The following is a 135,715-nucleotide window of genomic DNA, read 5'->3' as shown; positions in this document are numbered from 1 at the left end:
CGGGGGAGCCTGGTGGGCTGCCGTCTCTGGGGTCACACAGAGTCGGACATGACTGAAGTGACGCAGCAGAATCATAAAATCTAAATAGAGGTTGGCAAAGAATCACTAACTCTTTTTGTGGTTAATCTTGTTGTCTTTAATATTTTTAATTTTTTATTAGTTTACTACAAAATAAATTCAGCTTTCTTTCAAACAAATAAACAAAAACAGGAAAGAAAAGAAACCATGGCCCAAGTCCCGTTCAAGAGAAAGACTGTTTGGTATAGACATGCCAGTGTTCTTTCATAGTCTTGTTAAATATAATAATGCAACTAGCATTAAGGTTGTCAATAAATGCAATAAATGTAAATAAATGCAAACCAAAAAAACAATCTTTTTTTTTCATTGTGAGGCTATAACTCCTGGAGACAGTGAGTGACAGGGAAGCCTGGAGTGTTGCGGTTCATGGGGTCACAAAGAGCTGGACATGACTGAGCAACTGAGCAACAACAAAGACATTCCTGCAGGAGCACAGTTAGTTCTGTGAAGATCGCGCAGGTGCTATAGGCTAATCGTTAGTGCCCCCACCCCGCTCCCCCAGTTCATGTGTTGAAACCTAATCCCCAGTGTGATGCTTTTGGAGGTGGGATTTGGAGGAAGTGATTAGGACATGAGGTTGGAACCCTCATGAATGGGATCATTGTTCAGTCTCTCAGTTGTGTGTCTGACTCATTGTGACCCCATGGACTTCAGCACTCCAGGCTTCCCTGTCCTTAACCATCTCCCAGAACTTGCTCAAACTTATGTCCATGGAGACAGTGATGCCATCCAGCCATCTCATCCTCTGTCGTCCCCTTCTCCTCCTGCCTTCAATCTTTCCCAGCATCAGGGTCTTTTCTAATGAGTCAGTTCTTCACAGCAAGTGGCTAAAGTACTGGAGCTTCAGCTTCAGCATCAGTCCTTCCAATGAATATTCAGGCTTGATTTCCTTTAGGATGGACTGGTTGGATCTCCTTGCAGTCCAAGGGACTCTTAAGAATCTTCCCTAGCATCACAGTTAAACAGCATCAATTCTTCAGCACTCAGCCTTCTTTATGGTCCAACTCTCACATCCATACGGGACTACTGAAAAAACCATAGATTTGACTAGATGGACCTTTGTCAACAAAGCAATGTCTCTGCTCCCATTCACATGAATGGGATTAGTGCCCTTATAAAAGACACCCCAGAGCGTTCCCACCCCCTTCCATCAGATGAGGACACCAAAAAGACTATGACTATTATACTATTATTTCATTAAAATAGGACATTAACACCAAAATAGTAAGGGCAAAATCTCACAACAAAGGATAGTCTTTGAAATTGAATAATTTGGTACATATACACAATGGAATGTTCAGTTCAGTTCAGTTGCTCAGTCGTGTCCAACTCTGCAACCCCATGAATCTCAGCACGCCACGCCTCCCTGTCCATCACCAACTCCCGGAGTTCTCTCAAACTCATGTCCATCGAGTTGGTGATGCCATCCAGCCATCTCATCTTCTGTCGTCCCCTTCTCCTCCTGCCCCCAATCCCTCCCAGCATCAGGGTCTTTTCCAATGAGTCAACTCTTTGCATGAGGTGGCCAAAGTATTAGTTTCAGCTTCAGCATCAATCCTTCCAATGAACACCCAGGACTGATCTCCTTTAGGATGGACTGGTTGGATCTCCTTGTAGTCCAAGTGACTCTCAAGAGTCTTCTCCAACACCACAGTTCAAAAGCATCAATTCTTTGGCACTCAGCTTTCTTCACAGTCCAACTCTCACATCCATACATGACCACTGGAAAAACCATAGCCTTGACTAGGTAGACCTTTGTTGACAAAGTAATGTCTCTGCTTTTGAATATGCTGTCTAGGTCATAACTTGGTCATAACATTCTGTCCAAGGAGTAAGCATCTTTTAATTTCATGGCTGCAATCACCATCCGCAGTGATTTTGGAGCCCAGAAAAATAAAGTCAGCCACTGTTTCCCCATCTATTTCCCATGAAGTGATGGGATGAAATGCCATGATCTTAGTTTTCTGAATGTTGAGATTTAAGCCAACTTTTTCACTCTCCTCTTTCACTTTCATCAAGAGGCTTTTTAGTTCCTCTTCACTTTCTGCCATAAGGGTGGTGTCATCTGCATATCTGAGGTTATTGATATTTCTCTGAAAATCTTGATTCCAGCTTATGCTTCATTAGCCCAGCGTTTCTCATGATGTACTCTGCACATAAGTTAAATAAGCAGGGTGACAATGTACAGCCTTAACGAACTCCTTTTCCTATTTGGAACCAGTCTGTTGTTGCATGTCCAGTTCTAACTGTTGTTTCCTGACCTGCATATAGGTTTCTCAAGAGGCAGGTCAGGTGGTCTGGTATTCCCATCTCTTTCAGAATTTTCCACAGTCTGTTGTGATTCACACAGTCAAAGGCTTTGGTGTAGTCAATAAAGCAGAAATAGATGTTTTTCTGGAACTCTCTTGCTTTTTCCATGATCCAGCGGATGTTGGCAATTTGACCTGTGGTTCCTCTGCCTTTTCTAAAACCAGCTTGAACATCTAGAAATTCACGGTTCACGTATTGCTGAAGCCTGGCTTGGAGAGTCTTAAGTATCACTTTACTAGTGTGTGAGATGAGTGCAATTGTGCGGTAGTTTGAGCATTCTTTGGCATTGCCTTTCTTTGGGATTGGAATGAAAACTGACCTTTTCTGGTCCTGTGGCCACTACTGAGTTTTCCAAATTTGTTGACATATTGAGTGCAGCACCTTCACAGCATCATCTTTTAGGATTTGAAATAGCTCTACTGGAATTCCATCACCTCCACTAGCTTTGTCCATAGTGATGCTTCCTAATGCCCACTTGACTTCACATTCCAGGATGTGAGTGATCACACCACTGTGATTATCTAGGTCATGAAGATCTTTTTTGTACAGTTCTTCTGTGTATTCTTTCCACCTCTTCTTAATATCTTCTGCTTCTGTTAGGTCCACACCATTTCTCTCTTTTATTGAGCCCATCTTTGCATGAAATGTTCCCTTGGTATCTCTAGTTTTCTTGAAGAGATCTCTAGTCTTTCCCATTCTATTGTTTTCCTCTATTTCTTTGCATTGATCGCTGAGGAAGGCTTTCTTATCTCTCCTTGCTATTCTTTGGAACTCTGCAATCAAAGGGGTATATCTTTCCTTTTCTCCTTTGATTTTCACTTCCCTTCCTTTCACAGCTATTTGTAAGGCCTCCTCAGACAGCCATTTTGCTTTTTTGCATTTCTTTTCCATGGGGATGGTCTTGATTCCTGTCTCCTGTACAGTGTCAGGAACCTCCGTCCATAGTTCATCAGGCAGTCTGTCTATCAGATCTAGTCCCTTAAATCTATTTCTCACTTCCACTGTATAGTCATAAGGGATTTGATTTAGGTCATACCTGAATGGTCTAGTGGTTTTCTCCACTTTCTTCAATTTCAGTCTGAATTTGGCAATAAGAAGTTCATGATCTGAGCCACAGTCAGCTCCCAGTCTTGTTTTTGCTGACTGTATAGAGCTTCTCCATCTTTGGCTGCAAAGAATATAATCAGTCTGATTTCGGTGTTGACCATCTGGTGATGTCCATGTGTAGAGTCTTCTCTTGTGTTGTTGGAAGAGGGTGTTTGCTATGACTAGTGTGTTCTCTTGGCAGAACTCTATTAGCCTTTGCCCTGCTTCATTCTGTACTCCAAGGCCAAATTTGCCTCTTACTCCAGGTGTTTCTTGACTTCCTACTTTTGCATTCCAGTCCCCTATAATGAAAAGGACATCCCCTATAATGAAAAGGACCAGGGAGATAGGGAGGGATAAATTAGGAGTTTGAAAATAGCAGATATAAACAACTGTATATAAAATAAACAAGGTCCTACTATATAGCACAGGAAACTAGTCAATATCTTATAATAACCTATAATGGAAATGAAGTGGAAGTTGCTCAGTCCTGTACAACTGTTTGTGACCCCATGGACTGTATAGTCCCTGGAATTCTCCAGGCCAGAATACTGGAGTGGGTAGCCTTTCCCTTCTCCAGGGTATCTTCCCAACCCAGGATCGAACCCAGGTCTCCCTCATTGCAGGCAGATTCTTTACCAGCTGAGCCACAAGGGAAGCCCAAGCACACTGGAGTGGGTAGCCTATCCCTTCTCCAGCAGATTTTCCTGACCCAGGAATCGAACCAGGGTCTCCTGCATTGCAGGTGGATTCTTTATCAACTGAGCTACAAGGGAAGCCCCATGATGGAAAAGAGTATGAAAAAGAATATGTATATGCATATATATATATATATAACTAAATCACTTTGCTCTACACCAGAAACTAACAGAAGAAGAAGAGGTCAGAAAGCTGACTTGTACTCTCCCCACCATGTGAGGATATACAAGGAGATGCCTGTAAACCAGGCAGAAGGCACTCAGCAGAGCCTGATCATGACCTTGGACTGCTAACCTCCAGAACTGAGAAGCAGTTGATAAGCTCCCCAGTTTATATTGTTGATAAGCTACTCAGTTTATGATGTTTCGATACTGCACCCCAAGCTGATTAAGACAGCACATCCTTATCAAGCTTTTCTCTCTGCTCTAAACCCACCCTTTCAGGAGATGGCTTTGAGGGTGCCGGGGCTGAAACAACCTTTCTGCTTTGCCAGTTGCTTCTCCCCATGAAGGAGACTGTGAGGCTGCAGGAGGAAGAAGGGACTTGCTCCTTCCTGTCTGTCTCCTGTTCTAACATAGCCCAGTGACACCACTTCATTCTAGCACAGCAGCAGCTTCCCCTGGTTTTGAAGTTCTTTCCAACTCCTGCACAACCAGCTTCATGGCAACCTCTAAGAGACATCAGCACCCTCTCCTTAGAGGTCTGGGGCCCAGGTCTACTGTATCATCCCATTATATATAGATATTGTAACAGCTTTATTGACATATTCACATACTATACAATTCACTCATTTAAGTGTACAATTCAACGATTCTTAGAATACCCATGGATGCGTGTGACCATCACCACCATTGCAGGGGTTAATAGGCAGCTATCTGTTGCCCTGGCTAAGCCATGAGAAAATCACCATGAGAAATGATTAAAAGCAAAATACAGCAATGTAGCATAACCCAAATGAAAGTAAACTGTGTTGATTGTTGGGGTCGTCATACCCTAAGGAAAAACATAGTGTGGACCTTGGAACGCCGGGTCAGCACAAGTTCAGAACACTGATTGTGCACACACTAAGATATTTTCCCAAGGCATATGCGAGTCTATGACCTCCAGCTAGGTGATAGCCCTTGTACAAGAAAATAACAAAGATAGTTTAAAGTAATCGATAAAATGGGAGATGTGACTGGGGACATAGGAGGCTGACTTCATCTGGGAAACAGGAGGCTGACTTCATCGTAGCATAGCAGATATTTCTGCTTGCCAAGACACTAAATAAAAGTGATGTGGCTCCAAGGAACAGAGCTCTTGATCCAAGAGGTCTTGAGTCCCCTGGTCCCATCTTTCAAACTTTAATTCTGTCTCTAGTTTCTTTTCCCCAAACTGTGCATCGACCACTTCCAATCCCTACCTGCTGCTCTGGGTGAAGCTCACCGTTAACTTTAGAGCATTTTCATCACCTCAGAGAGAAGCTCTGGGAAAGAAAACCACAGGTGTTGGTAAGGACGTGGAGACACTGGAACCCTGCGCGCTGCTAGTGGGAAGATAAAATGATGCAGTCACTCTGGAAAACAGTCTGGCGCTTTCTCAAAAATTTTAAAGTAGATGTAAATTTTAAAGTATGATCCAGAAATGCCACTTCTGGGTATATAGAAAAAAGAACAGGCTTCCCTGATGGTTCAGTGGTAAAGAATCCACCTGGCAATTCAGGAGACACAGGCTCAATCCCTGATCCAAGAAGATCTCACACATCACAGAGTATCTAAGCCTGTGTACCATGACTACTGAGCCTGTGTCCTAGAGCCTGGGAGCTACAAGTACTGAACCCACATGCGGCAACTACTGAAGCCTGCACAGCCTAGAGCCTGTGCTCCGCAAGAGAAGCCACCACAATGAGAAGCCTGCACATACAACTAGAGAGTAGCCCCTGCTCGCCACGACTAGAGGGAAGCCTGTGCAGCCAAAAGTAAACAAATAAATGAATATTTTTAAAAAAGGAATTGAAAGCAGGAACTCAGATATTTGAATATACATGCAGTAGCATTATTCATAATAGCCAAAAGAAGGAATCGACTCAGTGTCCATTGACAGGTGGGTAAACACAATATGGTGTACAGATAAAACAGAATACTATTCAGCCTTATAAGGAAAGAAATTCTGACATATGCTGCAATATGGATGAAACTTGAAAACATTATACTAAGTGAAATAAGCCAGACACAAGAAGACAAATACTGTATGAGTCCACTTACCTAAAGCATTTAAAGTAGTCCAATTCATAGACACAGAAAGTAGAGGGTGGGAGTTGCCAGGAGCTGGGGTAGGGGGCAGTTAACTGGGTAGAGACTTTCAGTTTAGAAAGATTAAAAATGTTCCAGAGATGGATGGTGGTGATATTTGCACATCAGTGCAAATGTACTTAATGTCCCTAAACTGCATACTTTAAAATAGTTAAAACGGTATATTTTATGTTGTACGTATTTTACCACAATTTAAAAACACCTGTACCCTGTAGCTACCACCCCCCACCCCATATTCCCTATGCCCCCTAATCCCACCCTCCCAGCCACTAGTAACCACTAATCTATCTGATTTGTAGATTTCTCGGTTTGGGACTTTGCGTGAATGGAATCATATAATATGTGGACTAATGTCACTGGCTTCTTTCACTCAGCATAATGTTTTCTCAGTTCATCGAAATCGTAGCATGTATCCATGCCTCATTCCTTTTTATGGCTGAATATCCTCTTATCTTCTCAGTTCAGTTGCTCAGTCGTGTCTGACTCTCTGCGACCCCATGAATTGCAGCACGCCAGGCCTCCCAGTCCATCACCAACTCCCGGAGTTCACCCAGACTCACGTCCATCGAGTCAGTGATGCCATCCAGCCATCTCATCCTCTGTCGTCCCCTTCTCCTCCTGCCCCCAATCCCTCCCAGCATCAGAGTCTTTTCCAATGAGTCAACTCTTCGCATGAGGTGGCCAAAGTACTGGAGTTTCAGCTTTAGCATCATTCCTTCCGAAGAACACCCAGGGCTGATCTCCTTCAAAGTGTTAGTAATTAAGTCTCTTCTTTTCTTGGTTTCCTTCATCTTAGGAATGGGAAGCTGCTTCCTATAGTTGCTACCTCTGTGATCCCTTAGAGGTTTTTTGTTTTGTTTTGTTTTGTTTTGTTTTAAACCCATTTCCCTAGCGACTCAGTGGTAAAGAATCTGCCTGCAATGCAGGAGATGTGGGTTCAATTTCTGGGTTGGGAAGATCCCCTGGAGAAGGAAATGGCAACCCACTCCAGTATTCTTGCCTAGGAAATCCTATGGACAGAGAAGTCTGGCAGGCTACAGTCAATGGGGTCCCAAGAGTTGGACATGAATTAGCGACTAAAGAAGTTACTAGTTAATATCTTAATATGTAGGGTAACAATTACTTTGTCTTAAATTCTTTTTGTTCAAATCACTGGTGTGATTTCTGTCTCCTGATCAAACCCTGATAGTCAAGCAAAATCAAAATAATTTGAACTCCTGGGATATTCATGCAGCTGCTGGCATGAATAATAATGTTCCATTTTCTTCCTTTGCTCTGTGTCCCACCCCCTCTTCTGATTAGGGTCATCTAGTTCTTATTATCTTCCACTCATCTGCAGCTCAAATTAATCAGGAAATAATATCTCCTCCTAACAAATTCCAGGAATGAAATGTTTAAAGAATGGCTCCTTCCAGCATGGAGTGGTTCTGCTTCCCCTGAACCAAGCTGCAGTTAATTTTGCAGCCTTTGAGTCTGCAGGTAAATAGGACTGATTCTTTCTAATTTGAAGAATATAACTGGATGAAATCTTTCAGAGCATTCAGGCTTCAGAAGCCACTAATATACCTCATCTTACAAAAAGATTGCAAAGAAATATAGCAAACTATTGAATAATCTCTAGACCATGGAGTTGTAAGTGATTTTCATTTTCTTATTAATCCTTTTGCTTTCAAACTACCCATAAAAGCCAAGTCTAGCTTTGATGATGAGAAATTTCTAAATATTAAAAACTGACATCATTCATCCTCCAACCAGTGTTGAATACGGTACTGGTTGCGTTGTAACTCCTTCTTGGGAGAATGACTGATTTTTCCAGGGGGAGACAAATTAAGGTGTTACCAGGGAAGCAGGCTAATTTAAGGCTCTTCAGGAAAAGGTGAGATCTAGTGTGTGTGGCAGGTCATGAATTTAAATACCTACTATACCCCAGTACTATGAGCCTTTGAGACAGAGACCAAGACCAACTGGCGGGCACACTTCTATTTTCAGGCCTCCTGCTTTCTCAGTACATACTCTCAGAAGCAGCTGTTTCCTCCCTCCCTTTCTCTCTTCCACATTTATTAGCACCTACCATACACAGAGCCCTGGTGGCTCAGACAGTAAAGAATCCGCCTGCAAAGCAGGAGATGTAAGAGACGAGGGTTCAATCCCTAAGTGAGGAAGATCTCCTGGAGAGGGAAATGGCAACCCATCCCATTTTTATTGCTTGGAGTATTCCAGGGACAGAAGAGCCTGGCAGGGGTCCATGGGGTCGCAAGAGTTGGACACGACTTAGCAACTAATACTTTCTCTTACTACTTACTTACCATATACTAGAACCAGATATTGTTATAGAAGCTGAGTATGTATCCGTGAACAGACTATTCCCTGCCCCCGTAGAACTGATATTCTAGTAATGTGTGCTTAGTCGCTCAGTTGTGTCTGACTTTTTGCGACCCTATGGACTACAGATGTCCAGGCTCTTCTGTCCATGGGATTCTCCAGGGAAAAATACTGGAATGGATTGCCATTTCCTCCTCCAGGGAATCTTCCCAACCCAGGGATCGAAGCTGCATCTCCTGTGTCTCCTGCATTGCAGGCAGATTCTTCACCAACTGAACCACAGGGGAAGCCCCTTTAGTAATGAATTTAGGTCATTAAACCAGTAATGGCATAGTTATTTTCTTAAATACATTTGTGACAGATGCCATGAAAAGTAGTATAGGGAACTGTGAGGTCATGCACAAGGTATATCAGCTGGGATTAGGTTCGGCTGCAACAGACAAACAGAGAAAGAATATTTCTCTCCCGGGTAAAGGCAGTCTGGATATAGGTAACCCAGGGCTGGTACGACAGCTCCAGGTCACAGGGGATCCAGGATCCTCATCTTTTGGATCCACCACCCCAGAATGTGGCTTCCATCTTCAAGGTTACTTCCCAGTCCAAAATGACTGCTGGAACCCCAGCTATCATATTCATATTTCAGGCTACAAAAAAAGTGCACAGGGTACTTCTCTGACCTAAGTCAGCTTCCTTTCGCCAGTATCTCACTGGGAAGGGAGGCAACACCAGTCCATCCTAAAGGAAATCAAGTCCTGGGTGTTCCTTGGAAGGACTGATGCTGAAGCTGAAACTCCAATACTTTGGCCACCTGATGCAAAGAGCTGACTTATTTGAAAAGACCCTGATGCTGGGAAAGATTGAGGGCAGGAGGAGAAGGGGACAACAGAAGATGAGATGGTTGGATGGCATTACCGACTCAATGAACATGAGTTTGGGTGGATCCTGGAGTTGGTGATGGACAGGGAGGCCTAGCGTGCTGGGGTTCATGGGGTTGCAAAGAGTCAGACACAACTGAGCAACTAAACTGAACTGAATGTTTACTGAGAAATTGTAATGTGTCTGGCACTTTATAAAACAAGCCTGCGAACTTTCGTGGTGGTGTACTGGTTGGAAGTCTGCCTGCCAGTGTGGGGGACATGGGTTTGATCGCTGGTCTGAGAAGATCTCACATGCCATGAGGCAACTAAGCTGGGACCCCGCCACTATTGAGCTTATGTGTCCCAGAGCCTGCACGCTGGGAGAAGAGGAACCACTGCAATGAGAAGCTGGGCACTACCGCCAGGGAGTGCCCTCCCACCCTGCGCCACAGCTAGAGAAAGTCCACGTGCAGCAGCAAAGGCCCAGCACAGCCCAAGATAAATTAATTTAAAAAAACAAGCCTGCAGTGCAGATACCATCACTGTCATTCAACAGATTGGAAAAGTGAGGTTCAGTGGGTTTTAAAAAACTACTCGAAGATCATGCCACCAGTGATGGTGGAGCTGACTTCCCGAAGCCCACCAGCTTCAGAAGTACAGCTCTTTGCACTGTATTTTGCTGCCTTTCCACCAGCAACTGAAAAATGGAGAAGAAAGTTCCTCATACTTGTCATTGGCTATATTTAAAGAAAGGCTACCTTTTTTTTTCTATTTAAAATGCGTAGATGCTTTGCAGTCACTGTGAAAGACTGAGGCAGATCTGAATAAAAGCAGGAACTTCATTTGTTTTGTTCGTTGCTATCTTCTCAGTGCCTAGAATGGTGCCTGGCAAATAGTGGAAATCCAGTAACTATGAATGTTCCCAGAGTGTTCTTTTGTATCCCTTCCCAATCAATCTCTAGCCTTCAGCCCATCCACCATCCTGATGCTGATCACCATAATCTGGCCTTCTGTTTAAGTTCATATGCATACATATTGTACATCTATAACTCTTTGATGTCTGCCTTCTTTTGGCCCAACAATTGTTTTGAGATTTATTTATGTTGTTACATGTGTCAGTAGTTTATACTTTTTATGGCTGCATAGTATTCCATTGTTTGAATACACCATAGTTTATCCATTTTTCTTTTCATGGACATTTAGACTATTCCAAGTTTGGAGGTATTATGAATAAAGATGGTAAGAAAATTGTTGTACAAAGCCCCCACTTTGGGGGAACATTTGCTAACATTTTTGTTGAACATATATCTAAAAGTGGAATTTCTGTATCACAGGGTAGGTGTACATTTAGCTTAAAAATGTTTTTTTTCCAAACCAAATTTTTTCCAAAAATTGGTTGTCTCCTTTTATATTCCACCAGCAACACTAGAGTGTGGGATGGAGATCTTTTACCATTTCCATTAATTCCAGAGCACAAACCAATAAGAACCTTTTAAAGTTATGAGTTTTAAGTCTACTTAAATAAGAATAACCAAATCTGAAATAAAATGATCTGTCTGGAAATTCCCCTCCAAGGCAAGAGAAGAGATACTCAGCATCTGACGGGTTCTGTTTGAATTTTTCAGGACAGAAAAATGCTTATCAACCTTGGCCCAGGTTTCAATGGACTGAGTCACAAGGGATCAATTTCTCTCATGTTTTTCTCTGCCTGTAACTCAAACCTCACAGTGATGCAGAGGAGAGGGAGTGACTGTTAGAAATGTAAAACCACGTGAAGTTCATTCATAACAAGCACTTATCACACATTGGGGGCACAAAGGTAAGAGGGAAAATGTGGAATATTCCATCCTTGTTCTCAAGTTACCGACAACCTAGTTGATGTCTACAAGATGGCACCCCTTCCCCTGCTCACCATGTAAAGACTGAGGTTGTTTTGGATTCTGCTCTTTGCCCTTTTTGTGTTTTTTTCCCACCTGCTCCTCCTGGGTCATCTCACGTGAGTCAATATTTTCAACTACCCAGCACACCTCCTTCCAAAATCACTGCCCTTCATCTGAGCCCACTCCTAGGCTCCAGATCTGTGTCTTCTAGCTGCTTCCATCTCTATTGCTGATAACTTGCATTAATTCATCAGGAAATTTTGTTAACTTTGCCTTTAAATATCACCAGGAACATACTATTTTTTTACCACTTCCTTATCCAAGCCACCATCATTTCTGGTCTGCCTTATTGTAATAACACCACCAAACCAGTATTGCCATCTTATCGTTGTTGCCTGATCTTTACTCATTTCCCTTTCTTTGGGTAATAAAAACTTGAATTATCTTTGGTGAGTGTAACTGTCAAAGTTCCAGCAGAAGGTTAATCTGAGCTGAGTTTGGTAAAGGGTGTGTACAAATATGTGGGCAGGGCTAAGGGAAACAGGAAGAAATGATGGGATGAAACCCCAACACTGCCAGCAGAAGGGGGCTATTAATACCACCACTTCTAGGAGAAGAGAAGGGAGACTCTACCAGAACCAGGAGCGAGAGCTGTGTGAAGGGTGGCACACGACAGAAGACTCAGTAGAGGTATGTAGCCAACCCGCAATGACTCAGAAGGGCAAGTCCTGTGGAATAATACTCTTACTTCATCCTCCTCAACTCTCGGAGTTCTTCCAATGTCTTTTATGGATAAATCCAACGATAAGCCAGAGTATAAGGGACCCATTGAAGCAGTGTATGCAGGTCACCTCCAGAGACACAAATTAGGAAGAAAACAAGTAGAGTAGATAAAGGAACCCAAAGAAATTTTTTGGTCACAGAGAAAGTCCCCTTTCCCCAGTTCTCAGAGATTTAAGAGCTGCTGATCACACCTTAAGGGCTTCCCAGTGGCTCAGTGGTAAAGAATCCACCTGCCAATGCAGGAGACATGAGTTCCATCGTGGGTCAGGAAGATTCCCTGGAGGAGGAAATGGCAATCCACTCCATATTCTTGTTTGGAGAATCCCATGGACAGAGGAGCCTGGTGGGTTACAGTTCATAGCGTTGCAAAGAGTCAGACATTACTGAGTGACTGAGCACACACACGTGCACACACGACCACATCTTAGCTCTAGAGGTTAGCACATGACCCAGATCTGGGCTGTCAGAGTATTCGATCCCCCTTCTGAAGAGAGTGGCTTAATGATGTACAAGAAACCCAAGTTAGATAAACAAAATGCAGTTCTGGGACTTTCATTGATAGCATGGAGGAAAAAAACCTCTCTGCTGCTAAGGATATGGTTTGAAGTTGTTAGCAGTCATTCTGCCACTTTCTGAGGAAAGACAGCCTGAGAATGAAGTCAACACAAAGGAAAACAGAGTCAAGAAATGGAGATTAAATTCTGATGTCATACTTTTAAGCCCCTAGATCCAGCCATGCCTGAAGCCCACATTTCTGAGTTACATGAGTTAATGAATTCCATTTATTGTTTAATCCAATTTGAGTGGCTTATTGCATGCAAAAAAAACTTTTGAATAATATTTAATACTTATCCCAGAGACCAATGCAAAGACATACCTTTATATCTCTAAATATGCCACTATTTCTAGGGAATGTCCTTTTCCATATTCTCCACCTAGGAAACTCCTCCTCAAATAACTTCTTAATGCAAAGTCTTTCCTCAGTTTTCCAGGTAGAACTGCTCTCGTCTTCCTCTGCATTGTCAGCACTTTGCAAATGTCTCTTTTTGTATATATAAAACTGTGTTGCGGTTAGTTGTTTGCTTATTGGTCTCCCGTATCTGTGAACTCCTGAAGATTTGTATAAGCCTAGTACCCAGCACAAGGCCTAATATCTCAGGGAAACCCTGAGTCGAACAAGGCTAAATCAGTCTCTTTTAGCTTTGACTAGATGGACCAACAGGTCCATCTACTCAAGGCTATGGTTTTTCCAGTAGTCATGTATGGACTTGAGAGTTGGATCATAAGGAAGGCTGAGTGCTGAAGAACTGATGCCTTCAAACTGTGGTGCTGGGGAAGACTCTTGAGAGTCCTTTGGACATCAAGGAGATCAAACCAGTCAATCCTAAAGGAAATTAACCCTGAATATTCATTGGAAGGACTGATGCTGAAGCTGAAGTTCCAATACTCTGGCCACCTGATGTGAAGAACCGACGCATTGGAAAAGACCCTGATGCTGGGAAAGATCGAAGGCAGGCAGAGAAGAGGACAACAGAGGATGAGATGGTTGGATGGCATCACTGACTCAATGGACATGAGTTTGAGCAAGCTTTGGGAGCTGGTAAAGGACATGGAAGCTTGGATTGCTACAGTCTGGGGGTCTCAAAGAGCTGGACACGACTGAATGACTGAACAACAATAAACCAGTCTTTTTACTTTAGGATCTCTCAGAGCCATTTCTGTGGTAAGATGCATTAATGGATCCCCATGCAGGGGTACAGAATGCAGCAGTTTCCAAATTCATTTTAAACTAAAAACTCAATTTTTGCTGAAGTTGCTGTGTTCGAGAAATTTAGAGAAGAAAAACTGCAGTTCTTAGGGGGACTGTAACAGATGAAGTGGCTCTTGGTAGATGTTTTTTAAGTGTATAAAGGTGAGAACTTGGTAGCCGGTAGAAGGCAGCAGGGTTGGAAGCAGTAGAAATATCAGAAGCAATGAACAGGAAGCCAGAGGGGTGATCCCCTGGACATATCTCTGTGATGGTGCCAGGTCAACTGTTAAGAGTGACTGGGACCATAATGCAACCTGTTTCCTTAGTTTAAATCTAACAGAGATTACACATATTCTACACATATTATTTTTTAATTTTTATTTTGTTTTCATTGGAATATAGTTGCCTCACACTGCTGTGTCAGCCTCTGCTGTACAGTAAAGTGAATCAGCCATAACTATTCATATATCCCCTCTTTTTTGGATATCCTTCCCAATTTATGTCACCACAGAGCACCTAATAGAGTTCCCTGTGCTACGTAGTAGGTTTTCATTCAGTTCAGTTCAGTCGCTCAGTGGTGTCCGACTCTTTGCGACCCCATGGACTGCAGCACGCCAAGCTTCCCTGTCCATCACCAACTCCCAGAGCTTGCTCAAACTCATGTCATTGAGTCGGTGATGCCATCCAACCATCTCATCCTCTGTTCCCTTCTCCTCCTGCCTTCTATCTTTCCCAGCATCAGGGTCTTTTCCAATGAGTCAGCTCTTTTCATCAGATGATCAACGTATTGGAGCTTCAGCTTCACAGTCCTTCCAGTGAATATTCAGGGTTGATTTCCTTTAGGATTAACTGGTTTGATCTCCTTGCAGTTCAAGGGGAAGAGTATATATATAAATACATGGTAGATCTTTTTCTCTTTCTGACTTAGTTCATTCTGTATGAGTCTCTAGGTCCATGTATTCTACACACCTTAAACCTTCTTCCTGTCCCGTGAACCCAGAGGCTAAGTGCCTAACAGCAGGGCTTCCTTGATTTTGACCCTCAATTTGCTTCACTTTGCCTCAAAGGTGGCTATGTGTGAGAGATCAGAAACTGGTTTTCTTCTAATTTCACATCCTTCAGATAAATTCCCTTCTTGTTCTGTGCCACTGTTTACCTCTCTGTGAACTAAGAGAAGGAGACACAGGCTCCCTGCAAGGCTTGGCTCAGATGCCTGGAGGGGGGGGGGGGGGGCGGATTTTTTTTTAATAACCTGCCAAAGGAAACCTCAGTCCTAAGACTGTAACTTTGGACAGCTTATTGAACAGCTTAGGCCTTTGGTCTTTCTATTTGTAAAATAAACATAATTATGCCCCACTGTTTCCGGAGAATTCAGGGAGAATCAAGAAAGACTGTGCCATGAAAAGTGTTTTGCAAACAAGAAACAAAATATTAGAACTGTAAATATTATTAGTATTGTACCTACGATGGAGAGAAGGGAGGGGAGAGTGGAGAGGAAAGGCAGATGAGAAGGCGCCAGAATTCCACCTTGGCTCAGAGCCCAGAATAAGGCACAGCACTCCAATGCAACCTATAGCTCAGCCACCCACATAACTAGCTGCCTCTCCATGGGCAATTAAGCTCCTGGAAGCCCATCTCTTCTATAAAAGGAGGATAACAATGTTCGGTTCGCTGCTTGAGAGGTTACGTGAGGTAAATCCTGCAAAGCACGCGGTGCAGTGTACATAGTAATTGGCTCGCAGTAAATGTTCGTAATATTCCTACTAATTATTCTTGCCATCGACATAATGGGGCCAAACAGGAAAAAAAATAAAAAAGAGATAAGCTACTTTTGGTCACGATGCAAGACGCAAAGATCGCCTAAGGTCCAGCCGTCGGGGGAACCTGAACACCACGCACCCAGCGTGACGGCCCGAGCCCCCGAGCTCTCCGCGGAAGAGAAAACCCGGGGCTGCAAGCCAAGTGCGCGCAGCCGCGCCCCGCCCACACGGCCGCACACGAGGGGCGTGGCCGCTTCCTGTCGGCGTCGGGGCCCGGCGCGCCCCTGCCGGGCGGCAGACCTCGAGCGCCTGCGCCGCGCGCGCTCGCCGGAGGCGGAGCTGAGCCGCGCGGGGCCGGGTGCGCGCGCCCGAAGCCAACCGCCCAGCTCGCCCGGTCGCGGCTCGCGCCCTGCGCCCAGGGAGTAGCTCGCGCCGGGGCCGAGGGCGTGGCGGCCCTTCTTGTTCTGTGCCACAAGATTCAGCCGCGGCCACCTCCCGTCGTGTCTCCCCAGAGGCCCAGCCCCTTTGCGACCCCGAGCTCCCGCGTAGCCCGTCTGGCAGCCCCGGCCTCTCCTTCCCTTACCTGCCTGCCTGCTGCGGCGACCACGCGCGCAGGTGAGTCTCCGATTCGCCAAGTGGGGCCCGCGCCCGCCTCTCCTAGCAGGCTCTGCACCTGGCTCTGGGGAGGATTGGGGTGCACTGGGTGTGGAAAGTTACCAAAAAGAAAGAAAGAAAGAAAGAAAGAAACAGTCCGCCTGTGCCCTGGAGAGGTGGGCGCTCCTGTGCGTCAGACCCCAGAGATGCTGCGCCTTTGCCTCCCGGGTCCAGCCCTTCTCGCGCCCAGGGTCTTCTCTGACAGCTCTGGGGTGGTGTATTTGCAGAACACAACCAAGAGAAAGGATCTGTCTCCCAACAGCTGTTTGACCTTTTGAAAAGCTGACAGGTCCATCCTGCTCCTGAACGCAGAAGGGGGGCAGGTGGTAAAACGGGGCGACCAGAAGGTGGAAGCCCATCTTTGTTGTTGCTCTCCTTTCTCAGTGATGCGTGGGTAACCACCGCATTACCTATTGGATAACTTCTTGAAACTTGTCTGTCTGCTTCCTTCTGCTGCCTGGGCCAGTAGAGCGGTAGAGGTCTGTTTTCAGCTTGCTTGTCTCAGCTGCCGTGCAAAATCTGATCATCTCCGTCAGGAGATTAGGAGTCTAGGGCAGGGAGCAGTTCGGGTCCGTGTTGCAGATACTAACAGAATTATTTAACATGACTCTTTACTGCAGTGCTCAAAAGTATTAACTCCGTCTTATTGAAAGTTATCTGTTGTTGTTTAGTCTCTAAGTCGTGTCCAACTCTTTGCGACCCGATGGACTGTAGCCCGCCAGGCTCCTCTGCCCATGGGATTCTCCAGGCAAGAATACTGGAGTGGGTTGCCATTTTCTTCTCCAGGGGACCTTCCCGACCCTGGGATGGAACCCACGTCTCCAGCATTGGCAGGCGGATTCTTTACCGCTGAGCCACCGCGGAAGCCTGGAAGTCTCTGCATTTCATAGAGTTTCACATGTACTATTTGATAATCAATTGAGGGATTCCCTGGTAAAGAATCCGCCTGCCGGTGCAGGAGACTTGGGAGACGCAGGTTCGATCCCTGAGTCGGGAAGATCCCCTGGAGGAGGATATGGCAACCCACTCCAGTAATCTTGCCTGGAAAGTCCCATGGTCAGAGGAGCCTGGCGGGTTACAGTCCAGGGGCTCACAAAGAGTCAGAACCGATGGAGAACACACGCGTGACTCGTTGTAGCTGTGATTACACAGGATTTAAAATGATTAATTTTAAGACTGTTTCATTAGTTGTGGTTCAAAATACTAAATTATAAAACACAAAATATTGAGACTCAGAATATAGATGTTTGTGTGTCACCCGACGGTCGTGCTTTTTGGTGGCGATTTTGTACTGGTTTTCTAGAAACGGACATTTGATGCAGGAAGACAGTGAAAGGCTTGAAAACTCAGGTCCCCTTCTTTAGCCACGCTGTCAGCTTTATGTTTTACTGGGTTAGCAAAACTTCTTTCTTAGTGTGGGAAGAGATCTCAGTGCTTTTCGAGAAGGCAAGATTTTTTTTCCACTATTGAATTATGACATTTGTAAAACTTTTAAACATGTGCATGTTACAAGTGAGTACAGATTTTGTATGGGGCTGGAGGATATAGTGGTTGAAAGACTTCAGCAAAGCATCATGAAAAATAGTGTGATTTGGAAATCCATTAGACTGAAGTCTGTGAAATAATGGGAGCTCTGAAGTTCAATGCCATTTATTATCTAGACCCAGAGAACTACAGGAGGTGGAGGTCAGACAGACAGTGGATCTCCACTTTTCCCCTCGAATGTAAAGGTTATAGTGAGGGGAAATGAATTATATGCTGCGAAAGAAATAGCATCAGTCCTTATATCTGTACTTCAGTTATTCTTTAAAACCAGTTATTTTCATTTGTTCTGCCAGTTGATTATTGTTACTTCTCTCTCCCGCTGAAAAGTACTTCACTGCATCGCAGTAATTATAACAGGACCCTTTCTGAATTACATATGAAAAGCGGACACAGGTCGTTGAAACATACAAAATTCAAAAATCTAATTTTCACCTTAACTATGGCACCATTTTTTTTTCCCTTACCACAACTACTAGAAAGTAGTAAGATTTTCTGCCTGTAAGTAGTGAATGGGGAGGAAGTGACAGATAACAGCCTTGCAGGATAGCTATTTGAAACCCTCACACTGACAATCCAGAGGGTTCTTTTTTTGGAGGGAAAAAAAAAAAGGAATTTAGTCTAAACTTATAGTATGGAAATTTTAAAAAGGTATCTAGTAGTTCAACATCATCTCTGAGTATTTTCCTCATTTTATATTGAGAGGAAAAATGTAACTCAAAAAGCCAGATGACTTTTCCCAGGTTATTCAGCAGGGCACGTGTGGAGCTGGAAATGAGGTATTTGTTTGCTTCCAGTATGGATTGATCACATCAGAAAATAATAAATTGCATCTAGCTAAGATATGTTAAACATTCACCAAGCTGAGAAGCATACTGTTTTGAAAAATTATTATTATTTTTTAATCCTTGAAGAGGAATTTACCTTTTCCTGATCAGAATTTAAAATGCAAAGTCAGATTCACGTGCTTGACATTTTCCCTTGATGATTACTTTTGTCACAAGGCTTGTATCTGAGCAGATGGTCATGCTACTTGGAGTTTTCCACTCATTTGATATTTCCATGAGGAACCAATTTGCCAGAAGCCAGCCACAGCTACAGTTGTGCTGCAGATGATGCTAAACCCTGATTACCACAGACTTTTGCTTATAAAAGCTGATGGATATTGGTCTAGCCCTTTCCCATCCATATTTCCATGAGTTAGGAAATTGAGGGACACCTTAGTCTTGTAGGAGTTGCAGCGGAGCAGAGTTAACAGACTCCAGTAATATCAACATTGAAGCAGTGTACTTCTGTAAATTTTTTTCTTAATAAAATCAAGCTATTTCTTAAGTACCAGCTGAAATAACTTATGATTTCTTTACAGATGTGCTAAGATTGTTTTTTCCACTGGTTGATTCTGATCATCTCTGTTCACATCTAGCTGCATTTGTGATATCAGAAAATTATGAAATGGTTGACAATGTTGATTTAAGCTATATCCAAAAAAAAAATCTCACAGCAGGCCTTCAGCAAGAGAACCATCAGGTGAAAGATGATGTCTCTAATACAGCATGCGCTGAATTACAACATAAAGTTCTTTGAGGTCCTTGAAAAGTGCACCGTGGACTTTTTCAGCTAGCTCTCTGTTTTTAAATGTTTACATAATTTCATATTGGAACTATATCACCACACCAGTGGTTGCTTTGGAGCTGGTTTTATTGATAGCTGCGACTGAACAGTTTTCTTGAAATGATTCAAAGTGTTAGTTTTGTTTTTGTAGCTTTATTTTTGTGTCCTTTTTGTTACCTGGCATTAGATCATTTGGGTGTGTATTTTTCTCATTTTGTAATTTTAATATCAGTTCCATCAAAGGTTCTGATATTATTGGGATCCTTTCCACCCAAAAATACATTGGCATAGATTATGCCTATGTAAAAATAATTAATTATTGAGCACCAACTATATGCAAAGCATCATTCTGAGCACCCAACATGTGTTCTCTGATTTAGTACTTCTAATATCCTTATTGGATAAGGATTTATCACCCCCATTTTATAGTTGAGGAAACAGAAAAGGAGGCGAACTAATGTGCCTGACATCGAGTACAGGGGGCAGGCTTCCCAGGTGGTGCCGTGGTAAAGATTCCACCTGCCAGTGGAGGACGCAAGAGATGTGAATTCGATCCCTGGGTCAGGAGTACTCGGGGCAGGAGACAGAGTTTAAATCTAGAAAATTCTGATTATTGAGCCTGAATCTTCCTGAGATATATATTGTTCAGATTTATTTGTAGTTACTATGGGATTTCATTAATCCATCCTGTTAAACTGTATCAAGTATACACTAATGTATAAGTGAAGAAAATGTAGCAATACTATAAAGATTATTGAAATAATTTTTGATGAAAGGCAAATAATTTAACAATTATCTAAAAAAACTGAAGGGGAAATACCTATAAAATAACCTATGTAAGTTATAGGGGATAACTGGAAAAACTTGAAAATAGACTCTGATTTCAATAACAGTATTATATCATTGTTAAAGTACTTGGTTTGATAATTGAACTGTGGATTATACAAGAAAATGATCTTGTTCTTATACAGTGAACTATTTGAGAGTGAAAGGAGCAATACTGTCTTAATCTCAATGGTTCCAGGGAAAAACGTGTATATAGAAAAATGAGGGAATGATTTTTTAAATGGGCCAAAATGTAAGTAATTGGTAACTCTGAGAAAAGGGTATACAGGAATTTCTCGTACTATTCTTATAGTTTTCTGTTTGAAATTATATCAAAAGAAAAAGTTGCCCTGAAATGAAGGCAGAAAACAGGAAATGAAGGTGTAACATTCTAAGAAATTTTTTTTTTAAGTCAGCTGAAGGATTGTTTCTTGTGCTCTGATTTTTTTTTTTTTTTCTTTTTGGAGGTTGGAAGAAGGTACTTGAGACCAATAGAAAATCTTACCAAACATAGCTTGACTTTCTCAAATTTTAAAATCTAGCCATTTGGAGCTCCCTGACTCTCCAACCAGGCCCAGTGTTTTCCTTGCCTCTTCTTAATGGGGCGGGGAATAAAGCATTAGTGTCTCTTAAAAGATAAGAGATAAAAAGACCTCCCACTTGAAGTCACACTGGAAGTTAAACTGCCTAAAACCTTCACTACCATGGTAATATTGACTACTTTTTAAATTTTTATCTATTTTTGTCTGCACTGGGCTCTCGTTGCTGCGCACGGGCTTTCTCTGGCTGTGGGGTGTGGGTTTCTCATTGTGGTGGCTTCTCGAGCCGGGGAGCTCCGCTCTCGAGTGCAGCCTCAGCAGTTGTGGCGCCCGCGGTCAGCTGCCCTGCGGCGTGTGGAGTCTTCATGGACCAGGGATCGAAACGGTGTCTCCTGCAATGGATTCTTAACCACTGGACCACCAGGGAAGCCCTAAACTTGACTAATTTCTATGTCAGAACTCTGCAACCCTGCTTTCAAGGCAGCCCAGCCAGAACCCACCTTTCTGACTTTGTCTCCCGCCGTCCCCACCAAACGTGGTCCGTTCCGGCCACAGCAGACCTCCTGTCTTGTGCCTGCTGACCTTTTTGTCTCCCCGCCTTTGTCCATGGACTGTTGGCTTCGCCTGGAATGCACCCCATTCTTTTCTTGCTGAAATTCTCTTCTGAGAAGCTGTCTTTCATCCTCACACAGAATTAAATTTTCCTTTGTCTGTGCTGCCGTATCACAATGCTGTCTGCTTTCATTCAGCAATCCTTATTAAGCATATACTGTGAGCTAGAAACTGGGCCAGGGACTAGGGATTCAAAGGCACTCATGCTCTGGTAGCTAAGAGTGATTTGTAAACAAACAATCGTAAGTACTCTTAACAGCGAAATGAACACAGTGCTGTGAAAGCTACAGACTACCCTCCACAACTTGGTCTTGAAGAAAAGGTTACAATCAAAGTCACAATGAGATACCATGTGCCCCCTATCAGGCCCCTTTCCAGATTGTAGATGTCCAGCACAATAATCTACTGGAAGAAGTTTTAAACAGTTGTAGTTGCCTGTGGGCTACCCAGTTATGCATATTCAGTGGAAAGCTAAAAAGACTAGTCTGCAAGTCTAGATCTCAGGAGAGAGAGACGGAGTCCAGGTATGTAACTCACACAGACCTGAGATTTTCCGTGTGCAAAGGCAGGAAGGACTTGGGGGCAGATTAGAATCTCTCAGGGTCACGTTGTTTTTCAACCACCATCCCCTCTAGTGCCCAAGATCCTGCTTCCCCCTTCACTTCGGTGACATCTTTCCTGGCTTAAGAATAATTGTCGGAAGCGAGAGACGGTCTTGATAGACACATGTCATGCGGGTGAACCACAGGGAAGCAGGAAGCAGAGTTGAGAAACACTGGCGGCAGCGTAGTTAAATGCTGGGGCGTGGATGAAAGCGCTCAGGAAGAGGAAGATGGCGAAGAGGATGGCGTTGAAACCTCAAGGAGAGAGAGTTGTAAAGGGTGAGTGGAGAGAGAGGACCCACTTTGAGGACAGATGAGGAGGACGGAGTGCTGGGAGGCAGGGGCACGGAGACATCCCACAGTGCATGGGTGGGACCAGGGGCCGCCCGGAGGCAGGTGCCAACCCCGAGGAGGCTGCTGCTGTCCAGTTGGGCCCGGTTCAGCCAGAAGGTGGTGGCAGGAGTCCAGCCGCCCAGAATTCAGGAGTGATGGGAGTCGAGGAGATTCCTCTTTCCAGGACACTTCTAGAAAAGGGGAAGCAGAGACAGAGGGAGGTGGATTGAGGGGCAGGCAGACTCCAAATGGAAGAAACTGGGGCGGGGTGAGGGCAGGGACTCGGGTAGAAGTATGTTTGCTAAGGAAGAAGAAAGACTGGGTGGAGACCGATACATTAAAACTATAGGAGGCAGGACTTCCCTGGCGGTCCATTGGTTAAGACTGTGTGCTTCTAATGCACAAGGCACAGGTTCGATTCCTGGTCAGGGAACTAAGATCCTACATGCTGTGCAGGGCAGCCAAAGAGGGGGAAAAAAATTCTGAGCTCCAAAACAGTGAGAGAATAAATTTAAAGGGAAAAAAAAAAAAAGTATAGGAGCCAATGGTTAAGAGCCTGCATTCCCAATGCAAGGGACCCGAGTTTGATCCCTGGTCAGGGAACCAGATACCGCATGCCGCAACCAAGAGTTCACATGCTGTGAAAAGGAACGAATTTGAATCAGTTCTAGTGGAATGGATGAACCTAGAGGAGTAAGTCAGAAAGAGAAAAATATCATATAATGACACGTATATATGGAATTGAGAAAAATAGTACTGATGAACCTATTTGCAGGGCAGGAAAAGAGACGCAGACATAGAGAACAGATTTGTGGACACAGCGGGGGCGGGGGCGGGGGGGTGGGGGCCGGGGGGAAGGAGAGAGAGGGAGGAATGAGAGATTAGCAGAAACATATACATTACCGTATGCAAAATAGCTAGCTAGTGGGAAGTTGCTGTATAACTCAGGGAGCTCAACTAGGTGCTCTGTGACAACCTAGAGGGGTGGGATCGGATGGGGCTGGGACGGAGGTTCAAGAGGGAGGGGACCTAAGTGTAGCTACGGCTGATTCATGTTGTTGTATGGCAGAAACCAACACAATGTTGTAAAGGAATTATCCTCCAATTAAAAAAAAAACAACAGAGTTCTCATGCTGCAGCTAAGACCCAGTACAGCCAAACTAAAAAAAAAAAAAAAAAAAACAGAAAAAAAATGTGTAGGTGCCAAGATCCTTTTGAGGTGGTTGGTGTCGTTAAGGAGAAACTCTTGCTGGGTGGAGCTCCTTGAGGATGGGAATCATGCTTTATTCATCTCATAGCTCCCTGTACCTAGCACTCAGTATACATTTGGAAAATGTTTATAAAAACAAGTGAAGATTTACTTTTTAGAATTAGCCTTTCCTGATTGATATAGTGGAATAACGGGGGGAAATCACTATTTTTTCCCCATAATTAACATTCTATATTGTACTCTTTGTAAGCAATCTACTTGCAACTTCATGTTCTTTGAAATAAAAGAGAAAAATCACAAATTAGGTAATATTGTGGTAGTAATAGGAGAAGGCAATGGCACCCCACTCCAGTACTCTTGCCTGGAAAATCCCATGGACGGAGGAGCCTGGTGGGCTGCAGTCCATGGGGTCGCTAAGAGTCGGACACAACTGAGCGACCTCACTTTCATTTTTCACTTTCATTCATTGGAGAAGGAAATGGCAACCCACTCCAGTGTTCTTGCCTGGAGAATCCCAGGGACGGGGGAGCCTGGTGGGCTGCCATCTATGGGGTCGCACAGAGTCAGACATGACTGAAGCGACTTAGCAGAGGTAGTAATAATTATGCTTATTTAATTTTCTTGTGCCTGATAGGTAATGACTTAAATTCCAGCATCTTGAAATGTGTAATGTCAAGGCACCTGCCTGGTGGGTGTCACGTGCAGTTCATCAGAAGAGATAAAAATGGATAAAAACAGTCTTATAAGGCAGTCGCTGTTCATTATTTAACAGGGGGACACTATCCAGTCCATGGTGGTAAAGTGATTTATTTTTAAGCATTCAGAGAAAGGACAGTTTTAAAATTGTCTCCTATGTCAGATTTTGCCTGTAGTTAATATTTCTGATATTAACAAAGACCAGCTTTATATAGAGCTTTCAGTTCTGTGTAACTTAGTTCTTCGAAAGTATATTCAAAAGAACAGATTGGTTAAAAAAGGTGAAGTCAGCTCATTGCAGGCCATATTTCAGGGTGCAGATGGTGAGTGAATCCATGTGGGTTTTCTGCTGCTCTGCCAAGTTTCAGTGTTGTGGACCTAAATCCCAAACAAATCTGTGAAGGAGGTTCTGGTTCTTTTCCTTCCCCCTGCTTGTAAACTGATGTATATGTTGATAGTATCTCATTTTGTATTATTCCCCCCGCTCCCCGCCACCTCATTTCACTATAAAACTTCCAGCCTTTTTTTTTTTTCATAATAAGTCGTTGCCTGTGAAATATCTTATGTAAAATATGCTAAGCAAATCAAATTAGTATATATAGAATTCATTGCTGCAGACTGTGATGAGTTGATTTCAACGTTGATTGATCTTCCCTGAATAAAATTGCCTCCTTTGATGAATTGCTGTCTTGAGAATTGATTGGAACCTTATTGGACCTTCAATATCTTATCTCTGTTGTTTTCTCTTTTTTTAAACAGTTGATGTGTGGTAGACATCTTTGAACTTTAAAAACGGAGAAGACCTGCTTTTAGAGGAAAATGCTGAGGGACGCTATGAAGTCTTGGAATGATAGCCAGTCAGATCTTTGCAGCGCTGACCACGAAGAGGAAGAAGAGATGGTTTTTGGTGAAAATGAAGATGACTTGGAAGAGATGATGGATTTAAGTGACCTGCCTACCTCACTTTTTGCTTGCAGAGTCCATGAAGCAGTGTTTGAGGTGCCGGAGCAGAAGGTAGGCATACACCCTTCCTTTCTCTGCCTTTGGTAGTGTGTTGAATGTGTGTGGATTCGGGAAAGCAGTTGATAGCTGCCTACTTGCAAAGTTTGTTATTGGTCCATGGCAGGTAGAGAAGTGTGCACCAAACTTTAGACGTTGCTTTGGCATTTTGGGGCCCACTGGTGGCTCAGACGGTGAAGAATCTGCCTGCAATGAGGGAGACACAAGTTCGATCCCCGGGTCGGGAAGGTCCCCTGGAGGAGGGCATGGCAACCCACTCCAGTACTCTTGCCTGGAGAATCCGATGGACAGAGGAGTCTGGCGGGCTACAGTCCATTGGGTCTCAAAGAGTCGGACACAGCTGAACGGCTTTCACTTTCAGCCTTCTGGCATTTTTATTATGTTTCATGAGAATATCAGCCTGCAACAGATAGGAAATGCTTAAAATCCAGTCCTACCCCATGCACATTTTGAGAAGCACTGGTTTATAGTGAATGCTGAATGAAGTCTTAATAAGTTCATCTATTGATACACTCATTCGTTTTTGTAGCTTGTGGTTAAAGAAAAGCTACGTGACTTTTAGCCTCGCTTCTTATTACTTGGTAGTAAATTCACAAAAGAAAAACTTATTTTAAGCCTTTTTCTGAGGCTAATAACATAATTAGGACTGTTTGTGATTTCATTTGGGGCTTCCCAGGTGGCTCAGTGGTAAAGGATCCTCCTGCCAGTGCTGGAGATGCAGGAGACATGGGTTCAGTCCCTGCGTAGGGAAGATACCCTGGAGGAGGAAATGGCAACCCACTCCCGTTTTCTGGCCTGGAAAATCTCATGGACAGAGGAGCCTGATGGGCTACAGTCCACGGGGTTGTAAAAGAATCAGACATGACTTAGCAACTGATATGAGCACAATGATTTCATTTTAACAGAGTTCTCAGTATTTCTTTTTTTACTTCCTGTAACCTGCCCAGGGCAAAATGATTGAGTTTATTTATTTATTTTTATGAAGATGTCTACTCTTTGGTTCATTCATTATTTACCTATAAAAAAAGAGAATGTGCGGGTGCGTTTCATTCCACGGTGGCCTCACAAAAGCCTGTAGATCTTAAGTTACACAATGAATTTTGCATGTTCTAAGACTTTGTTTCAAAATCCCACCATGCTTCCTTTTAATTTGTTATCTGTGTCTTCCAAGTATTTTTCTTTCTGGTGACTCTCGTGGAGCAGAACTTGATATGATGAATAGTTTGACTCAGTACATACTTGAGTGCCTCGCGTGTATAAGGCACTGTAACCAGTGGCTTCAGGGGATAGAGTAGGAACTTAAACAGTTCTGCCTTGAGAGCCCTGCAGTGGAGAGGATAAGTAATTTGATGTAAAATAGAATACTCATGCCTTTAGAGATGCTTGAAAGTACTGAGAGTAGGGAAAATTAAATGTTCCCTTTGTAGTTTTCTTCTGTCAGTGTCTTCTTTTGCTTTAATTTCTCCTGGGCTAATCTGTTTGTGCAGGTTATCCACATGTGTGCAAAAGACCAAGCAAAATAAAAAATACTTCTCTTGGATTACGGGGAGAATAATTCTGATTCCAATTAAATGCCTTATTTTCAAAAGAATTTTAGTTTTTTCCTGATTTGAAAAGATGTTTGTTTCTTTTGAACCCTGTAATTGTTGGAATAAGCTTTTACCCTCTTCTGAGTGGTCAGTTGAGTGACACAAGGACCATTGTCAGCTAAGACTGAATCTTCATTTTTGACCGCTGGATTCTCGCTCTACATTTTCACCAGTGCTTCTTGAAAATGGTGTGAAGTAGCAGAGGAAAAGTAAAGAATATAGTAAACTGTAAGAAAAATAAGCCACAGGAAAACTTTATCTCATCATTTCTGTTTCTGCAGCAGCCTGGTTGTTAGCTTTTTTCCATGTGCTCAGCTAATCAGCGGCTCAGTCCAGAGCACAACAGGTTTAGTACCTAATTTTTCTATAACAGATTGGAATTCATTCCAGTGTTATTGACTTGTCGTTTTTAACCCCAGTTTTCCCTTTCTTAAAATAAGGAAAAATTAAGCAGGCTTCTGATTTGAACATGAGAGATTTTCAAGATTTAATTTAGGTTTTTATGGTGGGGGAAATTGGAGTGCTTCTCCTTTCTGCTTTACGTCTGTGTGTCTGAGGGATCTTGGTAAATGTTGATGCAAAGCAGTACTCCAGCTGGGACCTGACTTTATAAAGAAATGCATGTCACTTTTGCATTAGGGTCTGTTCGCAAAGCACTACCCTTTGTACATAAAACTATTTCTCCTGACCTACTTACCATACGATTTTGGATTTGTTTTTCTAATGACAAAGGTTGGGATATATTAGGACATCTCTACTTGCTCTCCTGGTCCTGCTTTTTGATCAGTGATACCTAGCATCTAATAAAGTTGCCTAGTACAGAGCAACACCTCTTAGGTTGACTAAATGGATTCTGTAAGATATTTGTTGAGGATTAGTGATACAGAGTTGTGATGGAAAGACAGATGTACCGAGCTGAGTGAGGTTCAGTAGTACATAGGAGATTTAGCCTGAAATTATGATTTCAGATACACTGGCCCAAATTTCTCTCTGGTCTGTGTAATCATATGCATGATACAAATCTTCCTGTCGCACATCTGCTTTCTATATCCTCCATTTAAAGATGAATAGAACATATTACTTAAGAAAAATAAATGATATTTAGAAGTTAACTGAAATCCTCTGATTCTCCTAATCAGTTGTTGAATGTTCTAATACAAAGTTCAATCCAGAAGAAGTAAGTCTTTTGAGGAAACTGATTTGTTTTAAATCTGGAAATTGAAAGGGGAGATTCAAAGGAAGAATGTTTCTATTTAGTGAACTGTGTTTTTAACAGTGCCTGGAAGGTAACACAGTTTGAGTAAATACTTAATTGAATCTGTAGTACCATTCTGGCCAAGAATTAGTAAAAATTTAGTTAACTTCAAGGCTAGATTAAATACTAGAGAATCATAGAAGTTTAGAGCTGGAAGAAATCCTATTCAAGTCTTCTATACAGTCGTTTCAGAGTAACAGAGTAATTGAGCTTGCTTTTAGAATCCGTTTTTCACTTATTCACTGAAAACTACAAAATATTGCTGAAAGAAATGAAAGACAATACAAATAAATGAAAAGATATTCATATCCATGAAATACTTAATATTGTTAAGGTGTCAGTACTACCTAAAGCAATCTACAAATTTGGCACAGTCGCTATCAAGATCCCAAAGATATTTCCTGCAGAAATAGGAAAACTCTTCCTGAAATTTATAGACTCTCGGGAGACCCCCAAATAACCAAAGCAATTTTGAAAAAGAACAAAGTTGGAGGACTCAAACACTTTCTGATTTCAAAACTTAATACAAAGCTATAGTAATCAAAGCAGTGTGGTACTTAATGTCAATTGTATCTCAGTTAAAAAAAGAACAGCGTGGTATTGGCATAAAGATGAACAAACAGGGGCTCTGTGTCAACCTAGAGGGGTGGGATGGGGAGGGAGATGGGAGGGAGGTTCGAGAGGGAGGGGACATGTGTACACCTATGGCTGATTCATGTTGATGTTTGACAGAAAACCACAAAATTCTGTAAAGCAATTATCCTTCAATTAAAAAATTAATTAATTTAAAAAAAGAAAGCCTCCCCCAAAGGTAGACATATTGACCAGTTAAATAGAACAGAGAGTCCAGAAATGAATCCTTGCATATATGGTCAAATGATTTTCAACAAGGATGGTAAGACCATTCAATGGGGAAAGAACAGTCTTTTCAACAAATAATGCTGGGAAACCTGGAAATTCACATGCAACAGGATGAAGTTGGCCCCTTACCTTACACGGTATACAAAAGTTCATTAAAAATGGATTCAAGACCTAAATGTAAGAGCTAAAGTTATAAACTTAGAAGAAAACATAGAGGGAAAGCTTCCTGACATTGGATTTGGCATTCATTTCTCCAGCAGGACACCAAAAGCACCGGCAGCAATAGAAAAAACAGACACATTAGGACTTCATCAAAATTAAAAATGTGTGCATCAACTGACACTATTCATAGAGTGAAAAGGCAGCCTACAGAATGGGAGAACATGTTTTCAAATCATATATCTGATAAGGGATTAATACCCAGAATATATAAAGAACTCCTAAAATTCAACAACAAAAACCAAATTGGGTATGTACACCCAATTACTGGGCAAAGGATTTGAATAGACATTTCTCCAGAGAAGATGTATGAATGGCCAATAACCACAGGAAAGATGCTCAGCATCACAAATAGTTAGGGAAATGCAAATCAACTTCACAATGAGATACTTCACACCCAATAAAATGGCTTATCATAAAAACAGAAAACAAGCATTGACGAGCATATAGATAAACTGGAACCTTTGTGCATTGTTGGTGGAAACATAACATGCTGTGACTGCTGTGGAAAATGGTATGGCAGTTCTTTAAAGAATTAAGCATAGAATTACCATACGATCCCATGATTTTGCTTCTGGGTTTATACACAAAAGAAAGCAGAGGCTTGACTATATATATGTACAGCAGTGTTCACAGCAGCATTAATCATAATAGACAAAATATGGAAACAACTCAAATGGCCATCAGTGAATAAATTAATAAACAAAATGCAGTGTATACAAACAATGGAATATTGTCCAATCTTTAAAAACTAATGAAATTCTGATCCCATGGATAAATCTGGAAAGATATGCTCAGTGAAATAAGCCAGGCACAAGAGGATAAATAATGTGTGATTCCACTTACATGAGACAGAAAGTAAATGGTAGCGGCCAGGGGCTATGAGAAGTAGGGAGTCAGTAGTTACCGTTTTTGAGTACAGAGTTTGAATTTGGGATGATGAAACATTCTAGTGGATAGTGCTTATGTACAACAGTGCGAAGATACTTAATGCCTCTGAATTGTACACTTAAGAATGGTTAAAATGGTAAATTTTATGTTTATCACAATCAAAAACTGCAACCCCCCATTTTTCTTGAGTTGATTATTCTTTGTAGTATGCTTTTGTACATATGTATAGAATATGTACACATGCATGTACTGTGTATGTATATATGTATGTAAGGTGTTGGAGAAGACTCTTGAGAGTCACTTGGGCTGAAAGGAGATCCGACCTGTCCATCCTAAAGGAAATCAGTCCTGAATATTCATTGGAAGCACTGATGCTGAAGCTCCAATACTCTGGCCGCCTGATGGGAAGAGCTGACTCATTGGAAAAGACCCTGATGCTGGGAAAGATTGAGGGCAGGAGGAGAAGGGGATGACAGAGGATGAGATGGTTGGATGGCATCACCGACTCGATGGACATGAGTGTGAGTAAGCTCCAGGAGTTGGTGATGGGCAGGGAGGCCTGGCATGCTGCAGTCCATGGGGTCACAAAGAGTCAGACACGACTGAGCGACTGAACTGATATGTATACGGGCGCCTCTCATGCCTGATGTTGCATCTTGTTGGCCCACGCTTGCACCCCACTTGTTGCCAGAGCACTCAGCTATGTGCAGATGTAAGCTGGCAGCAGCTGTCCTGCATGGCATGTGGATATCTTCCCTTTGTCTCAGTGTTTCTCTGCTGCCTGTGCAGTTGCTTGGCCGTGCAGACAGGGCAGTCCTTGACCAGTGTGGGGCTGAAGCCAGTGAGTAAGTCCCTCCTTCTCTGACTCTCCAGCCCCCAATTCCTTGGCTCCTCCCAGGGCTCCTAGCAGAATCAAGCCCCCGTTGCTCACAGAGGTGACCAGCTTGGTAACACAACCTGGACAGGAGGACAACCTGTCTTCCTTCTTCCAACCTTATCCCATGGGGTTACTTCCCAAAACAAGCTTCCCGTGTGTGCCCTTGCCTTGGATTCCACTTTCCCTAGGAGCCCAGGGAAGACACAGGCTAATGACTTCCAAGTTTGGTGATTCTTCCTGTGCGGAGGCACTATCTCAGCCTCTCAAAAAAGGGGCAGTTTCTAGGTTGTGTGAAAAGGTAAAGACTAATGTAAAGAAAAACCATGGGCCCACCCAATTTAGCAAATAAAATTTTACTAATACTGTTGAGCCTCTTGTCTCTTCTCCCAGAGATAACCATTATCCTGAACTCTGTGTTTATCATTTCCCATGCAATTTTAACCTTTTATTATATTTCAGTTCAGTTCAGTCGCTCAGTTGTGTCCAGCTCTTTGCGACCCAGTGGACTGCGGCACACCAGGCCTCCCTGTCCATAACCAACTCCCGGAGCCTACTCAAACTCATGTCCATCACGTCGGTGATGCCATCCAACCATCTCATCCTCTGTCGTCCCCTTCTCCTCCCACCTTCAATCTTTGCCAGCATCAGGGCCTTTTCCAGTGAGTCAGCTCTTCACATCAGGTGGCCAAAGTATTGGAGTTTCAGCTTCAGCATCAGTCCTTCCAATGAATATGAAATTGGTGTATTTATAGGCCAAAACTGTCTACTTTCCCCCTCTCTCTGAAAGTAGTTTTCCTATGAAATCTTTTATAAGCTGAAATGGTATAAAGCAGAAAAGCAGTTCCTTGGGGCAATCTTGCTAACAGATGCACAAAATAAATAAAGGTAAAGCGCAGATGCTCACGGACCCAGCTGCAGGCTAGTGTGCTTGATGCTGAGAAGCTGAGGCTAGTTTCCGAGGACGGCGCTTGGTGGAGCCGCTCTCACCACGCGGGGGGCATGCTGCCTCCATGACAGCTGCTGCAAAGCAGATGCTGAATGTGATTTTCACCTTTTTCCATAAAAGGAAGACTCCTCCTTGGACTTCTTTCTGTTACGGAAAACAGGTACTAGTGCAGGTCTTTCGTAAAAGCAAAGTGGCATAAAACAAACTTCTAAAAACTGGCAGATGCCCGTATTGGCATTTCTTCTAGTTCAAGCTTAATACTCTGTATATGTGTATATACAATTTTTAAATTTTGCTCTATTTTCAGTTGACACGATTGTCTCTTTAGAAAGAAATCTACATAAAAACTCTACTAATAAGTGAGTTTGACCTTTTATACAGGCGTCCTGCAGTCCATGGGGTCACAAAGAGTCGGACATGATGGGGTGGCTGAACAACAACAATAAGTGAGTTTAAGAAGTTTGTGGGATACGGGGTCAATATATAAAATCAGCCACGTGTCTGTTTACCCGCAGTCAACATTTGGAAGTTGAAATTTAAAAACATTACAATAGCACCATGAAATACTTAGATCCAACAGAGTATATGCAGCATCCATATACTGAAAACTATAACACCAGTGAAGTACATAAGATGTTACATTTTTTAATTTTATATAAAAGGGATAATTATAATTAGATCAGTTTTTCTCAATGTTGTATCTATAAGATTAATCCATATTGAAATATATATTCCATTTCCCTTGCTATATATACTGTCCTAGTCTACAAATATAGCATTATTTATTTACTCATTCTTACGTTGGACATTTAGGTTATTTTTGAGATGTTGCTCTTGCAACAGTGATGTTGTGAATGTTCTGTATGTGTCCTGTGTACATCCTGGTGGAAGTAGGGGAGTCTTCTCAGGGTATGTAAACAGGCATGATGTTGCTGGCTCATCAGGTTGTACTTGTTCACAATCTTAGCAGAGACTGTCAAATAGTCTGTGAAGCTACAACTGTTTGCATTCATACCAGCCATGCAAAAGAGTTCCCATTGCTCTGTAGCATCACCGGTACTTTATTTTTTCAGAAATAAGCATTTTTGCCAGTCTGGTAGTTAACATTTTTATTCCTTTTAACATGCTTTTGCATAAACTGTAGATAAAAGCTTCTCAAATGTATTGCTTTGTGAAGGACCAGGTTTTCCCCCAGACTACCACAGATTTATAAAATGCAGTAAGAATATTATAGCAGTGCAGACTTGCTATAATGTTCCTAGACGCCCCATCTTAGATAGAACATTTAGGAATTTTCAGATGTAAGATTTTGAAATGAAGCTATCTTCATTTATCTTCTATTACATTTGTAGCTTCCCTTGTGAATACTTTGTCTCAAAAACAAGTGTTGAAAAGTGTCTTAGATCATTTAGTTAGGAATTTAGTTATCCTAACTATCAGGCATATTAAGAGATCACTGAACAGTCAGATCAGCTGTCATGTTCTTGGAGACCATCGGTTTACAGACTCTACAACTGACCTTGATTTGTGTATTCAGTAAGTGTTTATCGAGCGTTGTACCAGTCACGGTTAAAGGTTCTAGGGAGACAGTGGTGGACGCAATGAAGCTCCAGCTCCAACGGAACATTAGAAGAGGAAAATATTTCATGCAAACAAGTGAATCAGAAGTTCAGATAATACAAGTACAATGAAGAAAATAGGCTTCCTCAGTGGCTCGGTGTTACAGAATCTGCTTGCCAGTGCAGAAGATGTGGATTTGATTCCCTGAGTTGGAAAGATTCCCTGCAAGAGGAAATGGCAACCCACTCCAGTATTCTTGGCTTGGGAAATCCCATGGACAGAGGAGCCTGGCAGGCTACAGTGCCACAGGGTGGCAAAGTATCAGGCACGACTGAGTGACTGAACACACACATGAAGAAGAAGGAACAGTAGAGCAGGGCTTCCCTGGTGGCTCAGTGGTAAAGAATCCACCTGCCAATGCAGGGGATGTGGGTTCAATCCCTGACCCGGGAAGATTCCACAAGCCGCGGAGCAACTAAGCCCGTGCGCCACGATTACTGAGCCTGTTGTGCTGTCGAGCCCCGGAGCCGCAACCGCTGAGGCCACGTGCACTTTAGAGCCTGTGATCCACAAGGAGAGAAGCCGTCAAAATGAGAAGTCCATGCATCACAGCTGTAGAGTAGCCCCCACTGGCTGCAACCAGAGAAAAGCCTACCTAGCAGTGAAGACCCAGCACTGCCAAAAATAAACAAAATTACTTTAAAAAAGCAAAGACAGAGGAGGGCTAGAGAATGGCTTGATGGGTGACAGTGTTTAACTAGAGTGGTCAGGGAAAGCCTGTCTGGAGGAGTGACACTTGAAGTCACTGAATAATAGAACTGCTTTTACTAGTTTGGGTGTACAAAGGGCTTTTTCTCTAATCCATTTTAATAGTGAGTTGCCAGCCACGGTGGCCATTACCACCAATATTTTAATATGTATCTGCTACAAACAAGGGCATTCTAAGAAAACAAAACAAAAACAAAATTCAGGAAATTGACGTTGACACATTACATCATTATAATCCTTGGACCCCATTCAAGTTTGGCCATGGTTCCAGTAATGTCCTTTATAACAACAAAAATCCAGTCCCTTATCACTCAGTGTGAACTTCCAGGTGTTCAAGCTGGTTTTAGAAAAGGCAGAGGAACCAGAGATCAAATTGCCAACATCTGCTGGATCATCGAAAAAGCAAGAGAGTTCCAGAAAAACATCTATTTCTGCTTTATTGACTATGCCAAAGCCTTTGACTGTGTGGATCACAAGAAACTGTGGAAAATTCTGAAAGAGATGGGAATACCAGACCACCTGACCTGCCTCTTGAGAAACCTATATGCAGGTCAGGAAGCAACAGTTAGAACTGGACATGCAACAACAGACTGGTTCCAAATAGGAAAAGGAGTATGTCAAGGCTGTATATTGTCACCCTGCTTATTTAACTTCTATACAGAGTACATCATGAGAAACGCTGGGCTGGAAGAAGCACAAGCTGGAATCAAGATTGCCGGGAGAAATATCAATTACCTCAGATATGCAGATGACACCACCCTTATGGCAGAAGGTGAAGAGGAACTAAAAAGCCTCTTGATGAAAGTGAAAGAGGAGAGTGAAAAAGTTGGCTTAAAGCTCAACATGCAGAAAACGAAGATCATGGCATCTGGTCCCATCACTTCATGGGAAATAGATGGGGAAACACTGGAAACAGTGTCAGACTTTATTTTGGGGGGCTCCAAATTCACTGTAGATGGTGACTGCAGCCATGAAATTAAAAGACACTCCTTGGAAGGAAAGTTATGACCAACCTAGATAGCATATTCAAAAGCAGAGACATTACTTTGCCAACAAAGTTTCGTCTAGTCAAGTCTATGGTTTTTCTAGTGGTCATGTATGGATGGGAGAGTTGGACTGTGAAGAAAGCTGAGTGCCAAAGAATTGATGTTTTTGAATTGTGGTGTTGGAGAAGACTCTTGAGAGTCCCTTGGACTGCAAGAAGATCCAACCGGTCCATTCTGAAGGAGACCAGTCCTGGGTATTCATTGGAAGGACTGATGCTAAAGCTGAAACTCCAGTACTTTGGCCACCTCATGTGAAGAGTTGACTCATTGGAAAAGACCCTGATGCTGGGAGGGATTGGGGGCAGGAGGAGAAGGGGACGCCAGAGGATGAGATGGCTGGATGGCATCACCGACTCGATGGACGTGAGTTTGAGTGAACTCCTGAAGTTGGTGATGGACGGGGAGGCCTGGCGTGCTGCATTCATGGGGTCACAAAGAGTTGGACACGACTGAGCGACTGAACTGAACTGAACTATGATTCAACGTATTAGGTTGTCAGGTGTCTTATTTCGTCTCTTTCAGCCTGAAACAGTTCCTAGTCCTCCCTGCCTTTCAGGATGCTCACACTCTTGGAGACTGCAGGCTGAACCTGAACTTCCTGATGTCTCCTGCTTCGTGGGCAGGGAGAGCAAGAAGGAGGAAGTGAGGTTCCGGGTGGCCACCCCAGAGAGGGCCTTTGCAGGTTTCCTTGTGCAGTTGCACTGGTGGACAATACTGCCCTTGACAGCTGCAGCCTAAGCACTGGGAACAGAGCAACTGAAACTGTTTTCCTTGTTCCTGGGGAAATTCTCATGGTTTTTAGGGAAAGAACTCATGTTTGTGGTTTTCCTCAACTTCTGATGTTTTAGATCAAACTTGTTGGGAACGTCCCTGGTGGTCCAGTGGCTAAGACACTGTGCTCCAATGTAGGGGGTGTGGGTCAGGAAACTAGACCCCATATGTCACAACTAAGAACCCAGTATAGCATAAATAAGCAAATAAATGTTTTTAGGGGAAAAAAACTGTTTGAGCCCAAGTACCTGGATGCATTTGCAAACCTGAAGTGTTTTTGCAGGCCATTTTGAGTCTTAGATTGGATAACTGCCCTGTAATCGGACTGCTTCTTCAAAGTGCCCATGAAAACAGTAGCTCAGTGGAGTGGCCAGAGGACTGTTAACAGGAGACAGAATTCTCTGCTTCTCCACTTGTCCTGTCTCCCTACTTTTGTTCCACCTGTTCTTTCCTCCAGGAGGCCTTAAAATCTGCTACTCTGTCTTCCCTGCTCTCTTTAGTAAACAACTAAACAAACTTTAGGCTGAAAAAAAGAAAAAAGACAAAAGCCATGGGTGCTGCTGGGGGGCTGTCAACAGCTGGGACCTCATTAGAAGTTCTCATAGTTACGGTTTTGACGACTGTCCGTCTCTAATAGATATTCCCCAGAAAAACCAGATGAAGTGTTTCTGTTTATTGAAGGGCTGCAGGGCTTGAGTCTCAGGAATTGAGTGCAGTCAGTACCTTTGTAACTTGCAGATTGTGTGAGTGAGTGTATGAGTGAGTGTGTGTGTGCGCACATGTGTGTATGTGTCTGAGCTTAACTGTTAGTGTGACCAGGTGGTGGCTGTGGTGGTGGGTCTCACTCCCCTCCTGAAGTGGCGGTCTGCATTTTCTCGACGTTTAGGGTGAGCAGTTCCCCCTCAGCTGCTGGAAAATGACTTCTGCATCGTGCACACATCTTCCGTAAAGCGTCATCACAGAATTCTTTCCACCTTAGCCATGGGGAAAAAAGGCGAAACTAATAACCTTGCCTCTGGCATCGGTGAACCTGTAGCCACTGGACTCTGGATGGGTGGAATTTTCTATCTCAGATTTACAGAAAGAGAATGTGAAATTCTCTTGCCTTAGGACTCCAAAGATAATTTCACTGCTGAATGGATTGAAACGTCACTTCTGTGCTTCCCTGATAGCTCAGTTGGTGAAGAATCCTCCTGTAATGCAGGAGACCCTGGTTCAATTCCTGGGTCGGAAAGATCTGCTGGAGAAAGGGATAGGCTACTCACCCCAGTATTCTTGAGCTTCCCTTGTGGCTCAGCTGGTAAACAATCTGCCTGCAATGCAGGAGACCTGAGTTTGAACCCTGAGTTGGAAAGATCTCCTGGAGAAGGGAAAGGCTAGCCACTCTGGTATTCTGGCCTGGAGAATTCCATGGACTGTATAGTTGCAAAGAGTCGGACACAACTGAGTAACTTTCACTTTCCAACTTAATGTACAGAAATGATGGATGCCTCAGGATTTTTTGGTTCAAAGCAGACGGGTGCAGCACAATCATTTTCATATTTTGTTCCTCAGTGAATGAACCCAGCGATGAACCTTCTCTGCCTTGGGCAGGGGACCAAAGAGTAGAGCAGCCCTAATTCTGGAAAGATTGAGAAATGCGCATCTCGCAGCCATCCTTATCTGTCACTCCCTGAAGCCTATTTTCCTATCTGACCTTCCCATTTTCCCCTTCCGTGATTTTAGTGCACCCAAGGCCCAGCTGCAGAGTAACCTTGAGTTCCCAGGAAACTGTGTGGTTATGTGTTATCCTTAACATATTTCGGGTGCAAGCTATCTGTAGTCATTTCTGCTGCTCACTTATTGCATGGGTGATTTCTGCTTATAAAGGCAGCTCTGATCTCTATTTTATGGAAAACGTACATAACAGGAAAAGCCTGGGTTTTTAGGCCAAATTATTTGTTTTCCTTATAACTGTTGTACTGCCAGAGATGAATAATATGTGACCTCTGAAGAAGTAGAGAGGTCAGTGATGCTGTGGATTCTATGGGGTCCCCGCGATCTTCTAGGGAATAAATGTGCAACTGGCACCTGTTTAACAGGATGGTGTTACTTTTATATCATTAGGGAATTCAGAAACCTATAAAAGGGAATTATTTCTACAACTTCCCTGGTGGTCCAGTGGTTAAGCATCTGCCTGCCAAAAAATAAGATCCCACAGGCTGCGGGGTAATCAAGCCCGCTCAGCACAAGGACTGACCATGTGCGCTCTGGAGCCCATATGCCACAACTGCTGAGCCTGGGGACCCTAGAGCCCCTGTTCCACAACAAGAGAAGCCCACCTGCCACAGCTAGAGAGTAACCCGCCCTCTGCGACCAGAGAAAGCTCGAACCCAGCGATGAAGAGCCCACACGCCTCAGTGAGGGCCCAGCGCAGCTCCAGGGAATTATTTCTAAAACAATTTAAGGAGGGGAAAAAAAAGAATTTGGTTTCTGAATGGATTCTGTTTGTCCCGAGTGCTTTCAGTCCGTGTCCATAGATGAAGCCCTCGCCTCCTGTCTCCATTCTTCTAAAGCCCTTTTGTGCTGTTCCCGGGATGTTAGGGACAGCTCAGGAATCCACGTGCTGATGTCTTGGACACAGTGAGGGGCGGAGCTACCAGCTAAGGGCGCTGACCTTTTTCCTCAAATAGGAAATAGCAAAAGTTTTGCCTCTACATTAATTGTTCATATTTTCTGCTCACCTCGGACCTTAAAGTCACACAGTTCATAAGCTGTGTTTATGCCACATTAAGGGGGAAATGCATGTGAAAGAGAGGGAAAAAAACCAGCAAAACTTAGAAAAAGTCTCATCAACTCCTGCATGGCTTCATTTTTGAATAATTCTTCATCAGTTCACACATATTGGGATTTAAAAGAGAAAGATACGTATAACTCACTGCTGTTGTCTGCATGTTACATTCAGTTATGATGTATTTCTGGAATGATTTTAATAATTGTTTTGAAAGGAAATAGGAAGAAGGATGTGATTATCAAGTAGCTAATTATCTACACACCTTTTTAGGAGGTATATTTAAAACAAAAGAATACATAAAGTTCAGAAATAAAGGATAGGAATTGAGTTCTGTGCAATATACAGTTGACTCTTGAACAACACAAGATTTGAACTGCACAGGCCCTCTTATATGCAGATTTTTTCCCAGTAAACTACAGTGCTATACAGTCTGCATGGTTGGTTTAATTCATAGGTGTGGAACCATGGATACGAAGGGCCCCTGCAAAGTTATATGCAGACTTTCAACTGGGCAGGGTGGTGACCCTAACCCTTTGCTGTTCAGCAGTCGACTGTATGACCAACAGGAAGCTACACCAGCTGTATTAATATCAGACGAAACAGACTTTAAGACAGAAGACATTCCTAGAGAAAGAGAGAGGCTACTAATAATAAAAGATGTAGTTCACGAGGAAGACAAAACAATTCTAAACTTGTTTTTTGTTTTTATTGTTTAGTCGCTAAATTGTATCTGATGACCCTATGGACTCTAGGCCGCCAGGCTCCTCTGTCCATGGGATTTTTCAGGCAAGAATACTGGAGCAGTTTGCCATTTCCTTCTCCAAGGGATCTTCCTCACTCAGGGATCAAATCTTAGTCTCCTACATTGGCAGACAGATTCGTTAACATATCTGTAAAAATGTATGAAGCCAAAGTGAGCAAATTACAAGGAAAAATAAATCCGCCTAAGAGTGGGAGATCTGAACAAACCTATTGGTAATCAGTAGTTCAAACAGACACCCCCTCTAAAAGAAATCAGTATATAGAACTTATAAGAACACAAGCTTAACATACTGAACATATTTATGGTACGGCAGGCACCCAACAGCTACAGAAAGACATTTCAAGCACGCATGGCAGATTTATGAAAATGGATGAAATATTGTAACAAAAGCAAGCCTCAAAAATATTGAAGGGTTGATATCTCTATGGATAAAAACCTCTGATCATAGTGAAAATAAATGAGATGTTAAAAAGATAACAAGCAAAATCTCCCACCTATTTGGAATTTTAAGAAATATCTAAACAATTCATGAGACAAGGAAGAAATCATAATGGAAATTAAACTAAATACTTAGAATCAAATAATAATGAAAGTAATATATATTCAAACTTGTGGGAATAGCTAAAAAATAATATTTAGAAATATATATTCCTTAAATGTTTCTATTAAAAAGGAGGAAATTGAAAAATTACAGACTCAGCATCCAACTTAAGGCAATAGAAAAAGGAAAAACTCAAAGAACAAAGAGTAGAAATTAATGAAATAGAGAGTAAATATACATAGAATCAATAATGTCAAACAGGTGATTCCCCGAAGAGAAAGTGGTGTGTGTCTCTACTTATTTGGGTCTTTAATTTCTTTCAACTATGTTGAATAGTTTTCAATGTACTGAGTGAAGGATAATCATTTCAACCATGGGAGCTGGAACCAAGGGATAGCCATATGGGGAAAGAAAAAAGTGAACTCTGACTCTTGTCTCACATAAAAAATTAACTTGAAGTGGATCCTAGACCTAAATGTAAAAACTAAGCTAGAAAACATAGGAGAAAATCCTAGTGACCTTGGGTATGGCAGAGATTTCTAAATTTCTAAGTTTGACACAAAAAGCACAAAGTAGTTTTTTAAAGTCAACACAAGGACATGTGAATTCACATTCACATGAGTGAATTCCAGGAGTTGGTGATGGACAGGGAGGCCTGGCATGCTGCGATTCATGGGGTGGCAAAGAGTCGGACACGACTGAGCAACTGAACTGAACTGAAAACTAGTAACAACCCAGTTGCCTGTCAGCAGGTACATGCATAAATATCCTTACAGTGGAATTCTACTTGATAATAAAAAGGATCATAAAAGAGAACCCAGTAATATGACTCTCAAAATGATTATGCTCAGGGAAAAAACCCAGGACCCCCCCTCCCCGGCCAAAAGCACATTTATATGAAATACTAAAAAAATATGATCTGATCTAGAGTGGCAGAAAATAGACGGTGGTTACTGGTGGGAGTGGGATGGGCATCTCATACACTTTAGTTTTATGGAGAGTACAGAGTTAAAAATGAAAGGTGAAATCATAAAATTTTAAGACCATCTGGGAGAACATCATTGTGATCTCAGAGTATACAAGGATTTCTCAAGACACAATACAAAAGGAAGAAAACTGATAAATTTAGTAAGGTTCAAATTTAAAACTTGTATATCTCAAAAAAAAAATTGGGAAAAAGTACTTATGGCACCTATAATTAACAAAGAATTAGTACCCCAATAGAACTCCCATTCCTCAATTAAAAGAGACAACCCAATAGAAGAATGGACAAAAGATATGAGCACACATATCATGGATTCTGCAGGCAAGAATACTGGAGTGGGTTGCCGTGCCCTCTTCCAGGGAATCTTCCCAACCCAGGAACCTAACTGCTTCTCTTTTGTCTCCTGCATTGGCAGGCAGGTTCTTTACCACTAGCGCCACCTGGGAAGCTATATCATGTTAAGAGGAACCCCAGAAGACCCATAAACATGAAAAGAGGTTCAACGTCTTTATTTTTCAAAGAAATGTGAATTATAACCAAAATTAGAGCTGATTTCGTATTCCTTACTTTGCATTGGTAAAAATTTAAAGGTCTATATCAAATGTTGGCATAGATATGAAGCAACCAGAGCACACTTTCACTCTTAGACAGTAAATTGGTACAAACACTTTGGAAAACTATTTGGTATCATCTACTAAAGTAAAAGATATGTCAGTGTTGAGGCCCAGGACGCTTGCTTAAAAGACGCTTGCTCCTTGGAAAGAAAGCTCTGACAAACCTAGACAGTGTATTAAAAAGCAAAGTCGCGACTTTGCCGACAAAGGTCCATATAGTCAAAGCTATGGTTTTTCCAGGAGTCATGTACAAATGTGAGAGTTGGACCATAAAGAAGGCTGAGAACGAAAGAATTGATGCTTTCGAATTGTGGTGCTGGAGAAGACTCCTGCGAATCCCTTGGACAGCAAGGAGATCAAACTAGTCAATCCTAAAGGAAATCAATCTTGAATATTAACTGGAAGGACTGATGCTGAAGCTGAAGCTCTAGTACTTTGGCTACCTGATATGAAGAGCTGACTCACTGGAAAAGACCCTGATGCTGGGAAAGATTGAGGGCGGGAGGAGAAGGGGGCAACAGAGGATGAGATGGTTGGATGGCATCACTGACTCAATGGACATGAGTTTGAGCAGACTCTAGGAGATAGTGACGGACAGGGAAGCCTGGCGTGCTGCAGTCCATGAGGTCTCAGAGAGTGGTGTATAACTTAGTGACTGAACAACAAAGGCCCAGTAATTCCACTTATAGTGTGTACACCAGAGAAACCCATGCATATGGGTACCAAGAATGTTCATAACAGCATTGTAGTGGCAAAAACTGAAGGCAGTCCAGATTCCCGCAGCATTAGAGGAATTGTGGTATAGCTGTACAACGGAATATTATACAGTCCTGAAGAGGGTGGCTCACAGTTACAGCCACAAGGAAGAACCTTAGGGAAAAAGGCAAGTTATAGAAGAATACATGCAACATGATTCAGCCTTTAGGGGAGCTTATAAATGTTGTAAAACTATAAAGAAAAACAAAGATAAGCTTGAAATTCCAGAAAATAATTACTTTGAAGCTAAAAAGGAATAGGATGGAGGTAAAAACTCTGGCATGCTGAGGACTTCAAATTGGTAGTGATGTTCTTGTTCTATCATTGGGCATGTTTTTATCATTTTATACCTTACATTCATTTTAAAATACTTTACATATAATATGAACTCTACATAATATAATCTTCAATAAAGTTATTTTTAAAATAAGTGCAAACTGCAGAATTTAGCATATGACTAACGGGACACCTGTTCTTGTGCACCTGTAAGAAAAGAATGCTTCTTTGGGGAAAAAAACATATTATAATGAATTCTACTCCACTACTTATGTTTAATGATTTAAATTTCCTCTTGGTAAAGGTTTTCCTTCTCCCCCCAACCCTTATTCTCTCTGCTGTGCTGCCCCTCACTTTGTAGGAGAGATTTGAAGCGCTTTTCACCATCTATGATGACCAAGTTACATTTCAGTTGTTCAAAAGCTTTAGAAGAGTCCGAATAAATTTCAGCAAGCCTGAGGCAGCAGCACGGGCTCGAATAGAACTCCACGAGACAGACTTCAACGGAAGGAAGCTGAAGCTGTATTTCGCACAGGTACTTACTTCATTGTGCAGAGGGCAGAGTGGGCTGAACTTGTTTTCCTCCATCCAACGATACTGTCAGTTCTCCGTCTTCTCTATCATCGTATCAGAGGTCTTTGAAATGAAGAATCCCAATCAGCAAATCATGTAAACATATTTTTCCATTGTTTTACAGATACATAAACATATACACTTGTTAAGCATATTTGCCCTCCTGACTTTGTTTTGCTTAGCCTAACAGAGGGCTTCATTTTTTTCTGGCAGCTTTTCTCAACTGGGGTTGAGAGGATTAAGCCCTAACACCTTAAGGTCACTTTTCTCCTGTCGTCTAGAATGGACATCCTTGGAAGATGTGAGAAAAGCAGTCTCTGCACTCATTTCCGTGGGCTGTGATTCCTAAGAGGCGCCCTATTGAAACTGGCTCCCAGCCCAAGGGGTGAGCAGGGAGCAGACAGCATGTACAGAAAGGCTGTCCTGGACTTTGGAATTGCAGAGGATCCTGCAAGTTAATGAGAATTGGCCATCCTTATTATTCGAATCCTCCATTGATAGGACTCTGACAAACCAATCACTTCTTGGAAGAATTAGTGAAATAAAAGCATTAGATAAGCTGTTAGGTGTACTGTTTTATTTTTCACAAAGCATTTTTTTCCCCTTGGTCTAGCTTTCAAAATTAAAAAAAAAAAATTAAGATGGGGTTTGCTGTCTGACATTACAAATGAAACCTATGTTTGGACACGTCTTGGTGGAGTCGATGGTGACGGTATAACCTAATCTCTTCTAAAACTGGAATTCAGTGCTTAGTACGATTCATTGTCCATTCATCTACACATTGCTTTTTCTTTCTGTTTGACGACTATTTATTGGGCACCTAATGCTCTGTGCCATGCACTAAGTGTTCAGTGGTGAACCAGACAGACTCTGACCCAGCCTCTGGAAGATGTAGCCTGTCAAAGAGAAATTTTACATTGTCTCCAAAGAGGTGTTATAGTTAATGGGAAGATGAAAGTGAAAAACATAGCCTGGCCATAAACTGTGAGCATCTCCCCCGCCGCAGGTACAGATGTCCGGCGAAACGCAAGACAAGTCGTATTTACAGCCGCCCCAGCCTGCCAAGCAGTTCCTCATCTCCCCTCCCGCGTCGCCTCCGGTGGGGTGGAAGCAGGGCGGGGACGCAACGCCTGTTATAAATTATGACCTACTCTGTGCTGTTTCCAAACTGGGACCAGGTAACCAACTTCTCTCTCGCCTGTTTTTTTCTCCAAACTTTTGCTTTAAAGCCCTCATTCAGCTAGCTTTCCGTGTTCTAGCCAACTAGTGGCAACATGATCAGCGTGGAAGTTAGTCACACAAACCTGGGTTCAGATTCTAGCCTCTGCTAACTTTGTGATCTTGAGCAGGTTATTTGGCTTCCATTTTCTGAGCCTCTGTTTTCTCATCTAAAATAGCGATCATAGGAGCTACCCTTCAACATGGTTATAAGGACTAAGGGCTTTCCCAGGTGGCACAGTGGTAAAGAATCTGCCTGTCGATGCAGGAGACACAGAGATGCAGGTTCAATCCCCGAATCGGGAAGATCCTCTGGAGAAAGAAATGGCAACCCGCTACAGTATTCTTGCCTGGGAAATCCCATGGACAGAGGGGCTTGGTGGGCTACAGTCCACAAAGTCACAGAGCTGGACACGACTCAGCAAGACTGAGTGCACGCACGCGCCCACACACACACACACACACACACACAAGAACTAAGTGATATATACGTAATAGTAAATCTAACTGCAGTTTTTACTGCTCCTAATTCTAGTACATGACAGATCATTAGAGAATATTAGTTGCCATCGAAATAGCAGACAGACAACTTCTACACTGAATAGTTTATCAAGGTATTGGTGGTGATACCATATCATCCCTTCAGATTCTTCTCTTGTATTTCTTTTCCACTCTTCTTTTCCTTCTGTTTAATTTCTCTCTCTCATCCCTCCAAAATAATATAATAAATCAGTGCCATTGTTGGTTCATAGTAGTCATCCACCTAAAATAATGTTGTGTCTTCTTTAATATTAGGGGATACAAAAGGCATTTGAGGGGAAGTTGTTTATAGACATGACAGCTGTATCTTGGATCCCTGAGGTGCTCTAAGAGATTGCCGATGCTGCCTGAAACCTTACAAGTGTCTCCCAAGGGGAACCCAGAAACCATTACAAAGTTAAGCAGGAACACGTGCGTTGTTCATAGACCAGTAATTCGCACTTGCATTTTAACTCCCAAGACCTCAGTACTCCTCACTACTAATTTCTCAAAATGCCAGAATTTTTTAAGAACCTTAAAAAGCATCAATTCTCTAATGGCTAAACAAGGTAAAGTACTATGACATAGGATTTAGATTGAAAAGCCAGTAATCAGCAATGAAAACATGAGTAGAACAAGAAGTTTCAAGGTTCAGAACCCTTTCTTTGCTATTTACCTCCGCAGGAGAGAAATATGAACTTCACGCAGGAACCGAGTCCACACCGAGCGTGGTGGTTCACGTCTGTGAAAGTGAAACTGAAGAGGAAGAAGAAACAAAAAACCCCAAACAGAAAATCACCCAGACACGGCGCCCAGAACCTCCGACCGCAGCGCTAAGCGAGCCCCGGGCCTTCGACTGTGCGCTTTGAGGCTTTGGTGGTGTGGTGCGGAGCCGCTGCCCACCTGGCCAGGGATGGCAGGGACATGCCCACCCATGACCGTGACCACTGCTCAGCCAAGGGGAGGCCAGGGGGCGCGGAGCACCCACACTGGGGACAGTAGAACATGGAGTAGCAGTTTTAACTGATTGGTTAAAAGCACAATTTTTAACTGATGTTCTGAACAGCATGTTATTTTAAAGGATTAGCCCCTACCACATGGCAACTCTTGACCCTTTTAAACAGCAAGTTTGGAGAATGGCTTCCTCCAGAAACATTGATTTCCCTGATTCTGGATAGCATGGGGTACCCCAAAGTGAAAACGGTAGTCACCCAGGGCAGTTCCATTTTTGAGAACTTAAAAATAGTCTTAATAATAATAAAAAGTATTACAGTCTTAATAATCTAGTTGAGTATGTTTGTAATGGTCTATTGGCTCCAAACAAATCTTTTGGTCAAAGATTAATAGCTATTCAATATACATGGAAATTTTTGCCCAGAAAGAGACCTGGCATAGAGAATAATTCACAGAAAATCATTTTTTTTCTCAAGTGGTTTTTTTTTTTCTTTAGCTTTGGGGAAGAAATGCCCAGTTCCCTTCGACTGTCAGAATCAAGATGCCGAAATCTACGAGCACACTGTTCTCATCACAGAGTGATACATAATAGACCCCAGTTCCTGATAACGCCCCCCGGGCAAAGAGCTGCTGCTTTGGAAGCGAGACGCACCACCTGTGAGCTTGATGACTGTGACCCTGCTGACTGGGATCTCAGGCGGCTGCCACGCTCTCCCATTTGTGACACGTCCCGGCCTGTAGCTCGGGCCGTCTTCAACCACCAGTTGAGTGGCCATTATTCATATTTGTGTGTCATCATTCATAGACTTTAAATCAGAAAAAGTACTGATAAGATTTTCTGAAGACTGTTTTTAAATTGTCCATTTAAACATTCTTCTGTTTGCTTTGACGTAGAAGTCGCACACATTGTTTTTCTGTGAATTAGGGAAAGATGGGGCAGATAGGGATAATTCACTGGTCAGAGTTCCTTTTGGGTGAAATTTGTTTGCCGTGGCTTCCAGTTGGCATTTTCCCTTAAAACACAGTTGTTTCCTACTTGTGTTTGAGGGTGTATCATTGAACAGACATCTTCTTAACCCTTTTGTGGTCTGTGTGAGCTTCGAAGTCCTTCTTGTAGAAAAGTGTCGTGACTAAGAATGCTTTGCTTCAGGTCAGGTGGCCGTACTGGTTCTCTGCTCCCCCAAGGTTTTCTTTGTAAGGCAAGTGTCCGGGGCTCCTTGCTGTGTCTGTGCAAGGACTTGTGAGTTTGGACTAATAAACCAGTGTGGCCGCCACGACAACGAAAGAAAAATGCAGAAATTCAGATCATGCTATCGATACATTTTTGGTAACGTGTTTCTGTGGTCTAGATGTTCTTATTGTGGTAGAATTTATTTCTAAGGACTTAAACTTTATTGCAAAAAAAAAAAAGTTTCCTATATTTTCCTTACCTTCAAATATGCTGAGATGATCAACTCTTCTGTTTGTATATATCCACCACTTACGGTAAGCCTCGATGTAAATTCAGTTGAAATTTGTGATTCTGTAAGCTGTTTATTAAACTTATTAAATTTATTATTTGGCAGTTTAACTGGCAGCCACTTAATAAATTTACTTTGCAGTTCTAAATTCAGCCAGTTTTTAATCTTATCTGGGTGCACTAACTTATCATTGCAGAACAAACTCTGTAAGTCAGGAAATGTATGTATTTTCAATGTTTGGAAATTTTTGAGTTTTCTTTTAGATAATATTTATTCACTGTAATTTTCTAAGTGATCAAAAGTCATGATGTTTTATTATTTGGCTTGGCTTTCATGCTGTACCTTCCAATTAAAGAATATTCTATCCCTAACTTAAAACTGTCTTTTATAGTCCAACAATGCAAATTTAAGTGTTAGTTGCTCAGTTGTATCTAACTCTTTGTGACCCCATGGACTATAGCACACGAGGCTCCTCTGACCATGGAATTCTCCAGGCAAGAATACTGGAGTGGATTGCCATTTCCTTCTCCAGGGCCTCTTCCTAACCCAGGGATCGAACCCAGATCTCTTGCATTGCAGGCAGATTCTTTACCGCGTGAGCCACCAGGGAAGCCCGGCCAACAATGCGAATTACCTGAATATTTCTTTTTCTCTTTATTTTTTTCAATGTTGAATAAATTAAAGAAAAACTTAAACCAAAATTAAGTATATATTAAATAACGTGTTTTTATTTTAATATATGTAAAACTTTTCTGAGAACTTCCCTGGTGGTCCAGTGGTTAAGACTCCAAGCTTCCACTGCAACTTTTCTGAATGGAAAACATTAATATTTTTGTTCTTTCTAGTATAGTGTTTCCACAACATGAGCTCTAAAAGAAAAACTACTAAACCCATTAACTTTTTAAAATTTTTGACTGTACCCCACAGCTTTGAGAGAATCTTATTTCCTTGACCAGGGATTGAACCCAAGCCCTTGGCAATGAATGCACCAAGTCCTAACCACTGGACCTCCAGGCAATTCCTACCCGTCAACATTTTAATATTGTGAAATCAACCAGAATCTCCCCAGGTATTATGATCTCTGATCTTTTTTGACTATTCTGTATCCAGTTCATGTATCCATCTTGTGAGAGACGAGTCTCATTAATCTTTTATTTAAGTACCTTTTAATAAGTTCATGTACATGAACTCAGTTTCTTCTTTGAAACTGAGTCATCACTTAGATTTAACTGTAAGTATAATAGCCATGGTTTCTTTAGACACCATAATCTCGAATCAGGTTAGGCAATTATGAGGGAAGAAGATGATGCTTTTTGTTAGGAAAAACATTTGTAGAAGATAAGAAAATTATAATACAATAAAAATAGTTGACAGAACTTGCAATGCATGGGCTCTTGTGGTCTAGGTTCTTTCACTTTACCCCCCTGACGAAACCAGAAGTGAATCTGTTATATTTAGAAGTGTACGCCTCTGAGCATCTACTGGTTTAGGTGCTAAGAGGCAGAAATGGTAAAAACAGTTCCCTTGCCTTGGAGAGCTGAAAATCAGGTGAAAGCAAACTAGTCCTTTCACATTCTGCTTCTCCAAAATGTTGTACACTAAAGCCTATCGGTAATTAAGAGCCAAATAAAAGCTACTGGGAACTTTTAAGTTCAACGTAAAGGGTATTTTTTGTAATTGAAATATAGTTGATTTTACAGTGTTGTGTTAGTTTCTGCTGCAGAGCAAAGTGATTCAGTTACACATACAGATACATATCCTTGTTTGTATTCTTTTCCATTACGGTTTATCACAGGGTATTGACTATAGCGCCCTGTGCTGTACAACTGGACTTTATTGTTTGTAGCATAAAAGTTTAAATCAACATTTTGGTTTATGGGATATTCAAATCAAAGAGATGCCAGGAGATAGCGTCAGTCTAGCTCTTTCATTCTTCTAGAATATGATTGTTTTTCCCATTCCCATTAATCCCATCTTTTTAAAATGTTGTGATATACAGTGGAAATATTTGATTTCTCAGAATCTCAATTACAGAGCTGAGGGCAGCTTTGGAAATCATATCGTCGAATCCTCGTGTTGCTTAGATGAGAAAGCAGGCGATGTGACTTGGTATGAAGCCCACAGAAGGCAGCCCAGGTTCTCGAATTGGCAGTCCCAATGTCCAGGCTGTGGCTTTTCTCTACTTTTTCTTGAACTGACTTCTTAAAGACACTCAGAGGCCACGATAACCAGTCATAAGAAACAAAAGTGGAAAAAATTCCTTTTCCCCAGTGAGATACAATGAATAAGAAAACTCTTATCTGACAAAGTCAGTGACTTAGTAATTTCAATGAATGAATTTCATGTTCCATGTTTTGTGTTTTTGTTGTCCTTGTACCATTGGGTTTGGAATCTACTTAATGTTATTTTGGTAGCCAGGAATTGTGGTGACATTTTATGTAGGCTTTCCTAGATTTTCATAATAATCGGATTACAATATAAATAGGCATACTTGAAACATGACTGTAATGAAGCAGAATGAGACCTAATATGATTTGGAAAGGGCTTGCTGTGGAAGGGAATGCTCACTCAGTGTTTGTGAGATGCAATTCTGTCAATGATTGAAGGCTGACCTGTGCTTCGTGTTTTTATACAGACTTGTTTACAGTCCATGGCTTTTTTTTAGAAGGGAAAATCTAAAATATAATTAAGCATTGGAAACAACAAAATTCTTTGGTGCCTCAGGCTCACTGTCTGGTGGATATCTCTGTTTTCTCCAGAGTTATGTACTTCATACCTCTCCTGCAGGTGAGATCAGTCAGTCTTTCCCTTCTTGGCTCACCTGCATTTTTATCTTCCTGTTGGAAAGGAATTTCTTACAATAAGTATGCTAATATAAAGAAACTAAAGACTTAGAGACGTAGTTGCCTTCTAGCTTAAGAAGTAAGTCCGTGTTGTAGAACTGTGTCTTTTAAAAGGTTCAACAGATTTAAAGAATAAGATTTATGAACCTTGTCCAACAATTTGATAAATACATGTTTTTTAAACTTCCATTGGAGTGGGGTCAGTCAGAGCACCTTCATTGGAATGCCATTGTTTTTTAACCGTGAATCAGGGGGAAATTGTAATAATTTGTAGAGTGTCATTATTAATGACTATACAAGCAACTAAGCAACTGAAATTTCCAATTCCTAGATTCACTGATCAAAAAATTATAAAAATGGTCAAATTAGAACTTTCCAGCTAGGGTTAAAAAGAGCTAATCTTGGGCTAGGTCAAAGTATCCCTGTCCATTTAAACAAAAATTTGAAGGCCTTTTGCTAAATCAGTCATGTGGTCTCTCCTGTAAACCTACATTTCCTTTGGAAACAAAACTGTGTTCTGCAGGCTCTTGGAACTCCTGCGTGGCTTTGACTGACTGTCCATTCTTGTCATAAGGGAAGACGTATCTATGCACCTAATCTGTGGTTTTCTGTGTTGTTTTCTATTCAGTCCCCAGTCTTCCTAACTCAGATTGGGGACTGAGGAGAGATAAAGGTGGCTAGTCCTGCTGGTGTGCCATACTCCTCCCACCGCTTCTCAGCCCAAGTCGGGGCCCCGTGATTTCAATCCTCCTATACTGTGCATTGGAGAAGGCAATGGCACCCCACTCCAGTACTCTTGCCTGGAAAATCCCATGGGCGGAGGAGCCTGGTGGGCTGCAGTCCATGGGGTCATGAAGAGTCGGACACGACTGGGTGACTTGACTTTCACTATTCACTTTCATGCATTGGAGAAGGAACTGGCAACCCACTCCAGTGTTCTTGCCTGGAGAATCCCAGGGACGGGGGAGCCTGGTGGGCTGCCGTCTATGGGGTCGCGCAGAGTCGGACACGACTGAAGCGACTTAGCAGCAGCAGCAGCAGCAGCAGCATACTGTGCGTAGCCTCCAAGTTCAAGAAATGTTTCTCCACCATTTCACTTCTGTGTTAACTGAACCCAGGAGTCAGATTTATTATTTTATCTGCAAATGTCTGACCTTCTGTTACATTTTGGGGGACGTTACCTTTCTGCTACTATCATCTGTAGTGGATATTCCTATACTTCCAAAAACTGGCTGATAATTCACAGGTGTGTATTCCACATTTCAGTGTGCTTACAGTGGCGATTCGTAGTGTGTATACTGTGTTATTTGTCAACTTCAGCTCTTCTGTATTTTGAGGACATTTAAACATTCCTTGTCTTGTCAAGGTGACAAAAGCAGAATGTAATTTTGGGGGAAATCTTTGTGATTAATGGTAACAGTTTTGTTTTTAAAGCTAATAAAGTTAGTTGTGTTTTTTTTTAAATCCTGTGAATTGAGTTTTCTTTGTAGTATTTTCAATAAGTATCACTCACGTTTAGGTAATAACACAGAAAAGGCAGAAAAGGGAAATATTATGTTTGATTGTTTAACCTGATCCCACTGCACATTAGTGCTGTGTTTGTGCCGGAGTTAAAGGTGGTGGTGACTCGCCACTGACTCTGGAAATAACCACTCTGGTTTATGTTCTTCACCAAGAAAAGTTTTTACCCTGGTTTGCTCCTCAGCTAGAAATGATTTGCCTTTGGGCTTCCCTGGTAGTCCACTGATTAAGAATCTTCCTTGCAGTGCAGGGGACACCAACTCCATTGCTGGTCCAGGCAGACCCTACATGCCATGGAGCAGCTAAGCCCGTGCACTGCATCAGCTGAGCCCATGTGTTGCAGCTACCAAAGCCCAAGCACCCTAGAGCCCATGCTCCACAGCAAGAGAGGCCACTGCAATGAGAAGCCAACATACTGCAACGGAGAGTAGCCCCTGCTCGCCTCAACTAGAGAAGCCCACACACAGCAGCGAAGACCCACCACAGCTAATAAATAAATACATCTTTTTTTTTAATTATTTATTTTTGGTAAAAACCTATTTTCTGTCTTAGTTTAAAAAAAAAAAAAAAACTCCAAAATGTTAAAGCTAGAAGAAATGACTGTAGAGATTATTTAGTACAGTGATTTTTTAAAATATACATACCACTTTAAAAAAATATATTATTTCTCTGTTTGTTTATTTGGCTACATTGGGTCTTAGTTGCCAGGCTTCTCTCCAGTTGTGGTGCTCGGGCTGAAGAGCACGGGGGCTCAGTAGTGGTGGTGCCCGAGCTTAGCTGTCCTGCAGGATGTGGGATCTTAGTCCCCTGATCAAGGATCAAACCTGTGTCCCCTGCATTGGAAGGTGGACTCTTAACCACTGGACCAGGGAAGTCCCCATACCAGTTTTGAAGCCATCTGCTATTTGTTCAAATAAAATCTTATATAAATCCCAGTGTAAAACCGATTACCAAAAAAAAAAAAAAAAAATAGGTAAACAAAGCTGCTTCTTTTGAAAGGAGGCAGGGTGGGAGAGTGGAGACCCAGGCCCCCCCTCCAGCAGCTGTGAGAGCTCACAGGACAGTTCAGAACACACGTATTTCAGTGGCCGCCACTCCCCCGCCCCACGCCTCCTACTCACACATTTGCAAGCAAATGGCCCAAGAGACATCGCCAAGTTCACACATCTGGATGGTCGCCCACTTGGGAGATCTGAGTTTCTTGCCTCTGTCCCCAGGTTCTCTCTACCACACTCTTCTACTCTGCTGAACTGATATCTTTCGTTTTTCAGGAGGAAACATACTAGGATTCAAAGGTTCTTAAAATCAGTAGTGTTTTTCTGTTTTAATACCACTAACTCAGAGTTGATGAGGACGTTGCCATTGTCCCAGATGTTTTCAAGCTGTGTTCTGGGGGGTGGCCTCCAGGTGGAGCTGGGCCTCCAGGTGACCGGGGCCTGGTAGTCTGTTGTACATAATGACCTTAAAATAAGATTTCACTGGAGCTAAAAATTCTTTCCTGAAACAGCAAGTTGGAAAAACACTGCAAATAACCTAAAAATAAAACACTGTTGTAATGCAGAATAGAGAATACAAGAATTAAGCTTTAGGTAATTTACCTCATAATAGTAGGCTGACTTAAATAAAAGAAAGAAAATGGGGGGAAAAAATAGACTGCTTTAAAAGTTAAATTCAACAATGTTTGTATTGGAATTGTATTATCACCAAGAAACATGTTAGAACAGATATGAGGAGTGAGCAGTAACCCACTCTGCCTTCACTGAACACATCAAAATATAATTCTAATCTATAAGAAAAAAAAGATATAAATCTAAAGCTTACAGGAAAGATCTAAAATTCTGCCAAACTTCCCCTGGTCTTCTGAGACATAGAGAGTATAAATGTAAGTAATTTATAGGTTAGGTATTTAAATAGGGTGTATCAAAATTTGTTATTTGGGAAAAGCTTGTTGTCTGAAATGTTTGGAAAAGTTAAACAGCTTCTATATTGTTGTGCTTCTAGGAACTTACAAATTTGTACATTCTGAGTCTCCAAAACTCTGATCAACTATGGAGCCCTTTTGCTTAGGAGTGTTTCATTGCACTGGTGCACGAAGAACACTGAAAGAAATTTTCTACTAAAATCCTGACTTTAATCAGTTAAAGGATAGGCTTACAAATTAAAATTTGTTTAATAATTTCTCTAAGTAAGAGTATTCTTAGATTGGGACATCAGAGGGAAACTTCATGGTTTGATAAATGTAAAAACCAAGTGAAACTCTCAGAATCTCTAAGAAGTTACAGTGATGTTGCTGAATAGAATAATTTCTTTCAAAAATAAGTAGCATTTTCTTCCACTATCAATAGCCAAACTGTAAGCAATAAGATACCATTCATAATTGCAACAAAACAGCAGTGGAAATAAACTTTCAAACTCTAATCAGAACATGGATAATTAAGCATATGCTTTTAAATGTATATGTAATTAAGTATATGCTTTTAATTATCTAAGTATACGCTTTTATGCTTTTAAAACCACAATCACAGAAAACTAATCAAACTGATCACATGGACCATCTTGCCCAGTCTTGCTCAATGAAACTATGAGCCATGCCATGTAGGGCCACCCAAGAGGACTGGTCTTCGTGGTAAGTTCTGACAAAACATGGTCCACTGAGAAAGGAATGACAAACCACTTCAGTATTTTTGCCTTGAGAACCCCATGAACAGTATGAAAAAGCAAAAAGATAGGACACTGAAAGATGAACTCCCAAAGTCGGCAGGTGCCCAATAGTCTACTGGAGATAAGTGGAGAAATACCTCCAGAAAGAATGAAGCTGCTAAGTCACTTCAGTCGTGTCCGACTCTGTGCAACCCCATAGACGGCAGCCCACCAAGGTCCTCTGTCCCCCGGATTCTCCAGGCAAGAACACTGGAGTGGGTTGCCATTTCCTTCTCCAATGCATGAAAGTGAAAAGTGAAAGGGAAGTCGCTCAGTCGTGTCTGACTCTTAGTGACCCCATGGACTGCAGCCTACTAGGCTCCTCCATCCATGAGATTTTCCAGGCAAGAGTACTGGAGTGGGGTGCCATTGCCTTCTCCAGAAAGAATGAAGAGACAGAGGCAAAGCAAAAACAACACCCAGTTGTGTATGTGACTGGTGATGGAAGTCAAGTCTGATGCTTTAAAGAGCAATATGGCATAGCAACCTGGAATATTAGGTCCATGAACCAAGGCAAATTGGAAGTGGTCAAACAAGAGATGGCAAGAGTGAACATCGACATTTTAGGAATCAGCGAACTAAAATGGACTGGAATGGGTGAATTTAACTCAGATGACCATTATATCTACTACTGTGAGCAAGAATCCCTTAGAAGAAATGGAGTAGCCATCATAGTCAACAAAAGAGTCCCAAATACAGTACTTGGATGCAATCTCAAAAACGACAGAATGATCTCTGTTCGTTTCCAAGGCAAACCATTCAATATCACAGTAATCCAACTCTATGCCCCAACCAGTAACGCTGAAGAAGCTGAAGTTGAATGGTTCTATGAAGACCTATAAGACCTGCTAGAACTAACACCCCCAAAAGATGTCCTTTTCATCATAGAGGACTGGAATGCAAAGGTAGGAAGTCAAGAGATACCTGGAGTAACAGGCAAATTTGGCCGTGGGGTACAAAATGAAGCAGGTCAAAGGCTAACGGAGTTTTGCCACGAGAATAGCTGAGAAAAGAAGAGAAACAAAAGGCAAAGGAGAAAAGGAAAGATATACCCATCTGAATGCAGAGTTCCAGAGAATAGCAAGGAGAGATAAGAAAGGCTTCCTCAGTGATCAACGCAAAGAAATAGAGGAAAGCAATAAAATGGGAAAGACTAGAGATCGCTTTAAGAAAATTAGAGATCCCAAGGGAACATTTCATGCAAAGATGAGCACAATAAAAGAGAGAAATGGTGTGGACCTAACGGAAGCAGAAGATATTAAGAAGAGGTGGAAAGAATACACAGAAGAACTGTACAAAAAAGATCTTCATGACCCAGATAACCACGATGGTGTGATCACTCACCTAGAGCCAGACATCCTGGAATGTGAGGTCAACTGGGCTTTAGGAAGCATCACTATGAGCAAAGATAGTGGAGGTGATAAAATTCCAGTTGAGCTATTTCAAATCCTAAAAGATGATGCTGTGAAAGTGCTGCACTCAATATGCCAGCAAATTTGGAATACTCAGCAGTGGCTGCTGGACTGGAAAAAGTCAGTTTTCATTCCAGTCCCAAAGGCAATGCCAAAGAATGCTCAAACTACCGCACAGTTGCACTCATCTCACATGCTAGCAAAGTAATGCTCAAAATTCTCCAAGCCAGGCTTCAGCAATATGTGAACCATGAACTTCCTGATGTTCAAGCTGGTTTTAGAAAAGGCAGAGGAACCAGAAATCACACTGCCAACATCCGTTAGATCATCAAAAAAGCAAGAGAGTTCCAGAAAAACATCTATTTCTGCTTTATTGACTATGCCAAAGCCTTTGACTCTGTGGATCACAACAGACTATGGAAAATTCTGAAAGAGATGGGAATACCAGACCACCTGACCTGCCTCCTGAGAAATCTGTATGCAGGTCAAGAAACAACAGTTAGAACTGAACATGGACCAACAGACTGGTTCCAAATCGGGAAAGGAGTACATCAAGCCTGTATATTGTCACCCTGCTTATTTAACTTATATACAGAGTACATCATGCGCAATGCTGGGTTGGATGAAGCACAAGCTGGAATCAAGATATGCTGGGAGAAATATCAATTACCTCAGATATGCAAATGACACCACTCTTATGGCAGAAAGTGAAGAAGAACTAAAGAGCCTCTTGATGAAAGTGAAAGAGAAGAGTGAAAAAGTTGGCTTAAAGCTCAAAATTCAGAAAACTAAGATATTGGCATCCAGTCCCATCACTTCATAGCGAATAGATGGGGAAACAATGGAAACAGTTAGAGACTTTATTTTCTTGGTCTCCAAAATCACTGCAAATGGTGACTGCAGCCATGAAATTAAAAGACACTTGCTCCTTGAAAGAAAGGCTATGACCAACCCAGACAGCATATTAAAAAGCAGAGACATTACTTTGCCAATGAAGGTCCGTCTAGTCAAGGCTATGGTTTTTCCAGTGGTCATGTATGGATGTGAGAGTTGGACCATAAAGAAAGCTGAGCGCCAAAGAATTGATGCTTTTGAACTGTGGTGTTGGAGAAGACTCTTGAGAATCCCTTGGACTGCAAGGAAATCCAACCTGTCAATCCTAAAGGAAATCAGTTCTGAATATTCATTTGAAGGACTGATGCTGAAGCTGAAACTCCAAGTCTTTCGCCACCTGATGCAAAGAACTGACTCATTTGAAAAGACCCTGATGCTGGGAAAGACTGAAGGTGGAAGGAGAAGGGGATGACAGAGGATGAGTTGGTTGGATGCCATCATCGACTCTTGGACATGAGTTTGAGTAAGCTCCAAGAGTTGGTGATGGACAGGGAAGCCTGGCATGCTGTGGTCCATGAGGGCGCAAAGAATCGGACATGGCTGAGCAACTAACACTTTCACTTTCATACGACTTCATTTTATTAATATTTTAATTACCTGTTTAAATGCCATATCTCCAAACACAATCAGATTCTGAAGAAATTATATTAGAAGTTAGAACTTCCAACATAGGAATTTTCAGGCAGTGGAACACAATTCAGCCCATAACAGAAATTGAATTCGGAGTGATCAACAGCCTGGCCATTGCTGAAAACTCACGCAGTTTCTTAGCCTTCAGGTAAGAGAGCCACTGGGCTTCCCGGGTGGCACAGTGGCAAGGAATCCGCCTGCCAACGCAGGAGACACAAGAGATGCAGGTTCAATTCCTGGGCTGGGAGGATCCCCTGGAGTAGGAAATAGCAACCCTCTCTAGTTTTCTTGCCTGAAGAATCCATGGAGAGAGGAGCCTGGGAGGCTGCCATCCATAGGGTTACAAAGAGTTGGGCATGACTGAGTGAGCACACAGTCAAGAGAGCCACTCCGGCCTTCAGGAAGGTGGGGGGAGGGGCTGAGACGCCATGGCGGCCCTGGGGGGCTCCCGGCAGGGAGGGGAACGAGGTGCCAAGTGACACGCAGTGACACTGGGCCTGGGGGAGGAAAGACCTCAGGTTTTAGGTAAGTCCTCCCCTCTCTGTGGTCAGATGCTGCTCTCCACCCTGATCACACATTAGCATCACCTGGATGGTTATAAGAAACTATGTGCATGTCTGTCCCTGCCCTCAGAGACTTAGGTTCCAGGGACTCTGCAGAGCGACTTTGATCTCTTTTCAAAGCACATGGGTGACTCTGAGGGACTGCCAGATCCCTGGGCTAGAGGATGTCCAAGCTCCCTTCCCGGTTCCAGCCATGATTCAAGCTGACTTGGCTTCTTCATTCCTGGGTCACCACATTCTCCATGCCTTTCGGATCTTTTGAATATGCTTTCATTGAACAAAACATTATGATATAATTATCCTTTATATTTGCATAGCCCATTACTGTTTGAGGAAGTAATTTTATGAACATCAGCTCATTCAGTCCTGATGGCAACTCTTTGGGTAGGCAGCAGATATCACCAGTCCACCTTCCTTTTATTTTTCCCCAAATCACTTACCACCTTCCAACATGCCCTATCCCTGGCTTATTTATTTTTAGTGTTTTCCCCTCATATGAGAATATCAGCTTCATCAAGACACTAGTTGTTGTCCCTTTTATTCATTGCTGGCACATAGCAGGCACTCAGTAAATATTTGCATGGGTGAATGAATTGTAGAAGAGTAAATCAAGACCCAGAAAGGTTAGGAGATCTGCCTGAGGTCACCCAGAAGGAAATGGAGTCACTTCTTTGTGTGTGTATATTCCTTCTACTCCTGCTCTGGATTTCCTAGGGTGACTGTGATATTAGAGGGGACCAGGAGGTACCAGGGGAGAGCGAATCCAGCAGCAGAGAGAGATGCCGACAGGCTCGCTGCTGCCAGGAAGTGCTCCTAGAATCCTAGATAACAAGACAGTTTCCTTGCCAAGGTGAGGAAAGGCAGCTTGCACTGGCGGCCAAAGGGCTTCATTTACAGCCTCTCGTTTTCACTCTGGGAACAGAAAATTCTTCCCTAGCAACCAGTGAGATTGAATCATAGGGTTCCTAAAAATTATCATAAAAATGAGGAAGTTGTCAGGTGTGACATGGGCTAGCTGGTTAAAGCGACAGTCATGAGAGTCAAACTCACTGGAAGAAGCCTCAGATACAAAACAGCCCAATCTGCCATTTTACAGACGTGAAAACAGAAGCCTCGAGAGACCAGGTGGCTTGCTGGGAGTTCCAGAAGTCTGGCTCAGTCTTGGTCACTCTCTCCTTTCTTCACCTTCCATCACCCAGATGCTCCCAGAACTCAAATGGGAATTAATCCAAATGCAGGACCACAGCTTGGGGGAATGGGCCCTGCCTCCTCTGGATCACATCTCTGGGTACCACAGAATACACTTTTTAAAAAATTTATTTATTTGGCTGTGTCGTGCCTTGGTAGGGGCACGTGAGATTTTTGTTGTGTCATGGGATATTTCACTGTGGCGCATGGACTCTTTAGTTGGGGCACAGGCTCCAGAAGCTGCAGCACGAGGCCTCACTAGTTGTAACTCCCGGGCTCTAGAGCACAGGGTCAATAGTTGTGGCCCACGGGCATAGTTGCTCTGTGACCTCAGTTATGCAGATGGTACCACCCTAGTGGCAAAAAGTGAAGAGGAAATAAAACAAATCTCTTGATGAAGGTGAACGAGGAGAGTGAAAAAGCTGGCTTAAAGCTCAATATTTAAAACACTAAGATCATGGCATCTTGTCCCATCATGACATGGCAAATAGATGGGGAAAAATAGATGGGCAGGTTTTGTTTTCTTGGGCTCCAAAATCACTGCCGATGGTGACTGCAGCCATGAAATTAAAAGATGCTTGCTCATTGGAAGAAAAGCTATGACAAACCTAGGCAGTGTATTAAAAAGCAGAAACATTACTTTGCCGACAAAGGTCCATCTAGTCAAAGCTATGGTTCTTCCAGTAGTCATGTATGGACATGAGAGCTGGTCCATAAAGGCTGAGCGCCAAAGAATTGATGCGTTCGAAATGTGGTGCTGGAGAAGACTCTTGAGAGTCCCTTGGACAGGAAGGAGATCAAACCAGTCAATCCTAAAGGAAATCAAGCCTGAATATTCATTGGAAGGATTGATGCAGAAGCTGAAGCTCCATCTGATGCAAAGAGCCAACACATTCGAAAAGACCTTGATGCTTGAAAATTTGAGGGCAGGAGAAGGGGACAACAGAGGATGGGATGGTTGGATGGCATCACTGACTCAATGGACATGAGTCTGAGCAAAGTTCGGGAAATAATGAAGGACAAGGAAGCCTGGCGTGCTGTAGTTCATAGGGTTGCAAAGAGTCAGACACAACTTAGCAACTGAACAGCAACAAACGTGGGATCTTAGTTCCCAGACCAAGGACTGAACCCATGCCTCCTGCATTGCAAGGCAGATTCTTTACCACTGGGCCACCAGGAAAGTCCCCAAAGAGTACTATTTACATGGGCAACAGTCACATGGACAGTCACGCAGTGTGCACTGTAGATGGTTAAGAATCGTGGTTTCTGAGTCTGTTGGCCTTTGTTGCTGTCTTCATCCCCTTGGCTGAGAGGCAAGGCGTTGATTTCAGAATCAATGGGCCTGGGTATGTTTGCCTCCTCTTTTGTGTGTGCTGGCTGAGTCAGTGTGGACTTGGATGTCTCTGGATTCATGAATCTCTGTGCTTTGTCTCCCCTCGAAATTGCATTCTAATCCTCTGTGACATTTGTCTTGTTTCCCCAGCAACCATCTCAAAAGCCATAAATAGCAGATTAAGGCTTTGAGGGCAGAAGTGAGAGACTGAACAGTTCCAGCCAGGAGATAAAAACCCAGGTGCTCAAAGGCTGGTTTGCAGCAACACCCTCTGCTAACAAGAAAAGGAAGGTTAGCTCCATGCATTTGAGTACCTTCTATGTGGAAAGAGCAGTTTTTTTTGTTCTTTTTAAATCTCCCAGAGCCTAAGGATCCATATGGTACATCTGAAACAGGGGTGGTTTGTTGGGTAATTTCATGAGCCATTTTAATTCACTTAGAAAACTGTTTAACATAAACACCATCTTCTCTACAGGGAAAAAAAGAACACGGAAAATCCCCATGTTTTATTTACACTCTGCCAAACTCTTCAAATCTTCATCAGTACACGGACATTCATTTTATATACTTGTCAGAGTCCGCACGTGCTGTTTTTATTTTCTGTTTCTACACTCATGCAAAAACGTACTCATATCTCCTCTGCTCTCAATATGCAGCTTTATTTCTGACACTTCTGGCCAGCAAATGTGTTTGGGGAAAGGGGGCGGGGGAGGGGCAGGTAGTTTTCTTACACCAAGCAATTGTGTGACACCAGCAAATGCCCTACAATTTAACTCAGTTCTGACACTATCTCCCTGGAGATAGCATCTGATCCCACAGGTTAAGGGCTCAGTCCTACAAGACTGACTCTCGCTGCAGATGCTAATTAATGGTCCAGGTTATTACCTGTGCTTCTGATGACCTGGTGGAAATCAGAGGTTCCCAGGACCCTCTCCATGGGCTTGATTGATCTGGTACAATGGCTCACAGAACTCAGGCAAACCGTTTACTTACTAGGTTACCAGATTATTAGAAAGGATATTAAAAGATACGAATGAAAAGCCATAAGTATAGATACACCGGGCGAGGTCCAGAAGGGTCCTGACCACAGAAGCTTCTGTCTCCATGGAGCCTGGGGGGCGCCACCCTCCCAGCATGTGAACGTAGCCTTCTTTGCCCACTGGGAAAGCTCTCCAAGCTTCTTTTGGCTTTTTTATGGAGGGTTCATTATCTAAACACAATTGATTAAATCTTGGCCACTGAAGATTGATTCGATCTCCAGCCCCTCTCCCCTCCCTGGATGTGTGTGTGGGGAGGGTGGCACTAAACTTTTCAACACTTGGGGGCTTCCCTGGTGGTCCAGTGGTTAAGAATCTGCCTTCCAATTCAGGGGACACAGCTTTGATCCCTGGCCAGGGAACTTGGATCCCATGGGGCAGTTAAGCCCACACACCACAATTAGAGAAGCCTGTGCACCACAGTGAAGACCCAGCACAGGCAAAAAAGAAAAAATAAACAAACAGGTTAGATCAGGCCACTGCCTTTCTTAACTCCCCATCCCATGGGTTTCATGGTTCGTGGAATGAAATCTGCAATGCAGGAGACCTGGGTTCAATCCTTGGGTTGGGAAGATCTCCTGGAGAAGGGAAAGGCTACCCACTTCAGTATTCTGGCCTGGAGAATTCCATGGACTGATAGTCCATGGGGTCACAAAGAGTCAGACATGACTGAGTGACTTTCACTTTCAAGACCTTAGAAGATCTGACCTCTGTCTGCCTCTGATCTCCTCCTGTCCACTCTGCCCTCTGCTCCTACTCCAGTCAACCATCTGACCTTGTGGGCTTTCCCTGCCTCCAGAACACTGCCCAGCCACAGCCCCTCCTCCATCTACCTGCTTGTCCTTTCCATCTCAGCTCAGCTGTCTTCTCCTGGCAGATGGTACTCACCCTTCCCTCTGTTTCTGAAGGAGCTCCTGCTCTCCCACCGATAATAATCAAAAACAGCATGTTATGTCCTTCAGGGGACTTTTCCCAGACTGTCCTTCTCTTGTGTGACCATCTTTTGTGCTTCATGTCAGCTGTCCCCACAGCCCCTCTGGAAGGTGACGTCTACAGGACGAGGCAGGGCCCCCACTGATTCTGCCCCACCTTGCGGAGTGCCTGGCCTGTCGTGAACAGGAGGACTTAATAAATAAACTGAGAGAAGAAGTTTAGCTAGAGCCTTTTTATGCCTCTGCCTCGCTGAGCTTGGCTTGTATGTCTGACCCTGGTCAACTCCTTATGAGGGAGGCTGGTGAGAGGAAGAGTTGTTACCAGACTGAACTTGAGTCTGCTCACGTGACACCAGCAGAGCCAATCTACGGACAACGGATTGTACTGAGGGAAAGTACAGCACAATTATTGTGCTGGGCATCAATTATTGCAGGGCATCAAGCAAGGAGAACGGGCAGCTAGTATTCAAAAGACCTGAACTCCCCTGGCCTTTAAGCAAGAGTTTTAAAAGTATTATAGCATTAGGGATAGGTCGCAGGGCACATGATCAGCTTATGGACATTCTTCTAATTGGCTGGTGGTGACGTAACAGGGAGATGGTTTTTGAATCTCAAGCATCCACCTTCCTGTTCCAACCAGTCTGGAGTCTGTGTCCTTATGGTCAACATGTAGTCACCAGTCACTCCAGTGAGTGGGGGTGGCTTAGTTTCTATAGGACAATGCAAGGGTATGTGTCAGATTATTATCTACATGCCTTCAGGAGGAACTAGGAGTCCTTTGACTCTATTTTCTAATCGCTGACTGCTTGAGTCTGCTGTTTGGAACCAGAGAAGGCCAAACAAGAAGTCAGGGACACAGAGGATATTGTACCACGCAAGGCTTTGCAGGGTCCTGCTGGGTTTCAGAGTTTCATCCCCAGATCCCTCATGGCAGGTGTGTGCAAAGCCATTCTGACATGGCAGGTGTCCTATGACTTGGTTGGCCTGGGTTAACAGAGAAGCAGAGGGTGGGGTAGAGCCATGGATGACAGAAAGCTGAAGATCATTGAATCCCTCAGAGGGGACCGTACCAGAGATGCTAAGGTCCCCTTGTGTCAACATGTCCACCTCCCCAGCCCCTACCACTTAGCATAAAAATTCTTCCACTTACCTAGCATTTTATAAGCATTATCTCATTTTTAATTCTCACCACAACAATACTAGCGTAGGTATATTACCTTCATTCAACTGAAAGAAACTGAGTCTCAAAGAGGTTTAAAAAGGATTGGAACTTGAGACCATCTGACTTTAGAGCTCTTGACCCCTTGCACAACACAGCAAGAGCTTCTGGAAGCATCTTGAGGTGGCCTCATAGATCTCAGTTCTCAAGAACAGAGTGATTTTTCAGTGAACTCTCCCTGCCTTCTGCCTCTCCCATCACAGAGGAGCTCTCTGAAGCCAAAGACCATGTTTCAAGTATTCACTGAAAAAGTAGAATCACAGGTTGCTCTGACTTTCCATGTCCTGGGGCTGCTCTTACCTTCTGAGATGGACAGCATCCTGTCTATGGAACGTGTCTCTTTCTCAATAAACCTGCTTTCACTTTAAAAAAAAAAAAAAAGTAGAATGATAGAATTGCACTTCTTTTTTAATTGAAGTATAGTTAATATATCAATGTTACAGGTGTACAATATAGTGATTCACAGAATTTCACGTCTTAATCCTTTTTAATAAACATCACCAGAGTTTCCTATGAAAACACATGGTTCTCTTAGTTCTCAGTCAACTTGGGAAGAAGTTATCAAGGCTTTGACAGCATCTTATAGGCACCAGTGGCAAAGCAATAGGCCCCAAACCAAACATTTTCTAGAAATACTTTGAAAACACAGTGGGGAAACCCGACTGTACTCCTGGTTCTGTCATTCCCTTGCTGTGTGACTGTGGGCAACTCACCTCTGCAGCCTGGGCCTCAGTTTCCTGTTTGTAAACGGGGACTCCCCTAAGATCTCTTCTCCTTTTCTATAAATATTGAGGGCCCATTGTGTGTCCATAATAGAGTGCTAGGCTTCACGGATCCAGCCACAAACCAGCCTGATGCAGGAGACTGCCAGATTCTACAGGGCAGAGCTTTTGACACTCGCCAGCTGGCAAACCTCCCATGTAACATTCTGTGATTGGCCAGACCCCAGCCTCCCCCAAACCCTTCAGTCAGATTAGCATAATTCCAATTTATTTATTTATTTGGCCTCACCATGCAGCTTGGAGAGCTTAGTTCCCAGACCAGGAATGGAACACATGCTCCTTGCAGTGGGAGCGTGGAGTCCTAACCACTGGACCACCAGGGAATTCCCCACACAATCCAACTTTAAAGACAGCTATACAGGTACATAGGCTGCAGTCCATGGGGTTGCACAGAGTCAGATACGACTCTGCGACTTCACTTTCACGCATTGGAGAAGGAAATGGCAACCCACTCCAGTGTTCTTGCCTGGAGAATCCCAGGGACGGGGGAGCCTGGTGGGCTGCCGTCTGTGGGGTCTCACAGAGTCGGACACGACTGAAGCAACTTAACAGCAGCAGCAGTGTACAGGTACAGCCACTACAGAGAATAGTATGGAGGTTCCTTAAAAAACTAAAAACGGAACTAGCATATGATCCAGCAATTGCACTTGTAGACACAAACTCAGAGAAAATCATACTTGAGAAGGTACCTGCACCCTAGTGTTCATTGTAGCACCATTTACGATAGCCAGGACATGGAAGCAACCTAAATGTCCGTAACAGAGGAATGGATAAAGACACGGCTCATACATTGCTCAGCCATTAAAAAAGAAAAGAACAAAATTAATGCCATTTGCAGCAACATAGATGGACCTAGAGATTGTCATACTGAGTGAAGTCAGACTCAGAAAGACAAATATCATATGATTCAGCTTAATGTGTAATCTAAAAAAAAGGATACAAATGAACTTATTTACAAACCACAAGTAGTCACAGATGTAGAGAACAAACCAGGGGATAGGGGAGCAGGGAGGGATAAATTGGGAGATGGGAATTGACATATACACACTACTGTATATAAAATGCTGCTGCTGCTGCTGCTAAGTCGCTTCAGTCGTGTCCTACTCTGTGAGACCCCACAGACGGCAGCCCACCAGGCTCCCCCGTCCCTGGGATTCTCCAGGCAAGAACACTGGAGTGGGTTGCCATTTCCTTCTCCAATGCCTGAAAGTGAAAAGTGAAAGTGAAGTCGCTTAGTTGTGTCCGACTCTTAGCGACCCCATGGACTGCAGCCTCCCAGGCTCCTCCGCCCGTGGGATTTTCTAGGCAAGAGTACTGGAGTGGGGTGCCATTGCCTTCTCCACCACTTGGCTATATAAGTAAAACTAACACAACTTTGTAAATCAACTATACTCCAACAAAAAAAATTTTTTTTAGGGCTACAAATATTATTAAAAAAAAAAAAAAGACACCTAACAGACTCCCTGCAGTTCACATCTAGCTAGCCTGGCATATTTGTAAGGCTCCTTCTCCCTTTCGGCCCTGGCTGAAGTGGCCTTGGTGGACCGAGGGGCTGGGTTGGGCGAACTGGAACCCCAAGAAGGACCTGGGCCGGGAGAAGCGTGAGGACACGGCCAGGAAGCGCCGCCCAGCCAGTGCCCCGAGCCTGGCGCCCCTGGGGCGGCCCCCGAGGCAGGGACCGAGGCGGCAACGGGGCCCCTCCCGGGATCACCTGCGCGCGATGGGGCGGGGCCGGGGGCTGGATCCCGGGGCAGCTGGAGCCGGGGCGGCCTCTGCGGCGCTGGCGGGAGGCGGAGCGGGGCGGCGGCCGGTGCGCGGGGCTCCCCCGAACAGGTAGGAGGAGCGGGAAGGGGGGACCCTGAGTCTCCGGGGGCACTGGCGGTCCGGCTCGAGCGCGGCGGGTCACAGGCCACCTGCCGGCCTCGATCCTCGGAGGCGAGCCGAGAGAGGAAGGTGAGGGGTCCCCAAGTCCCACCCACCCCCCTCCCCCTTCGTTGGTGGAAGTGCCTGGGGTCTGCGCCCAGAGGGCGGTGGGTTGTGGTCCGAGTGGAGAGGGAGGTCGGTTGTCTTTTTCGGGCTTTGGAAATGGGGATGGGGCACGCGTCGCAAGCTCGACCCTCGCGGAGAAGCCTGCATTTGGGGCGTGTTATTCCGAGCATCCGGCAGGCGAGTCGTTTCCTTGTCCCACCTCCCTCACTAAGCCTCTTTCGGAGGGACCGAGACTCCCCGGAAGAAAAGAGACCCGTCCAGCCAGGAGGTTGAAGTGATTTTAAACCACTCAGGACCTCTGTTGGCTTCATCTGTGAAATGGGCGCCTGGAAGGTTCGGACCTGTGTGGAAGCCCCTCTTGGAGGAGCATCTGCAATGAAAACTCACAGCTAGGAGGAAGAACCCAGGGTTCTAGTTCAGATCAGCCAACTCAGCAGCCCCGGGGAAAGGAGGCGGGGACGCGTTCTGTGGTCTGGGTACCTGTCAGGAGGAGGACATGGGTGTGTCATATACTAAGCGGGCTTCCAAGGATCTAGGAATCCCTCTAGTCTGGGAGGAGGGTCGGGAAGTTTCCTTGCAGGAAGTGGGATTGAGTGGCGCTAGTGGTGAAGAATCCGCCTACCAGTGAGGGAGCTGCGGGAGACATAGGTTCAGTCGCTGCATGGGGAAGATCCCCTGGAGAAGACTGCCTGGGAAATGCCATAGACGGAGGAGCCTGGCAGGCTACAGTCCATGGGGTCACAAAGAGTCAGAGTCGACTGAGTGATGAAACAAGCATGAAGAAAGAAAGCATAGTGCTCAGAGCTGCTGCTTTGTTATCAGTCAGCCTGGGCGTTGGAATCCCTGCTCTGCCCCTTAAGTGAGGGTTAGTCGCTCAGTCGTGCCCGACTCTTTGTGACCCCATGGACTGCAACCCACCAGACTCCTCTGTCCATGAGATTTTCCAGGCAAGGATACTGGAGTGGGTTGCCATTTCCTTCTCCAGGGGATCTTCCCAACCCAGGGATCAAACCTGGGTCTCCTGCACTGCAGGCAAATTCTTTACCGACTGAGCTACAAGGGAGTCTTGGGCAGGACTTTGCATTTCTCCAGTGTCAGACTTTATTTTTGGGGGGCTCCAAAATCACTGCAGATGGTGACTGCAGCCATGAAATTAAAAGACGCTTACTCCTTGGAAGGAAAGTTATGACCAACCTAGATAGCATATTCAAAAGCAGAGACATTACTTTGCCAACAAAGGTCCGTCTAGTCAAGGCTATGGTTTTTCTTGTGGTCATGTATGGATGTAAGAGTTGGACTGTGAAGAAGGCTGAGTGCCGAAGAATTGATGCCTTTGAACTGTGGTGTTGGAGAAGACTCTTGAGAGTCCCTTGGACTGCAAGGAGATCCAACCAGTCCATTCTGAAGGAGATCAGCCCTGGTATTTCTTTGGACGGAATGATGCTAAAGCTGAAACTCCAGTACTTTGGCCACCTCATGCGAAGAGTTGACTCACTGGAAAAGACTCTGACGCTGGGAGGGATTGGGGGCAGGAGGAGAAGGGGACGACAGAGGATGAGATGGCTGGATGGCATCACTGACTCGATGGACGTGAGTCTGGGTGAACTGTGGGAGTTGGTGATGGACAGGGAGGCCTGGCGTGCTGCGATTCATGGGATCGCAGAGAGTCGGACATGACTGAGCGACTGAACTAACTAACATGGTTTCCTTTACTCCGTAAACAAGGCAATTTCTTTGACAGATTGTCAGATCCATATCTGACTATCTGATAAGTGCTTAGAACAAGGTCTATATATTATAGGCACTCAGTAAAAATGAGCTATTAATTTCCACCAGACTGTAGCTTCTTGGGGTCAGGGGCCATGTCTCTTTGGTTCACCATTATATGGTGCCCCATGGACAGAGGAACCTGGGGGACTCCAGTCCCTGGGGTCACAAAAGAGCCGGACACAACTTAGAGACTAAACAACAACAAAACAGTAGGTCTCACCGCATATTTGTTGAATGAATGAACAATGAGTGAGTATGTAGTACCACAGTCGGCATGTGGCAAGTAGTCAATAAACAGTGAATTTACAGATGGCCAGATCCTAACAGATGGGTATGGATAGGAGACGGTGGTCTAGGTGGATGGAGCAGTGTAACAGATTAAGATAAGCCCAAAGCAACAGATTTGGGGCACCCCTTCTTGAGGGGGGCAAGGGAGTAACACGATAAGCTCAGCCAGAGCGCAGAGTAGGGGAAGGCACACAGAATGCTGGAATCCTGACCTGGTGGCCACATGGCAGTAGATGGAGCAGCTGGAGCTCTAGGTAGGTCAGATGCCTTTCTCACATCCTCTAAGTGTCCATCCCCAAGTTGCAGGGGTCAGGGGTGCCAAGAGACAGCAAAGGACGGCGGGTGCCTGATGAGAATGGAAGAGGAAACGGGAAAGGGGCTCCTGTGGCCCCTTCGTGGCAGTGGGACCTTCCTCACCTGGTCCTGCTGTGTCCTGGCTGCTGGTGAGGTAGCCGAAGGGGGCCGTGTGGGGCCAGGTGGGCCAACCCCCCAGGTGTGCGTGCTGAGCCAGGCTCATGGGGAGCTGGGCCAGGGGATCGTGCTGGGTCTCTGGGGAAATCTGCTCTGTGGGGAAAAGCTTATCCCCACAGCCGGTTCCCACATCCTTCATCTCCTCCTGTGGACCGTGGCCACTGCCGCCTCAGGCCAGGAGGGAGCTGTGTCCTCGAGGTGGAACCACTCTTAGCCAAGACGGGAGCCTACAGCCTGTCTGATGTCCTGGCAGGCAGCCTGTTGAGGGTTCCATCTCCCTGCGGTGACTAGGAAAGCAGAGATCTGAAGTGGAGGTGAGAGATTTGGGCAAACACATCAAGAGGACATGGGAGGCACTGTATCTCTCTAAAGAGCCAAGTTCAAAGCGTTTCCTCTTAGTGCTTTCCATGATTGCTCATAATCATTGGATATCTGTGTTTCCCACTGACTTGTAAACTCAGGGAGTAAGCCTGCCTCCTTTCTCACCATATCCCCACCTACAACAGTGCCCCTGCACATAGCAGGCATTCAGTGAATGTCTGTGGAATGCATGAACCCAGGCTGAGGACTGGGGCTCTTGGCTTTGAGAGGAGAGCTTTGATTTTCCAGGGAGAGCATCTCTTTACAAAAGTGATGTAGACACCTCAAGTTCTCCCCTCCTACCCACCTCCCCACCATCACCCTCATCTCCCATCCAATCCCCACCCCCTACCTTGAAAGGTGTGTCCCCCATCACATGTTCTGAGCCTCTGCCTTCTCTCCTGCCACCATCAGGGTCTTTTCTCAGGGAAGAATCCCCTGCTGGTAGAATTTACACCTGAGGGACAGGCCTGGACACTGTGCTGCTTCTCCCAGCCTGATAGTCAGCCCCCTAAAGACCCCCTAGGCTCTGAGAGGAGGAAAGCAACATCCAGTCTGATCCCTATCCTGCAGGATCACAGGGTATAGGAGCTACAGTTCAATTCAGTTCAGTAGCTCTGTCATGTCCGACTCTTTGTGACCCCAAGGACTAAAGCATGCCAGGCCTCCTTGTCCATCACCAACTCCCGGAGTTTACTCAAACTCATGTCCATTGAGTCAGTGATGCCATCCAACCATCTCATCCTCTGTCATCCCCTACTCCTCCCACCTTCCATCTTTCCAAGCATCAGGGCCTTTTCAAATGAGTCAGTTCTTCACATCAGGTGGCCAAAGTATTGGAGTTTCAGCTTCAGCATCAGTCCTTCTGATGAATATTCAGGACTAATTTCCTTTAGGTTGGACTGTTTGGATCTCCTTGCAGTCCAAGGGACTCTCAAGAGTCTTATCCAATCAGTTCAGTTCAGTTCAGTCCCTTAGTCGTGTCGGACTCTTTTCGACCCCATGAACTGTAGCACGCCAGGCCTCCCTGTCCATCACCAATTCCCAGAGTTCACTCAAACACATCCATCAAGTTGGTGATGCCATCCAGCCATCTCATCCTCTGTCGTCCCCTTCTCCTTCTGCCCCCAATCCCTCCCAGCATCAGAGTCTTTTCCAATGAGTCAACTCTTCGCATGAGGTGGCCAAAGTACTGGAGTTTCAGCTTTAGCATCATTCCTTCCAAAGAACACCCAGGACTGATCTCCTTTAGAATGGACTGGTTGGATCTCCTTGCAGTCCAAGGGACTCTCAAGAGTCTTCTCCAACAACACAGTTCAAAAGCATCAATTCTTCGGTGCTCAGCTTTCTTCACAGTCCAACTCTCACATCCATACATGACTATTGGAAAAACCATAGCCTTGACTAGACAGACCTTTGTTGGTTATTGATATTTCTCCCAGCAATCTTGATTCCAGCTTGTGCTTCTTCCAGCCCAGCGTTTCTCATGATGTACTCTGCATAGAAGTTAAATAAGCAGGGTGACAATATACAGCCTTGACGTACTCCTTTTCCTATTTGGAACCAGTCTGTTGTTCCATGTCCAGTTCTAACTGTTGCTTCTTGACCTGCATATAGGTTTCTCAGGAGGCAGGTCAGGTGGTCCGGTATTCCCATCTCTCAGAATTTTCCACAGTTTGTTGTGATCCACGCAGTCAAAGGCTTTGGCATAGTCAATAAAGCAGAAATAGATGCTACAGGAACCCTTAAAGGTAATAGAGGGCTCCTTCAGATGAGGAAACTGGAGTCCAGAAAGGATGAGATACACCCAGTGAAGAACTGTTAGGGGAGACCTCAAGTCTCCTTATCCAAGTGCTTTGTCACTACAGTGATCTGGGAGATTCTCTGGGAATATGAATACCACAACACTTGGCTGTACTTTCCAGTCTTCCAATAAAATAGAATGGAAGGTTAAAAAAGGAAAGGTAACGTGGATTTTAAGTGGCCCAGTAAACCCTTTTAATTAAAAAGAAGGAAAAAAAACCCTCATATATATTGAAAATAAAGACCCCAAATTATATATGTTCAATTTACTTTTTAAAAGATATATGTTTGCTATTGGAGAAAAATAATCCAAAGCAGGAACTTCTCTAACCTGGGCCAGGTATTGCTGGCCAAGCAGTGCCTGTGCTGGGGTGTACCCTGCAGGCTACCTTACCAGGGCCTCTGCAGGCAGCCCAGAATCAGTGGTGGGTTTGTTTCTCCTGGACCACCTCCAAGCACGGAGCGCACTGCCTTATCGGTTTCTGCATCTCCATCCATCCGGCCTCCTGATGCAGTCATTGGCGTCTGGGCTTCTGATATCCCACTCTTTGCTTCGGGATCTTGCAGGGTGGATCCTGCTTTGTCTTTTTTCAAAGGAGTTCCTTATCAGGACAATAGGTCCTCCGTGGGCAGGAGGAGGCAGGAAGGGAGAAAGGGGACCAAGCCAAGGCCAGAGCCTGCCAGTCAGCAAGTCTCCGTGGATTCCTCAGCAGGGCTGGGTGTCAGTACAGTTGAGGGGTAGGACCAGAGCATGGCAGCTGGGCTGGAAGCTCTCCTGTGGTTTGAAGCTCTCGGGGGTGGTGGCTGTAGTTTGGCCTAAGGAAGGAAAAGGGGCTGTGCCGATCTCTAAAGACAGAAGAGGCCTGTTCTTCAGCCAGCTTCCAGGCCTGTGGTGAGGGCCTCCTGCCTGGGCCAGACACTCCTGGGCAGTTGGGGCCCTCAGCAGGGCTGCCAGGTCCTATGGTACCCAGTGGGCGGCTTGAGGAGGTGGAGGGGGTGGTGTTGGAAGCTCCTGGCATGTCAGGGGTCCGTGCAGACCCTGGATGGCCAGGGCAGCCTCAGCCAGCGGGGAGGATGGGGCGCAGAGTGGGGAGGGAGGCCTCGGTTTTCCAGCTGTGGGATTTTGTTCAAGCCACATCACCTCCCTTAGCCTCGGTTTCCCAATTTATTAAAGGGGATGCTATCCAAGGCCCTTACTTATAAAGATGAGTTTCCCTTCCCCTTCAGAGAAGCTTGTGTCTTGGTACCTACTGAGTCAGCTGTTCAGGCCAACGAGCATCAGGGTGTTTCAGTTCTTCCACAGTTTACTCATCATTCATTCATTCACTCAGTTACTCACTCATTCGTCAAGACTAGCACCTGCCTCTGGCCTGTGCTGAAAGTTCATAGAGACCTCTTTTTCCTGCTGTGTGTCTGGTTTCTTGCAGAGCCCCCAGCACATGGGGCCTGGCCTTCCGCAGCTTTCATCTGTTCCTCCACCGGGGATCATCTCTTTCAGTCTGCTGTGCAATAAAAAGCAATAGTGTGGGACTTCCCTGGCAGTCCAGTGGTTAAGTCATTGTGCTTCCAATGCAGGGGGCATGGGTTTGATCCTTGGTTGGGGAACTAAGATCCCACATGCTGCACCGCATGGCGGAAAAATAAATAAAAATAAATGAATAAAAAACTTAAAATGCAATTGTGTAACTTGTTCCCTCAGCTGCTATCCCTGATTCCCTAACTCTCCTTCAGATATTCCTAAGGTTTTAGCCTTCAGGTCTCAGAGAGAGATAAATGGTCAGTGGTTAATTCCTGCTTGCTGGGGCCCACACAGCACTAAATGCTGCACATGCCTCAGTCCCTTTCCCACCCACGGCAGCCCAGGAAGTGAGTGGTTTTCCCTCGCTCCCTGCTGAGGTTCACAGAGCACTGGCGGTCACAGAGCTAACCCGGGACGCCATTTTGCCTTGGTGGGCCCCTTGCTCCATAAAAAATATTCAGTTATATTAATAACTGTATTGGTACATTAAAACATTTTGTTCATCCTAAAAGTTCCTGTTTTCTTCTGATTTTGAAAGAAATAAGAAACATTTTTATGTTTCCCAAAAGTCTTGTGAGCCCTGGGCACTTGGTCTCCTGGGTCCTGGAGAGATGCAGGCCCTGAGGCTAGGCAGAAGCTAGGCTGAGATTCCAGGAAGTCCTAACCTCCTCCCTGTACTGCCCTTCAGCAATTAAGAAAAAAAAAAGAAAAGAACAGGCAAGAAACTGCAGAAAAGGGACTAGTTATCCAAACTTCTAATGCCTGTGGCGGTATTAGTAGTTCTTTCTGGAAAATGTCACTTGGTTTATTTCCTCACCTCCCTCCCAAGTCCTACCCCCTTTCTCACTATTTCTTGACCAAAACTTTTCCAAGAGCCAAGTCCACTCTGTCCTCTTTTGTAGAAACTGTAGATGCCCTACGTTGGTCTTCTCTCCAGTCTCAGACCTTAACGTAACTGGTTTGCCCAGAGGACAAAAGAGGATTTATTTATTGTACAGAAGCAGCTCCATGTTCCTACCTAATCCCCAGAAACGATGTCATTGGTCATAGTAATAATAACAACAGCGATTCATATTTTTGAGAGCTCTCAGGGTGCTGGGCATTTGCTAATCGTTTGTAATCACTTGGCATGAACTGTCTCCTGAAAACCTAACCCTATGGGAGAGTAGGGGGAAAATTGAGATATCTTGTCAGTCCCCCAGAAGAAAACGTGGCAGAATGTGAATCTAGAATCAAAGTTGACAAATTTAGTTATCTTTAAGCATGAGGTATGTCAATTAAAGAAAAGCAAGATGATATTTTTATCATCTCCATTTTGCAGATGAAGAAACTGAAGCTTAGAAAGACTAAGTGAGATGCTCGAAAGGCAGGACCAGGATGGGGACCTTAGTAGGGAACTAGGCTGAGTCTGTTAGTCTGCTGTCAGAGCGTGAACCCCGCCCGCGAGGGCAGGGACCGTATCCCACAGTCTCCCCCATCATCTGGCACAGTGCCGTGGTACACACACTTTCAGTGTGGAATGAGTGACTGACCTCTGCACTGTTCTCTAAAGACACTTAACCCGCTTTGGGTCCCTGCTCCCTGTCTTGGGACAGTCGCTGCCTTCTGTCCCTGTAGTGCAGAAGTTGGCAGCTACAGCCCTGGGGGAGTCTGCTGTTGTTTTAGTCTCTAAGATATGTCCAACTATTTTGTCACCCCATGGACTGCAACCCACCAGGCTCCTCTGTCCGTTGGGTTTCCCAGGCAAGAATGCTGGAGTGGGTTGCTATTTCCTTCTCCAGGGGATCTTCTTGACCCATGGATTGAATCTGAGTCTCCTGCATTGGCAGGCAAGTTCTTTACCACTGAGTCACCATGGAAGCCCTTGGAGCAGCTCAAAGCCCTGATGAGATGAGGAATCAATCAAAACAGACCAAGGCTCAGGTATTCACTTGCCCATCGATGTCCTTCCAACCCCAGCCCCCACCCCAGTCTGTAGAATCCCACCAAAGGAGTTGACCTCCTGCCAAGGCTGCTGCTCCCTGGAACTCAGAGATGAAGCCTGGCAGACACACAGGCAGCGTGCCAACCAGAAGAGAGTGGCTGAGGCAGTCTGTATCTCTCTGCCCCTGGGCTCATTTTTTCTTTTCCAAGTGCCTCTGGCTCTTCTGCAGGGCATATTACCAGGCTGAGAACATGTACCCCCAGGGGAACCTGAATTCACTCACCAAAATAATTAGATGCCTAAGAAGTACAACTGTTATAAAAGACAGTAAATCAAGCAGCATATGTCATCTGAAGCAGAATGATTGAAGTAGATGGACCAAGATTTTGAAGTAAAGCATGATAATTTTATTAATACTTAAAAAGATAAGGGAAGACCTTTGTAGAATAATACAAGGACAAGTCATAGGAGACAACCAAAGCACAAGATTAGCTATGAAACTTACAGTTGTTGGTTAGTTGCTAAGTGGTGTCCCACTCTTTTGCTACCCCATGGACGGCAGCCCCCCCAGGGTCCTCTGTCAATGGGATTTTCTAGGCAAGAAGACTGGAATGGGTTGCCATTTCCTCCTCCAGGGGATCTTCCTGACCCAGGGATCAAACTGTGATGCCTGCTTGGCAGGCAGATTCTTTACCCCTGTGCCACCAGGGAAGCCCATGGGAGATATACTACTTAAAATAAAGGACACACCTGGCAGAAGTCCTCGCCTCCCCTCTACTTAGCCTCAGGTCAGAAGCGCCACAGAGGAAAGCGCTCTGTTCTCATGTTCCGTAAACAGAACAGAGTTCTGCAATCCAGCCAGACCCTGTGCCCCAGCGACGAAAGAGACATTGCCATCTCTCAGCCTGTTCCTTTCTCCACTTCTTCATTCAGAAATGCTTCACATTGCCTCATTATACGTTTTGGGCCAATATGGCTGTCAAATCAACTCTAAATCAGGCTCTGGCACAAAAGAAAAAAAAAAAAACAAATTTGTAGTGAAAAAAAAATAAAGGACACAATAGATGGTTAAAATATCAGGTTGGATACAATTGAATTAACATTTCCCAGGTGGTGCTAGTGGTAAAGAGCCTGCCTGCCAAAGCAGGAGACATAAGAGACGCACGTGGGTTAGATCCCTGGGTCAGGAAGATCCCCTAGAGGAGGGCATGGCAACCCATGCCAGTATTCCCCTAGAGAATCCCATGGACAGAGAATCCTGGCCAGGCTATGGTCCATAGGGTCACAAAGAGTCGGACACAACTGAATTGACTTAGCACGCATGCATTCAGTAAAGAGGAAAATCAGATTGAGAACTGTCCCAGAAGGAAGCAGGAAAAAATAAAGAGATAACAAATGAAAAAGAAAATCAAAGAGAGACAGAGAATAAAAGTAGGTGTCCTGAAAGGAGAGAAGACGAAAAATGCAGAATAAGGAAGAACTGAAGAAATAATAGAGATTAAATGTTCCAGGATTAAAGGAAAATGAATGAAATCAGACTGAAAGGACTCATGGAGTCGCCAACAGCAGAAAAATCCACACAAAATATCGTGATAAAATTGAAAATCTGAAAGACAAAGAGGAAGGGCAGGGAGAAATAGCCTCCCTTACAAAGTGCCAAGATTAGACTGATGTTATACATCTCAATAACAACACTTGATCAAGGAAGTCAAAGAATAATGTTATTATAAGAATTGGAAGAAGACAGCCCTTTCAATCCAGAATTTTAAAGGCAGCCAAATCGTCATTCAAACATGAGGTCATACTAAAAATATTCTTAGACAAATAAAGCCTTAGAAGGTGGAATACACAAAGACCCACATTGAAAATACTCTGAAGGAACTACTTAAATAATAAAAGAAACAAACCCAGGAGCTGCTGCAGGAGCTGTTGGAAGTCAGGGTGTTTAAGTCTGGGGTCAATGCAAGAAACAGAAATAGAACTCAGCATTTTTGGTAGGAAGGGATTTTAGGCACCCGATTCTTTTAAAATATTGGAAAGGCCGGAGGCTTCCAAAACACTGCAGACTGGAGAGCTCTGGCACCTGCCATAGTCAGGAAGGTGAAGGAATCATGAAGCTTTGTGGAACTACTGAATTTAAGGATACATGACCACGGTCATGTGATCCAGGGATCCAGACGCTGGTCTGCTGTAACTACCTGGATTCTATATCTCAGAGTCTGGCTACAACACTCACTCCATTTTTTTAAACAGAAGACCTGCCTTGGGCCCAGACACTTTGGGAGGTAACACTGTCCAGCTAGAATGACATTGATCTGTTTCATCTAATTTATTTTGTTGCTTTCTATTGATGGCAAGTTTTCCATTTTCAGAAACAATAGAACATTTCTGTTTACAGGTTATTTTTTAATGTTTTAAAAGAAAAGTCGGTCCAGGGGTCTCAAGCCATCATGATTGGTGCAAACAATTATTATAAGTAGTCAGAGGTGGAAGAGGTGTTCTGGGGAGGAGAAGACAGTCGGGTGTCATGACCGAGGAAGGTTTAGATTGGGGTAGCATTGGGAAGACGGCACTGGAGGAAAGGCCAATTTGCTGATTGTCTGTCCCTGTGTAACCAACTGCTCCAAGACTTAGTGGCCTGATGGCTCTAAGGTTGAGCGGACTCAGTGGAGAGGTCCTCACTTGGGGTCTGACACGTGGTTTCTGCCTGACATTCACGTCTCAAGGCTCAGCTGGTCTGGGTGTCTATAGTGGCTCACTCACGTGGCGGCTTAGTGACACGTGGCTGTCAATTGAGAGCACAGCTGGGGCTGTCAACTAGCACATCTACCCATGGCCTCTGCACAAGCCTGGGGCTTCTCAGAGCATGTCAGCTGGGTTCCAAGAAGGAGTGAACATTTTGAGAGGCAGGAAGCAGAAGCCTCCCTGAAGGGCTTTAACCCCAACAGCCAGTGTCGCTTCTGCCATACCCTAGGGGTCCCAGCAGTCATGGGGCCCACCTAGATTCAAGGGGGTGGAGAAGCAGACTCCATCTCTTCAGTGGGGAGATAACTGTGCAGCCAATAATAGCTTCCCAGTGTGGAGGCACAAGTGAGGCATGGGTGAGTTCAGGGAGACAGGAAGTCACTCATTCCCTGCCTAGGGTTGGGAAGAAAGGGAGGAGACAGGTGCTGGTGGAAAAAACTTGAAAAGGTTCATGGAAGACTTTCGTTGATAAGACAGAGAATGATGGCTTTATTCTGTGACCAGCCAGAAGTAGATGGATGGTACTGGAATAAAAGAGAGACACCATGCAGAAGGCCAAGGTCTCAGCAATTTTTTCTCCAAAAAAGGATCCCTAGGGAAGACAGATAGTAGCTTCTGTTTCTTTACTGTAGAATATCCCACCAGCATGAAGGAGTGGAAAATGCACACACACACACACACACACACACACACACATACACACTGCCCTCAATCCACTAAGCACTTGTTAGACAATTATTGTATGGCAAGTGCATGGCCAGACCAGGCACTGTTGAAAGAAGTCTACATTTCAGAAACCTCTGGGCTATCCTGCAAATTCTAGTATTTCTACATTCATTCTATAGCTTCTGGTTCTCCTCTTGGACTCCTCATTGACCCCAAATCCTTTGCTAGGACAATGAAAAGGCAAAAAGATAGGACACTGAAAGATGAACTCCCCAGGTCGGTAGGTGCTCAATATGCTACTGGAGATCAGTGGAGAAATAACTCCAGAAAGAATGAAGAGACAGAGCCAAAGCAAAAACAACACCCGGTTGAGGATGTGACTGGTGATGCAAGTAAAGTCTGATGCTGTAAAGAGCAATATTGCATAGAAACCAGGAATGTTAGGTCCATGAATCAAGGCAAATTGGAAGTGGTCAAACAGGAGATGGCAAGAGTGAACATTGACATTTTAGGAATCAGTGAACTAAAATGGACTGGAATGGGTGAATTTAACTCAGATGACCATTATATCTACTACTGTGGGCAGGAATCCCTTAGAAGAAATGGAGTAGCCCTCATAGTCAGCAAAAGAGTCTGAAATGCAGTACTTGGATGCAATCTCAAAAATGAAAGAATGATCTCTGTTCATTTCCAAGGTAAACCATTCTATATCACAGTAATCCAAGTCTATGCCCCAACCAGTAATGCTGAAGAAGCTGAAGTTGAACAGTTCCATGAAGACCTACAAGACCTTCTAGAACTAACACCCAAAAAAGATGTCCTTTTCATTATAGGGGACTAGAATGCAAAAGTAGGAAGTCAAGAGATACCTGGAGTAACAGGCAAATTTGGCTTTGGAGTACAAAACGAAGCGAGTCAAAGGCTAACAGAGTTTTGCCAAGAGAACACAATAGTCGTAGCAAACACCCTCTTCCAACAACACAAGAGAAGACTCTACACATGGACATCATCAGATGGTCAATACTGATTTTGGACTGATTATATTCTTTGCAGCCAAAGATGGAGACGCTCTATCCAGTCAGCAAAAACAAGACCGGGAGCTGACTGTGGCTCAGATCATGAACTCCTTATTGCCAAATTCAAACTTAAATTGAAGAAAGTAGGGAAAACCACTAGACCATTCAGCTATGACTTAAAACAAATCTCTTATGATTATACAGTGGAAGTGACAAATAGATTCAAGGGATTAGACCTGATAGAGTGCCTAAAGAACTATGAACAGAGGTTTGTGACATTGTACAGGAGGCAGGGATCAAGACCATCCTCAGGAAAAAGAAATGTAAAAAGGCAAAATGGTTGTCTGAGGAGGCCTTAGAAATAGCTGAGAAAAGAAGAGAAACAAAAGGCAAAGGAGAAAAGGAAAGATATACCTATTTGAATGCAGAGTTCCAGAGAATAGCAAGGAGAGATAAGAAAGCCTTCCTCAGTGATCAATGCAAAGAAATAGAGGAAAACAGTAGAATGGGAAAGATAGAGATGTCTCCAAGAAAATTAGAGATTCCAAGGGAACATTTCATGCAAAGATGGGCTTAATAAAGGACAGAAATGGTATGGACCTAACATAAGCAGAAGATATTACGAAGAGGTGGCAAGAATACACAGAAGAACTGTACAAAAAAGATCTTCATGACCAAGATAATCACGATGGTGTGATCACTCACGTAGAGCCAGACATCCTGGAATGCAAAGTCAAGTGGGCCTTAGGAAAAACATCACTATGAACAAAGCTAGTGGAGGTGATGGAATTCCAGCTGAGCTACTTCAAATCCTAAAAGATGATGCTGTGAAAGTGCTGTCCTCAATATGCCAGCAAATTTGGAAAACGGCAGTGGCCATAGGACTGGAAAAGGTCAGTTTTCATTCCAATCTCCAAGAAAGGCAATGCCAAAGAATGCTCAAACTACCATACAATTGCACTCATCTCACACGCTAACAAAGTAATGCTCAAAATTCTACAAGCCACGCTTCAACAGTACATGAACTGTGAACTTCCAGATGTTCAAGCTGATTTTAGAAAAGGCAGAGGAGCCAGACATCAAATTGCCCACATCTGTTGGATCATCGAAAAAGCAAGAGAATTCCAGAAAAACATCTACTTCTGCTTTATTGACTATGCCAAAGCCTTTGACTATGTGGACCACAAAAAACTGTGGGAAATTCTGAAAGAGATGGGAATACCAGACCACTTGACCTGCCTCCTAAGAAATCTGTATGCAGGTCAAGAAGCAACAGTTAGAACTGGACATGGAACAACAGACTGGTTCCAAATCGGGAAAGGAGTACGTCAAGCCATATATTGTCACCCTGTTTATTTAACTTATATGCAGAGTACATCATGTGAAATGCCGGACTGAATGAAGCACAAGCTGGAAGCAAGATTTGCTGGGAGAAATATCAATAACCTCAGATATGCAGATGACACCACCCTTATGGCAGAGAGTGAAGAAGAGCTAAAGAGCCTCTTGATGAAAGTGAAAGAGGAGAGTGAAAAAGTTGGCCTAAACTTCAACATTCAGAAAATGAAGATCATGGCATCCGGTCCCATCACTTCATGGCAAATAGATGGGGAAACAGTGAGAGACTTTATTTTGGGGGGTTCCAAAATCACTGCAGATGGCGACGGCAGCCATGAAATGAAAAGATGCTTTCTCCTTGGAAGAAAAGCTGTGACCAACCTAGACAGCATATTAAAAAGCAAAGACATTACTTTGCCAACAAAGGTCCTTCTGGTCAAAGCTGTGGTTTTTCCAGTGGTCATATATGGATGTAAGAGTTGGACTATAAAGAAAGCTGAGCATCGAAGAATTGATGCTTTTGAACTGTGGTGTTGCAGAAGACTCTTGAGAGTCCCTTGGACTGCAAGGTGATCCAACCAGTCCATCCTAAGGGAAATCAGTCCTGAATACTCATTGGAAGGACTGATGCTGAAGCTGAAACTCCAAAACTTTGGCCACCTGGTGTGAAGAACTGACTCATTTGAAAAGACCCTGATGCTGGGAAAGATTGAAAGCCAGAGGAGAAGGGGACAACAGAGGATGAGATGGTTGGATGGCATCACCGACTCGACGGAAATGAGTTTGAGTGAACTCCGGGAGTTGGAGATGGACAGGGAGGCCTGGTGTGCTGCAGTCCAGGGGTCGCAAAGAGTCGGACACGACTGAGCGACTCAACTGAACTGAGGACAAGTGTCCTGAGTTTTGACTAAAAAACTGTGGTACAAGTGCAAGTACAATTATTTAACCTTATTGTATAAATAAATCAGGCATTTGTGAGGGTTTTGCATGCATAAGGCATTTAGCAGTGCTTTTCAAGCCTCTAGGAGAGTGACTGATGCTTGTTTTCCAGTCGCTAAGTCGTGTCTGACTCTTTGTGACCCCATGGACTGCAGCATGCTAGTCTCTTCTGTCCTTCACTGTCTCCCGGAGTTTGCTCAAATTCATGTCCATTGAGTTGGTGATGTTATCTAACCGTCTCATCCTCTGCCGCCCCCTTCTCCTTTTGCCTTCAGTTTTTCCCAGCGTCAGGGTCTTTTCCAATGCATTGGCCTTCATATCAGGTGGCCAAAGTATTGGAGCTTCAGCCTGAGGCATAGTGGGCATTAATAAATACTAGTTTCCTCCTCCAGAATCTGTCCAAAGTCTCCCCTGGATCTCAAGTAGGTCAATCTTTTCTGAGAATTCCCAGCACCTCATAGGTACTTTGCTTATAGCACTTATCACATGAAAGTGTTATAATTAGCAAACAGGTCTGTCTTCCCTTCTATTTTAGGAGCTCCTTGGGAAATGAATTCATGCACACATAGAGGCTGCATGGAAGAGATGAGTCCAATTATCATTAGCAATGATTATCTCATTTGATTATTGCAACCAGGAAAAAGACAGGAATCACCAAGTCTAGTTTACAGTGAGGAAATAGGCTCAGAGAGCTTAAGTCACAAGCCTAGAGACACTCAGGTCAGAATTCAAGGCCATTGTTGTTCAGTTATCAAGTCGTGTCTGACTCTTTACAACCCCATGGACTGCAGCGTGCCAGGCTTCCCTGTCCCTCACCCTGTTCCAGAGTTTGCCCAAGGTCATGTCCATTGCATCCGGGATGCCATCCAACCATCTCACCCCTGTCTCCCTCTTCTCCTTCAAGCCCATGTCTAACTCTAAACCCCCACCTCTGTCACCTGCACCACAGCACCATGTCACAGAGAGGAGAGGACTTTCCAGGAGAGGGACAAATCCTGTGGGGCTATGGGGGACTCAGTAGTCCCAGAGAACCAAGGTTAGGGGTGTGTGGGTGCCAAGGGAGAATGGGGGAGGAGACAGGAGAGAGATGGGAAGGGCTTCGAATGCCAGGCCTGGATGCAGGGAGCAGGCTGGAAAGACCTGCCCAAGGGTCCCAGCATTCCCCAGATCACACCGTGATCTCTCCTCCCAGCTCACTAGTCACCTGATGTCCACGTCCTCCCAGTCAGGACTGGGCCTGGAACACAGGTCTCCTGACTCACAGCCCTGAACTCACCTCCCCCAGCTTCCTCCTTGTCATGGCCTCTCTTTCAGGCTGTGGTGTTTGCTCAGAGCCCAAGCCCGGGGCAGAGAGCAGAGAAATATTTATTTATGTCACCGCCAACCCTGCTTCCTGGAGGCCCCCAAGGGCTCCCTCACAGAGAAGTTCAGTTATGTAACCCCGAGTTGACACAGCAGGAAGAAGAAGGACATAAATTATAATTACTCATTTTTCCGCAGTCTCGGACGCTCTTTGGATAGCTTGACACTTTGGATACCTCTCTTCTTCCTCATCGTACTGACCTGGGGCCTCCAGGGGGAACTTGGTGGTTCTCAGTCAGACGATTTTAGCCTCAATTAGGGTGAGCCTGGGGCTTTGAGGAGACCTTCCTGGAGGCTGGGGAAGGGAGAAAAATGAGACCTCAAAGGGCTGCTTTATTCCAAGCACTCTGCCAGGGGCTTTATATTCATAACCTCGTTTTTGCCTCATGAAGAAGGTCCTGTTTATTACCTCCATGGTAGGGGAAAGGGATGGAGGCTCAGACAGATTCACTAACTTCCCAAAGGGCGCCCAGCAGAGCCAGGTCAAGAGCTCCGAGGCTCCTAGTTTTCAAACAGCTCACGTGGAATCTGCGACGTAGGGATTCTGGAGAGAGTAAAGTGTGCTAGCATCTGCCTGTGCAGGAAATTCTTCCATAGCTTAATCCCCAAACATCCCTCACACTCACTCTCCACTCTGACCTTCCCTGAACACTCAGCTCGCTGTGCTGGGACCCTCACAGCCCCACCCAGCTCGCTGCCCCACTCGCCTCCCCAGTCTCACATTTCCCTTTCTAAAGTGTTCATCCTCACCCCCTTCTCCCAGTCTTCATGCCCACTGCTCTTCCCAGCTACAATGTCCCTCCTCCTTTCTCCACCTGACAAAATCCTAGCAAAATAATAATAATAATGCACCTTCATAGAGCAGAAGGTGTGGAGTGGAGTAGTTAAAAGAATGAACTCTGAAAAGTTAAAAGAAGGAAACTCCAGCTAGTTAAATCACTTTTGCTGGCTGTGTGACCTCAGGCAAGTTAGTTAACCTTTCTGCACTACAGTTTCTTCACTTGTAAGATGGAGATAATGATACCCAGCTGACCTGGAAGAAGGAGAAAAAATGGGATGAAATGAGTTCTAAAAATAAAAAAGATACAAATAAAAGCTTCTTTGTAAATTCCTTAGAAAAGTTCTTGGCACGGAGTAAGTGATCAAATGCTCTTTCTGATGGTCAGCCCTTTGAAATATGGAGCAGACTCCGAAGTCGTGTTGCTTGAGTTCACATCCCACCTTGGTTGGTGACCTTAGACCAGTTAATTAATCTCTCTGGGCCATGGTTTCCTCTGTAAAAAAATTTCAACAGCAATGTGCTTTCCACTTAGGGTGGAGGAGACAGTCAAATAGACTTAAAGTGCCGGAGGATTTGGCACTTAGTGACAGGTAAATACAGGGAGCCCTTATTTAATTAAACCCTTGTTTAATGTTAATTAAGCCCTTGTTTAGCTTCCCTGGTGGCTCAGATGGTAAAGAATCTGTCTGCCATGCAGGAGACCCGGGTTTGATCCCTAGGTTGGGAAGATCCCCTTAGAATGGAATGGCAACCCACTCCAGTATTCATGCCCGGAGAATTCCATGGACAAAGCAGTCCATGGGGCCGCAGAGTCAGACACGACTGAGTGACTAACACTTGTTTAATGACCGCATGGCACCACTCAGCTTTTCCCTCTCTGTGCAGCTTGCCCTTTCCTCTGGGCCCCTGCTCAGCACCCTCTCCCACACTGAGCTCCATAGCATTCACAGCCTGTCTGTGTCTTACTGTCTCATTACTGGTGGCCACTTGTGGTGGAAAGACTCAAGCCCTATGACCTGTGCTTGGTCCTTACTGGATGCTTTGGTTCAGCCAGAAGCTATTAAACCCCTAGTGCTGTGAGGGTGCACAGCATGGGAATTTGAAGTGATGCTTGGGTTAAGGTATCAGAAATGACAGGAGGTGAGGAAAGAGTGCTCTGGCATATGCAAAGGTCCCGTGGCCACAACGGGACAGAGTGACAGAGCAGAACTCAGACAGGGAGGAGACTGGAGGGGTCTGCAGAATCCAGATCCTGTACAGAGGACTTGCTGACCATCGCAAAATTCTAGTGTGAAGTAGACTTGGGGTCTTTAAAGATCACTGCAGCTGCTGTGGAGGACTGCAGGGACCCAGAGCAGAGGCGGTCCTGGCCCGCTGGGCAGCAGTGGCAGCATACAGGTGAGAGAAGACAGAAGCCTGGACCCCAGCAAGGATAGGGATGCTGGAGGAGATTAGTTAGGAGATGTGTAGGAAATGAAGATAGATCTGAAAGGGCTTGGTGATGGGGGTGGCAGACTGGTGACAGGCAATGACTTTAATGGGTTTCTGGCCTCAGAGGCTACGTGGATGGCAGTGACATTTCCTGCCACGGGGAACTCTGGAAGAGACTAGATTCTGTGAATCACTGGGGCATGACAGAGCCCAAGACACTGCCCAGGCCCTCAAGAGGGGGAAAGCAGACATATAATGATGATGATGGTGACCACAGTGGCTAATTGAGTGCAGGATTTGAACCCAGTGGTCTGACTCCAGAACCTTTGTTGTAACACCCTGCACCATATAGCCAACAGGCCATCATCTTATTTTCCTTTTGTTTTGTTTTGTTTTGTTTTTTTTCCTTTTGGCTGCGCTGGGTCTTTGTTGTGGTACATGGGCTTAGTTGCCCTGAAGCATGTGGGATCTTTTTTATTAATTAATTAATTTATTTATTTTAATTGGAGGATAATTACTTTACAAAACTATGATGGTTTTTGCCATACATAGACATGAATCAGCCACGGATGCACATGTGTCGCCCCATCCTGAGCCTCCCCCTCACCTCCCTCCCCACCCCATCCCTCTGGGTTGTCCAGAGCGCCGGTTTTGAGTGCCTGCTTCATGCATCGAACTTGCACTGGTCATCTGTTTTACATGTGGTAATATACATGTTTCAATGCTATTCTCTCAAATCATCCCACCCTTGCCTTCTCCTACAGGGTCCACAAGTCTGTTCCTTAACATCTGTGTTTCTTTTGTTGCCTTGCATATAGGATTGTCATTACTGTCTTTCTAAATTCCATAGGTATGCATTAATATACAGTATTTGTGTTTCTCTTTCTGACTTCACTCTGTATAATAGGCTCCAGTTTCATCCACCTCGTTAGAACTGACTCAGATGTGTTCCTTTATAGCTGAGTAATATTGCATTGTGTATATGTACCACAACTTCCTTATCCATTGATGGACATCTGGGTTGCTTCCATGTCCTGGCTACTGTGAACAGTGCCGCAGTGAACACTGGGGTACATGTGTCTCTTTCAATTCCGGTTTCCTCAGTGTGTGTGCCCAGCAGGGGCATTGCTGGGCCATATGGCAGTTCTGTTCCCAGTTTTTTAAGGAATCGCCACTCTGTTTTCCGTAGTGGCTTTACCAGTTTGCATTCCCACATGTGGGATCTTAATTCCCAGATCAGGGATGGAACCCGAGTCCCCTGCATTGGAAGGTGGATTCTTAACCACCAGGAAAGTCCCATCTTCATTATCTAAGTGCCTACTAAGTGCCAAGGACTGTACTAGGCACTGGGATGTCATCTCTGAACAACAAAGACAAGTGCCTGCTTTCGCAGATCTTAGGGTCTGGAGGGTTGGATGGGTCACAAATGAGATAGTTTCTGCCGGTGGTTGATCTAAGAACATTAAAGAGGATAAATGAGACAGGATTGGGGGAAAGGGAGCATCTTAGAGTGATGACGTTTAAACTGACACAATGGTGAAAGTGCACAGTCATGGTTAATAGTTCAGAACCCCAGCAGGGATCAGGGGTAGGCGTGAACAAACTGCATGAGGTAATTCTTTTTTAACCGAAACATTTGACATAAGTGCTTGAAGTGTTGGAAGGTTTGGGCTTTGAAGTATAAATAGGAGTTCACCAGGTAGACAGGATTAAGAAGTCATTTTACAGAAAAGCATGAATATGAGCAGCAGCAAGTAACACTATGGGATATATGTGTGTTATTGTTCAGTCATTCAGTTGTGTCAGAGTCTTTGCAATCCCATGGACTGCAACATGCCAGGCTTCCCTGTCCTTCACCATCTCCCAGAGCTTGCTCAAACTCATGTCCCTTGAGTCAGTGATGCCATTCAATCATCTCATCCTCTGTTGTCCCCTTCTCCTCCTGCCTTCAATCTTTCCCAGCATCAGGGTCTTTTCTAATGAGTCAACTCTTCGAATCAGGTGGCCAAAGTATTGGAGCTTCAGCTTCAGCATCAGTCCTTCCAATGAATATTCAGGGTTGATTTCCTTTAGGATGGACTTGTTTGAGCTCCTTGCAGTGCAAGGAACTCTCAGTAGTGTGTAGGACACAAGTATAGTTCATAAGCTCTATGTGAGCAAATGCCGGGCCTATATTGTTTCCTCATTGCCTCTAGTGTTTAGCATATAGCAGATGATTAGTGAATATTTACTGAATGAATACATGGATGAAGAAAGGAACAAATGGGGACTCCCCTGGTGGTCCACTGGTTAAGAATCCACACTTTCACTGCCAAGGTCCCAGGTTCAATCCCTGGTTGGAGAACTAACAACTAATGTGGCATAGCCAAAGAAAGAAGGAAAAAAAAGGAACAAATGAATAAGCTAATGTGGGTAGGAGAGGCAGCAAAGAAAGGACAGAGTATAAATAAGTGTTGTTCAGTACATTATGAGCCACATACATAATTTTAAATGTGGCCACATTAAAAAAGTAAAAAGAAACAGATTAAATTTTCATAATATATTTTATTTGACCCAATATATGCGAAGGGCCTATGACTCATTGGGGAAGACTGAAGGCAAAAGGAGAAAGGGGTGACAGAGGATGAGGTGGTTAGATAGCATCACCGACTCAATGGACATGAATCTGTGCAAACTCCGGGAGATAGTGGAGGACACAGGAGCCTGGCCTGCTGCAGTCCATGGGGTCCGAAGCATGGGACACGACTTAGCGACTGAACAGCAACAACAATCCCAATATTAGCAAACATCTAATCAATATTTTTTTAACTTACTAAGATAAGCAAGATATAAATTACTTAGCTCTTTTATTACGTGCTAAAGTCTTTGAGGTCCCATGGGTATGTTACACGTACAACACATCTCAATGCAGACCGGCCACATTTCAAGGACTCCATAGCCGCCTGAAGCCAGTGGCTACCACATTTTTGAGCACGGGTCTACACACTGAGGGGTTTGGACTTCATTCATCTTAGCTGGTGAGATGTCACTCAAGGTCTAAGCAGAGGTGACCGGGGTCAGATTTGTTTCTAGAAAGCTTGCTCTCTGGGGTGGCCGTGAAGCTGATGTTTTTTTCTTTTATCCTGGTTGTACTATGTGGCATGTAGGATCTCAGTTCCTTGACCAGGGATCAAACCCGTGCCCCCTGCATTGGGAGCAAAGAGTCTTAACCCCTGGACCGCCAGGGAAGTCCCTAGCTGATGGTTTTTGATTGGAGTGAGCCCTCTCCAACCTGTCTGCTCTGGGTAGAAAGGTCACACTCAGGGCGTACCCCATTCCCCTGGCTGCTGTGTGACTGGGTGGAGACAGGCGCCCTGCTCCCAGCAGAAATCTCCCTCCTCTGGCGAACGTCAGAGCCGGAGCCCCCAGCCTGCAATCCTCCTCGGTGACTCTGAGCTCCTCTTTCAGGGGCGGTGCTCCCTGAACAGCATGGGATCTGCCGTGGTGTGTGTGCGGAAACAGGTGCGGCCCTCCATTGCTGCTGCTGCTGCTAAGTCACTTCAGTCGTGTCCGACTCTGTGCAACCCCATAGACAGCAGCCCACCAGGCTCCCCCATCCCTGGGATTCTCCAGGCAAGAACACTGGAGTGGGTTGCCATTTCCTTCTCCAATGCATGAAAGTGAAAAGTGAAAGTGAAGTCGCTCAGTCGTATCCAACTCTTATCGAGCCCATGGACTGCAGCCTACGAGGCTCCTCCGTCCATGGGATTTTCCAGGCAAGAGTACTGGAGTGTGTTGCCATTGCTTTCTCCGGCTAGACACGGTTCAGTTCAGATCAGATCAGTTGCTCAGTCGTGTCCGACTCTTTGCAACCCCATGAATCGCAGCACGCCAGGCCTCCCTGTCCATCACCAACTCCCGGAGTTCACTCAGACTCACGTCCATCGAGTCAGTGATGCCATCCAGCCATCTCATCCTCTGTCGGCCCCTTCTCCTCCTGCCCCCAATCCCTCCCAGCATCAGAGTCTTTTCCAATGAGTCAACGCAGAAGTGGTCCCAAAAGGGACGAGTGGTGATTGTGAGTGGTAAGTGCCCATCACCCCCAACCCCAGCTCCTTGAAAGCCAGGCTGACCTACACACCCAGGGCCTCTGGACTCTCCCTGCCGCCACACCTGCTGAGCTCCTGGGACCCGACAGCCATGGGCAACAGGGCTCATATCGCTTTGAAACAAAGATAATGGCAAAAACAAACGCCCATAGGCTCAGCTCTGGGGGGTGGGGGGTAGGTGTCAGTGACCCACAAGAGCTGCTTCAGAGATGGCACTGGGGGCTCTTCCTGGGACAGGGCAGCCCTGCCAGGACCCTGACCCAATACCAGGCCGACTTACACACTGGGCAGAGCAGATACAAGGCCATCTAAATGTTTTAATTTCTTTTAAAATCGAGAGGGGGGTGGGAATCCATTTTAGGGTGGAAACAGCCTGCAAAAGCTACACCGCAGCCCTGACCACGTCTTCATTCATTCAACCGCATATCCTGGGCAGGGTACTTCCTGTTGGTTCTTATTTGATCCTTATGATCTTGTCTGGCGGCACACACATCATTTTTCTCCCTGAAATGAGGAAAATGAGGCTCCTGGAGGGTAAATAAGTTGCCTACAACTTAGATGTGACAGAGGTGGGATTTGAACCCAGGTCCACCTGAGTCCAAATGCTTTTCTTCCCTAGACCACACCCTTTGCAAGTTCATCATCTTATTTGATTTACAGCATAAGGTGGGATAATCAGTCCCAAGTTTTTTGGGGGTTTTTTTGGCTGCACCATTCAGCTTATGGGATCTTAGTTCCCTGATCAGGAATCAAACCCACATCCTCAGCAGTGAAAGTGTGGACTCCTCACCACTGGACGGCCAGGGAATTTTCAACCCCATTTTATTTTCTAAGGTTTTTTTTTTTTAATGTTGACCATTTTTAAAGTCTTTATTCAATGTGTTACAATATTGCTTCTGTTTTATGTTCTGTTTTTTGTCCACAAGTCATGAGGGATCTTAGTTCCTCTACCGGGCATCCAACCCACACCCCCACCAGAGAAGTCATTCGACCCCATATGAAAGCGGAGGAAACTGAGGTCTGAGGCGAAGGGGACCCCTTGCTCACCGGGTCCTTTCCTCGTAGTCAGTGAGGGTGGGGAACGAGCCCCTCCTCCCGCGCCCCTCCCTACAGCCCCTCTCCGGTCCAAAGCCCTTTCCTGCACCCCCAACAGTGCCCACCCGCTGCCCTCACTGTGGGCACCCTGTCCACGTGGCTCGCCTGCCTTTCTTCCCACCCCCCTCCTCCTGTCCGGTTTCCCAGCCCTTAGAGGAGCTGCCCACATCCCACCTCCTACCAAAGCTGCCACCTGAGAGGGAGGGAGAGGAGAGCGCGAAGGTTCAGATGCAAACCTGGATCCCCCAGACAAATGCCCCTCTGTATCTCGGGGCCCGTGGTGACTGGCTGCGGGCCAGCGCTCCCTGCAGGCGGGCGGCTTGAATGGCCGGGATTGTTCCCGCACCTCCTGTCCCTGTCTGCTGCCCAGTGCCTGCCAGGCCCCCCCGCACAGACAGGAAAGGGGAGGGCCATTCCTTCTGGAATGGAAGGTGTGGGAGGCAGGCGAGCCGTGGGGAGGGTGTGGGGGGGTGCTGTGTCCTGAACCAAACTGGGGAGGCGGGAGAGTCGTAGGATGGAGGGAGCGTGACAGGGAGGTCACCGTCCCAGCCCGAGCTCTCGCAGGAGAGCAAATTGAGGTGCAGACAGGACAGGTGACGTGCCCAAGGTCGCACATCACGGCAGTAACAGAGGTAAGACTCGAACCCTGGACGCCTGACTTCCAGCCCAGGGTCCCTGCCCTCCCACGTCAGGCCTCACGCTGGGGTTTGGGTGGTGAGCCTGCTGAGCCGGTGAGGTGGTGAGTGCCATAGCCTGGGACACTGAGCCGCAAAGGAAGAACGTCATGTAGCAGCTGCACAGCACCAGGCTTCCTCTTGTTCTGTAGGCACGTGCAGATGCTGCAGACAGCGTTCATCCTTAACTCCTTCATGACAAAGACTCAAAGGTTAGCCAAGCCCTTGCAAAAGGTGGAGGAGAGACCATGAATCAAAGGGAGACCTCTGAAAAGTCAACATCAGGGATAACCTCAGATTATTGGAGTTTGTAGGACGGCACTGGCCTGGGTTCTTAAAGAAGAAGAAGCTAGCTAGGGGTACTGGGGGTCAGGGCACCTGGTTCTCAAGAGACTTGGGTTTGGTTTCTTCTCTGCACTCCCAAGCCCAATTTATTTTCCTTCGGAGGTTCACAGTGGCCTGCCCACGGTCTACACTACACACTGTTACATCTCTGTGTTCTTGCTTCAGTGGCGGCAATGAAAAGTAACTCAGAAGCCTCAGTTGGTGTGTTTTAGAAACGTGGCAGTTACCAGGCAGGGTGGCCGAGGGCAAAGCTGAGGGGGGAACACTGGGCCAGGTGGGACCTCGTTGCTCTCACAGGCCAGGGTTCCTTCGGGTTGTATTTGGTTCTTGCTATTGTTGTTACTGATCTTGTCTTGAATGAATCAGAAAGGAGTTCTGAAAGAGTACTCAGTGAACGACCAATGCACCTTCCTGTTTGTGTGCCCTGGGCCCCTCGCTGGCCCCTAGCTTTCTCGTTTGTCAGGAGAGTTTTCAGAGTGGCTTCCACCAAATCCACTGATCACGGGCGCTGCCTCCTAGGATCACCACAGAAGGTGTGGGGAACCAGGGAAAGAAACCTTATGGGAAGAGGAGTGGAAGGGAGGAGGCTTTTGGAGGAGCTGGATTTTCCATCATAAGTTCATCCCCCAAACTCCCGTAGAAGAGTGGATCTCCTTTCACTCTGAACAAACACACAGAAAATCAACCAGTTTCACTTTTTTCTTGACTGGCAGAATTCTCCTGCACTTCCCTCCTCCTCCTAGTCAGACTGGCTACCCCTGGCATCACCCGGGTTCCCCCTGGTCCCTGGGTCCTTTGAGTGTCTCATGCAGTTCACGCCTCCGCCTTCACGGGGCAAATCCTCCAGGAAAAGGTGCATGGGGCGGGCTGGATTTTTTGTGTGAAGCTTCTTGTGCCCCTAAATGTTGTTCTTCTACCCTTCCACTCAATATTTAGTTTGGCTTCTGTCCACTTCTAGGCTGCAGATAATTTTCCCTTAGAATTTTGGAGAGAGCTCAGAGCTTCAGGACTGCTGCTGTCAAATCCATGGACATTCATCTGAGTGTTGGTTCATCTGGTTTCATCTGAGTGTTGATCCTTTTCTGGATATTTGACCTTGCTATTTTTTATAATTGATAGATGTGTGGGACATTCTCTTTACACCCCACATTCTGGGAGGTAATGATGATAAGCCCCGTTGTGCGTCTTTTTTATTCACTTCTCTGGTGAGTCCACAGTCTTCTCATTCTGAAAATTCATGTCATTCATTTCTGGGAAATTTTCAGGTATTCTTTGATAATTGCTTCCCCTTGATTTTTGTTCCACTTAATCACTTCTGAAATTCTTATCATTAGAATGTTGGACCTCCTGGAGTAATTTGTTTTTGCCTCTTTTCTCTCTCAGTCTTTTTTGGTTCCACTTTATGAGACATTTCCTCAACTGTCTTGGAATGCTTCTATTGAACTTTTACTTTTTTTTTGGTCATATTTTTTGGTCATATTTTAAATTCCTAGCACTCTTTCTTGTTCTTAGAATATTCTTTTCTTATAGTATCCTGTTCTTGTTTTATAGATGTAGTATCTCATTTTTCTGAGGATGTTGACGCTTTCTTCTGCCCTTTGCATTGTCTCTGTTTGCTATATTTTTTATGTTATTTTATTGGCAGGGAAGACCAAAGGAAGGGATGGATTTGAGCTACAAATTCCTCTTTCCGGCCCCGTTTCATACCCTGGCTTTTGGTAGTATCCGCAGAATCTTTCTGGGGTTTCTTCTCTGCCTTCAGCTTTTGTTGGTTTCCCCAGTCTGCAGGTTTGAGCCTCAGTCTTTGCCAGGCTGCTAAGTCGCACTCAGCCTTCAGCTTTTCCAGCTTTCAAACCTGGACTGGACCCTCTCCAATGTGGCTGTCATCTCTCCTTTCCCTTTTGACCTCGTGGAGTCTGAATTCCTTTACTGCCATCTGTGGGGGGGTGGGGTGAGTTTCAAGAGGAAGCAGAGATCATTATATTCCATCTGCTCTGGTTTTTTTAGTTTTTAATTTTAATTAAAAGACGCTTACTCCTTGGAAGGAAAGTTATGACCAACCTAGACAGCGTATTAAAAAGCAGAGACATTACTTTGCCAACAAAGGTCCATCTAGTCAAGGCTATGGTTTTTCCAGTAGTCATGTATGGATGGATGTGAGAGTTGGACTATAAAGAAAGCTGAGTGCCGAAGAATTGATGCTTTTGAACTGTGGTACTGGAGAAGATTCTTGAGAGTCCCTTGGACTGCCGGGAGATCCAACCAGTCCATCCTAAAGGAGATCAGTCCTGGGTGTTCATTGGAGGGACTGATGTTGAAGCTGAAACTTTGGCTACCTGATGCGAAGAGCTGACCCATTTGAAAAGACCCTGATGCTGGGAAAGATTGAGGCAGGAGGAGAAGGGGATGACAGAGGATGAGATGGTTGGATGGCATCACCGACTCAATGGACATGGGTTTGGGTGGACTCCAGGAGTTGGTGATGGACAGGGAGGCCTGGCGTGCTGCGATTCATGGGGTCCCAAAGAGTCTGACACGACTGAGCAACTGAACTGAACTGATGGGACCAAACTGGGCAAATAAATCCCACCAATGGGACCGAATCCTGGCAGGCACGGGCTAGAGCAGGGTGGTCCTTCAGGACAGGGTGAACGGCAGATGTATTTGTAGTTAGGTCCGAAGTAGGTGCTGAGGTGTGAAGTCAGCTCGTGTAGCAGGGACAGGTCTGCCCAGTTGCCTCTTGAGCCTGCTCCCCACACCCCTGCCCTGCCTGCCCAGTGTGTCTAGAACCCCTTCTCTGCTCCTCTCACAGCAGCTCTCCCGTACTCCCTCCCAACGTACCTTGTACCTGCTACTCCTTGGGCATGTCTGATCAACTTCTGCATCTCCCGCAGCACCTGGCCTGTGGGATGTGTCAATTTCAGGCAGGACGGGGCCGAGGAAACAGGTGTGAATTGAAGTCCAACATATATGGGTCTGAATCCTATCTATAAGGCTGAGTAATGGCCCCCTCAAAGATATCCACATCCTGATCCCAAGGTGGCCAAAAAAAAAAAAAAAAGAGGAGCATGGCCCTGCCAACATTTTGATTTTAGCCCAGTGAGACTGATTTTAGGCTTTGGACCTCTAAACGATAAGAAAATAAGTTGGTGTTATTTTTAAAATTTTATTTACTTCCAGCTGCTCTGCGTCTTTGTTACTTTGCAAGGGCTTTCTCTAACTGCGGCGACCAGAAGCTGCTCTTTGCTGCCGTGCACAGGCTTCTCACTGCAGTTGCTTCTCTTGTTTTGGAGCACAGGCTCCAGGCGCTCAGACTCTCTACTTGTAGTTCCTCGGCATGGGGAATCTTCCCAGACCAGGGATCGAACCTGTGTCCCCAGCATTGGCAGGTGGATTCCTATCCACTGCTCCACCAGGAAAGTCCAAATTTGTGTTATAAGTTGTAATTTTGTTATAGCAGCTGTAGGAAACAAGCATCCTAGCTCCGCTATATACTAGCACTGAGACCCTGGATGGGTCACTTAACCTTTCTGAACCTCAGGGCTTTTTTATCTGGAAAATAGTGATAACGTAGGTGAGAAGATACATACAAGTATTTAGCGTGGTAACTGACACCTGGTAGTCACTTGCTAAATGACAGCTGCCGTGTTTGTGGCCACCACCATCATCACCCTCATCCTTGATGTTACTGGTGGTCTACCCACAGATGTCAGTACAGATGCGACATTTTCCGGTTTGTCTAGACCTTTTTGAATAGAAAGGATAGGAAGCTGTTATGAGACAGGCCTATAGCTCTCCTCCAGTAGTTCTCAACCAGGGGCGATTTTGCCTCCCAGAAGGCACTGGAAAACGTCTGGAGACATTTTTTGTTGTCGTAGGTGGAGGATGCTACCGGCATCTGGTTGTAAGGGCCAGTCCCACAATGCACAAGATGCCTCCACAACAAAGAATGCTGTGGCCCAAGTGTACACAGTGCCCAGGTTGAGAAACCCTGCCATTCTCTGAGTTCTGTGGTACCTCCTGGGCTCAAAGTATCAACACGTAGTGTATCGCTGTTCGCACTCTTTGCGACGCCAGTTGTCTCGCTGTACCTCACTTACGCGCATGGTTCGTTGAACCCTGGTAGACAAGGTGCAAGCGGGGAAGCTGGAGGAAAACTCAAGGAGCTGTAGGAATTGCTGATGGGTTTATTCTCTCCTGGCTGGCACAGCGGCCGTAGCAGCAGACACGCTACATTCTCTTTTCTCCTGGCTGACCCCACGGACACAGCTGAGTCGCCGCCGTTTTCTAGGCGGAGCTCACGCAGGCCTACCGCACAGAGTAGCACGTGACCAAGTATCTCGTGATGCGCATGCGCAGTGCTTTAATGCGCTCAGCTGTTAGTCATTATTTACAAAACGTGGGGTGAGAGAGCCTGAACGTGCCATCTTGGCTAATTTCCTCTCTCCCCACACGTAGTAAAAATACTAAGAGTCCTGCCCCAGCAGGGCCACTGACCCTCTGAGTAGCCCCAGAAAAATCGCTTACCTCCTGGAAGACTAGGCAGCCACCCCAGTTTGGAAGTAGATTTGAATTTGAGATTGAGCATCTCACTCATTTGCTCTGACTTCAGGCAAGTCGCTTAACCTCTCTGAGCCTCCATTCCTTTTCAGGAGAGTAGAGATAAAAGACCCACCTTGTCATATTGATTAAGTGAGAAAACACGTGAATGCATAGCGCCTGACACTTCATTAGCATCCCCTTAAATATTAGTTTCCTTTCCTTCCTGATCAGAATGTTGGGGTCGAATTATTTTCCTCTGACATATTCACATAGAGCCATCAACTCTTTACCCTTGTGCCTTTTTTCCCTTGGGGACAGTGGGACACCTGGAGATTTATATAGAAGCTCATATTTGAGGACCCTTGGAAGCTGGGTCCTTGGCTTGAGCCCAAAGACTGAAGGGTAAATGGAAGGCATAGGTCACATTCCAGCTCTCAGTCAGTCTCAACCAGGACGCCCACTGGTCTCCTCCTCCCACTGACTCCTGGCACACCCTATGCCTCCCATCTGGCACCAGGCGTAAGTCTGCCTTGTGACCACTCTCATCTGGGATTTCCATCTGTAACTTTGTACATGAAACTTAGACTTGCAGGTCTTGGGTGGGAAGCTCTTTGTGGCGTCTTTCTATATAATGTGGGCCACAAAAATTAGAAACACAGGATGTTCAAGCCTGAAATTGACAGGTGGGTAAAAAAAACTAATAGATGTGGTAGACCTAGAACCCAGACTTCCAGATCCACAGGCCACTGCCTTTTCCAAAGGACTTCAATATGATGTTAATCAGCAACCTCTTTATGATCAAGGCTGGACCAGGCAAGAGGGGGATAACCCCCCACTAACTACTGATAGAAGGAAATTTTCTTAAAAGAAATATTCTCATCCTCCTTGCCTGAGCTGTAGAGACATGATCCCCATGGCCCCTCTTTGAATCGTCTCAGAGCTGTGTACATGGTGGGTGCTGGGTGAATGAGTGACGGAAAGTGGACAAAACAGGTGGGAGAATGAATGTGTGCACAGTGGGTGGGTGGGTGGGTGGGTGGATGAGTGGATGGGAGGATGGAAGAGTAGATGGATAAATGGAACAAGAAATGGGCTTCCTAATTTCTGAGAACCAACAGCAAGGAACATATTCAGTATGTAATTGTCAGGGGCAGGGACTAAGTTCAAGGTAGCATTATGCCAACTCAGCCCCCACCTTTGGGACCTCTGACACACAAGGGGACAGAGCCAAGTACAGGCAGAGCAGTTAGAGTGGGGGGAGATGATATGGAACCCAACAGGAATGGAGGGCGTAGGAGGGAGCCAGTCTGGATTCAGGCAAACTGGGATCACCATGTACTCAACAAAGCATTTGGAGGTTCCTATAACACCAGGCTATGGTAATTTAGGTTTAAAGTCTCCTCGGTGTTGGAAACAATTAAATCATACTAAGGATAATCAGTCTAGTAACACTAGAAAACTGGGCTATGTGCCTTATAGACGGTGTTGCCAATATATAATTTCCCTGGAAGATAAGATTCTACAGAGTAGACTAAGTCAGATGACCTGAGATATACTGGGCTACGTCTAATAGAAGCTCTTAAGTCTTACTTGTGACTTTACTAATACTGCTGGCTATGTTTTTTGTTGGAGAAGGAAATGGCAACCCGCTCCAGTATCCTTGCCTGAAAAGTCTCATGGACAGAGGAGCCTGGTGGGCTGCAGTCCATGGGGTCGCAAAGAGTTGGGCACAACTGAGCGACTAGCACTTATGAACTTACTAAAGGGTCCAATATGTAATCTGCTGCCATGTCAAACCCCTCTGTAGAGTTCTCCTCGTTTTATTACAGTCCCAACTATCTTCCAGGAAGGATTCCTGCCTTCCATCCTGACTTGTACACACCGTCTTCCCTCATCCAATATCCCCCGAGTCGATAGCTACAAAGAAAGATAAGCTTTAGGAAGACACAGGTTCTTGAGATCAGCTATGAATGGCTGGTCCATACCCTAGAACCACAGGTTGGAAAGGCCGTTAGAGATCATCTCCAAACTAGGCCATTTTGCAGGTGGGAAAATCAAGGTCTAGGGAAGATGATGACTTTCCAAAGTGTTATGGCAAGTGAGTAACAAAAGGAAACCATGTCTCCTGATTCTCACCCCAGGTTAAGAATTCTTTAATGCTTTTTCCCGCACACCCAGCAGCTCCCAGGCCCTACCAGTCCTATTAGGACTTTTGCCTGCTTGGGGTTGGTTTCACTCTTTCCTCTGTCTCTGCCCTCGGTGGAGATGGAGGAGAAGGTCAGTGTTCTGGATGTTCTGCTGAGTCTCTCCTCAGATCCCCTCCTTGGGATATCAGCCTTTACAGTCTGGCTCCCTGACTTCTTTGTTCATACTTGAACTCGACCAAGTGCAGCAAACACTACATCAGGTGGAGAACTGGGGGCTCCAAGAAGAGCAGGGGGAACACAGACTGGGAGACAGGAGGGGAAAGAGAAGAGGAGCTAGGATGAGCGTTCACCGATCACCCACCATCCAGCAGGCACTGTTCATTGTTCCGTTGCTCAGTATCTGACTCTTTGCAACCCCATGGACTGCAGCACACCAGGCTTCCCTGTCCTTCACTATCTCCTGGAGTTTGCTCAAAGTCATGTCCATGGAGTCAGTGATGCCATCCAACCAACTCATCCTCTGTCACCCCCTTCTCCTCCTGCAGGCACTGTGCTGGGCAGTTATAACATCTCATTTATTCTCAGAACCCCACAAGATAGGGAATGTTTTATAAATGAGACTGTTTTTCCTGTTTTATAAATGAGAATGCTGAGGCCTAGAGAAGTGGCTTGGCTTGTAGAGCTGGTCAGCAGGGATCCCAAGATTAAAACCCAGGACTCCCTGACCCCAAAGCCCCTGCCAGGTCCAGAGCTCCCAGACCACATGCTTTGTCACAGGAACATCAAGAGTTCTCGAACCACCAGCAGGTGCTGGAGTTTCTCTCCTAAGGGCCCAATCAACAAGGTCAAGGCTAACAGGAATCAGTGCAAAGTCCTGCACATAAGTTCAAAAAGAAAACTGCACAAGAGTGTCCTGGAGGTCTGGTTACTAGACCGCAGCTCGTCATAGGATCGTCACCAAGTGTAATACAGCTGTGACTGCCTTCTAGTTCCAAAGGACTCTGAGTGTAGAAAGTCCTAGGCTTTGACGGAACATAAACAAGCACAAGATAAATGAAGAAAAGGTTTGGGGGTGGTGTCTCAGCAGGGTGTGTGGAGCAGTGGGCTGTGGCTGCCTGAAAAGCTAATGAGCTATTTGTTTGCATTAATCCAGTGTAATATCAATAGTTTTGTGCCCAGTCCCTGTGCTAAATGTATCACATGTTTTATCTCATTTAATTCTCACATGACCCCGTGGAATCTATAATTCTTGTTTTAGATCAGAAAACTAAGAAGTGAAGAAAGTTGACCAAGGTCACACAGCTAGTAAATAACTGAATTCAGGCTCAGGTCTGATCACTGTCAAGAAAAATGTCATTCTGGACAGTTCAGGTCCCCTTTGGAGCCAAGCATCCGCTTTGGGGTATTTTATTTAAGGAAGATACTGACACATAGAGAAACAAGGAACCTATTCATGAGGGGTACTAAAGACTGTTTGAAGAAGCTGAGAATATTTATCCTGGAGAATAAAATCATCAGAGAACATATAGTTGCTGTTTTCAAGGGCAGAAAGCATCTCTACTTAGAAACAGGTTGGATTCACAGGATATTTGTACGTGCTCAGTCATGTCTAACACTTTGCAACCCCATGGACTATAAGCCACCAGGCTCCTCTGTCCATGGAATTTTCCAGGCAACAATACCGGGGCAGGCAACCATTTCCTATGCCAGGGGATCTATCAAACCCAGGGATTGAGCCCCCCGTCACCTGCATTGGCAGGCGAATCTTTGCCACTGAGCCACCTGGGAAGCCCGATTGGACGTTTACCGATCATTTGTTGGTTAAGTTCAAGGGGCATACTATAGCCGACTGCTGTTGCCGCCTACTGGTAGAAGGTAAAAATGACATGCTGATTCCAGCTACCATCACTGTTCCATTCATAGAACTTTTAACTTTTTGTACGTGTAAGGGCTTTTAAACATGACCATTGTCATGTGTAAGAGGTAATATAGGTTACTTCTGTGGGAAGAGAATTAGGACCAATGGGTTAAAGTCACAAGGGAAGAGATTTTGGTTCCAAAATGAAAGTTACTTTTCTGACAATTAAACCATACCACTAACCTAAGGGACAGCTTGGGAGTAGTTAGCTTTTTGTCTGTGGAAGAAACCAAGTCATGCTGAATCTCCCATCTCTCAGATGAATGAGAGAAATCAATCCCAGTGTCTTGGCGGGTCTCAGGCATTCATGGCTTCCCGATTCTGAATTATAGTTGGCCATTTGAGTAGCGGTCTGCCAGGCTTGATAGCATCTGGGTTTTCTTATCCGGGGAGGAACATCTAGGCTAGGCCAGACAGAGGAGGATACCGTGGAGGCAGAACAGAAGGGAGAGGGATATTCTGGACAGGTGGGGTCTGGCAACATTGATCCTCAAGTTATGACCTTATGGACTTCCCTGGTGGCTCAGACGGTAAAGTGTCTGCCTAAAATATGGGAGACCCGGGTTCAATCCCTGGGTCGGGAAGAGCTTCTGGAGAAGGAAATGGCAACCCACTCCAGTGTTCTTGCCTAGAAAATCCCACTGACGGAGGAGCCTAGTGGGCTACAGTCCGTGGGGCTGCAGAGAGTCGGACATGACTGAGCCACTTCACTCACTATAACCTTATACCTGACCAAGGAACAGAAAAGGATGGTTCAGTGAGTAAATGGTTATGACTCTCCATCTCTTCCCAAACTGACCTCCCACGTGCGACCATGTGTAAACAACCCAAGGAAACAACAGGTCCTTGTAGATTCTGTAAATATGATTAAGGCTCTGCTGGAGACAAAGGTTCAGAGTATAGGCAAGGTCAGGGACCAGTCTGGGTCAGGGTTAGATCAAGAGCTCTGCCCTCTCTTCCACAGCCTGTGAGGGCCTTCTCATCAAAGCCCTACATTGATTTGGCCCCCAGATGCTGGCCATTGCACCTTGTGCATTCTCTGGGGACCAGTCTAGTGAGTTTATGGAAACGGGGTGATGAAGTTAGACAAACCCTAGCTTGAATCCTAGCATAGCTACATATTAGCCTTGTGAAGTTAGATTGATATCTTCTCTGATCTGAGTCTCAGTTTCCCCATCTGTAGAATGGGCACAGTGACTGTATTCTAATCAGACAGATATGAGGATTCAATGAGACCTCTCACATAAATCACTGAGTACAGTGCCTGGGACACATGGTATATTATTATTATTAAATTAACCTCTGCCCATAAAGTTCAGCCTCACCTCCCTGTACACTCCCCCATTTTCTGTGGCCATGGGCCCTGGTCATGGACGTATTTGACACTGACATCTCCCTGCTGGACCTCACTTGGTTAACAAGAATCACAGGGGCCCCACACATGAAAACACCTACACCCTTGGCTATCAACACTCCACCACCCTCCCTCCCACCTTCTCTGATGTGGTAGAAACAGAGATGTAATTGAGAGCCCTTGGCCCTTAGATGAGGCAAGATATGCTCTGGGATTACTCATTCTTCTCTCAGAAAGAGGAGCAGCCGGGCCCATATGAAAGGGAGTCCCTCCTGGAACCCGGCACCCAGGAGGTCACCCTGAAAGACCTGCAGAGGAGCCTGTGCCCTGGTGGCCCTAGACGGCTCTGTTACTGGTCAGTATGTGTCTGTGTGCACGTGTGCGGGTTCCTGAGTGACTGGTCTTGAGCCCCTGCCCCCACCCCGGGTGTGTGCCAGGGTCAGGTGGTGCGGAGGGAAGGATACAGGCTTTGAAGTTTGCAGTGCTGGGTTCATTTGCCAAGCCTGCAGCATTCAGGCCATATGGAAAGTCTCAGGGTCCTCATTTGAAACAAGGGGAAAGGAAGAGCTAGTTTACATGGCATTTGCTAATGAAATCAGAGGATGGATAAAAAATATCTGGCATAAGGTCTTCGCACATGGTGGACACTCAGATGATGGCTTCGGTCAATTCTGTGCTTGTTGGTTTAACGGGGAATGAGTCCATGACAGGGTTTAGTTTATCTAGTGATTATGCCATCTCTCTCTCCTTAGGTGACCTTTGGTCAACGGCCACGTATTTGCCTCTTTTTTCTATTTTTAAAAGGAACTGTGGGTAATTCCCTAGTGGTCTAGTGGTTAGGACTTGGTGCTTTCACTGTCATGGGCCTGGGTTCAATCCCCAACTGGGGAACTTAGATCCTGCAAGCCACAAGGTGCAGCCAAAAAAAAGGGGGGGGTGGGATTGTGAGAAAGCATTACTGGTGAGTGTTCTCAGCTTGATATTGGTGGAGACAGAAGCAGAGAGTTTAGGCAAATGCATATTAAAAGTCTTTATGTGCCAAGATAGTGGTGTGTGTTGCGGGAGGGAGCAGTTCAGCTACCTCTCCCTGGGAGTAGGAGTTGGGGGTGGAAGGTTGGGGAAGACTTTTATTCCATGTTCTCTTATTGGTCCATACTTGTTTTTATAAAAAGAATTTTTTTTTTCCTGTTTTGAGCCCCTGTCTCTAATTAGTTCGGACTTCCCTGATGGCTCAGATGGTAAAATCGTCTGCCTACAAAGTGGGAGACCTGGGTTCAATCCCTGGGTCAGGAAGATCCCCTGGAGAAGGAAATGGCAACCCACTCCTGTACTCTTGCCTGGAAAATCCCATGGACGGAGGAGACTGGTAGGCTACAGTCCATGTGGTCGCAAAGAGTCAGACACGACTGAGCGACTTCACTTTCATTTTATCTAATTAGTTCAGCCAATATTCACTAATACCCGCTGAAATCCTAAGGGATACCCCTTATTGAGCACTTAAAAGCACTTTCCATACTTAACCTTGAACCCTTAGTTCCCTTGGGAAAAGCTGCCTCCTTTTACAAACAGCAAACCCAGCTAGGAGAAGTTCAACCACTCACCCAGGTCCTTCCACCCACAAAGGTGAGGAGAGCCAGACTCTTTTTATCTGAAGGAGGCAGAAAGATGTGGAAAAAAAGCCAAAAGCAGTCTCTAACTCAAGGGCCTGACAATGAACGCAGAAAGTTGGCTGCCAGACCCAGAACGGAGGCACGGGCTGTGGCAGCGCGTCTTTGCTGAGCACCGCAGCGGGAGAGCGGAGGGCAGGAGGGTTCATTCCGTCTGGCGGGAAGTCTTCCTGGAGGTGACTGGGCTGAATCTGGAAGGTTCCTTTTGGAGGGGGAGTGGGCAGTGGAGCATGGCTGGCAACCCAGGCCTGTTTAAGGTGGTCTGGAGACAGGAAGCTCAGCCAGGCCAGAAGGTTGGCCAGTGTGGGGATGTCAGATAGCACCACAGAGGAGTCCTTCAGGGAGCCTGAGTCATCCAAGTCCTGAGGATCTGGTTCGGGGGAGGAAGGGACAGACAAAGTGGGGCTTGGGTCTGTGACTGAGGCAGGACTTCAAGGCTTAAAGGAAGGCAGAGACGGGGAAGGCAGAGCCCATGCTGTGGATCAGCAGGCCTGGCCACACAGGATCATTCTGTGGTTGAGAACGGGAGGGCTGGCCGGGAACAGGTCACAGCCACCAGAGCCACCAGCCTGGCTGCAGGTGACCCCAGTGGAGGGGGTGCTGGCCCCTGTTTCCATCACGAGCTGGCACAGGTAGGGGACCTGGGGTGAGCCAAAGCCTGCAGCCACAGCTCAGAGACAGCAAAGACCGGGAGTGATGTGGGAGGATGGAATGGCCCATTGTCCCAACGATTTGACAGAGGTTGGTGTGGGGAGCCAGGAGGCTGAAAAGGAGGTTGGAAACAGCCAGTGAAGGGCTTTCACTGCCAGACATTCAGATGTGGGTACTGGGGAGATGACTTGTTTTTTGAGCCTGGGAATGCCATGATCAAACCTAGGGTCTCCCACTCTCACCAGAATGCAAGCTTCTGGAGGCAAGGAGTTGGCCTTTGGGCCAAGTTCCATGTCTCCCTTGCTAGGGGACTGGGTCGAATCACTCAGCCACACGGAGCCTCAGTTAGTTTCCCAGCAGCAAAAGGCAATGATTGAGAGCGTTAAATGAGCTGACAGATGCCACATGTGAGGGCACCTACAGCAGCCTTGTGCAAAGAAGATGCCCTCTTTGCTTGGAGGGTTTTGCGCAACTTCAGCTGCCTCTCACCCCACCCCCAGGCCAAACCACGCCCATCCTTCAAGGCCCATTCAAATTAATCGTCTTGAAGTCACTCTTAACAACCCAATAGGTCATCTCACTGACTGCTTATATCATACATCATAGTTTTTTAGCTGCTTCCCCCACCCCCATCTTACATTGTAAAGATTTTGAAACCGGGAGCAGCATTTCAGGCATTGTTGTAGCGTGGTCAAAATCTCACTAGCATGGGCAATAGATGCCCTGGGTTCAGTTCTCCTGGGTAACTTGGGGCTCCATGTGGTATTGGGGCTTCAGTTTCATCAGTAAAATGGCAACAATAACCTTCCTCACACATTTTCCAGATCAATTTAGATACTCGGTGTGAAACATAGTTAGGAGTTGAATAAATATTGTTGAATGAATTGAAACTGCTTTGAAAAATGGAATCTTTAAAAATGTCAACTTATTTTTAACTCCCCATTGTTCATTGTTCAGTTGCTAAGTTGTGTCCAACTCTTTGCAACCCCATGGACTGCAGAACACCAGCCTTCCCTGTCCTCCACTATTTCCTGGAGTTTGCTCATGTTCAGATCCATTGAATCGGTATTGCTATCCAACCATCTCAACCTCTGCCAGCTTCTCTTTTTGTCTTCAATCTTTCCCAGGATTAGGGTCTTTTCCAATGAGTTGGAACTCCCACGCTGCTGCTGCTGTTGCTAAGTCGCTTCAGTCGTGTCTGACTCTGTGCAACCCCATAGACGGCAGCCCACCAGGCTCCCCTGTCCCTCGGATTCTCCAGGCAAGAGTACTGGAGTGGGTTGCCGTTGCCTTCTCCGTGGACCTCCCATAGTATATAGTAAAAGGCCTGATATTTACTTGTTGCTAAGAGAAACTTGCCAACAAAGGTCCATCAAGTCAAGGCTATGGTTTTTCCAGTGGTCATGTATAGATGGGAGAGCTGGACTATAAAGAAAGCTGAGCGCCGAAGAGTTGATGCTTTTGAACTATGGTGTTGGAGAAGACTCTTGAGAGTCCCTTGGATTGCAAGGAGATCCAAACAGTCCATCCTAAAGGAAATCAGTCCTGAATATTCATTGGAAGGACTGATGCTGAAGCTGAAACTCCAATCCTTTGGCCACGTGATGTGAAGAGCTGACCCATTTGAAAAGACCCTAATGCTGGGAAATATTGAAGGTGGGAGGAGAAGGAAACAACAGAGGATGAGATGGTTGGATGGCATTACCGACTCAATGGGCATGAGTTTGAGTAAACTCTGGGAGTTGGTGATGGACAGGGAGGCCTGGCGTGCTGCAGTCCATGGGGTTGCAAAGAGTCGAACACAACTGAGCAACTGAACTGAACTGACTGAAGAGAAACTACATGCTTAAATATTTTCTCCAGTCACCCAGATGAAGACCAAAAGAGGCATCATACAGGGATTATAAAATAACTGGTTTTAACCAAAATTTCATCTTCCTTCTCAGCACATCGAGATGACCACAGCCACCCCTTTGGGGGGTAACACCGTCTTCTCATTGAACATGACCACCAGAGGAGAAGACTTTCTGTACAAGAGTAAGGTCAACTTGGCTTGGCGGCCAGGGGATCGAGGGCGGGACAGGGTTTGTCTTCAGCTCCTGGTGTCAAGGTCAAGAGCGTGGCCTCTGCAGACAAAGTGCTTGGGTCTCAATAATGCCGTGTGCCAACTGCATGAACCTGAGCACATGACTTCACTGCTCTGGGCTCTTTTCATCATCTGTGTTGCTGTTGTTGTTGTTTAGTTGCTAACTCGTGTCTGACTCTTTTGTGACCCCATGGACCATAGCCCGCCAGGCTCCTCTGTCCATGGGATTTCCCAGGGGAGAATACTGGAGTGGGTTGCCATTTCCTTCCCCAGGGAATCTTTCTGACCCAAGGATCAAACCCAAGTCTCCTTCATTGGCTGCTGCTGCTGTTAAGTCGCTTCAGTCATGTCTGACTCTGTGCGACCCCATAGACGGCAGCCCACCAGGCTCCCCCGTCCCTGGGATTCTCCAGGCAAGAACACTGGAGTGGGTTGCCATTTCCTTCTCCAATGCATGAAAGTGAAAAGTGAAAGTGAAGTCGCTCAGCCGTGTCTGACTCTTAGCGACCCCATGGACTGTAGCCCACCAGGCTCCTCCATCCATGGGATTTTCTAGGCAAGAGTACTGGAGTGGGGTGCCATTGCCTTCTCCCCTGCATTGGCAGGCAGATTCTTTAACACTGAGCCACCAGGGAAGCCCTTCCTCATCTGCCACATAGGTTGGTGTGAGGGCTACAAGTGATAATCCATTTGAAGAACTTAGAATAGCCTCCATGCCTATAAATATGTTGTTTAGTCACTAAGTCATGGCCTGACGGACTGTAGCTTACCAGGTTCCTCTGTCCATGGGATTTCCCAGTCAAGAATACTGTAGTGGACTGCCATTTCCTTCTCCAGGGAATCTTCCTGACCCAGGGATTGAACCCATGTCTCCTGCATTGGCAGGTGGATTCTTAACCCCTGAGCCACCAGGGAAGCCCACCTAAGTACTTAATGAGTATTATTATTATTACTACTATTACTTTTATTGTCATTATGGAGTTTGGGGGCTTAGAGGGCAATGGAAATTTGAATCTCTTGTAAGATACCCCTGCATAAGACTTCCCTGATGGTCCAGTGCTTAAAAATCCACCTTCCAATGCAGGTAATGGAGTCCAGTCCCTGGTCAGAGAACTAAGATTTCACATGCCTGGGGCAATCTAAGCTCGTATGCCACAACTAAGATGTAATGCAGCCAAATAAATAAATAAATATTTTTTAAATGGCCCTATATGAGTCACCTTAAAATGCAAGTACTTTCATATTTTCTTTGGAAAGCAAAAACATCCTGTCAATTTACAAAGAAGTCAATGAATGTAGGTGGGAAGAGCTAGTCCTGGGGAGACCTTTGCCAGGAACAAGAGGCCCCCAGAAGGAGAAAAGTGAGGACCACTCCTCAGAAAGCCAATTGATTGTATTAGGTGAAGTTTGGGTCCATTTTGTACATGTGTGTGTGCTAAGTCGTTTCTCTCATGTTGGACTCTTTGCCACCCTGTGGACTGTATTCTGCCAGGCTCCTCTGTCCATGGGATTCTCCGGGCAAGAATGCTGGAGTGGGTCGCCATGGCCTCCTCCAGGGGATCTTCCCGGCCCAGGGATTGCACCTACATCTCTTTCATCTCCTGCATTGGCAGGCAGGTGCTTTACCACTATCACCACCTGGGAAGCCCCCTATTTGGTTCACACCTCTGAGAATGTAACAGGCCTCCCAACACACACGGAGCAGTGATGAGCAGTGATAATCGGCTCCGGACTGTGGTCCTGGCAGGAAGCGGGATTCGTGGCAGGGTGTCTCTTACATGGAGACCCAGAGAGTCGCTCTTGGGACGGGGTCTCATGTGTTAGCCTGCTCTTTGCTGGGTGCAAAGACCTACAGAAGCCTGCCGAGGAATGTCTCAAAACAGTTCTGAAGGGAAATGCAAAGCAGATAGAATTACTGTCAACAAGGTGGGAATAATACTGTTTCATGGTTCTCAACCAGGCAATTTTTCCCCCTAAATAGGACTGCCAGATTGAGCAAATAAAAGTACAAGTTACGAATCAAATTTGAATATAAGATAAACAATTAATAGATTTTTAGAATAATGATATATCGTGTAATGTTTCAGATGCATTTTGAAATTTGTCGTTATTTATCAGATATTCTAATATACGTGGGTATCCTATATTATATCTGGCAACTCTACCACCGGGGATATTTGGCAATGCCTGAAGACATTTTTGGTTATTCCAACTGGGGGTGTGTGGAGAGAAGTGCTCCCGGTATCTAGAGTATGAGCCAGGGATACTGCTGAACACCCTATGGTACAGAGGTGTTTTGTCCCCATGACAAAGAATTATCCAGACACTGGTTGACAAACCCACTGGACTCCCCAGGAAGGAAAGGAAAACAAGTCACTCCATGATGGATTTCCCACCCCCTCCTTTTGTCCCTCCCAGTCTTTCTTCCTATGAATAATTGCACAGGTCTTTTTTTTTTTAAGTAAACTTTTTTTGACCATGCTGTGGAAGGCACGTGGGATCCTAATTCCTTGACCAGGGATCAAACCTGTGCCCCCTGCAGTGGAAGTGCAGTCTCAAACACTAGACTTTCAGGAGGAAAGTCCAAAAGTAAACTTTTTATAAAAGCATTACATACATGCAAAAAATTGCACACATGATAAGTGCACAGCTGGATGAATTTTCACAGAGTGCACACAGCTGTGTAACCAGCACCCAGATGAAGGAGCAGACCACCATCAGTGTCCCAGAAGCTCCAGTGCTCCTTGCAATCATTAGCCCCTGCCCGCTCAAGGGAACCCACTTTTTTCTAATTTCTACCGCCATAGATTAATTCTACCCTGGTTTTGAACTTTGTATACATGGAATCATGTACCTGTATGTTTTGTATCTGACTTCTTTTGCTTACCGTTATGTTTATATGTACATATTTTAATGGTTGCAATATAATGTATATATATGTAAAAGTGGGTATGTGTATAGTATCATATTCTGTTTTCCGCTTTTACATCATCATAAGTGTTCCATGTACCAGAGTCTTCATAATCATTATTTTAATTATAGTATAATACTTCAAGGGATAAGTATACCATATCTTTTTAACCGTTTCCATATTTAGAATATTCAGAATGTAATAAGCATTTTCATTTATACAGCTTTTTCTTTATTGGGGATTACTGCCTATGATCAATTATCCAGAATCAAATAGATTGGTTTAAAGTGTGAACCTTTTTTATGATTCTTGATACTTTCAATATCAATTCTGGCAAGGATATTGATCTTGAACCTAAAATTAGAAATTGACATTAGGACAGGGCGCTGATATTGAAAGTAGAATCTGAGATATTAAGCTACAAGGACATTCATGATAGCTTTGTTTTTAATAGTGTAAAATTGAATGCAACATAAATATCCTCAATAAAGAATTGGCAAATAAATCATGGCCAGCCAACCAATGGAGTACTATACAGCCTTGAAAAGTCATGAAGAAAAATATATAGCAATATGATCAAGATATTTTGTTATAAAACAGTTTATGGAACATGGTTCCATTTTTATCAAATGCATATTTTTCCACATTTATAAATATTTTCTTAAGATAGATTTTCAGACATAGGATTATTAAATTATTCAAAAGGTTATGGATATTTAATATATATATATGCAAAAATATCACATTGGTGAATGTATACATATGTAGACTCTCAGTGGTTCTTGGGGGCAATGAGGTCTTATCCTCCTCTCCTTTTCGGCTTGTATTTATATCACCAAATTATCTGCAGGGGCTTCTCTGGCGGTCCAGTGGGTAAGACTTCACACTTTGAATGCAAAAGCATGGATTCAATCCCTGGCCAGGGAACTAAGATCCTACATGCCGTATGGTACAGTCAAAAAATTATATAAATCTACAAAAATGGCATATTACTTTTGTATTATCAAAAAGAAGCAAGGATGTTTTGTTTCATGCAAGAAGTTTGAAGTTATGTTGGGGGTGATAAAAGCAGGACTGGACCTACAGCAGAATTTTGGCAGGTAATGTGCTGAGGGCCCTCACACACACAGCAAGTAGAGGTGCTCTGCTACTCTGGAGTGATTCTCTCCTGGGATCCGCAGTGAGTGTTCCAGCAGTGAGTGGGGCATTCTCTCCTCTCCTTGACCCAGGGAGGATGCAGGGTGCCACCATATGGGTCCCGCTCCCACCTTCCTTCTTTGGACTCCGTTTGCACACTAGCCTGGGCTTCCCTGGTGATTCAGACTGTAAAGAATCTGCCTGCCATGCTGGAGACCCAGGCTCGATCCTTGGGTGGGGAAGATCCTCTGGAGAAGGGAATGGCTACCCACTCCAGTATTCCTGCCTGGAAATTCCCTGGTGTGCTGCAGTCCATGGGGTCGCCAAGAGCTGCACATGAGTGAGCAACTAACATTTTCACGGCGCACTGGCCGTCTCCACTCCTCTCTTCTTCGTAGGTTCTGGAGCCATCATCGCTGCCGTTGTCGTGGTTGTCATCATCATATTCACCGTGGTTCTGATCTTGCTGAAGATGTACAACAGGTACAGGACGCCCTGGGCTTTAGAACCACCTGGTCCCTTCAGTGATGCTAGAATGAATGGAAGCTAATGTTTGTAGTTGCCTGTTACGTGCACAGCAGTATCTTTGAGTCCATTTTCAAATGCTCTTACCTTTTGTGGGTCCTTTTTTGATGTTTATTCTACTGGAAAAATAAACTTGCTTGGTGGCTTGGACGGTAAAGCATCTGCCTGCAATGTGGGAGACCCAGGTTCCATCCCTGGGTCGGGATGATCCCCTGGAGAAGGAAATGGCAACCCACTCCAGTACTCGTGCCTGGAAAATTCCATGGATGGAGGAGCCTGGTAGACTACAATCCATGGGGTCACAAAGTCAGACAACTGAGCGACTTCACTTTCACTTTCACTACTGGAAGAACTTCACAGTGACCATAGATTTTTATATTTGGAGAAGTATTTTTGATATACAATAATGATAATGACTTTTTTTTTGGCCACCCTGTATGACATACATGATCTTAGCCCAACCAGGGATCAAACCCGTGCCTCCTGCACTGGGAGCATAGAGTCTTAACTACTGGACTGCCAGGGAAGTCCCATGATAATGATCTTGAGCTCTGTGATAAACTCATATGTAATTTACAGATAGTAAAGTGGTGTTTCAATCCTCTTCTGTTGGAGAGCCCTCTGTGAGGTTATACTGAGTGGCCCATGTAAGTACTTGGTGTGACAAACACTGAAATGTACATACCTGTGACTTCATTTTCTGGGATCAAATAAGAGGAAATAAAATAATATAAACTGATTGCAAAAAGAATAAATGTTGTGTTATCACCTCTGGTCACAACTTTGCTAGAAGGTTGTTCTTTTGAGGGAAGAAATCAAACTAAAAAGACTGCATTCAATTACATCATAGAAGACCCAGAAGCCATTTAAAAAAAAAAAAGTTTTTATAGAAATGTATTTATTGATGAGAAAAACTGTTTACAACATATTGTCAAAATTTGCAAGGCAGTAGGTATATCATGATCATATGCATGGGTTGCACACACACACCCAGGAAAAGTTCAAATAATACACAGCAAGGTATTAACAACCGGTATGTCTGCATAATGGAATTTCTAGTAGGTTAGTTGGTAGGTTGGCTTTTGCACGGTCAGGGGGTGCACTTCTTGATTTCTGCATTGTTTTTATAATGACAATGTTATTTGTAAAGGTAGCTAACACATATTGATCTCTTACTATAAGTGAAAGTGAAAGTCGCTCAGTCATGTCCAACTCTTTGCAACCCCATGGACTATACAGTTCATAGGATTCTCCAGGTCAGAATACTGGAGTGGGTAGCCTTTTCCTTCTCCAGGGGATCTTCCCAGCACAGGGATCGAACCCAGGTGTCCTGTATTGCAGGCGGATTCTTTACCAGCTGAGCCACCAGGGAAGCTTACTATGTGCTGGGACAATTCTAAGCTCCTTACATGTATTAACTCAGTTAGTCTTCATAACAGTGTCAGAAAGTGGGATTCTATATCCCCAGTTTTATACTTTTGAAACAGGCAGGGGAAGATTAAGTGACATGTCCAAGTTTGAGTTCAGTTCAGTCGCAGTCGTGTCCGACTCTTTGCAACCCCATGAATCGCAGCACGCCAGGCCTCCCTGTCCATCACCAACTCCCGGAGTTCACTCAGACTCACATCCATCGAGTCAGTGATGCCATCCAGCCATCTCATCCTCTGGCGTCCCCTTCTCCTCCTGCCCACAATCCCTCCCAGCATCAGAGTCTTTTCCAATGAGTCAACTCTTCACATGAGGTGGCCAAAGTACAGGAGTTTCAGCTTTAGCATCACTCCTTCCAAAGAAATCCCAGGGCTGATCTCCTTCAGAATGGACTGGTTGGATCTCCTTGCAGTCCAAGGGACTCTCAAGAGTCTTCTCCAACACCACAGTTCAAAAGCATCAGTTCTTCGGCGCTCAGCCTTCTTCACAGTCCAACTCTCACATCCATACATGACCACTGTAAAAACCATAGCCTTGACTAGACAGACCTTTGTTGGCAAAGTAATGTCTCTGCTTTTGAATATGCTATCTAGGTTGGTCATAACTTTTCTTCCAAGGAGTAAGCGTCTTTTAATTTCATGGCTGCAGTCACCATTTGCAGTGACTTTGGAGCCCCAAAAAATAAAGTCTGACACTGTTTCCACTGTTCCCCCATCTATTTCCCATGAAGTGATGGGACCGGATGCCATGATCTTGGTTTTCTGAATGTTGAGCTTTAAGCCAACTTTTTCACTCTCCACTTTCACTTTCATCAAGAGGCTTTTTAGTTCCTCTTCACTTTCTGCCATAAGGGTGGTGGTCATCTGTATATCTGAGGTTATTTCTATTTCTCCCGGCAATCTTGATTCCAGCTTGTGCTTTTTCCAGCCCAGCGTTTACTCAACCCTGATTGATAGAGTTGGGATTCAAACTCATCCATCTTGTTTCAGAGAAAATATTCCTACCAGTACACATATAATAATAATATTATTATTTCATATGTTATTTTTAAAAAATATTTACAATTTGGGTCTATTTCAAACCAAGAAGTGGCATCCAACCCCAAGGTCTACCTATCATTCTTCTCCATCATTGCTGGAACTCTGAGCCCCTTTCTAGATTGAAATCCAGATGGAGGCTCCACTCAGCCCATCCTATTTGCAATGATGCCTGAGCTGGGAACTGAGAAACCTGGATTTGGTCTTAAGTCTGTCAAAAGCAGTCAAGTTACTGAACCTCTCCATGCCTTGATTTTATTATCTTTAGAGTGGAAATGTCTCTAAATAGACATTGCTCCAAAGAAAACACACAGATGGCCACACTCAACATGACTGAATATTAGAGAATTGCAAATCAAAGCTATAATGAGGTCGAGTTACAGATATATCAGATAAATTAGGGTTGCCAGTTGGTAAGGAGAGAGGGACAAATTGGAAGATTAGGATTGACATATAAATAGTATTCTATATAAAATAGATAATTAATAAAAACCTACTGTATAGCATAGGGAACTCTGCTCAGTACTCTGTAATGCCCTATATATGGGAAAAGAATCTAAAAGAGAGTGGATATATGTATATGTATAGCTGATTGACTTTGCTGTACAGCTAAGATTAACACAATATTGTAAGTCAACTATATTCCAATAAAAATTTGAAAAAAAAAAACCTATAATGAGGTATCACCTCATACTGATCATTATAGTTCAGTGGTCCCATTTGTGTTTTTGAATATTTTTAATTAAAAGTACTTTTAAGAAAAAATAGCAATTTCCCTTTAAAAATGTGGTGGCCCAGTACCACGTGGTGTTGCTTCCTCCAGGCACTGTAAGTTAAACCCTACACAGATTAAATTGGGCAAGAGAAACATGTTCAGCGTGTGAAATGAAAAAATACACATATATTTTTTGGAAAAAAAAATTTTTTAATCTGCAAATAATAAATGCTGGAGAAGGTGTGGAGAAAAGGGAACCCTCCTGCGCTGTGGGTGGGAATGCAAATGGTGCAGCACTGTGGAGACAATATGGGGGTTTCTTAAAAATCTTAAAATGAGAGTAACCATGCGTGAGTGCTAAGTTGCTTCAGTTGTGTCCAGCTCTTTGCAACCCCATGAACTATAGCCCACCAGGCTCCTCTGTCCATGGGATTCTCCAGGCAAGAATACTGGAGTGGGTTGCCATTTCCATCTGTTCAGTTCAGTGACTCAGTCATGTCCAACTCTTTGCCACCCCATAGACTGCAGCACACCAGGCTTCCCTGTCCACCACCAAATCCTGGAGCTTGCTCAAACTCATGTCCATCGAGTTGGTGAATCCATCCAACCATCTCATCCTCTGTCATCCCTTTCTCCTCCTGCCTTCAATCTTTCCCAGCATCAGGGTCTTTTCCAATGAGTCAGTTCTTCACATCAAGTGGCCAAACTATTGGAGTTTCAGCTTCAGCATCAGTCCTTCTGATGAGTATTCAAGGCTGATGTTCATATGAACTAGCAGTTCCACTCCTGGGCATATAGCCAGAGAAAAACCATACTTCAAAAAGATACATGCACCCCAATGTTCATAGCAGCACTACTTAACAATAGCGAGACATGCAAACAGCCTAAATGTCCATCAACAGATGAACAGATAAAGAAGATATGGTATGCGTACAGGATGGAATACTACTCATCCATGAAAAAGAATGAAATAATGCTATTTGCAGGACATGAATGCACCTAGAGGTTATCATACTAAGTGAAGTAAGTCAGAAAAAGACAAATATCATATGATATAATTTATATAAGGACTTCCCTGTAGCTCAAACGGTAAAGAATCTGCTTGCAATGGAGGAGACCAGAGTTCGATCCCTGGGTCAGGAAGATCCTCTGGAGAAGGGAATGCCAATCTAATCCAGTATTCTTGCCTGGCGAATCCCATGGACAGAGGAGCCTGGCGGGCTACGGTCCATGGGGTCGCAAAGAGTCGGACATGACTGAATGACTAACACACACATCATTTGCATATGGGATCTAAAATCTGATACAAATGAACTTATTTATAAAACAGAAACAGAGGCTTTCCCTAAGTGTGGCTAAGACACCACACTTCCAATGCAGGGTGTGCACATCTGATCCCTGGTCAGGGATTCTTTTTGGCAGTGTAGCCAAAAATGAAATAAGTAAATAAGATAAAACTGAAACAGACTCATAGACATAAAAAACAAACCTATGGTTACCAAAGGGAAAAGGTGGGGTCAGGGGAGAGGAATAAATTAGGAGTTTGGGGTTAGCAGATACTATATAGAAAACAGATAAACAGCAAGGCCCTACTGTATAGCACAGGAAACTGTATCAATATCGGTATCTATGTTAATCTCCTCGCTGGAGCTGTGGTTACAGAGCCTGTTCCGCAGGGCACACACGAGGAAGACTCAGCCCTGTGTGGGTATCTCCTTACAGGAAAATGAGGACGCGACGGGAGCTGGAACCCAAGGGCCCCAAGCCAGCTTCCCCTTCTGCCCTGGGCGCAAACAGCAACAGCAACCAGCAGCCTGCAACGGTGACCTTCAGCCCTGTGGATGTCCACGTGGAGACTCGGTGACTCCCTCGCTGGTGCTGTCTCGGCCACTGTCCAAAGAGCCTTCGGTCAAGACCAAGAAGCACATTTCTCCTCTGGCAGCTTCACGATGAGTCCTTTCTGGTCAGGTTGATGGGGGCATCTCTTACTCAATCCCTTATGCTTCTGGCGACCCCCAACCCCATCCTGCTAAGCCCCAGCCCAGCTTCATCCATATCCCTGCCACCACCCTTCCTAAAAGGTCTGCTAACGTTGGGAATCCACTGATGTGGGTTTAGCTGTCTCCCCTTAATGCAACAGCTAGACAGACAGACAGGTAGGCAGGCAAGCAGATAGCCCGGGCCTCTTCTGGTTAGGAGTCAGGAGTCAGGACATGCTCCTGAGAGGGACTGCCTGGGGTCATATCAGAGGAAGGGCCCTATCCATAGCTTTGCAGCCCAAAATACTCAATCCCATAATCAGGCACAGGGTAACTAACTGGGACTAACTAACCAAAACTCAACTTGTTCATATATAACTTGTTCTAGGACTAAATGAACGCTAGCTAGCTTCTGACAACTGATCTGCATATTTCTCCATCTTTAAGAAAGGTTATAGAAAAAACTGAATTCTCCAAAGGTGTCTACATCTTTAGTAAAGAGTCAAAGTCAAGGACACAGGATGACCTTAGGAAAACATGGGAAGAATGGCCACTGGGATGAAAACGTATTGCAGTGTCCACAGCCAAGAATGAGCCTGGAGACTGGCCAGGGCCCCTCCCACCCCAGAGGGTGGTGTGGCTGGGTTAACCTAGACTCGGGCTCATTTCTTGGCTTCCCTGTATCTGGATTCTGAGCAGTCCTCACTCTCCAGTTACCACCTTCCTTCCAAGGTCAGGTATTTGGAAACTGATTAGATTTCAACTCTATTAATGTTACCTCTACCCTTCCTGGTCACTTTACAAAGATTCTGGATATATTCAAAGTACCATATTCACAAACCATTCCCCTGGATAGAACTCATCTCTTTGACTCCTTAGCCTGGAGAACAGTTGAAAAAGGAAAGAATTTGGGATTAAAGTGACCTGTTTTCTAAGCCCCACTTCCTGGTTGTGAGACCTTGGGAGAGTGACTTGACTCCTCCCTATTATGTTTCCTAACATGAAGTGGAATAATATCTGCCCCACTGGGTGACCATAACAAGTCAAGGACCTAGGAAAGTAGCTCAGGTGGTGCCTGGCACCCAACAGATGCTTTCCAAATGGGAACCACCATTATTATCATGAATTTCTTCCATTGCAAGACATACGCGTGTTCCCATTTTAATGATTCTGAAGTCAGAATATGTTTTAAAATTGTTGGGTCCATTAACAAAGTTGTATTTTTTTTCCTCTCAAAAAGCTGTTTTTTAACCAATTGTACATTTTATAATTGACAACATCTTGGAAAAAAGGTAATAAATCTGTATTCTGTTACAGAAAGTGACACACTCCGACATTTAATCTTAAATTCTAGGAGGTAGTCAGATATCCCTTTTGAGGGAAAACTAAGGATCTTGGAGGTAGGAAGACTGACCCAGAGTTATACAGCTCCTGTCATCCCACTATAAAAATGCTCACTTCAGTATGTCTGGGGAGGGACTTCCCTGGCAGTCCAGTGGTTACTACTTCACACTCCCAATGCAGGGAGCATAGGTTTGATCCCTGGTCAGAGAACTACAATCCCTGAGGGCCATGTGGCCAAACAGACACACACACAGAGACACAGACACACACACACAGAAACACAGACACACACACAAGAATACGTCTGGAAAAACACTGCCAAATTCTTTCTTTCCAGACATCTCTTCTCCATCCTGTGTTTAAATATCCACTAGACACTTTGCAAGGTGCTTTCGTGTAAGTTTTCTCCTGGGATTTACCTTTCCCAGTTACCCTGGGAGATGCTATTTTTTCCATTTGCCATTGAGAATTTCAAACTCAAAGAGAAAAAATACTTGCCAAAAGTCTCACAGCTAGTAAGTTGCAAAGACAAGATTCAGATCCAGGTCTCTTTGACTCCAAGGTCCATCTTTGTGTTGTATTACACTCCTCCCTAACATCCTGGCTCAAAGTATGTGGATTCTTCTGTGAGTTCAACAAGAGGAGGACAGGCTTATCCACGTGTCTGAGTGGAGGTCAGGGTCTAGCTTCCACAACAAAAGTGGGGTAAATTCACTTTGGTAGCTTCTTTGGGCTTCTGTAGCCAAGGGGGCCTTTTCCAAGTCCATCCAAGATCTAAGGAGTCCTGCTTCAGTCCCCCTACCACTCAGTCTCAAGGAGCAAGGCATGAGGTGCCTCAAAGCAGGGCAAAGCCCTTTAAGGACTCAAGCCCACACAGATATGTTTCAAAGTATTTTGCTTAAAAAAAAAAAAAAAGTTGCACCATAAAGAAGGCTAAGCACCAAAGAACTGATTCTTTCGAACTGTGGTATTGGAGAAGACTCTTGAGAGTCCCTTGGACTACAAGGAGATCCAACCAATCCATCCTAAAGGAGATCAGTCCTGGGTGTTCATTGGAAGGACTGATGTTGCAGCTGAAACTCCAATACTTTGGCCACCTGACGCAAAGAGCTGACTCATTTGAAAAGACCCTGATGCTGGGGAAGATTGAAGGTAAGAGGAGAAGGGGGCCTCAGATGATGAGATGGCTGAATGGCTTCACTGACTCAGTGGACCTGAATTTGAGCAAACTCCAGGAGATAGTGAAGGACTGTGTGCTGCAGTCTATGGAGTTGCAAAGGGTCAGACACGACTTAGCAGCTGAACAACAAAAACAACTCTAAAACCAAACTCTTCTGCCCACAGTGGAATCTTCCAAGAAAGAAAAGCATATTCCTCTAGTATAAATGAAAGTTTGGAAATGGAAAAGGCTGGTAGAGAGGTGAGGGGGAGGCAAAGAAAAAAGGATTGTTGTGTTTGCGTTTTCACTGATGAGGATGAACTCAGTAAACACCCTTAGGGCTCCTGTGTGCCCGTTGAGGTGCCACTACACACAGTAAGCATGGTCCCTGCTCTCAGGGAGTCTACAGCTGGCCTCCTGAGACAGGCGTCTTGCAACACAGTTCGTATTTTGTTTTTGACAGGTGCCTTTCCGCACTGAGCAGATGATGCCTTATTTGGCCACTGAATCAATGAAAGATATTAAATGCTTAAATGTCTAAAAATAAAAAAATGTTTAAATCAAATATTTGTTGAGTTGATTTCATTTCGGAGCTAACAAATACCTTTTCTGGAAACTTCCTTTCCTTGACAATGTAAACAGGATCCTGAGGGAAGGCCAGAGCTGTTTCAAACATTGCACTCTCAGTTTGAAAGGATGGTGGAAAAGATGGATTTCTCTGTGAGCCAGAAAACTTGTTAACTTCATTAAATATTACAGAGGGAATTCCATTTCATAGTAGGCTGAGATGCCAAAGTTTGGAGACCGCTAGGAGTGGAGGAGACATTAGAATGGAACCAAAATCACCAATAATGATGTTTACCGTTAATTAAGCTCTTCTGTGTGCCAGGCATAGGATGAGTCCCTTCCACCCGCTAGCTCCTTTAGCATTGCAGCTCCCATGCAAAGGGTGAGCATTATTTCTATTTTTTGGATGAGGAAACAGGTGCAAGTGAAACAGGAGGGAAGGGGGCAGGGCACACCCTTTAAAAGAACGGTATAGTCCGAGGACACAACGTAAGCTTACTAGAACTAAATAGGTTCAAGATGGTGGATTTGTCAACTTCCACTAAACCCGGAGCCTCGGTATGCATTCGTTGTAACACATCAGCAAGCTAAATGACACACTCAAAGGTGCCACGACAATTCCCAGGCAGACCTTAAAGGTCAAAAAGTGGTTGATGGCCCAATTCCTGGAAATCTCCACTGCTTCCCCAAAAGAGCTGGAACACTTCTTCCACACGTTAGCCTATGAAATTACCTAGCCCATAAAAGCTAACCACACCATATTTCAAGGCCACTCTTGCCTTCTGAGATGACTCACATCCTCTGTGCGGAATGTGTTCCTCTCTAAATAAATCCACTTCTTACCTATTACTTTGGCTGTCATTGAATTCTTTCTGCCATGAGACATCAAGAACCTGAGCTTCTTTAAGTCCGAAAACCAGGTATGTGATCTCAGTTGGGAGATGATGGATTTTGGCTGGATTTGAGCCCTTGCACATGAGTTCAAGTCCTAATCTGAGACGAACAGTCTCAATATCATTGACATTTGTCCTCTTGGTGATGTTGAGTTCATTTGGCTGGTCTAATGATTAAATCGACACAAGACAGATTAACAGGAGAAAAAGATTAATTCATACGCACAGAGGTCAGAAATGAGACCTCTGAATTGAACAAAGCAGGATGTTTATGCAATATCATTTTTGGTTCATTGTGAGGGGATTCCCTGGTGGCTCAGATGGTAAAGAATCTGTCTGCAATGCAGGAGACCCTGGTTCGAACCCTGGGTCAGAAAGATCCCCTGGATAAGAAAATAGCAACCCACTCCAGTACTCTTAACCTGGAAAATCCCATGGACAGAGGAGCATGGTGGGCTACAGGCCATTGGGTCGCAAAAGAGTCAGACATGAGACATGACTGAGGGACTAAACAACAGCAACAACAATGAAACAAAGAGGCTTGGGCTTGGAGTAACAGATGAATGAAGAAGTGACAATATTTGTTTATACAGTTTTATTAGCCTTGAATTCCCTAACTCTGCTGATAAGGATGCTCTCTCTCCTGGTACAGGAAGGATACCTTCACATGGGAGACTTATTTCCCACTATCAAGGAGAGAAGGATGTTAGAGAGGTTTTTATAAATATCAATTTTTTTTCTACCAGCTGTTTCTCAAGCAACCTTAATTCAAAATAACCAAGATGCCATTGTGGCGTATCTTGGGGCAGGCTACTCTGAGCACCAACAGTGACCATTCTTGTGTTTGGGAAATCTTCTACTTAAAAAGAGGCAGGACCACCTCCTGATATAAAAGCTAGAAAGGCCAGACGCTCATTTTCTCGGAGTCCCATGCAGCTAGGGGGAAGTCACATGACCTAGGCTCTGCTAATCAGACACTCCTGCCACAGACTTCGAATCCAGAGTTGACAGCATCAAGGGATAGGAACTGTGCAGAATCTGCTCCGGTGGCAAGTGTTGGCACCCCACACAGGGGCGGCCACGTCCGGGATTCAAGCCGCCACACTGGGCATTCTTTTCTTTTTTAATTTTCTTTTTTTTTTCTTTGTTTTATTAATTAATTAATTTTATTTTTGGCTGTGCTGGGTCTTCGTTGCTGTGTGTGGGCTTTCTCTAGTTGCAGCGATCGGGAGCTCCTTTTCATTGTGATGCATGGGCTTCTCCTTGTGGTTTCTTTTGTTGCAGAACATAGACCCTAGGTGCACAGGCTTCAGTATTTGTGGTGCATGGGCTTAGTTGGCCCAAGTGAAAAAAGTGAAGTCGTTCAGTCGTGTCCTACTCTTTGCAACCCCATGGACTGTAGCCCACCAGGCTCCTCCCTCTATGGGATTCTCCAGGCAAGAGTACTGGAGTGGGTTACCATTTCCTTTTCCAGGGGATCTTCCTGACCCAGGGATCAAACCCAGGTCTCCCGAATTCCAGGCAGATGCTTTAACCTCTGAGCCACCAGGGAAGCCCAGTTTGCCCAAGGCATGTGGAATCTTAGTTCGTGGAACGGGGATCGAACCCATGTTCCCTGCATGGAATCCCCTGAACAGGCAGATTCTCAACCACCAGACCACCAGGAAAGTCCCGGGGGCATCCTGGAGTCCAGCCCCAGTGCCCATTGGAGCTGGCTGTGTGAGCTCAACCACAGCCATGGGATCTGTGCCAGACTAGTTCTGTAGTGTAATTTTAAGCATCATGCCGGGCATTATGCCTCTGAGCCTGCTTCTGGCCTTCTAGGAATTCTGGCAACTACCTGATTCTTTTTTCTGCTTAAATCAAGAGTCACTTTCTGCTGCTGTGGCTAAGTACCATGTGGCTGTGGGGGACTTGTCTATGGCCACCCACATGGGAAGTGGCTGGCACTAGAACCCAGGTCCCCAAAGCTCTCACTTTTTCCATGCAGATGCTTCCAGGTGTGTGATCAAAGGATCCCAAAGTGCTATGAGATCATAGAGGAGGTAGATCAGATCAGTCGCTCAGTTGTGTCCCACTCTTTGAGACCCCATGAATCACAGCACGCCAGGCCTCCCTGTCCATCACCAACTCCCGGAGTTCACTCAGACTCACATCCATCGAGTCAGTGATGCCATCCAGCCATCTCATCCTCTGTCATCCCCTTCTCCTGCCCCCAATCACTCCCAGCATCAGAGTCTTTTTCAATGAGTCAACTCTTCACATGAGGTGGCCAAAGTACTGGAGTTTCAGCTTTAGCATCATTCCTTCCAAAGAAATCCCAGGGCTGATCTCCTTCAGAATGGACTGGTTGGATCTCCTTGCAGTCTAAGGGACTCTCAAGAGTCTTCTCCAACACCACAGTTCAAAAGCATCAATTCTTCGACACTCAGCCTTCTTCACAGTCCAACTCTCACATCCATACATGACCACAAGAAAAACCATAGCCTTGACTAGTCGAACCTTTGTTGGCAGAGTAATGTCTCTGCTTTTGAATATGCTATCTAGGTTGGTCATAACTTTCCTTCCAAGGAGTAAGCGTCTTTTAATTTCATGGCTGCAGTCACCATCTGCAGTGATTTTGGAGCCCCCCAAAATAAAGTCTGACACTGTTTCCACTGTTTCCCCATCTATTTCCCATGAAGTGATGGGACCGGATGCCATGATCTTTGTTTTCTGAATGTTGAGCTTTAAGCCAACTTTTTCATTCTCCACTTTCACTTTCATCAAGAGGCTTTTTAGTTCCTCTTCACTTTCTGCCATAAGGGTGGTGTCATCTGCATATCTGAGGTGATTGATATTTCTCCCAGCAATCTTGATTCCAGCTTAATGCTTCTTCTTCAAGTCCAGCATTTCTCATGATGTACTCTGCATATAAGTTAAATAAGCAGGGTGACAATATACAGCCTTGACGAACTCCTTTTCCTATTTGGAACCAGTCTGTTTTTCCATGTCCAGTTCTAACTGTTGCTTCCTGACCTACATACAAATTTCTCAAGAGGCAGATCAGGTGGTCTGGTATTCCCATCTCTTTCAGGATTTTCCACAGTTTATTGTCATCCACACAGTCAAAGGCTTTGGCATAGTCAATAAAGCAGAAATAAATGTTTTTCTAGAACTCTCTTGCTTTTTCCATGATCCAGCAGATGTTGGCAATTTGATCTCTGGTTCCTCTGCCTTTTCTAAAACCAGCTTGAACATCTGGAAGTTCATGGTTCACATATTGCTGAAGCCTGGCTTGGAGAATTTTGAGCATTACTTTACTAGAGTGTGAGATGAGTGCAATTGTGTGGTAGTTTGAGCATTCTTTGGCATTGCCTTTCTTGGGGATTGGAATGAAAACTGACCTTTTCCAGTCCTGTGGCCACTGCTGAGTTTTCCAAACTTGCTGGCATATTGAGTGCAGCACTTTCACAGCATCATCTTTCAGGATTTGAAAGAGCTCAACTGGAATTCCATCACCTCCACTAGCTTTGTTCGTAGTGATGCTTTCTAAGGCCCACTTGACTTCACATTCCAGGATGTCTGGCTCTAGGTCAGTGATCAAACCATCGTGATTATCTGGGTCATGAAGATCTTTTTTGTACAGTTCTTCTGTGTATTCTTGCCCTCTCTTCTTAATATCTTCTGCTTCTGTTAGGTCCATACCATTTCTGTCCTTTATCGAGCTCATCTTTGCATGAAATGTTCCTTTGGTATCTCTGATTTTCTTGAAGAGATCCCTAGTCTTTCCCATTCTGTTGTTTTCCTCTATTTCTTTGCATTGATCGCTGAAGAAGGCTTTCTTATCTCTTCTTGCTATTCTTTGGAACTCTGCATTCAGATGTTTATATCTTTCCTTTTCTCCTTTGCTTTTTGCTTCTCTTCTTTTCACAGCTATTTGTAAGGCCTCCCCAGACAGCCATTTTGCTTTTTTGCATTTCTTTTCCATGGGGATGGTCTTGATGCCTGTCTCCTGTACAATGTCACGAACCTCATTCCATAGTTCATCAGAGGAGGTAGAGTTACCATCAATTCCTCTTAATCCAGAGACTGTGCGACTTTTTGAATGCTATTGAGGGAGTATTTTAAAAGTACATGGAAGAATGGGTAGGATTTTTTTTTTTAATTTTTGAATTGAAGTATCACACACACACATACAATGTGTGCATGCAGCTCAAAAAATGTTCACAAATTGGGCACACTTATGTAACTGGCATGCAAATGAAGAAGTAAAGTATCACAAGCACCCTAGCACCTCCCACCTTTTCCTCCCACCCTACTCACCTCCCACAAGGAGTACCCCCTATCCTACCTTGTGCCACCAGAGAACAACTGTGTCTGTGAGTAGAACTATAGTGTAGACTCTTGTTTCTGGATTGTTTTGCACAGCATGGTGTTTGTAATACGTGTTCATCTTGTCACCTGTAGTTGAAAAGCATCAATTCTCATTGTGGTAGTATTTCATCATGGGACAAAAATTAATTTTTTTTTTTTTGGCCTCACCACACAACATGTGGGATTTTAGCCCCATGCCCCTAATCCTACTCATTGGAAGAACAGCCTTAATCACTGGATCACCAGGGAAGTCCCTCATTGTGCTTTTTAACCTGTTTATTTTTAATTGGAGGATAACTGCTTTACAACATTGTGTTGGTTTCTGCCAGGTATCAACATGTCAGTAGGTTTTACCTTGCATTCCCTGATGATGAGTGGAACTGATCACTTTCATGTTTATTGGCCATTTCAATTTCATTAGATTTCCTCTTTTACAAAGTTGCCCTTCCATTTGTCTTATCCATTGTTTGTATTTGGTTGTTTCCTTTTTTATCATTGACTTGCTGGAGTTGTGTATCTGTTCTGGATATAAATCCTCTGTCATTTTATGGCTTGCATTTTAAAAAAACTAACAGGTTTTTTAGTTTTATATCTAAATTGCATCCCATCAAGTTCACCCTTTTAAAGTATGCACTTCAATGGTTTTTGGTATTTTCACAAAGTTGGGCAGCCATCACCACCTCAGATTCCAGAAGAGAGCTGAGTTCACTTATTCCTTCTCTGTGGCTCATGCTCACAGGCACTGGAGAGACAAAGAGGGTGGGATCACGTGGCCCTGACAGCACCAAACTTCCTGTGCAGCAAGAAAGACAATTAAACAAACACCTGCAATACGGAACAATTATTCTCATGATAGAAGGAAGTTCAGGGTGTTATGGAAGCCTCTTGCTCTGGCACCTAGCTCAGCCCAGAGGTTGGCACATAGGGAAGAAGGTTCCTCGGTTGAAACAACATCTATGTGAAGAGAGAAAGACTGAGTGGAAGTCAGCAGGGGAGGGTGGGAGGAGAGGAAGAGACGAAGAGGAAACCCCTGAAGGAGAAAGAAGCTGCAGCTGAGCAGGTGTTCAAGGAAGCAGTGGGAGATGGGTGAGGGAAAGAGACGAGAGGTTCCAGGATGAAGGATCTTCGGGGCTTCACTGTTTTAAAGGCAATGTGGAGCCATGGAAGGTGCTGGAGCATGGAACTAAGCAGATCACAGCTATGCTTTACAGAGATGGATCCCGCTACAGTGTGCAGAATGGATTGGTGTGGGAGAGACCAGAGGCTGGGAGGACAATTTTGAGTCTATTGCAAGAAGTAACAGGAGCGTCTGTTAATTTTTAAATGCCTTTCCTAAATAACCCTCAAATTATGAAGTTTTGTTCTTTTCCTTGTTTTTAAGTAGCTATTTGTGGGTGTGCAGTAACCCAACAAAAATGTCTCCAGGAATCGTCTCGAGCCCACTGGATGGTAGCACACAGCAGGGCATTGTGTCAGCTCTGTAGCCCTTTGTCTTCAGACACCCATTCCCTGCACAAAAAATTTCCTGGCAAACAGGCGAATTACTGTAGTTCAGCAGATACTACTGTCCTGGACTCTGATGGTCTGCCCACTTTCGGGAGGAGCAGGTAAAAACAAAAATGACCTTCAGGTCCCTAGTGACATAAAAATCCTTGGTCTGATCACAGCCCAGGTATTAGCAGAAAGGGCCCCTTCAAGGCTCAAATTCAGTCTCTTGAATTGAACGGTACCTGGGACCCCAGATGCTCTTTAAAGATGCTGCAGTGCCTTCATTGATCTCAGAGAAACAGAGCAACCGATTCATTCATTCTTTCCAGCTTTTCAGCTCTTGTCTTAGGAGGCATATGGAGTAAAAGAGATGGAAAACATTAATGTCTGAGTATTCACCACATTGAATGGAAGAACTGTGAATTGAGCAGTTTGCGGTGTATAATAAACAACAGGAGGGGAAAAGAGGGTGTTGTTTTGTTTTGTTCCGTGTGTTTGCTTCTCCACCCTGCCTGGCCTCCAGCAGAGACAGCTCCACCATTCTCTCCAGATTATAGCTCTGTCATCCTTCACTTTCCGTTTTCCACTTCACCCTGGCCTGCCGCAGTCCATGGGGTCCCAAAGAGTGGGACACAACTTAGCAACTGAACAACAGTAACAACTTCACCCTCAATCCCCACCCCTGCTTTTCTTCTCCACCATAGACACTCCCTTTAATTTTTAAAATTTATCTCATTGAAAACAAATGAGCAAAAACTTTCCATTGACCACGCAGGTCCCTCCTGGCACTGGGCCACATCTCTGCTTTCCCTGATAGCAAAACTCTTCCAAAGTGCTGTGGAACAGTCTTGGGAACAATGCAGGTGAGGACAGAAAGGAATGGAGGAGCGACCCATAGAAGAGGGCCTGAGTGGAATAAGGCCGACCCCGCACAGGTATAGAGCTGAAGGTTAAGTGGGGTCACTGTTTCTGTCCCTCTGATCAGCTCAGTGGTTGGAGGCCCGAGGGTCTGCACTGGGTGGCCTTGGGGCTGCTGGTGGCCAGACATGAGGGTCAGGGAGACCTGCATGAGGACTTCCATGGTCACAGCTAGACACCCAGGTGTGGCTTTCCAACCAGGACACTCACAGGAGCGTCCAGCACGGGCACACTCACCTCACAAGCATGGAGGATTTGCCCCACGCCCCTACTGGCCACTCCTGTGACCACCTCTCCCACAGAGCACGTGGACATGACCATGAGCACAGCCTATGTGCTGGGGCCAGAGTGCTGGTCTCTGCTCTGCAGCTGCATTTTTCTTCCCTTTCCTTATCCCAAGGAGTCCAGTTTCCCCCAGCATTGCTCTCCACCCCCTATCTAATTTGGCTTTGCTTGGGGTGGGCTCCAGGGAGATGTCTTCCAGCACCTTGGCCTTCCCCCTGCCCTGAAACCTCATCCCCACCACCCTCCGGAGCACCACGGGAGGTCCTTGCTGTGTCTTGAGACTATGGGTCCTTAGGGGAACTGTCGCCTCTTTGTGAGACGTGTTAGACGGATCAGCACACGCTCTGGATCACACGTGAAAGTCACAGACGCGGAAGACAGGGGGGAATCCTCTGAAGGAGAAGCAGAGCTCAGAGGAAGAAGAAAAGGAAGTGGGAGCTGGGTGGTCTCAGATGAGAAGAGGCAGGAGCACAAGACTCGAAGATGGGCCCGCAGAGCCCGCAACCCCAGAGGACAAATCAGGTTCAGACCTGCATGCATTAGGCTGAATCTGGCTGCCGAGGGGCACCAACTTCGCAGATGGTCTGGAAGTCCGGGGCTGACCACAGCGGACTGTCCTGCTGCAGGAAATGCCCCCATGGAGTCAAGGACTTTGCCTTGTTTGTCCAGTCTGGAAATAGGGGCTCCAGTGGGTACAGCCTGTGCCCTCCTCACTCAAGGAGGGGCCTGGGCAGTAACGTGCCGGTGGTTCAGATCCTAGCTGGGCTCTGCCACTCACCGCGTTGTCTACGGAGCAACTTTGCCCTGCGTGCGGGCGGCCGGAGCTATTGAAGGAGGCATCGCCGTCGCAGTCACTTCAGAATATGCCGGGACAGGTTGTCATGATGGTGCTGACAGTCCATTCAGGTGAGAGTTGGGATAAACTGCCCCAAACTTCTAGCCTCTGATTCCTCTAGGTCAGGGGTCTGTGGAGGTTGGGGGACCCGGCCAGGCACCCCTGCTAAAGGAAGGAGCCATATCTGAGGGAAGCGGTAGCTTTGGTACAAGGACCATTAGAGTCTGGCAGTCTTACAGGGCCTGTAGAGACGAAATTGAGAGGCCAGAGGGACGATGCCTTTGGGCGCAGGCTGGCCGTGTTGTTGGATTTGGGGGGCAGGGCACCTGGGGCCACGAAGAAGGCTGGAAGGGAGAGAGGGGATGGCAGCCCACTCCGTGTGCCCCCCGACCTGTTCTCAGATGACCAAGGTGCCACACACAGGCTTTTCCAAGGTCTGCATCTCTTTTCCCTCCTGACGGTGCAGCCTTCAGGGAAGACCAGAGCCCTGGAGACAGAGGGAAGCAGAAGGAGCTGAGGATAAACATCAGTTAAACTTGGGACTTTTCTGATGGTCCAGTGGCTAAGACTCTGTGCTCCCAATGCCAGGGACCCAGGTTCCATCCCTGATCAGGGAACTAGATCCCACCCACCGCAACAAAGACTGAAGATCCTGCAAGGCTGCACCTAAGACCAGCTGCAGCCAAATAAATTAATAAATATTTTTTAAAAACCTTTGACCTGATCAAAGGAGTGACTGGGGAGGTAAGGGATTAGCTGCTAATCCCATGACCTGATTTGTATATGAGTGTATGTAGGTGAGTGAGTGTGTGTGTCTCTATTCTTTTTATATCACTGTTTGAATGGAGAGCAGGGGTGGTAACTGGAAATAGAGTTCTCGAGTCTTCCAAGCCCTACCACACACACAAGGTGCTGTCTCTACTTGCTTTACTGACTTCTTTTTCTTGGTCTGAAAAGAAGTCAGTAAAGCAAGTAGAGACAGCACTTTGTCACGAGATTAGCAGCTAATCCCTTACTTCCCCAGTCACTCAAAGGTTTTTAAATAATATTTGTTAATTTATTTGGCTGCAGTTGGTCTTAGGTGCGGCCTTGCAGGATCTTCAATCTTTGTTGCAGCATTCAGGTTCTTTAGTTGACACATGTGAACTCTCTAGAGCTCTTTCTAGTGAGGCTTTTAATTCCATTATTGCATTAAGTTAACTTTACCAAAACTCTTTAGTGCTGCCTCATTTTATTAACTTATCAGTAGAATTCAGCTCAGTTCAGTTCAGTTCAGTCACTCAGTGGTGTCTGACTCTTCACAACTCCATGGACTACAGCACGCTAGGCCTCCCTGTCCATCACCAATTCCTGGAGTTTACTTAAACTCATGTCCACTGAGTCAGTGATGCCATACAACCATCTCATCCTCTGTCGTCCCCTTCTCCTCCTGCCTTCAATCTTTCCCAGGATCACCGTCTTTTCCAATAAGTCAGTTCTTCACATCAGGTGACCAAACTATTGGAGTTTCAGCTTCAGCATAAGTCTTTCCAATGAATATTCAGGACTGATTTCTTTAGGATGGACTGGTTAGATTCCTTGCTGTCCAAGGGACTCTCATGAGTCTTCCCCAACACCACAGTTCTAAAGCATCAATTCTTTAGTGCTTAGCTTTCTTTATAGTCCAACTCTCACATCCATACATGACTACTGGAAAAACCATAGACTTGACTAGATGGCCATTTGTTAACAAAGTAATATCTCTGCTTTTTAATATGCTGTCAAGGCTGGTCATAACTTTCCTTCCAAGGAGTAGGCATCTTTTAATTTCATGGCTGCGATCACCATCTGCAGTGATTTTGGAGCCCAGAAATATAAAGTCAGCCACTGTTTCCCCATCTATTTCCCATGAAGTGATGGGACCAGATGCCATGATCTTTGTTTTCTGAATGTTGAGCTTTAAGCCAACTTTTTCACTCTCCACTTTCACTTTCATCAAGAGGCTCTTTAGTTCTTCTTCACTTTCTGCCATAAGGGTGGTGTCATCTGCATATCTGAGGTTATTGATATTTCTCCTGGCAATCTTGATTCCAGCTTGTGCTTCTTCCAGCCTAGCATTTCTCATGATGTACTCTGCATAGAAGTTAAATAAGCAGGGTGACAATATACAGCCTTGACGTACTCCTTTTCCTATTTGGAACCAGTCTGTTGTTCCATGTCCAGTTCTAACTGTTGCTTCCTGACCTGCATACAGCTTTCTCAAGAGGCAGGTCAGGTGGTCTGGTATTCCCATCTCTTTCAGAATTTTCCACAGTTTATTGTGATCCACACAGTCAAAGGCTTTGGCATAGTCAATAAAGCAGAAATAGATGTTTTTCTGGAACTCTCTTGCTTTTTCCATGATCCAGCAGATGTTGGCAATTTGATCTCTGGTTCCTCTGCCTTTTCTAAAACCAGCTTGAACATCTGGAAGTTCACGGTTCACATATTGCTGAAGCCTGGCTTGGAGAATTTTAAGCATCACTTTACTAGCGTGTCAGAGAAGGCAATGGCAACCCACTCCAGTACTCTTGCCTGGAAAATCCCATGGATGGAGGAGCCTGGTAGGCTACAGTCCATGGGGTCGCTAAGAGTTGGGCACGACTGAGCGACTTTACTTTCACTTTTCACTTTCACGCATTGGAGAAGGAAATGGTAACCCACTTCAGTGTTCTTGCCTGGAGAATCCCAGGGACAGGGGAGCCTGGTGGCTGCCGTCTATGGGGTCGCACAGAGTTGGACACGACTGAAGCGACTTAGCAGCAGCAGTAGCAGTTACTAGCGTGTGAGATGAGTCAATTGTGCAGTAGTTTGAGCATTCTTTGGCACCTAAGACCAGGTGCAGCCAAATAAATTAATAAATATTTTTTTAAAACCTTTGACCTGCTCCAGGAGTGACTGGGGAGGTAAGGGATTAGTTGCTAATCTTATGACCTGATCTGTATATGAGTGTGTGTGAGTGCGTGTGTGTTTCTATTCTTTTTATATTACTGTTTGAATGGAGAGCAGAGGTGGTAACTGGAAATAGAGTTCTAAAGTGTTCCAAGCCCTGCTACACACACACAGAAAAAGTGCTGTCTCTAGTTGCTTCACCCATTTCTCCTTATCTCTCTAGAGCCCTTTCTAGTGAGGCTTTTAATTTCATCATTGCATTAAGTTAACTTTACCAAAACTATTTAGTCCTGGCTCATTTTATCAACTTATCAGTAGAATTGCGCACAGCCTATTGCTCCTACCTTCTGGAAATACTTTCTTGCTTGCCCTCCAGAATCCTACCCTCTCTTGGTTCTTTTCCAACCTCAGCAACCATTTCTTTCCAGCCCTCTTTGCTGGCTCCTCACCACCTTCCCTCCTTCTAAATAAAGAATTGTCTCTGTGCTTGATCTCAGTTTCTCTTGCTCATCCCTTGGTGACTTCATTTAATTCCTTGACCTTTTGTATAGGGTATGATTAATATAAATTAATTAAACACAAACCTATTATATTGAAATTATTAATGACATCAGTCAAGATGGTCCTATTCTTATTTTTTCTGCATTTGATAAAATATTCTCAGAGAAATGTTAGTTTGTCTCACTATGATTATATGTTTTCTTTTCCCTTATATTTTTCTTCTAATTTTTGCTTTATGTATCTTTGTGTCTTTGTTGTTAAAGTGTCTAATGGTTTATGATGTCTATCTTCTTTGTGAATTGTACCTTTTATCATTAAAAATATTCATCTTTGTTTCATTTAAAAATAGATAAATAAACTTAAAAAAGAAAATCCCCTGATTTAGAGACTTCCCTCGTGGTCCCGTGGCTGAGACTCCTCACTCCCCATGCAGAGGGCCCAGATCCCATCCCTGATCGGGGAACTGGATCCCACGTGCTGCGGTTGGGATTTGTGTGCGGCAGCTGGGGACCCTGTGTGCCCCAGCTAAAGACCCCGCATGTCGCAAGGATGCTCGAGGGTCCCAGGTGCCTCAACTAAGACCTGGTGCAGTCAAATAAATAAATACTAAAAAAAGAAGAAGAAGTGAGATACAAGAATACATACTGTATCCAAAAAAAAAATAATCCCATGAGTTAAATACCTTCTATCTACTGCAGCTTCCAAAAGTGTAACCTCAGACCTCGCCCCTGAATTCTATTCTAGACAAACGGGCAATAGACTCCTAATACCTCCACTTTGATGCCTAATGGGCATCCTGAACATCCAAACCGAACTCCTGGTTTTTTCACCTAAACTGACTCTCCTCCCCAGTCTTTCTGTCAATCTTCCGAGTGCTCAGGCCAAAACCCTCAACAACATCCGTGGTACCTCCAGTTCCCTCAACACCCATTCACTCATAAATTGTCTGCTCTTTTTAAAAATCCTCGCTCTTCTCCCAGTTCACAGCTGGTCCTTTTACTCTTGGTGGTATCTGTTGATGAACAAATGCTTTTCATTTAATGTAGTCAAATTTCTTCTTTTACGCTTAGCACTTCTGAAAATATTTTGTTCGAGGTATCCTAGTCCTTAAAGATGGGAGAAGGCGATGGCACCCACTGCAGTGCTCTTGCCTGGAAAATCCCATGGATGGAGGAGCCTGGTGGGCTGCAGTCCATGGGGTCGCTAAGAGTCGGACATGACTGAGCGATTTCACTTTCACTTTTCACTTTCATGCATTGGAGAAGGAAATGGTAACCCACTCCAGTGTTCTCGCCTGGAGAATCCCAGGGATGGGGGAGCCTGGTGGGCTGCTGTCTATGGGGGTCGCACAGAGTCGGACACGACTGAAGTGACTTAGCATAGCGTAGTCCTTAAAGATATTCTCTGGTAGCTTTTCATTTTTTCTCTAAAGTTTGGCCTTTCACATCTCTTGTTCCACCCTCTTCTAAATCACCATCACCTTGTCCTGGATCACTGTAATCCCTCATTAATGCTTCCCCAGTCTTAGCTCTGCACAAAAAGCATGGTGATTCCTTAAAAATAAGCCAGATCATTTTCCTCCTCCCCTAAAAGCCTCTCATTTTGCTCCAAGCAAAACCCTAAGTGCATGCCACAGCCTGTAAAGCCCTGCGTGACCTCGCCTACCACACCTCTCACTTCCTGTAACTCACTGTCTCACTCTACTCTGACCACGCACTGGCCTCCTTAATGTTTCTAAAACATGACAAACACACTCCCACCTCAGGACCTTTGCACATGCTGTTCTCTGCCCAGACTTCTCCTCCCCCACATAGCCAATCTTGTTCCTTCTCTTAAAGTTTCCCTTACCAGAGAGGACTTCCATGGCCACCCTGTATTAAAAAATAGCACATATCTGACTTCTCTGGTGGAACAGTGGATAAGAATCTTCCTTCTAAGGCCGGCTGGATCCCTGGTCCGTGAAGATTTCACGTACCACGGAGCAACTAAGCCCGTGCGCCATGACCACTGAGCCCAAGTGCCGCAACCAGTGAAGCCCGAGTGCTCTAGAGCCCATGTTCCGCAACAAGAGAAGCCATTGCAATGAGAAGCCACAACGAAGAGTGGCCCCTGCTCGTCACAACTAGAGAAAGTCCACGTGCAGCAAAGAAACAAAGAAACAAAGAACCGTGCAGCCAAAAATAAATAATAGAAAAATACAGTGAGTCTCTTAAAAAAGATACCACATCTCCTGCATCCACAGTCTCCATCTTTTGTTTCTCATTTATTTTTCTTTATCATCTCATTTCTTCTAGTAGAATATAAGTTCTATAAAACCCACAATTTTCTTAGTTTGCTACTATATCCTCAATGTCAGGAGTGGTGCCTGACACATAATAAGTATTAAAGAATACTATTGAATACGTGATGGAGTAAATGAACGTGTCTTGAAAAATATAGTGTTCATTTAAGAATAAATGTTTTGAATGTACATAAGTTTACAAAAATGTGGTATAGGAATTCTGCTTCTTACCTTCTCACTGAACGTATTTATGATACAGCCATACTGCTGAATGTAAATCCGGTTCATCATTTCTAACCACTGTATAATGTGCCATCAAAGGCCACGTTTTCTCATCTGTCTCCTTAATGGTGGACACACAGTTTGCCTCCAGCTTCAGCTACATACACAACATGAAATAAACTTTCTGAAACTTTATTGTTGTTTTTATTCACTAAGTCGTGTCTGACTCTTCTTTTTTATTATTATGTTTTTGTGTGGGTCCAGCTCTTTTGTGACCCCAAGAACTGTAGCCTGTCAGGCTCCTCTGTTCATGGGATTTCCTGGGCAAGAATACTGGAGTGGGTGGCCATTTCCTTCTCCAGGGGATCTTCCCAATGTAGGGACTGAACATGCGTCTCCTGAATCGGAAGGCAGAGTCTTTTCCACTGAGGCACCAGGTAAGCCCTCTTCTGAAACTTACACCCTATTAATATGTGTGAAAGGTCTTTCTGGTATTTGGGGGTTGGGAGTGGAGGGAGTGAGATGGTATATGCATATACACTCAGGAGTAGAATTGGTGAGTCACAGGACAAACATAGCTATACTTACCTATGTACAGCATTTTGGGACAAAGCACACATAATTTATGCCTCCCTCCATCAGCAATTTGTGGAAAATTCTGTTTTCTCCGTATCTTTACTGGCCTTTGAATTGCCTTGAGTTTCTACTTTTTGGCATTATGATAGATATAAAATGTTATCTAATTGTTGTTTTCATTTGGATTTCTCTGATTACCAGCTAAGAGCTCATAGAGTTTTAAGTTCTGACATTTGCAATATTGGGGGGTTTTTGTTTATTCTTGTTTTACTTTGTTTTTTGAGGGGAGAGAGGGGAGGAAGGGGAGAAATCACTATTTAGATACTGATAGAATTTATTAAGTCATATATTCTCCTTTATTCCCCATATCTCACCGCTTTCTCCTGGATTCAGTTCTCTTCTTGCTCTGTTTACTTTAGGAGGGATATCAAACAAGGTCTTTCATGGCAACATTCCTGAGGTCTTGAATAAATATTTATTTTCCTGGAGTATTTAAATGACAGAATCGGTTGGCTAGTTTCTTCCACAAACATGCATGCCTCCTGATTTTTTCATAGCTTTCCTCCAGACTTTTTAGGAATCTGACACCTGTATTTGCGGTAGGGGTCAGGTTGCTTAGGAGGAAAAAAGTGAGGTAAGGAGAGGGTAATGTAGACTTTACTTAGGAAAAGTATACAAATTAGGTTATTTTACACAATTATGGTTTATTGTGGGAGAAGGCAATGGCAACCCACTCCAGTACTCTTGCCTGGAAAATCCCATGGACGGAGGAGCCTGGTAGGCTGTTGTCCATGGGATCCCTAGGAGTTGGACACGATTGAGCGACTTCACTTTCATGCATTGGAGAAGGAAATGGCGACCCACTCCAGTATTCTTGCCTGGAGAATCCCAGGGATGGAGAAGCCTGGTGGGCTGCCGTCTATGGGGTCGCACAGAGTCGGACACGACTGAAGCGACTTAGCAGCAGCAGTATAACTAGAGATAAAATTCTTATTCCAAAGTTCTTTGCCTTCAGCTCTTTGAAAATATTAGTCCATTGTCTTTTGCATCCCAGCTATTAGGGAATTCAATGATATAATATGTCCAGGAATTTTTCTCTGCCACATTGTGCTGTATTTGTAAAATACCAAGTGAAATGTGTAAATGTGGGGGCTTCCCTGGTGGTTCAAATGGTAAAGTGTCTGCCCGCAATGAGGGAGACCCAGGTTCAATGCCAGGGTCAGGAAGATCCCCTGGAGAAGGAAATGGCAACCCACTCCAGCACTCTTGACTGAAAAATTCCATGGACAGAGGAGCCTGGTAGGTTACAGTCCATGGGTTCATGAAGGATGGGTTCACGAAGAGTCAGACACAACTAAGTGACTTCTCTTTCTTTTCTAAGCGAAATGTGGAACATTTTTGGACTTTTCTGGTGATTCAGTGATTGAGAATCCACCTTCCAATGCAGGGGACAGGAGTTCCATCCCTGGTCAGGGAACTAAGATCTCACATGCCATGGAGCAACTAAACCTGTGTGCCACAACCAGAAGAAGCCCTTGTGCCTCAACAAAGACCTAGAGCAGCCAAAAAAAAAAAGTAACATTTCTAAAAAATGGCTCTGAACATGCCCTAATTCAAGAGTTGGAGCATTACCAGAGCTGTTTAATAATCTACCTCCTCACTCCTTCCCAACTTATCTTCTATTCTCCACCATCACCCCATCAGCAAACCACTTTCCTGAATGTTCCTCACTTTAAAAATAATTTTGTCATAAACATGTGCTTTCCTAAAATAATACATTGTTTAGTTTTGCTGGGTTTTTTTCAGCTCATATTGTGCATGTGAAGTGAAATTGAAGTGAAACCCTCTCAGTCGTGTCCGACTCTTTACGACCCCACAGACTGTAGCCTGCCAGGCTCCTCTCTCCAAAGAATTCTCCAGGCAAGAATGCTGGAGAGGGTAGCCATTCCC

The 135,715-nt window shown here is 44.7% G+C and overlaps 1 protein-coding gene and 1 non-coding gene across 9 annotated transcripts; both read left to right on the top strand.

Moving 5' to 3' along the window:
* The first annotated feature begins 16,191 nt into the window (after positions 1–16,191).
* LOC102403333 (calcipressin-3) lies at positions 16,192–117,783 on the top strand. Of its 8 annotated transcripts, none has more exons than XM_006077978.4 (5): positions 16,205–16,431; positions 25,200–25,454; positions 43,313–43,486; positions 44,531–44,702; positions 45,946–48,054. In XM_006077978.4, the coding sequence occupies exons 2-5, from the start codon at positions 25,260–25,262 to the stop codon at positions 46,128–46,130; spliced, it is 726 nt and encodes a 241-aa protein (XP_006078040.2). In that variant the 5' UTR covers positions 16,205–16,431; positions 25,200–25,259; the 3' UTR covers positions 46,131–48,054. The 8 variants fall into 8 exon arrangements, with proteins under 8 accessions (XP_044794048.2, XP_006078040.2, XP_025134513.3 ...); XM_025278728.3 differs by lacking the exons at positions 43,313–43,486; positions 44,531–44,702; positions 45,946–48,054 and adding exons at positions 105,559–105,649; positions 110,145–110,229; positions 115,174–117,783 and having other exon boundaries at positions 16,296–16,431; XM_006077979.4 differs by lacking the exon at positions 16,205–16,431 and adding an exon at positions 22,335–22,480.
* TRNAE-UUC lies at positions 102,113–102,185 on the top strand. Its single transcript has one exon. It is a non-coding gene; the product is annotated as a tRNA-Glu (tRNA).
* Positions 117,784–135,715: the final 17,932 nt, after the last annotated feature.

Source organism: Bubalus bubalis, chromosome 2 (genome assembly GCF_019923935.1).
Source record: "Bubalus bubalis isolate 160015118507 breed Murrah chromosome 2, NDDB_SH_1, whole genome shotgun sequence".
NCBI lineage: Eukaryota > Metazoa > Chordata > Mammalia > Artiodactyla > Bovidae > Bubalus > Bubalus bubalis.
This window is presented reverse-complemented; position numbering and strand designations above follow the sequence as displayed.

Excerpts from the sequence above, each read along its gene's own strand:
- LOC102403333 (XM_006077978.4), top strand. The coding sequence starts at position 25,260 with ATGCTGAGGGACGCTATGAAGTCTTGGAATGATAGCCAGTCAGATCTT. Across the intron at positions 25,455-43,312 it reads TTGAGGTGCCGGAGCAGAAG|GAGAGATTTGAAGCGCTTTT; the intron begins GTAGGCATACAC and ends CTCACTTTGTAG. Across the intron at positions 44,703-45,945 it reads TGTTTCCAAACTGGGACCAG|GAGAGAAATATGAACTTCAC; the intron begins GTAACCAACTTC and ends TTACCTCCGCAG.